At 43.9% G+C, this 144179-nt stretch overlaps 1 protein-coding gene across 6 annotated transcripts; it reads left to right on the top strand.

Annotated features, from left to right (window-relative positions):
- The first annotated feature begins 61497 nt into the window (after nucleotides 1-61497).
- On the top strand, nucleotides 61498-121134 carry Ly86 (lymphocyte antigen 86). 6 transcript variants are annotated; one of them, XM_075969883.1, is made up of 5 exons: nucleotides 61498-61767; nucleotides 90707-90793; nucleotides 91885-92013; nucleotides 110743-110957; nucleotides 115027-115079. In XM_075969883.1, the coding sequence occupies exons 1-4, from the start codon at nucleotides 61557-61559 to the stop codon at nucleotides 110910-110912; spliced, it is 597 nt and encodes a 198-aa protein (XP_075825998.1). In that variant the 5' UTR covers nucleotides 61498-61556; the 3' UTR covers nucleotides 110913-110957; nucleotides 115027-115079. The 6 variants fall into 6 exon arrangements, with proteins under 6 accessions (XP_075825998.1, XP_075826001.1, XP_075826003.1 ...); XM_075969887.1 differs by lacking the exon at nucleotides 110743-110957 and adding an exon at nucleotides 120001-121134 and having other exon boundaries at nucleotides 61505-61767; nucleotides 115032-115079; XM_075969885.1 differs by lacking the exon at nucleotides 110743-110957 and adding an exon at nucleotides 120001-121134 and having other exon boundaries at nucleotides 61513-61767.
- The last annotated feature ends 23045 nt before the right edge of the window (nucleotides 121135-144179 follow it).

The raw sequence follows: 144179 nt of genomic DNA, 5'->3' as shown, positions 1-144179 counted from the left end.
ACTGTGTGTGTGTGTGTGTGTGTGTATGAGTTTCAGTATGCATGTGTGTCTATTACATACATGCCTCGTGCAAGTGGAGGTCAGAAGAAGGCACTGAATCCCCTGGAACTGTGGTTACAGGTGGTTGAAAGCTTCTGTACAGATGCTGGAAACTGAACCCAGATGCCCTCAAGAGCCGCAAGTGCTCTTAACCATTGAGCCATGCTCCCAGCCCCTTAAAGCAGACTCATAGGTCATCAGTTTTTAGGGTAAGCTACTTCAGGGGCAAAGTGCAGAAATGTTTTTAGTTTGGGTTTTGTTTTAAAACACATTGCCGTGGAAACCACTCCATGCTTTCCTTTGGTGACATTTCCTTTGCTGAGGGAAAAGGCATGATCACTGACCTGTACTAACGGCAGGCGAAGCAGGTAGGAGGCTTAACCTCTGGATCCCAGCCTTGCAGTACAAACCTGAAACAAAATGAAATGGCACACTCTGTAATGGAACCGAAAAATAATTAAGTTTCAAACCAAAAAAACAGACAGCTGACTGAAAAGCATGTTAGCTTTTCGAAAGACTTTAAATTGAGCCTCTAACTCATTAACATACCATTTCCAACTACCTTTGGAAATAAATAATATTGATGGTATATACATCGAGAAGCATAATCCAGCAAAAAAAATCATTTAAGAATCATGCATTTGAATGCATGCAGAAAAATGTGCATTTTACTTGTGGGCTTTCTTAATGGGCAGGGTGTTTTCCCCTGGAGGAATATGATTTATGTCCATTTCCAACACTGACTCTGAACTCAGAGCATTCTAGGGCATTTCAGAATTTATGTTCTACTTCCCCTTTTCTTCGGTCCCACTATTTCTTTGTAAGGTGTCCCAGTGGGACACAACCAAAAAAAGAAAGAAAAACATTTCTTTTTTGCTTTCCCAGGAATCTTAAAAGTCGCATAAGAAAGATGGAATGACCAACAATGGCTCCTGTGGGGAAGCCAAGAAACAGATGATTCATGAGGGCTTCTTAACGCTCAACGTTCTCTCTCTCCAAACACAGGCCACATGAAAGTCAGAAGCCACAGGTTAGAGGACACCGGCTCCTGAACTTGTGCTTTTCCAGAATCAGGAGTCAAGTTATCCTCTTCCTCCAAGAGACACTGTCCACAGCCTAGCCAAATCTACCGCCCAATTGTGCAGGCATCTGCTTCTCATGGGGAGGACTGGAGCTAAGTGGAGAGCCGTCAAGCGGTATGGAAGGTTCTCCTACACTGGCAACTCCACATGGTGCTGAAACACGCCCAAGAAGACAACGGGTCCAAGCCAAGCACAATGCAGAAGAGAGTCTATCATGGCTTCCACAGACGACTTCCTAATCCAGAGTCTTGTTTTTGTAAGCACTGAGTTTAGCTCAAGCACACCACTCAAGCAAGGCTACCCTTTGACAATATCATGATCAATGAACATTATTCTGTAAAATCCAGGGCAGAAGGAAGAGAGATGACTGGATCCTGGAGCGCGGATGATCTAAAGCAGAAAATCCCTCTTCTTAGAGCCTCATGACACTGGGAAACCCATACTGAAGACAGTGAAGCAAAGAGGAAAAACAACCAAGGGGGAAATGGAAAGAATGCACAAGCAACTAGTGTCTTAGTAAGATTTGGGGTTTTGAGGGGCTTTTGTTTTTGCTTGGTTTGGGGGGGGGGTTGTTTGTTTTTCCAGACAGGGTTTCTCTGTAGCATTGGAGCCTGTTCTGGAACTAGCTCTTGTAGATCAGGCTGGCCTTGAACTCACAGAGATCCACCTGCCTCTGCCTCTGTCTATTATGTGAATAGACACTATGACCATGGCATATAAAGGAAAATGTTTAATTAGGGCTGGCTTACAATTCAGAGGTTTAGTTCATTACCACCATGGTGGGAAGCATGGTAGCATTCAGGCAGACACGGTGCTGGGAAGGTAGCTAAGAATTCTACATCTGGATCCACAATCAACAGGAAGAGCCGGTGAGACACTGGCCTGGCTTGAGCATCTGAAACCACAAAAGCCAGTCCCAGTGTCACACTTCCTCCGACAACACCACATTTACCCCAATAAGGCCACACCTCCTAATAATGTCACTCCCTACGGGCCTCTGCGGGCCATTTTTATTCAAACCACCACAACTAGGTAGCAAAAGCTAACGGCACTGATTCAGGGACTCCTAGCTGGGAAGCTAGCAACCACAGAGCACCGAAAAACTGCCTTAGAAGAAAAAAGAAATGCCGTCTCATCGAGAAAATCTACTAATAGGACAGATGGGAGAATAGAGAGCAATGCCAATAAATATAAATATATTAGTAAATATTATTTTTAGCTATTAACGGTAATAATCATATTAATCAGTCTCCATATTTTGGACTTGGAATTAAACACTGTGTACATTTGCCCAAGTCTTTTGCGTTTAGCACAAACCCCTTGCTCTTGTCTTGTTAAGACTTGATCCCCGGAGGTCCATAGACCTTTCCTGGGGAGGAAATGTCAGTAACAAAAGCAACTCAACAGAGCTATGGTGTATTAATTACTCTGACAAGATCCCAGAAACATATGAAGACGGGATTTGTTTGGCTCATAGTTTCAGTTCGCTGCAGAGGGCAAGGTGTGGATTAACGAGTCCTCCACAGCAGTGGGTGTTCCCCCAAAGAGGGTTTTCCAAAGGCAGAGGCAGCAGGACAGGAACTAGGGGGCCAGGTACAACCTTCAGAGACCCTTCAGCAGTGAGCCCCTTCCAGAAGTTGGGCCTACCAACTTCCCAAAGCTTCCACAATCTCCCCAAAATCTCACCAGTAGTACAACCTACTGGTGGATAAGTATTTGAAACATGCAAGGCCTGCGAAGGACATATCAGACTCAAGTCATAACAGGCGGCTATTTTCCAAACTATCACTAGCATGACTCCAGCTTCTAATCGAATGGTCAAGAAAACAGGGCTGTCTCCTTGAAACCTGTATCATGCTGCTAAGGCAATAAGACCAAGATTACGTAGAAATGCTCACTGAACCACCCTCTTCTTCCACCCTGCTCTTGTCTTCACGGCTTTGACAACTCTCTGCAGTCATGACTACATTTCTCCTCTCTGAGGGTCTCCAATCCCCAGGCAAGGCAAGCGTAGATTTGAAAGGTGGTGTGGTACTTTGGATTGACACAGACGTTCCGTTTTTATGGTTCCAGACTTGCATGTAATTCTGGTGACTGTTCATCAAAGATTCTCCTAAAGAGTCAGCTTTAGCCAACAGTCGGATGATTGACAGCAGTCTTTGGCAGCTGATCCTTAAACACGAGAGTGTGAGAAGTGAGGTAGAAAGGAAATGGCCCAGGAAGGAAAGAGAGTGAAAATGGAGCTTTGGAAGGAAGATCTGTTTGGGGTGGACAGTGTGTTCTAATCTGAGAGTCATCTAGCAGACCAGCAGGGGTTTAGATGTGGAGCTAGGACAGAGCCCAGGGCAGAGATCGCAAGCCCATCATTCAAGGTGATCTTTCTGAACATAAGATGACAACAGGAAAGAGAGACGGCCTGAGGATGTGACTTTGCCGAGAATCCCCTTTCCAACCAGCACATTTACCGGTCTGGAGATGGCAGAGCACAGCCCCAGAGCTGAAGAAACAGCAGCAGTCCCGCCCACCACGGGGCATGCGGCCTGTGTGGGTTTGTGAGCCCCCTTGGATGGATTGTGTTTCTCTCTCCTCTGCTGCTGGATCACGGTGCTCAGAAATGTCCTGGGAAAAGCCTCATCGCTCGTCCTGTGACCCATTTTCCATCTGGCTGCCAGAAGCTCCTCTGTCTCTGCGACAGCTCTGCAAGGCTCTTAGGAGGAGTGATGAGCAGTGTGAACACACACAGCATTAGCCAAACGCCCTGCGGCGGAGCGCCTGAAACAAAATGTTTTAAAGGGCTACCTTTTATTTCTCCATCAGGGACTTGGCTAGGTGAGGGGAGACTGCAGAGTCTGGGGGATTTTCTGCAGCATGCCCTGGAGAGCTGGTATTAGGAGAGACAGAGGCAGGAACAGATCCAAGGTTTCCATCTGTCCTGGACCACTGGCCCCATAACATGGGTGAATTATCTTGAATACATTGTTAATCACAGATTTCATGTTCCAACCAGATCTACCCAATTAGAACCTCCATTGATACAACTGTCTCCCTCCCTCCTTCCCTACCTCTTCCCCTCCCTCCCTCCTTCCTTCCCTCCTTTCTTCCCTCCTCCCCACCCTCCCTCCTTCCTTCTCTCTTTCTCTCCTTCCCTCTTTCTCTCTTTTCCTCCCTCCTTCTTTTCCTCCTCCCCTCCCTCCTTCCTTCCTTCCCTCCCTCTTTCCCTCCCTCCTTCCCTCCCTCCTCCTTTTCTCTTTCCCTCCCTAGAGCTTGCTTGTATTAAGCAAGCACTTAACCACTAAGCCCCCTTCCAGTCCCTTTGCCTTGCCACTTTTACTTTTATGAAACAAAGTCTCACTAAGTTATCCTGGTTGACCCTAAACAAGCCCAGGCAGGCCTTGAACTCACAATGCCCCTCCCTGTTTCATCCTCTGGGGTGACTGGGATTACAAGGCTTGCACCAGGCCAGGTTCACCAAAGATTCCTGAGACAGACTCTTAAACGACTCCTTCTTCAAAAGGCCACCCCACCATCTTCTGTAAGAACTATTGAGGGTTTCTTTTTTTTTTTTCAATAGTTGCAAGAGAAAGGAATTTTCTTGGCAAGGTCTGTGGGAGTGGGGGGTGAAGGCTTGCCAATTGGGAAACAAAAAAAAATCATTTTCTAAAATTGTCATTTGTTTTTACCGTGATATTTATCAGTAAGATCAAATCACGTATAAGTGTCATGTAAGACTGGTATCTTGAGAGGAAGAAATTTGGATCAAGAACGGCTGAGAAACCTCACAGCTTGAAATGATGCCACATTTGAGTTATGCAAGATGTGGCTCAGCCATTTTTCCAAGGCGTCCATTAAACTGGACCTCATGCCGTCGTCTGTGAGCTCTGAACGGAACATGAGCTCTCCTTGGGACAACTAGGGGGTCTGTGGTGTTTAGGAAAGTATTCAGCACTCAGGTCTGACAACTAACAGTCCTCCACTGTACTACACAGGAGGTGCCTTCTTCAGGTGTCCAGAGCCCGGGGGGCCAGCACACTGCATTCTCAGGGAAGAGGACTCCCTCTGCCTTACAGGGACCACCTCAGAAATGATTTTCTCGCCTCCAGCAGGGACACAATACCAAACCCACGCAGTTAGAGCTAACAGGCAGACGTGTGGTAGTGGTGACCCTCTCGCTCTTCTCGCTCTCAGCTCTTCTCCGAAAAGTCAGACAACACATAGCCATGTAGGCAACAACAAGTGAGAGTCAGTCTCAGGTCTCATCTCTGAGGTTGTCCACTCATCTTTCCACTGACAAGTGAGAGTCAGTCTCAGGTCTCATCTCTGAGGTTGTCCACTCATCTTTCCACTGACAAGTGAGAGTCAGTCTCAGGTCTCATCTCTGAGGTTGTCCACTCATCTTTCCACTGAAGACGCAGTTGATCTTACACATTTTTTCAGGCACGGTTTGGATGACCAAAGCCCACAAACAATGGTTAAGAGTCAACAGAAGGGCTGTGAGAGAATTGTGAGGAGCCATTCAATGGGACAGGTCAATGATGTAAGGACAATTTCTCCTCTCTTCTATACTTTTAAACTTTGGTGGGTGACACAAAGCTGTTTGCAACTTTTCTCTTCCCAATCCCAGAAAAATCTGATGAGTTTTTGTTGTTTTGTTTTGTTTGTTTTTTTGTCTTTAAGAGGAGAGCTCAAGCTTCCCTCGTGCACTAGCCTTTGGGTTTGGAGATAGAGGTTTGAATGCACTGCTTCAAACCCTTCAGCTGTGTGTGAGTTTTTCCACTTAGGAAACACAGTCCAGCTTAAGTCTTCCAGTGTCAAACACGGAATGCTTAGATTCCAGGCAGGGGATTCCCAGAGAGCCAGTAATGCTCGCTCTACTCATGTTACTGCGACTATCAATTCCAGACCTTTCCCATCTCAGAAAACAGAAACTGGACCCACATCTCTCCCTCTGACTCCTCACATTCTGCTTTTGGACTCTGAATTTGGCTATTGCAGGAGTCTCTGATATGTAGCACCACGCAGTCTGAGTCTTTTTATTTTAAAGAGCAGAAATGTCAGTTCCTTATTGAACCTATTTACAACAAGACAGCAAGTCATTTAAATGAACAAACTGGATCCCCAGATGGAGATTTCTGGAAGGCAAGAGGGACTTGGATTATCTATGAGGACTTTTAAAGCATGTTCAGCCACCACTAAAGCATTTCTTTGGATAAAATTCATAAGGGCCCACATGACAGCCCACAACCATCTGTAATTCCAGTCCTAGGAGATTCAACACCCTCTCTGCCCTCTCCAGGCACCAAGCCTACTAGTGTTCAGACCTACATGCAGGTGAAACACCCATACACATAAAATAAATTTTTTTTAAAAAAGAGATCTTAAAAGAGTCTTAAGAACTCAATTTTGTAATTTCCTAAATTTCAGCATCTAACATTTGCCATTTAAATATATCATCAAATCCATCAAAAACAGTTATTTTAAGTCCTTAAATATTTGGTAGAAGTCTTATAAGATGCAATCATAACAGAATCTGGTAAGCAATTTTTTTTTCAACCTTGGGTCTGAACAGTGGGTTCTCTCAGGCACAATTAAGGGGCGAGCTTTTAACGCAGCCCACAGTTGCTCATGGGCACCAACCTGCTATTCTGCGAGCTGCATGCTGAGCTGAGCTAGGAGCCAGGAGGGAGTCATTTTTATGGCATTTGAGTAGCACAAAATGTGAGTTTTCTCTTGAGAGGGCTTTTGAGAATTAGAGGGAATTAGTCATAGTTTCCAATGCGAGTATTTTAACAGTTGTGAAATGATGACGGCCTGACTCAACAATTCCAGTGTTGCTACATGTCACTGCACTGTCTTGTTACTTAAAATGCCATGCTTCAGGAGACCGTGACTTTTTAAAGAACCCAACCAAAGCTGGAAAGAAGAGTAAGATGTGCAGACAAAGCAAGGGGAAAATATAAAATTGCTGAACACTGACGAAGCTGATGAACAGTTCTGAGCTCATTAGATACATTTCCTCCTCTTCAATAGTGTGTTTATCTTCTCGGTGAGTTATGTAGTGGAAATGCACTTATTAAAGCGTGGCTCCTTTTCAGTATACAAAACCAACCCAAACTGGACTGAATATGTTACTAGATATCTAAGTGGGTCACACCTTAAGTATCCTTTTGAGTAGGTTTATAAAAAAAAAAAGATGAATAGATCGTCACCAGACAAAGATGATTAAGCCAATTCAGGAGAACGCTTGTGCTGTTTTTTGGCCCCTTCATTAGGTAACTCCTCATTAACTACCCTAAATGAGCTACAAATAGCTTTCGGGTCCTGTCCTTTATATATGAAAATTAGGCCATTAGTAAGCACATGGCTCTTGGGGTGTTTTTTAAGGGTCTTGAAGGGTTTGAAGTTTTTCAAGCATGCCTCTATGTTTCTCTATTCAAAAGCACATATTTGTAAGGTGGCTAGCCAGGGTAAAGAAGAAGCTAAAAGAATCCAAAAGAGATGGTTCTGATGATCTTGGCTGCTTTAACACGCTGCGATAATTAGGTAGTCCAGCCAGAGCAAAGGCCACGATGGGAAAACTTAGAGTATAAATAGCTCCAGGAAATGTTAAATGCAAATCCAGAGGAGGCATCCTCCTCTCACGAGCTGAACAAACTATTGAATAGGACAAGTCCCTGTGTGGACAGTCAGGAACTGTAAAGACAGGGGAATGAAGTGGGAGAGACGACTGAGCCTTTAGGAGGACTCATGGCTCTCGAAGAGGACAAGGTCTCTAGCACCTCTGTCATGATGACACTCACAACCACCTGAACCTCTAGCTCCAGGAGATCTAATTCCTTATTCTCGTGGCTACAGGCACCTATCTCAAATGCATAGATCCACACCTAGACACAGAGTGATATATGAAAGCCTATTATTGTGCAAACTTCAAAAACATACATATGCACATATAAAAAGAGTTTAAATGGAATTACCCTATACCCATGGATAGCACATCTCCCAGAAGCCGTTAACCACTGGTTCTCAGCCTGTGGACCACAATTCCTTTATGGGTCATATATTTACATTATGATTCATGACAATAGCAAAGCTAGTTCTGGAGTAGCCATGAAATATTTTTATGGTTGGGGGTCACCACAACATGAGGAACTGTATTAAAGGGTCTCAGCATTAGGATGATTCAAAACCACTGTTATAGGCTAGCGAACAAAAAGCTAGTGCCCAGTGTAGATTGCTTCTCTTCATATTGGTGATCAGTATGGTAAGCTGATGCCAGTTCATGTATGCGGCAGCCCTGTTATGTCTGGAAAGCACTGTTTTGCTGTAGTTGTTCTTATGATCTTTCTTCTCCCTCCACCTTGGGAAGGGGGCTGTGATATAGATGTCCCATTAAGGATTATGTAGTAATATGGACGCGGCGGCGGGGCTGCGTCCCCAACACCCCAGCCGCCTGCTCGGCTAGCTTTTGCCCCAAAATAACAACACACAAACTGTATTCATTTAAACACTGCTTTGGCCCATTCCTATCTAGCCTCTTCTAGGCTAATTCTCACATATTAATTTAGCCCATTTCTAATCATCTGTGTAGCGCCCCTAGGTGCGCTTACCGGGAAGATTCTAGCCTATGTCCATCCTGGGTCGGAGCTTCATTGCTTGCGTCTGCCTGGGAGCTGGGAGCATGGTGTCTCTCTGAGGCATCTGCTCCCGAGAGGAGAGCTATCTAGTCTGACCTCACTTCCTCTTCCTCTCAGCGTTTTGTTCTGTTTACTACTCCCACCTATCTTCTAACCAATGAAATGGGCCAAGGCAGTTCCTTTATTAGCCAATGACCTTCCTCCATCAGGACTAAACCCTCCAAGGTTTCATTCTCTACACTTTGATCAATGTGGGTCTCTATACTAACCTCCATTTTCTGTGAGACAGAGCATCTGCAAGATAGACACTTCAGTGAGGGTTGAACATTGCACTAATCTATGGGCATGGGATAAATATTTAGGAGGCAATTTAGTATTGTATCCATTTAGCAGAATAATATAGTGGTTCTTCCCTGGGGCTTATCAGCTATCAAGTCTTAGGCTCTTGACTCAGTTCAAAGGACCAGACATGAGTTTCATCTTGTGGAATGGACCTTAAATTGAAGTTTGTAAGTGGTTGGTAGCTTTGATAATATTCATGTCACTATTGCACTAATGGTTACGTCTTGCCAAATCACTTGGTATTGATGCTCACAGTGTTCACAGCTGGTTAAGACTGTTAATTACCTTCCTCCGTGGTAGTGAGCACAGTGCCCTCTGACACTATGAAAGCCAGCCAGTAAGGATGCAGCTGCCAGGTTGGTACCAAGTGAATATCTCCATGTTCTGTCATTCAAATATGTGAGACTTACCACCAAGTTCTGGGGGTTAATCACGATCAGTGGCAATAGTCTGTAATGTTTGGGATCTATCATATCCTGCTGACCAATGACTCAAGAAAAGGTAACCCACACTTGTCACTGGACTTTTTGTTTGATAGCCTAGAAAATTTGGAAGAGGATATTTTTCCCCAATATAGGGTAATTAATTTTAAACTACATATAGATTTTAGGAAGTTTCTACAATAGCTGGTTTCCATATGGCCTTTTCTAAGTTCTTTAATGTTAGATCAATGGAAGTGCAGAAACAGCCAAGTAATGTTGAGAACATGTTAGACGACAGAAATACAAGTGGAAAAGGCTAGAAAATTTTCAGTGACTATATATTTGGAAATCATTGCAATATGAAGGAAAATGTCGACTTTGTGACACATGAAAATACAAATCTAAATTAATTTTAAATCCAAACAAGACAACTAGGAAGCATGGTGCATGCATTTAATCCCAGCAATCGGGAGGCGAGGCAAGTGGATCTCTAAGGTCGAGGTCATCCTGGTCTATGTAGTGAGTTCAGGACAGACAGGGCTACACAGAAAAAATCTTGAAAGATAAAAAATAAAATCCAGACAAAAAAATACATTATCAAAATCAATATAATTTTCAAATTAACACTGAGGTGTATGGAAAGAACTCCAGAAACACAAAGTAAAAGAAGGTTGATTGCAACAAAATTTAGGATTTCTGTACAATGCAGTAACAATAAAGTTACTACGTTAAATAACAGGATGAGATAAGAGCTGTGCAGCATCCAAAGTGAATCAAGAGTTTATGGCAATATTATATGCCGGGTAATCCCTATAAATTAATAAGACAAAATATAGGAAACTCAGTTTTTAGTTTCCAATGACTAGGAACACAAAATTCAGAAGAGACCCAAACATGTAGGTGGAAAAAAAATTGACCTACTTTCTTTGATATTCATAGATATATAATTTAAAAACTACTTTATTGCCATTTGATTGGCAAAAAATTGAACTTTGATAATACCAAGTGTTGACGACAATGTTGGTTAATAGGAGCTTCTTATATTGCTCATAGGAGAAAATATTGATTTCCGTTTTATGAATTTGTAGTTCAAATGTCTTTGATCCCTCATCCTGTGCCACTTCCATTTAAAAAAAAAAACTGCATGTCCTGTCTTCACTGGGCTTGGCTGTGCAATCCAGTTCCTTCTCATGGTAGACTTCACGTGTCCTTCCCTGTCCCGGGACTTTAAACCTTAGCATGTGGCTGTCTTGGACCAAGATTGTGTTAAGAGTGGAGATGGAGCAGAGGTTTGAAATGTGATCGCATGTTTGGGCTTGAGCCTTCATGCCTCTGCATTTGCCATGAGAAGACCGTTCCCATTTATGAAACCTGAATCTGAGGAGGGTGAGAGACACGTGGAGGAACGCTGATCCACCCTGATCCTGACCTCCAGTCCCACGGGGCTGAATTTCCAGCTGCCCCATACAAATATGACTGGTAATAACCTACTGTTTGGAGTCAGTCCACTCGTGACAATTTGTTTCTTTTTTTTTTTTAATGGAAAGCTAAGGTTTTATTTATTTATTTATTTTTTAAATCTTTTTTTTTTATTGAGAAAATGAGAAAAAAGAAAACAAGTTTCCACCTCCTCCCAGCCTCCCATTTCCCTCCTTAGTGATATTTTGGTAAGAGTTTATTGCTACAGCATTCAAAATATTTACACTATGTATATACAAAAGAATAGACATCACATAATCGAAAGTACCGCACAGCCTCTGCTTTTCCCCTACTGGAAGAATGTCCTTCACTTTGGTGGGGGGGGGGGAGTTCCAGGCGTCTTCTACCTGGTCTCTATTTCAACAAATGGAATTCTCGCCAGTGAGACCTGTTGGGATCTATAAAAAAACTTCTGAGAAAATGCTTTCCCGCTATAAAATGAGAGCTAGATGGACAGCTGTAACCCCTCCTTCTCTGGCTTTGACTATGTCTGTGTGCAGTGTCAAGATCAGTGACAACAATCTTGTGACCACTGAAGGAAACAACACTGGCTTTCAGCAGACGATAGAACAGAAAGATGCAACCCCTGGAATCTTTAACAAACCACAAAGCATTGAACATGCATACCAATGTTCGCAACCTGTGGACCACAACCCCTTTGGGTCACATATCACATATTATAATTCATAACAGTATAAAAATTACAGTGATGTAGTAGCAACAAAATAATTCATGAGTGGGGATCACCACAACATGAGGAACTGTTGAAAGTTCACAGCATTCGAAAGGCTGAGAACTGCTAATGTATACTCTACAACCCCTGTACCATAAGACCAGTTGGGATCTTGTGACTGAGGCCATTTTTAACCTTCATGCTAAGAACATCCTTAATTACCCATCAATGACCCAGTAATCTCAACTTCTAGGTATGCAAATAAACTTATTCACAGCCTGGTGCTGGGTCCATCTCATTATTGCTTTATGATATTGATACTTGGAGGCCGCCTATATGGAACCCAGAATAACACTTCTCCAATGAACTAGGTAATAATCAGAAATAGTGAGCTATATTCGCTTCAGTCATTTCAATGCATCATTTCGGCAACACAGCATGAAGAAACAAAAGCAGACAGTGGAATGAAAGCTACAGCATGGTGCTATTCGTGTAAGTAAAGAATGCAGTCACAAAACATACAAATTTCCCAGCAATTCCCATACAGTCAGGGAACAAATACGTACATAATTTTAAAAATATGAATCCTATGTGGGGCTAGAAAGATGGTTCAGCAGTTGGGAGCACTGGTTTTCAGAGCATCCTCGTTCCATTCCAGGCACCCACGTGAGTCCTCACAACTGTCTGTAACTCCAGAGCACTCTTTTTGTCTATGCACCAGACACAAAAGTGGTTCCTAGCCATACAGGCAGGCTAAACACCATACATACAGAATTAAAATGCTAAGTAGCAGGTACTTATATTAGTTATTGCTGCATAACAAATTGCCCCCAGATATTGTTGCTTTGAAACAATACACACTGATTGTCTCCAAGTTCACTGGGTTAGGAATTATGTATGGCTTAGTTTCTTACTCATGTTCTCCAGGGTACCAGAATCCAGGCTGGGATTATGATCCCATCTGAAGATACAGCCATGGGGTGGTAGCTAGAAGCTTTCTTCCGCCCCTTGCCAGCATGCCTTTTTCAGAAATCTCACAGCCTCGCAGCTTGATTTCCTCAGAATGAGTGACGGAGTGGGAAAGAGGAGGTGTGAATTTGAAGATATTCTTATACTTGCCACAGTTAATTTACTAGAAGCAAGTCACTAGGTCTGGGTCACACAGAAGGAGAGAGGATGGCACAGGTGTACATGGACCAAGGAGTAAAACCCCTGGGAACCGTCCACAATGTTCTCTGTTCACCCGTTGGTGTCCTCAACTGCAAGGATGATATAGAATAAAGAGAGGAACATGGCCGATTCAGCTCTGTTACCCTAAGTTTTAAGAAAAAAAAAAGGCGCAAAAGAACCAGGTTGCAAAAAAAGCAGTGCTGCTTAGATAGATGCCTATAGACATGCAGCCAAGACACAGCTAATTGACGCTAAGTAATATCTGATCAACTCAGTCTCTTTTTGGAGCAAAATGATGACTCCGTGTCTGAAAATATCAAGAAACACAGACCAAAAATTAAAATATTATTTAAGATCAGATTTCAAGAGACAGAAATAAGCTAAATGTTAATATGGTTTTTATTGAAATGTAATATCTCAGATCTAAACTTACTGTGAAAAAAATATAATTCTAAATGTCTTGGTATAGATTCAGGTAACATTGTAATAAGGGAAGGCTTTTAAGACTCCCTAGTTTAATAGGTAGGAAATCAGAGATCCAGATGGCCCTTCTCTTAATCATGGCAAGCTCCTCCCCTGACCAAAAACTCTAACTACAACTCACCTACCAAAGTGGAAATGTAATCTTTACCGTCTCCAGATGACTTCTAAATTGACAGTCTTCCTTCCTTTCCCAAGTAATACACACCAAGGAGTTAATTTCATCAACTGGTTATGTATTTAATGTCAGTCTGCTAACAAGCAAAATTTCAAGTCTCCGTTTTTCTGTCTGGAACTAGGGGAAGGATTCTTTTATTTATTTATTTTTTTTTGGGAGCATTCTTTTCCTGAAGCTTTCTCTCATCCTTTTCTTGCTTCTCATCACAGTGTAAGTTCATGAAAAATTAACACCCATGTTCAGCAGGGAAGCTAGCTCCTCTTAAAAGAATGTTCTGGCAACACCAGGATGCACGTCTACAAGTAGACCTGTCAGTGTATTAGAGATGCTTCTTCTAGGACAGCACAGGCCTCAGGGCTGTGGCGCGGGTGACAGTCAACCACACACCCACTTCTCTGCTTCCTTGGTCCTTTCATGGCACAAAATATTTGGGATCTACAAATTTGGAAAATCAAAATAATCCACTATGAGGGAGGAGCCATTTTACTTTGTCAGCCTCCATGACTGTTAAGGACAGACCTGGTATCTTCAAGTCCAAATTCTACAGACTAAGTGATGTCTGCAGTTGATGACCAGAGCAGCAGAGTTTGGGAGGTAAAGTACTCTGCCCATGACAGACTTGGAAATGTCTGTGATGTGGGAGTGTCATATATCAATCTGTTGATTTCATTGGTTAAGCAATAAAGAAACTGCTAGGCCCATTTGATAGGCCCACCCTTAGGTGGGTGGAATAAACAGAACGGAAGGCTGGGAGAAAGAAGTTGAGTCAGAGAGTTGCCATGATTCTCTTACTTCAGGCAGATGCAGGTTAAGATCATTCCTGGTAAGCCAGCTCGTGGGCTAGAGCAGATTATTAGAAATGGGCTAGTCCAGGTGCGAGAGCTAGCCTAGAAGAGGCTAGATAGAAATGGGCCAAGCTGTGTTTCAAAGAATACAGTTTCCGTGTAATTATTTAGGGTAAAGCTAGCCGAGGGGGCGGCCGGGTGCCGGGGACGCAGCCCCGCAGCTCCTATTACAACATGTCTGTCAATTAGAAAACTACATAGTGAAACAAGGACAGGAAAGATAATTCCAGCCAAGGAGCTGATAGAGCATTTTATGAAAATCAAAACTACTGGGGGAGTCCCTAAAAATATTTTAAAATATGTTTATTCACAGTTACAATTGAGTATTTGTATTCATATTTTTTCACTGAAAATTGATTAGAGCTCTCAAATTATGTAATATTATTAAAGAGTTACTCTGAATAATTGGCTAAGTACTCCAGCAGACTTTAGTTGATAAATTTGATCCTGGGACTCAACTAGATCCCAATTCTACAGCTTCATCCATTCCTCTTCCTTCTCCTATCCAAGAGATACTTTGACCTAGCTTGATTCAGATTCATACCTATTGGGAATCATCTCCTAAAGCCACAAAGCAGTCAGATGACTCAACAGCTTTAAAACAACAGAACATGTGATCACGGGGTGGCTGCCAAAACCTTAATCCAGTGCAAGTGAATTTTTCCCCAAATGCCCTCTGGCCATGACTTCCATCAATATCATATCCCACTGGGCTCAGCAAATGTTGTCTCTTCCATTGGTCTTCCATCATCGCTTGCAAGGCTGAAAGCTCTTCAAATTGAGTCCTCCAGATCAAATTAGAAGCCTAGTTAGTAAATGGCCTTTCACTGTGTTTATGACCCCTCCCTCCCCACTGATCCCCTTCTAGATCTGATATTCTATATCTCCTGTTACCCAGCTCCAATAATAACACTCAAATTCAACAGCCAGTTCTCGGGTCTGACAGACTCACTGAGTCCCTAATGCCTCTTAAGATGTCATTGTAGCCCAACACCACAGAATGAATAGTATAAAATACATGGAATACGGGAGTCACCTTCACATTTAACATCCAACATCTATCTCCTCTCTAAATATTTTGCTAGGCCATCTTCTCTTGCTTTAGGTTTTTCAGGTAATAAAAATGAATGAACTCAAGATGTTCATGTCCACAGAGAACGCACACCGTAAAAGAATGAAACAATGGGGGTGATATTGTCTCCTTCATGAACCAGACAAGCCATCCAGAAAACATTAAAAGGCCTCCTCTCTCCCTTTCTGGGGTTGCTCAGCAGAGGCACAAAATCCTTCACAATCAGATCTCCCTACCTCATTCCACATACAAAGAACCGATGTCCCTTCAGCTGTGTGTAAGGTCCAGAGCAGATGTTAAAGTAGTCACTCCAACCCCATGCTGCATTGGCCCAGCTATGCTGTCCATGTCTGCCGTGTGTGTGGTCATAACAGCAGCATTAAAGAGCTGGAGAAGAAAAAGCCATTCTAAACACAATTTTTAAAAGTGATTTTTTTTTTAGACAAAAGCTCCTTTGGCCTAAATTCACCCTAAATCACTCAAAGATTCAATAGAAACTCAAAGCAAACTGCATGTTAATGGATTCTCAAAAGAAAACACATTATAATTGAACTGTCCTATTCCTTGGCGCATACAGCAGCTGGTCTGACCACACATGGAATATTATGCTCTGCTCTGGCACCATATTTTCAGAGGGAAAATGACAAAGTGGAACACAGGCAGGAAAGTGTTCCACATGATAAATGGTGAGAGAAATGAGTGATCTATAATCCTCCTTCGGGGGAAGCAGGAGAGCTGCCCGCGTGAGGGGAAGTGGCTGGCAGGTGGGACTGGGATTATAGGGGACTGGAGAGGGAGACATTTATCAAGCAAAGAGTCTAGTCAAACGAATGTGAATTAAAGCAATGCTGAAATGCTATTTCCTCATTCTTTAAGCTCAGAAAATTGGGATATATACGCATATAATTTTCAAAGCAGGTATCTGAGGCTGTTCTGGTAGAGGAAGTGGGGAAAGCATTCTTCCCGGTCAGTTTGTAAACAGAAAACAGAAGCTTAAGAATCATATATAGCTTCTCAACAAAATTCTTCTCCTGAGCTTATTTTAAGAATGAAAAATGTTTTCAAAGAAGGTTATAAATGAACATTCATCAGAATAATAATTATTCTTACAAAAAATGGGTAAGCTAGGATCTGCAAAATGGCTCAGCATGTGGAGATGTTTGCTGTGCTAGCTTGACGGTCTGAGTTCAAATCCCAGAACCCACAAAGAGATAGAGAGAGCTGACTTCATAACGTTGTCCTCTGACTCCCACAATACATCTAACACATGCACACACAATAATAATAATAACAACAACAACAATAATTTAGAAGTGGAGAAACTAGCTAAATACCCATCAGAAATCTCTAGAACTTTTCCAGTAATCGTTGTATGCTGTTTGTAGTGTTCCAGTCCCTGTAGACTCTCTTGCTCATGGCTCCTGTAATGGCTTGCACAGCATGGGCAGTTTTTGTCCAGTCTTGCAGGTAAGGAAGTTAAAAAGCAAAGATGCTGCATTGCTCTCAGTTCTCTGGGGATGTATAGCCAAGCTGGAACTCTATCACGAGCATCCAGGGCTCCAGGCTCCACATCTGTAATCTCATTAGCAGGATTAAAAAGTTACATAATAATGGGTGTTGGTGTTGGGGAATATAAGGAAGAATTCAAGGCCAGTCTTAGCTAATGAGAGAGCAACTCTCACAACCTGCTAATCCTGTCTCAAAAAAGAGAGAGAAAAGGAGGATATTGGTTAATATTGTTGGTTAAAATGCACCATAACTGTTTTTAGGAACTAGCTGTGTACCAACTCCTCTCCAGGCATTGTCTACTCTCCAGCTACCTGTGTGTGCCCTGCAGTTCACCTCTGGTCCATAGGGATGCGTTCTTCCAACACAGCCAACTGCTCAGTAACCAGGAACTGAGTTGCCATCTCTGGCTAATGTTTACTCTTCTTCATCATTTATTGCACTACAGGATACGTGGATAGAAGGTACTCGAAAGCCTAGTTTTATCTTTGTACCACTTAGAGGAGAAGGGTTTTCAAGAAAATATCCAAAAGTTGGAGCTAGGGAGATGACTCAGTGGCTGAGAGCACTTGCTGTGCAGGCGTGAGGACCAGAGTTCAAATCCCCAGCACACATAAAAACCCAGGCAGACTGAACATCTATAGCCCCAGCCTTGAGATGTGAAGATGGGCGGAGCCTGGAATCTTGCTGACACCTGATGAAAATTGTTAAATGAAATGAAAAATTTAAAGTTAATTACTGGTATTACTTTTTCAATTCATTTTAGAATAATTGGGTGGTTGGTGTAATTACCAAGAAAAAATTTCAAAGCAACAAATGTCAATCTCAGGTACCTTTCAAATTAAATCGAAACCTTTATCTCTTTTTCACACTAACTACTCCCTTGAAATGTGTAGAGAGGAATAATAAATACCTTGGATTGCTTTTTCTATTTTTGAAAACATCTTCTTGCAACCTTGGGCTCATTTGTGAATACAAACCAAGGTTTGAAACTCTCACAATTTTTCCCAAGTTCTCATGAAAAGAAAACTCAAAATCATAAATAGCCAGATAAAGAATTGAGAATCTGTTTATATAAATATCAAGCAGACACAGAAAAATACATAGATGAAATTGTCCCCAACAATATGAGGCAAAAAAAGTTAGCCAGGGCCACAGGCATGTCACTCTGAGTCTTTGTTTTTTGTTTTGTTTTGTTTTGTTTTGTTTTGTTTTGTTTTGTTTTGTTTTGTTTTGTTTTGTTTTGTTTTTGGCCTCTGACCAAGCTCAGGAGTAGTATGTCGACTTGGTTAACACCAGAAATCACGGGCACCTTCGGAGAGGCAAGAGGACGTAAGAGTGTTCAACGGTACAAAGAGTAGTCTGTATACTTCATTCTGAAGCATAGCGAACATCAACTTCAGGGATCCTGGCCACAGCTGAGCTTAATCTCTAAGCGGTGACAGAGTATACACAGGAACAAGGTTCTTGTACATCAGCTGGCTAGTCCTTAACCCTCAACTAGTGAGCTGTATCTAGGGCACTCTTGGCAGGAAACACAAACATACGTGCCTGACGGCCCTTCTAGCAGTCTTTATGTGATTGTCCTTACCATGGGCGCAAGGCCCTCCTTCGCAGCCTCCTGGGTTTTGCGTTTTGTTTTAGCTCCAATTTGCCACAAAGACATCCATTTTGACTCCGACAGTTTCACAAGTATTACGGGAGAATCTGACAGAATACTCAGAATCACCCTCAAAGAGGCAAGTTTGATTTATAAACAGCTGGTAAGAGCTGAGGGTTACCGCCTCTCTTCGTGCCTTTGACTCGAGAACGCCTACCAAGATTTGTGAGCAGTCTGATGCCGTCCCGGGGTGTGGGCTGCTTCCCAGTGGAAATTCATATCCTCACGGGAACCCCAGCAAGCAGCAATTCCGAGTTAGCTGTCACCCTGGATCACATCGGTTCTCCTCCACGCTGCTTCAGTTCTACACCAGATCAATTCAGATGTGAAAATAAAAGTGTTCCCTCATCATCAGGAAAACACAAAACCCAGAAAGTGAACAATGAAACCCGTGCGCACACTAGCACTCTGCCTGGCAGACTTCATCCGGACTCTGGACATTGGGAAACACTAGAACGTTTGTGATATATCCTACTGAAGGATATACAAGGATACAAACTACACAAAGATAGCTGGGTCCAAAACCCCTTTGGTCACCTCCCTGCCATCACTGCTGGCTGCTGGCATCTTTCTGTCTTCTTCCACTTCTCTACCTTTTCTCAAAAAGATGTGAAGGTTCAGGGCAGAGTATGTAGCACTCTATTGTTTTTCTCCTGTTAGCCCCATGTGATCATAAATTATATGATTTAAAAATAAAACAAAATGGAGCCAGTTCTGCTAGCAAGAATGTAGCTATTAAAAAGATTTCTTTTCATGCCACTTCTGTCTGAATCGTGAACTCTCAGAAGATAGTTAGGACAACATTTTATAATTAATTGATCGTGTGTGTGTGTGTGTGTGTGTGTGTGTGTGTGTGTGTGTGTGCATGTGCACGTGCACACGTGTGGTTTATCTGTGTGAGCAAGTGAGCCACAGCCCCTGTTTGGAGGTCAGAGGACAGTGCTGCAGAACAGGTTCTCTCTCCTTCCACCACAGAAGGATGGAACCCAGCCAATGGGCTTGTATCAGTCAGTCCTTTTGCCACAGAACCATCACCCCATCCCCATGTCTTAACAAGAGAGAAGCTGGAATACAGAAGCAGAAGTTGAGGGATGAAGGGAGGAAAGTGAGCAGCTCTAAGGTACCAGGTTAGCAGTGGCAAAGTTAGCTAACAATCTCTTTGCCATCCCATGATGCTATTTGATCCGATCTTAGTGAGACAGCCGTAGAGGAGTGATGCATTTTCTATTAATAACGCAAATACTAAAACAAATAACCAAGGGGCAAATTATTTACTTTGTTGATTGTATTAAAGGAAAGTAATGCAGCTATTGAACACTCTTAGAAATTTTCAATCATCAAATATTTTTGAGCACACAAATATTCCAAGTTAGGTAAATGCCTTGTCTGACCAATAACCTCTTTGCATCATGGCCCTAAAATGCCTTCCCTAGCTTATGACGATCAGTACCATCTATTCCCTCATGACTCTTCAAATTTATGAACGTTCACCCTCACCTCAGTCTACCCTGGAACATCAAAATGTCTTAGACACTGAGTCAATTTGTTGGCTGATGAGCAAAACAGATGTTTAAATTTTTGTTTTTCGCTGTGTATTTATCGATGTATTTATGTGCTATAGCACTATTTGTAAGATTTTCCAAAGGCTAATGCAGCATGATTGCCAGCTGCCTAACAAAGTTAACTATGAATCGATATTGATGTTACCAAACATATGGTCTGTACCTATTAAGGCAATCTTAATGCTTTTCACTTTTAATTGAAAATGAAAATTTACAAATAAAAATGTTTATCCTTAAACCAGTTGTTACGCTCCAGTATGACCCAATGTGATTATGTTTGTTTACACAGCTAGGTTTGATTTACTGGTATTTACCCTTATTTGTGTCTTCTAACCAATCCAGTTTTAGGGAGAAAGTTTATTAGAAGATTTATCTGTGTCTCCTTGACCTTTAATGGCATTTTGCTTTCTATGTTTTTATATCTGTCTGATTACAGGCATATAAAATTGACTGCACCAGTGTTCATAAATGAATTCATACAATCTTCATCCAATTCTGGAAACAAGATAGCACCAACCAAATGGAATAAAGCTCCTCTTCCACTTTTAGGAAGAATTTCTATAATGTATTTATTTTCTTTTTGCAAAACATCAGTCCAATCTAGGGAATGGGTCATGCTTAGTTTTTCCAATTGTTTATATTGAGCTATATATTTTTCATCACTCCCCTTCTTTCCTCCCTCCATCCCATCCTACCTTCCCATGATCCCCACTCTCCCAATTTACTCAGAATATCTTGTCTTTTTCTACTTCCCATGTAGATTAGATCCATGTATGTCTCTCTTAGGGTCATCGTTGTTGTCTAGGTTCTCTGGGATTGTGAACTATAGGCTGATTTTTCTTTGCTTTATGTCTAAAAATCACTTATGAGTGAGTACATATGACATTTATCTTTCTGGGACTGGATTACCTCACTCAATATGATGTTTTCTAGATCCATCTATTTACCTTCAAATTTCAAGATGTCATTATTTTTTCTGCTATGTAGTACTACATTTTGTAAATGTACCATGTCTTCTTTACCCATTCTTTGGTCAAGGGGCATTTATGTTGTTTCCAGATTCTGGCTATGACAAATAATGCTGCTATGAACATAGGTAAGGACATGTCCTTATGGCATGATTGAGCATCCTTTGGGTATATAACCAAAAGTGGTATTGCTGGGTAGGTAGGTTGTTTCCTAATTTTCTGAGACAATCACCATACTGATTTCCAAAGAAACTGTACCAGTTTGCACTCCCACCAGCAATGGAGGAGTGTTCTTTCTACTCCAGATCCTCTCCAGCATAAGTTGTCATCAGTATTTTTGATCTTGGCCATTCTTACAGGTGTAAGATGTAATATCAGAGTTGTTTTGAGATGCATTTCTCTGATGGCTAAGGATATTGAGCATTTCCTTAAGTGTCTTTCAGCTGTTTTAGAGTCCTCTGTTGAGAGTTCTCTGTTTAGGTCTGTATCCCATTCTTTTATTGGATTATTTGTTCTTTTGATAACCAATGTCTTGAGTTCTTTGTATATTTTGGAGATCAGCCCTCTGGCCAATGTGGGGTTAATGAAGATCTTTTCTCATTCTGTAGGCCACTTTTTTGTTTTGTTGAGAGTGTCATTTGCTTTACAAAAGCTTCTCAGTTTCAGGAGGTCCTATTTGTTAGTTGTTGTTCTCAGTGTCTGTGCTATTGAGGTTATATTTAGGAAGTGGTCTCCTGTGCCCATGCATTGAAGGCTACTTCCCACTTTCTCTTCTATGAGGTTCAGTGTCGTTGGTTTTATGTTGAGGTCTTTGATCCATTTGGACTTGAATTTTGTGCATGACAATAGATATGGATCTATTTTCATTCTTCTACGTGTTGATATCCAGTTATGTCTGCACCATTTGTTGAATATGCTTTCTTTTTTTTCCATTTTATATTTTTTGTTTCTTTGTCAAAAATCAGGTGTTCATAGGTGTGTGGATTGATATCCATGGCTTTGATTCAATTCCATTGGTTTTCTTGTCTGCTTTTTTGCCTATACCAGCCTGATTTCAGTACTGTAGCTCTGTAGGAGAGTTTGAAGTAAGGGATTATGATGCTTCCAGAAGCTCCTTTCTTGTATGGGATTGTTTTAGCTATTCTTGGATGTTTTGCTTTTCCATATGAAGTTGAATATTGTTCTTCTGAGGTCTGTGAAGAATTTTGCTGGAGTTTTGATGGACATTGCATTGAATCTGTGGATTGCTTTTGGTAAGATCGCCATTTTTACTATGTTAATTCTACCTACCCAATAGAATGGGATCTCTCCATTTTCTGATGTCTTCTTCAAGTTCTTTTTTCAAAGATTTAAAGGTTTTGTCATACAGGTCTTCCACTTGTTTGGTTAGGATTACTCTAAGACATTTTATGTTATTTGTGGCAATTGTGAAGGGTGATGTTTCTCTGTTTTCTTTCTCTGTCTATTTATCATCTGTGTAAAGGAGAGCTGCTGAATTTGAGTTAATTTTTTATTAATTTATTATTTATTATTAAGTTAGTATTTTATCAAATACTGAGAGTTTGACTTCTTCGTTTTGGATCTGCATTCCCTTGATCTCCTTTTGTTGTCTTATTGCTCTAGCTAGAACATCGGGTACTACAGTGAATAGATATTGAGAGAGTGGACAATCTTGTCTTGTTCCTGATTTTAGTGGGATCACTCTGAGTTTCTCTCCATTTAGTTTGTTATTGGCTTGTTGTATATTGCCTTTATTATGTGTAGGGTTAAGCCAGCCCCTTTAGGAGGCGGGTTTGCCTCGGGCGAATGCGTACAGATAAATGGGCGCGTGGGAGGCGGCTCTGCCCTTTCTTTCCTACCTCCTGTGCTACGAGGGAACCTCTGTTCTGTAAGTTTTATTTAATCATTAAATTTGTATATATTCTTTAATATTTGCCTGCGTTTATTCACGCTGATACAATTATGTTTAGGTATGTTCCTTGTATCCCTGCTCTCTCCAAGACCTTTATCATGAAGGGATTTTGTATTTTGTCGAAGGCTTTCTCAGCATCTAATGAGATGATCATGTGGGGGGGGTTTCAAATGGTTTATATGGTGGATTACATTGACAGATTTTCATATGGTAAACCATCCCTGCATCTCTGGGATCAAGCCTACTTGTGGTCATGGTGGAAGATGGTTCTGATATGTTCTCTGATTCAGTTTGCCAGTATTTTATTGATTATTTTTGCAACAATGTTCATGAGTGAGATTGGTCTGTAATTATTTTTCTTAGTAATATCTTTATGTGCTTTAGGTATCAGGGTAATTTTAGCCTTTTAAAAAGGGTTTGGCAGTGTTTCTTCTGTTTCTATTGTGTGGAACAATTTGAGGAGAGTTGGTATTAGTTCTTCTTTGAAAACCTTGTAGAATTCTGTGTTGAAACAATCTGGTCCTGGGCTTTTTTTTTGGGGGGGGGGGGACTTTTGATATCTGTGTCTTTTTTTTTTTTTTAGGTCTATTTAATTTGCTTGTCTGGTCTTGATTTAATTTTGGTAAGTAATATTTATCTAGAAAATTGTTAGTTTCCTTTAAGTTTTCCAATTTTGTGGAGTACAGGTTTTCAAAATATGACCTGATAATTCTCTGGATTTCCTCCATGTCTGTTGTTATGTTTTCCTTTTCATTTCTGATTTTTGTTATTTGGATATTCTCTCTCTACCTTTTGGTTAGTTTGGATAAATTTTTTTCTATTTTGTTGATTTTCTCGAAAAAGCAACTCTCTGTTTCATTGATTCTTTGTATTGTTTTGACCTATTAGAATTACACCTGACGAAAGTCAGAAGGTCCTGGTCAAGCATTATGCAGACATTAAGAGACCACAGATGCCAGCCCAGACTACAATAACCAGCCAAACCTTCAATCACCATAGACGAACAAAACAAGATTTTCCATGAAAGAATCAGATTTAACCAATACCCAGCTACAAACCCAGCCCTACACAAAGTACTAAAAGGAAAATTCCAACTTAAGGAAGTTAACTACATCCACAAAACTACAGACAATAGATGATTTCACAAGCTTAGTTTTTTTAATGGGGAGATTTTAAGCTGCCAGTTTTAATCTTTAATAATGACTCTAGGATGCTATTTTCCTTCATTCATTTTGGTTAGACATTCTAAAAAAAATCAGAAATTTTATCCTAATTTTCTGATTACCAGCATGCACTTCATCATAGATTTTTTTTCAATCACATCTCTTTTATCTGTGACCATATTCTTTTTTATTACCAGTTGCCTATTTGAGCCACCTCTCATTTTAATAGCACAAGTTTATTGAATGTTTTCTATATTTCTAAGTTTTCAAAGAACCAACTTTTGACACTGTAGGTTATCCCTGGTATTTTTTTGTTCATTCCTCTTCTTATTTTTCCTTCTATTTCCTCGAGCTTCCTTGAGTTCCTGCTTTCCCCATTCACCTTGAAACTTAAGTTACTCTTTAATTCAGTAATTTTAAATATTTCTCTTTTGTCCATATGGGCACTTAGATTCTCCTCAGGTTTTTTCTTTGGTTTAATCCTTGGGTTTGATTAATCATTATTTTCATCTGATTTTGTATTGTCTCTCTGGGTGCAAATCTGAAATTTTCACACATTGGATCATCTAGGGGCATATAGATAGATAGATAGATAGATAGATAGATAGATAGATAGATAGATGATAGATTGATAGATAGATAGATAGATAGATAGATAGATAGATAGATAGATACATAGATACATAGATAGATACATAGATAGATACATAGATACATAGATAAACTCTCGAGAGTTCTCCTTAAAGTTCGTATTTGGGCAATAGTACCCATTAAGTTGGATTGTTTACTGTCTTCAAGCCTTCTCTACCTTTATATTTTCCTAACCAATCCAATAGGGGATAGATAATTTAATGGAAGATTTGTTTCTCTTTGACCTTTTGCTGTGTTTGGCTTTCTGTGTTTGTATCTATTTTGCTAGGTGTATATAAATTTATAATTGCTACAAACTGCTGGGGAAAAGAATCATTTAACATTTCCTAGTTACCCTCTATGTTAGACTGTCTCATCTCTTGCTTGATGTCTATATTAGCATCCCGCTTGTCATGGACTTTTTGCTTGTTTCATTTGTCTGGTTTACCCTTTATTTTTAAGCAATGTCTTGATTATAAGTTTATTGTTGTCTAAAGAGTAAACTTGTTTTTTTGTCTCTAAAGAGCAAATAGTTTGGTGTTTTATTCAACCTGATGAAGTTCTGCCTTTAGGTTGATAAGTTTAGTTCCCCTGTGCTTATTGTGAATGTCGAATATTTAAATAAATTCACTCTATTTTGACCATAGTACCTGTGCTTCCTAATTCTGTTTAGCAGCTGAACATTTTCTTTAACGGCTTCTGGACTGAGTTTCTTTCTCTCTCTCTTCATCTGCCCTCCCCTTCCCTCTATTTTCCTACCCCCTACTCTTCCTCCCATTGTGTCAATTTTCTTCTAATTTGACAATGATGACCGGTCCTTTTTATATTTTTAGTTATGTACATGTGGGTGCACACATGGGTACCCTCTTTGGTCAGAAGAGGAAGTAAATTTTACCATATAAACATCTTGCCAAATTTAATTCAATCGCTATTCTCCTCAGAAGTACAAAACTGCAATGCATTGCTTTCCTTCGAACTTAGATGCCATTAGCACAGTTTCATCTAATTTTTCAAAACCCTACTAATCCAGAAATACTGATCTTGATGCTTTTAAAAGAATCCTGTTATGGGTCTTCTTCTAGGGCTCTTTCCTTTTTTCTAAAGTAGAAGTTTAGAGTTTCATTTAGTGCACACCTTTTAGCAGTAAGCTTTGACTATGCATGCTTGCTTGAAAACAAAGGGGGTTTTATTCTGCCCGTTTCTGTAGTCTTCTTGTGGTTAGAATCTTGCGCTTGTCTGTTTTTAATACTCATATTTTCTGCTCTAGTGTTCCTTGTTTTCCACTAGTTTTAATTTAATTGGATTAATTTAATATTAATCACTCCCTCATGTTTTGGAAATGATCTTCTTTTAATTGCCTTCAAGATTATCTCTTTGTTTCATACTACAGTGATCAATAAAATACTACGATGACATGTATTTTATGGACCCAGCCTGGCATTTCTGCCCTGTCCTGTCTAGTCTCTCATCTGAACTCGGATTAGGCATACGTTAACCTTTATGTTTCATCTTCCGCGCCTGCATTCCTGTCTCCTGTGATTTTCTAACTCTTTGCTGTATGTGGATAGCAACCCCCTGGGCTTCTCCCTAGCATATGGAGTCTCTTTAGGATTTGTAAGAAATATGGCACTGAAAACCTTCATTCAATTCCAGTTCAGTGATACATACTTTTCCAGAAGTTTTATTTGCATTTGCAAATTTTCAAGTCTTATTTAGTCATTGCTAAGAGTCTTTTGTTTTCTCATTCATCTTGGTGATTTTTTTTCTTTGGGGATGTGAAGTACATCTTTCACTTATTTTGTTTTACTTTGTATGAGCACCGCTTCCTCTGTAATTCAGCCTGACCTGGAATTTGCAGCAATCTTCTCATCATAGCTTCCTCACTGCTAGGATTGCAGGCACGTACCACCGGGTTCCATGGATATTTCCTGTTTTCTCTCTAAAGGATCTAGTTATGAAAAACTATTTCTGGTCTAATCTCACCAGCTACGGCCTACTTTTTTTGAGCATTAATACATTAATTTTGGATTTATATGTAATTGAAATTGTGCCATGCGGATTTAGAGGGACTTGCAGAGTGGTCTTCTGAGCTGAGTGTTTTATGTCTGTGTTTGTGGGGTTCCTGGGGGCCTTGCACAAACACTTGTCATGATTCCTCAGCTCACTGCCAGATCCTTCTGTCATGTTTGCTTACTAACACAATCACACTTCAGAAACCTTTGTTGTTCCTCTTTCTCCATGCATTTCCTTCTCACTCCTGCCTTTGACCCCTCCTGGATGAAGGTAGGAAGAGGAGAATGGGGAAAAGAGTCGCCCAAGCAGCAAGACTATCTCTGTGCCAGAAATATTGCTGGACCCTTCCTCCTCTCGTGGGCATTCCCTGTGTGCTTCATAGATTCTTCTGGAAAGGTTTTGGTTGGATTTTTCCAACAGATGAGCCATGAACAGGAATTTAAAAAGAGAGAGAGAGAGAGAGAGCGGTTTTAGGTTGACATGAAATTTGAAAGGAAGGCATAGACATAGCGTTCAATTCAAGAAGCCAAGGAAGTGGTTCCTCTATGTCTATATCTTCTCGCACCTCATCAGACCCACCAGAGTGAAACATCCAAGGGCCTACAGACTCCAGCTCTTAGTGTTGTGCCTTCTATGGACTTTGACATGACCCAGAACCAGCACCACATCACAGAATAAATTGTAGTGCCCAGAAAAATTCTCTGTGCTCCACAGTTTATCCCTCACTCTCTTTTAAGCCCTGGTTACCTCTGTTTTTTTCTCTGTACTTGTACTTATGCCTTGTCCAGAGAATCATATTTAGAATCGTGTAGTAAGAATTGAGATTTAAGAGTGACTTTTTTCACTCAGTAATATACATTTATCTTTACGTCCTCACATGACTTCTTAGTGCACCTCATACACCATTGCCTTTATTTACCACATTGTATTCATTCACCTCTTTTGTTTTGTTTTGTTTTGTTTTGTTTTCTGAGACAGGTTATCTCTGTGTAGCTTTGGAACCTGTCCTGGAACTCGCCCCGTAGACCAGTCTGGCCTTGAACTCACAGAGATCCACCTGCATCTTCCTCCAGAGGGTTGGGATTAAAGATGTGCACCACCACCCGGCTCCATTCACCTCTTGATGGACCTCATAGCTACTGCCAAGTTTGAGCAAGTAAGAATAAATTTGCCGATAATGTCAATAGCCTGGGGCGTGGTTTTTTATGAAATTAAAATTTTACCTTCTTTGACTCCAAACCTACCAGAAGATTTGACTTTTAGATTGGTGAAAACATGCTAGGTTTTGTGACCAATTACCCCCACCATCTTCCAAAGTTTCTAAAGCAGTGATAGCCTTTTGACTGAGCTTCCCTCAGCCTCTAGTATGGGTAAGTTCCTAAGTCACATGGATGGACTCCATCATCTCCTCGACTTAGACCTATCTGTCCAGGTCTTCAACGTTCTTGGTCCAGCTCTCCCTCCCATTTGGACTACATCAGTTTCAAGGGGTAGATCTTATGATTCTCTGTGGAAGCACCGCTCCCTTTCTGAAAAGGCAGCAACTACCCCTGTTCCACCTCTCCAGCCGGCACCTCTGATCCTCTGGATTACTTGTCTGGTATTAAATACTATGGACTAAATAGTACCTCCTGTGGCATTAAAATATGTCATCTTTCTCCAGGAAAGTTGTAGGTGATTACAGGGGGCGTATATAATGCCAACAGATAGGTGTGTGTGTGTGTGTGTGTGTGTGTGTGTGTGTGTGTGTGTGTTCTAGCCAGACTGGAGACTCTTACAGCCCACATCCCATATGGTGTAAGGGTGGTTGTCCTACGTTTGCTTGTTCCTGTGGATTGGTTTGCAGGACTCAGCTGACAATGAGGGCTTCATAAGGCTCCTCCCCCTTGGCAACCAGAACTGCAAGTTATGTCTACCCAGAACTACAAGCATGCCAAAATCTTGGCTTAGCTTTTAAGCCTCTTGACAGCTGCTTTTATTTGGCTTCTTGGCGTCTCACTCTTCGCATGAATAGCTTAGAGACTGAGAAATGGTTTGGAGAGAAATTGCATGCAGACTCCATTTTCTTTGGTTCCCTTCTCTCTGTGTTCATGGTCTATCAAGTCCTGGCAACCTTGTCTCCTGAACACCAATTTTTTTGATGGAGGCAAGCAATGATCTGTCACTCTCTGCTTTGATTCCACACCCCAGTGACAATACATGACTCAGCAAAGGTTCCCAGGGCACAAGAGGAGCTATGAAGGACTCACTCAGAATCATTCCTCCTATGCCAGCCTGGTCCCTCCAGTCCTGCATCTTTGATAGCTCTTTGATGTACTCAGGCTACTAGTTTATCCTTTTTGTTTTGTTTTGTTTTTTATTTGGCCTTTGGTTCCTTAGTATGAGGCTTATTCTTCAGAGCCAAAAATGGAAGTCCTTCCTCTCCCCCCCCACCTCCAAGAAATACACCAGGTGGCACATTCTCTTATTTGATAAAAATGTCTTTCTGGTGGCTTTAAATGTGAAAGCTAATTTAACAAACAGCAAACATTCACAGTTCACAAATAACACCTCTTCTTTAAAAAGCCTGTAGCTGTTGCTCCATCTTTAATTTGTCCACTTCATGTTTCAGAGGGGAACTCTAATGTAGGCTCAGTTTTTGTTCTTTGTAGCAGGTATAACAGGTGCTAAAATTAATTCAGTTAAACCTCTGAGCAAGACAACAGGAAAGCATGAGATAAGCTACCAGGCTCAGCCCAGGTTTTCAGAGTAGAAAGTAGAAAGGAATTCCACAGTCCTGGAACCCCAGCCATAGACCCCAAGGAAAAAAGGATGTTGGGAGGTGGGTGATGTAGGAGGAGGATGCTGGGGGACAGGGATGCTTAGAAAACTGAATTCCACACCTTCCCGTCTTCCTCCCTTTAAGCACTGGGAGGTGAGATGAAGGGCCAATGCAGACATCACAAGATGTTTCCACCTTTTCCTTTTCTTCAAGCAGAATCACATACAGGTCCAGAACACCTTTAACTGCTATAGCTCAGCCCTGTCTAGAACATTGCCCTCAGCTCCTCGTTCTCCACCCTCCACCTCCCAGGAGCAGGAATTTCACCCATGTGCCCAGTCCCATGTGGAGATGAAGGAAATTTTCTTATTATGACCTATTTATTGATGTTTATTGAATGGCGATGTTTTTAACAATATGTCTCAATGAAATTAAGTGTGTACAGAAAAAAAAGAAAAAAATATACCAAGACTGTAACGCTGGGTGAATTTTTAAAGTTGTCTTTATTTCCTGCAAACTTATAAGCATGTGCCTTGACTTTTTAAATGAAAAATTGTATTTTTAAATTACCTCCATACACAACAGGGTGTATGTTATGTTTGTGTGAATTTTTAACTTACAGCTATGCAAAAAACAATCCGTGTGACAAAAGACCTGGCTGACCCACAGTCCTCCCCCACCCACCCCACTCTGGAGGGGGGTGTAAAAGAAAGGTCCTCAGTCTAGTGATTTCTCCTGATATATCTGTATCATATTTTTACAGAAGAGGGCTCTAAGAAAAGGCCAGCTTCGGACCTAAGGCAGGTCTACCTATCTGCTGAGGAGTTCCAGGCATGCACCTTGCACCCGTCGGCCTGTGTTCCTCTCCAGAACTCAGAACCCCCCCTCACTCTTCCTCATCCTGTGCCCAGATGTTGGACTCGGTTCCCTTTCAGCTCCTCCTGTCTTCCCCATGTCTCTCCTTGAGCCCCAGTTCCATTCACAGGCAGCCCCACGAACCTGGCCCTCGGCCCACATTCGACTGTTTCATCTCCATTTTGTGAGTCTGACTCTTCAGAGGCCCACAAGCTCCCAGAGGGCGGGGCATGAGCACCTTCGAGCTGCTTTTCCAGGCAGAGCCCAGGCAGGCTGGCTATTAAACTAGACAGGAGCTTTTCCTCATCCTGCCTTCCCCACTTTCCCAAGGCTTGGAAATGAAACAAAGCCAAGGGGACCAAGACACGCCCTGCGGGGACGAGGGGATCAGGAACCCACGTCTCCAGTCCATCTGTAATTAGAGCGGTGGGGGAGGGTCTATCCTTGGCACAGACAGGTCCTTAATGGCTCCTGCCCCAGAAACTGCCTTCAGATCGACAGCCAAGGGAATCGCAATGAAAAATTCATCAGCCTCTTCCTTTCCGCCGCCCAGCTGCGCCTAGCAGATGACCTCGGCGGGAGCAAGCCCACTGTGAGGCACCGTCTGGCCACTTCGAGGAGGCCCAGCACAAACCCGCGGGGAGCACTGCACCGCTGGGCAGTGTGCACCAAGAACACTTGCCTGCGGGGGGCCTAGAAAGGACCACCGAGGTTTGACTGCTGGGGACCCAAGACAGTCCTTCTCCGACCTTTTGATGCAAGTTCCTGGGACCCAGAGGGTCTCTCTCAGGCAGGCACCTGCGGTCCACCTCTTTCATCGTCCTGAAGCGTGCACACACTGCCCCTGACAAGGCAGGATCTGCTATTCTCTGCAATACCAATTGGGTGGGCACCTGGCATCCTGTGAGCTATAAACAGTCTAACCCTGGTGACTAGTCCTCCTAACTAGGCCTCTCTTTCATGCCATTGTCTCCCATCTTCCAAAGCCCCAAGCTGCCCCTCGAAGTTCCATAATGGGTAGAGCCCATAGAAGTCACAGCTACCAACTGTAGTGGGGTGGCCAGGAAGGGTGACGGGAACCAGAGTTGGGGGAATGCTACTGAGTCGCAGGATTTTGGAGGCCTTTCCAGCCCCTGCCATCTGGGCACTGCACAGACAGACGCTGCGTGGGTCCCTGGAGCTTGCCACCTCCGCGCCACGCTGCCAGCCATACCGCTGCGGCTGGAGAAAAGCACCAGGTCCGAGATTGCTAGACCGGAATGGGGGGGGGGGGGCGGGGGAGACACTCCTGAACTCTACATTTTGAAGTTGTTTTCTTGCAATCAAACTTTAATAAGCGCCGATGTTTGGCCTGCAGGCCCCGCGATGTGGTGGGATGCCATGTTGGCCTCTTTGGGATCCGCAGCATTTTTTGTGCTGTTCTGCGGGGGAATCAAATGTGGTGATTAGGGGAGTTTTATATTCAGGTCAGGCTTTCCCGGGACTGGAGAATGTGCTAGATCTTAGGCCAACACCGCCATCTGGTGGTACGATCGACAGGCGCGAGCTGCTGCGGGGAGACCAGAAGGAATGATGTCATGGTCCGCAGTTTTTCTTGGATGGGAGGGGTGGCTCTCTATGGAACTGGCGTGGCCCTGTGCTTTTTTTCCTTGGGTTTGCAGTTTCGTATTCACAGGTGAATCACCAGGTAGGCGAGGGTTCTTTCTAGAACCAATGCTTTATGTTGTACTCCATTGTAGAATTGAGTTTAAGAGTCAATGGCTTTGACAGCCTTGAAGCAGGACTCCTTATGTGATCTGTCCTGGGGCCACTCAATTTGGTCTTTTGGCAGCCCATCCCCCAGGTGTTTCTCCCTCCCAAATTCAGCTGCAGAACTGGTTTTGTGTTCGGTTTGTTCTCACATTCTTCTAAGCACCAAGACTGAAAACAAACTCCACACTGCCTATAAGGGCAGGGACCCATTCTCAGGAAGGTCTCCCCGGCTCCCTCAGACACTTCCTTTTCTTACCAGATCTGGATAGGAAGTCCATCTCCCAGCTCCCACATGCTTCTTCCACGGTGTCTCTTTACCCTTTGCCTCTCATCTTATCTCTAGCAACATCTAGCAGCAAGCACCGTTCTGTCTTGCTCCTCACCCCACCCCAGACTAAGTAGAAAAGATGACCTAAGGCTGAGCTGGCTTGCTACACATTTAGGCTTCAGGTGAGGCTGCACTGCAGCGTGGTACTGTGAGCCTGTGTTGATTCCTGCATTGCAGAGTTCAGTTTCCTTCTCTTCGTTAGCTTTTGCCTGTACAAAACTAGGCTATTTCAGCAGCAAATCCTCCCACTTTCCAGACATCCCTGCTTCCTCAGCGTTGCCTCTTCTACCTTCCAGTATGTGTGTCATCCCCTTCTGTTCCTTCTACTTTAGAGGAGGGGGAAAAAAAACAAAAACCCAGGGCATCTGCTTTTACCTGCAATATAAACTATTGGTTGAAAGCAAACCATGGGTGGGGAGAAGAGGTTCCTAGACAACAAGGAAGCACAGAGGAATTGCCACTAACATTCTCAGAAAATGGATAAAGAAACACAATACATATGCATTTAGAAGTATATATGCACAAGAAAGGGAATACTCAGGAGATGGGAGGCATAGAAAATTTTTAATGATAGTAACAATGAAAGACTGAAAAAAAATAAAAATTCACATAAGTTTCCCAGAAAAAAAAAGTGATTAAAAGGCAAAAAGATGGGCAACTTTTAACAAAGGAAAAAGAAAACAATATCAACCCGCGAGGCAAAATCAGCTGCACAACTTGAGGAGATCAAGACAAAATAAGAGCGCTCAAATGGGGTCCTGTATTTTAAAGTCTCTGGGAAGGTTAGTGTGTAGGTACACACCTGTAACCCAAACACTCAGATCAGCCTAAGCTACACAGCAAAACCATCTCCAAAACAAAAGTCTTTCATAATTCAAAGGGACAAGAGTAGAGCTAAACCAGGGGTGGGACCAGTTGACTGAGAGCAGCAGCTCTTTGGACCCTCTCGTTCGCAGCTCCTGGATTTCAGCATCCCATAGAGGGGGAATTCCCCACATTCAAACTGAAAACCATGTCTGTTGAACTAACAACCATGAGAACAGAAATCATTCTAGCTATTTCAAAGTGAAGGAGATTTGGCATGAACTAACAAGTTGTTACAAGATATGATAGTATACATAAGTGACCCCAAAAATTCTACCAGGGAACTCTTACAACTCATAAACACCTTCAGTAATGTAACAGAATACAAGATTAACTCAAAAAAAAATCAGTAGCCCTCCTCTATACAGATGATAAATGGGCTGAGAAAGAAATCAGAGAAACATCACCCTTCACAATACCCACAAATTATCTTGGGGTAACTCTAACCAAGCAAGTGAAAGGCCTGTATGACAAGAACTTTAAGTCTTTCAAAAAAGAAATTGAAGAAGACACGAGAAAATGGAAAGATCTCCCATGCTCTTGGGTAGATAGAATTAACATAGCAATCTTACCAAAAGGAATCTACAGATTCAATGCAATGCCCATCAAAATCCCAGCAAAATTCTTCACAGACCTCAAAAGAAAGGTACTCAACTTCATATGGAAAAGCAAAAATCTCAGGATAGCCAAAGCAATCCTGTACAATAAAGGAACTTCTGAAGACATCACAATCCCTGACTTCAAACTCTACTGTACAGCTACCGTACTGAAAACAACCTAGTGTTGTCATAAAAACAGACAGGAGGACCAATGGAATTGAATCAAAAACCCAGATATCAATCCACACACCTATGAACACCTGATTTTTTACGACAAAGAAACAAAATATATAAAATGGAAAAAAAGAAAGCATATTCAACAAATGGCGCTGGCATAAGTGAATATCAACATGTAGAAGAATGAAAATAGATCCGTATCTATCGCCATGCACAAAACTCAAGTCCAAATGGATCAAAGACCTCACCATAAAACCAAAGACACTGAACCTCATAGAAGAGAAAGTGGGAAGTAGCCTTCAATGCATGGGCACAGGAGACCACTTCCTAAATATAACCTCAATAGCACAGACACTGAGAGCAACAACTAATAAATGGGACCTCCTATAACAGAGAAAACAAAATGGAAAGGTGATGTTTCCAGAAATCTTAATCTAAAGAAAGCCCCCAACCCATTTCAGGAGCCAGTGCTTGGGGGAGGCTGTTCCTGTGACTCTCCACTACTGCTCCGGAGCTCCAAGCGTTCATAGTTTGGGGCTGACTACAGCACACAGGAGCTCAGTGCTGCTCAGGACACTGTGGGCCCTATTCGCAGGGCCCACTGAGCAGAAAACAATGACACTTGTTTGGAGAGGCCCTGCCAGAAACATAATGGTCTATGATTCCAAATTTTAAAATCCTATTAAGGCTGGAGAAGTGACTTCGTGATTAAGAGAACTTTGTGTTCTTGCAGAGAACATGGGTTTAATTCCCAGCAGGCCCATCGTGGCTCACAATCATCTGTAACTCTGGTTCTAGGGGATTTGATGTCCTCTTATAACCTGCTTATGACAAGACATGTACATAATGCATACAGAGACATGTGGCCAGAACGAACACTCATACATAAACAATAAAATAAATAAATCTATTCTAATAACTTCAAAGGAGGTGTGACTTCTAAAAAGAAAAGCCTGTGAATGCCGATACTGGAACACCTAAAGAGAATGCAGTTGTCCGGTGCTCTGTAGAGGCTCTGTAGAAGCAAGCTTCCAGGCCTACTGGTGAAAGGAGACTATAGAAGACTATACAGGTCCTTCTGCAGGCTCTTCCCTGGAAGATAGACGTGAAATGAGCAAATGTGCTTGCACTGGGAGAATAGTTTCTGGCTATACAGGAATAAATTACTAACGGTGATAGGGAAAGCTAGAGAAGCAACACAAATTCAAGGCTAACTCAATAATAAACTCCTAGAAAAAAGAAAAGTTACACAATAAAGCAAACATCATCATAGTACATGGTTCAGCTTTTCTCTGAAAAATGTTCCTATTGTTATAATGATATAAATGTTGAATATTAACTTTAAAAAATTGTGAGAAATTTTATTGCATTGGTGGAGCAGTTGGGAGAATTGACATAACAAAGATTGGTGGGTTTGGATTTAACACTTCATTTTCCACAATAGAAACTGAATAGAAAAATACAAACATTAATGGAGAAGCAATTAAGATATAGAAAATAGGAGCTCCACCTTACTAGACCTGGATAGAGGTGGGCGGTCCTTGGGCTTCCCACAGGTCAGGGAACCCTGATTGCTCTTGGAGCAGATGAGGGAGGGGGACTTGATCGGGAGAGAGGGAGGGAAAATGGGAGGCGGTTGCGGGGAGGAGGCAGAAATCCTTAATAAATAAATAAATTTAAAAAAAAAGAAAATAGGAGCTCAACAGTTAAGAGCACTGACAGCTCTTCAAGAGGACCCAGATTCAATTCCCAGCACCCACATGGCAGCTAACTGTCTGTAACTCCAAGATCTGACACCCTCACACACAGGCATACATGCAGGCAAAATACATCTTAAATAAAAATAAATAGATAATTTTAAAAAGAGAAATGAGAAATGGCAATGTGAGTAGTTATTCATATGTTTTAAAGTATATCCTCAAAGAAACAGCTTACTAGTTAAAATAGAAAGTAGAATATGGAAATAGAGCAGAAACAATGTAATTTAGAGTTGTAAGTTACAGGGAGCTACATAACTTTTCTTAATGATGGATTCATCCTTGTCTGTCATCTTATACATAAATTCCAACATTGTCAATCACATATACAATTTGTATGTTGTTGCACATAAAACCCAATAGGAAACTTTATCATCACAAGTAGGGAGAGACCTCCACCAGAGCCCCTTTTCTCATAGAACATCCATTAGGCACACAAACTTATGGTAATGATAAAATGATGGTGTCTTTGCTGTCCGTGCAAAGCAGTGGATGACAATACTGAGCGGCATGATTTATTCATGGAGAATAAAGTTGATTGAGCAACAATCAATTACGATTCTATTTACCAAGGCTTTTTTTTTTTGAGACAAGTTCTTGCTATCTAGCTTAGTCTGGCCTCAAACTCGTATCCTCCTGCTTTTATCTCCGGAATCCTGGGATTACAGCTGTGCATGACCACATTAGAATTAGGCATCATTCTATATCACAAAATCATGTAAGTGCAATTATTTGATGGGGCTGGGCAATTGAGAGCCCAGACGCTTTCTAGAAGGCTGTCTGGAGCACGTAGATTCAGATCATCAACCTTGCTGAGACTGTTGGATAGCCTTGAAATCTCCATCAACCCACTGGAGTAAAGCTGGTTTTGGACAAAGATACTATCTGCTAAACATCCACCCTCTTAGAGTTCAGCAAGGCTGTGTGGCTTGTCCAAAGCAACAGAGTATGAATGGAAGTGATGAATGTCCCTTCTGAGCCAAAGCACTCAGAAGCTGAGCCCCTTCTGTCCCAGCGATGAGGATGGCTGAGAAGAGAGTACTTTACGGCAGCGGTATCATGGGTTGCTGAGTTACCACTGGCAATGCTCAACTCCTAAGATTACACATCACTCAGGAGACACAAAGTGGTTGCCTTTGACCTTTGAAATGTTGGTATGTGTGTCACTGAAGCCCAATGGATCTATCTTGGCACAACACCTTTTGTCTTTTTTTTTTTTTTTTTTGCTCATTGGATTTTAATATGAGCTACTAATGAAAGTTATTTTACTAATCTACCACCACAAATTCATAGCCAGGTGTATCTAAACTGATAATGGGTTTATGCTATCTATTGCAGAGGATACTAAGACATTTTACTTTCAGAAGGTTGATAGGAGAGTACTCAGTTACTTTGGACTCAATAACAAAGTACCACAAACTGAGTTCCTACCATATTCGAATCTGAAATATCCCCACAGTCTCATGTGTTTGAATAGTTTGTCCCGAGAGGTGGTTCTATTTGGGAGCTTGTGAAACCTTTGGGACATGGGAGCTAGCTGCAATGGAGCATTGGGTGGGAAGCCTTGACAGTTCTGTCTGCCACTGCCTCCTGGTCTAAACCATGTGGAGAAGCCCATCCGTCATAGACTAAGCCAAGAACAAACACTGCCGTGCCTTCTCACTGTGATGTTATGCTCACCAAAGTCACAAACCATGCTAATTCCTCCAGGTATTCCGGACAGCAAAAAGTAACCAATATAGCACCTTGTACAGCAGAAATTTCCTTCTCATAGTGCTGGCATGTATAAGCGTGGCTGAGTTCAAATGAGGACCCTTTTCTGCTATGCAAACTACTCTATTGGGTCTGTTTAGTAAGAACACTATCCACAGAGGACTCCGTTCTCTGTATCATTTCCTAAAGGGCCTCCATTTAGGAAGGGAAATTCTTTAGGGAGAGTGAAGATTCTAGCACATAAATTTATGAAGATATATTGAATCCATAATGGAGGAGATGAGGTAGATGGTCACATTAGGGATCTTTTCTCTGTGTGAAGTTAATTGACCTTTCAGGGAACTGAACCCACAACTGAACACCATCGACATGACTCACAGAGGAAGCAGAATGAAATGTGGGTAGAGACGGCTAGACCAGTGGTTCTCAACCTATGGCTCATGACCCACTTGGGAATAAATGAACCCTTTCACAGGGGTCACCCAAGACCATCAGAAAACACAGATACTTACATTATAATTCATAACAGTAGCAAAATTATGGTTAGGAAATAGCAACGGAAATAATTTTCTGGTTGGGAGTCAACCACCACATGAGGAGCTGTATTAAAGGGTCACAGCATTAGGATAGTTGAGAACCATTGTGATAGACAGTACGAGTCGAACATTGCAAGCATCCATTCACAACATTGATTTAAAGAGTGGGTGTCCAGTGTGTTTGAGCCAAGTACAATATGAGACTGAAGGGAAAGAGACAATGCTTCGAATTTCCTCAGCATAGCAAAGGCCAGCCACTGTGGAAGCAAAGTTAACAGACCTGCATAACCATATATCAACAAATGTGTATTCTCCCAATGCCACACATGTGTGAGGCCAAGCTACAAAAGCAACTGGAGATGTCTCTCATTGAGAGAACTCTCTGACATGCTCTTTCTGTATTAACTGAATTGAAATAGACCACTGAATAACGAATGTGCCAGGTGAAAAGCCTAGTACATAAGAAAGAGCAAGCAACACACAGACGGAATGGGACGAGAGCTTCCTGGTGGCGAAGACATTGGCTGGCGGTGATGTCAGTGTGAGGGAATGAGCTTGGCAGGACCTGGGGGATCAATCTCTAGCATTAAATAAAATAAAAACAAACAACTCTGAAGCAAAATAAATTAGTCAAATAAAGAAAGAAAGCTGGGGTTGAGGAGAAAGGAGACACATTTACCAGAACCGAGGTCATAGCAACTTCTGTAGCCATTAAATAGAAGTGATGGTTCAGGATAGACAGTTTAAGTATTGTTCTTCAAACAGTTGGTGGGACAGAGTCTGCCTGGGTGGAAGACATCAGTAGCTAATTACCACCGTAATCAAGAGAAGTAGAGAGTATAACACACATGCCACCCTGATGACTCAAGAATGAGACTTGGTCATTGTGCAAGCAGAAGCCACTGTCCCCAGCAGAGCAGGGTTGGGAACAATGGGCTGGCCACGTGGAAGCACAATAGGAAAGCTACAACCCTGTCACAAGATCAGAGACACAGGAAATATGTTTATTTGTGGAGTCATGTATAAGTCTCCATCCCCATCAAAGCTCCTGGAGAGATCTAAGTATCAATTAAACCTTGGCTGTATCCAGTTCAGGAAGACATGAAAGAACCTTTGTCCACAGTTCCTGCAGCTGAAGGGCAGTGACTAGAGCTGGTGCAAACCACACATCCTCCAGGCAGCTCTCCAGCCAAAAGTGGAAAGGTGTGGTCTTAGCCATTCACAGCTTCTGATCAATTCATTGTATCCAGTATCTCTCCTTGTCATAACAAAAGAATAAATCTGCAAAGAGTTGATGAATAATCTTTTGGCAAGAATTCAGTCAATAATGGCTGGCAAGATGATTCAGAAGGTAAAGGTGCCTGTTGATGAGCTGATGGCCAAGTTCAAGTTCTGGGACCCACATGGTGGAAGAAAGAACTGACTCTCATGCTTCTCTGACATACTCACGTGGTGTGGGAGGTCTATGTGTTGCTTTTATTGGTTAATGAATAAAGAACTGCTTTGAACCAGTGGCAGGGAAGAACAGAATTAAGTGGGGGAAAGCTAGGCTGTAGGCTGGGAGAAAGCTTCTAGAATGACTTTTAGAAGTGATAAATGGAAGAGGTAGGGCATTCTACCCTTGCAAAACAGGAGTCTTATCGAATCCCCCAAATAAAGCATTTCATGGGGGTAGACGCTTTGTTTGAAAATGCTGCTGAGATAATTGCAGATTCAGATGCACAGATAAGCAATGATCAATATAGAGATTAGTGTTACTACTTATCAATAATTAATTACTAACCAAGAATTTTTAAGAATAATTATATAAGAAATATATAATTTTCATATCTTTATACATACTTATTATATATTTATTTATTCTTATTAAATATTTATCTTATTTATTTTATTTTATACTTATATATAAGATATAGAATAAAAGTAAGAAAAATTAAATTTTAATTTTAATAATATTTTATCTAATTCCTCTAAGGTTACATTTTTCAAAACCAGAGTACAATGTGATAGCCAGTATACAGCTTCTTTATCTTGTTTAGATTTCTTCAATTTTACTTACTGTTCTCTGGGTGTGAGTGTAATATGTAGGGGGGTGGCGTTTCCATATATTTTATCAACCCATATATCCCTGTCTCCACCTTAACAGTTAAAATACTGAACATCCCCCAACACTATATGCTCCCCTGTTCCCCTTGCCTTACCCTCCTCTTCTCATCCCCTCCCCAACCCAAGACAAGAGCGGCAGCCACCCTGCTCCACTCCTGAAATTTTGGCACACTACATAAATGAATGTGCAATGTTCTACAAATGTTATATAAACATCATATAAATGTTCTGTTACATCCATGACTGGCTCTGCGTTGTTGCTGGCATCAAGAATATTTATTTATATTATTATTGTACAGCTTCCTACAAGGCTCTGCAAACATCAGTAGTGCATGCTTTGGGGTTTCCACTGGTGTTTCAGTTTCTGTGTACTACCTCAGAATGTTTAACTATCCATCCGCTGGAGTACATCGAGGATGATTGAAGGACTATTAACTTGCCATGAGCATCTGAGTGGCTAATACTTTTAGAGCCAGTGGCTGAGGATGTTCTGCCTATGCTGCCTTGCTAGCTCTGGGTTCCACATGGCAGGCTTGTTCTTCAGGGCCTGTACCCAGTTTCTAATAGTTTTTGAATATTGGGTTTTGAGAATTCTTTACAGCATTTGGATACTAACTCATCTTTAGATATGTGGCTCACAAGTGCTTTCCTGGGCGTGTAGCTGATATTCTTATCTTCACCACCCAGACATTCACAAGTTAAATCTTTGTTTTGATGATGGGCAGTGTACCAATTTTTCTTTGAAGAATTGTGCTTTGGATAGCAAATCTAACAGTTTCTTGTCTACCCCTAGACTCCAACAAATACATAAAACTTTTGACAGAAGTTTAACATTTAATAATTTTAGGTTAAATTTCACTATTTTGCTGATTGATGTCCAGCTTCCCCAACATCATTGTTGAGAGACTCTCAGACAAGTTTGTGTGACCCTGTCTGCAGGGTCTCCCCTCAGTTCCATTGATCTGTAGTTGCGCCCTTCCACCAATATCACCCTGGGTTTGATTACCTGCTACGCGGTAATATTGGCCACCAGACAAGAGACCCCCTTTATCCTCATTTGTCAAGGTTGTTTCACCTATCTTAGGGACTGCTCTCTCTGTTTCAATTTCATAATAATCCATTTCTATTAAAACATTGCCCTGCTAATTTTGACCAAGGTGCCATTAAAACTGTAGGCCCCATTGGGAAGGATGAACGTGTCTGGTGGCTTTTGAGAGTTTTTGCTCTCTGTCTTTAGTTTTCAACGTTTTAAGAGAGGGTAATAGAGGGAGTATAACAATCAACATACATTATGTACATGCATGGGAGTGTCATAATGAAACCCATTTTAGTATGCTATCAAGATGTGATAATAAATATTAAAGTTCCAAACAGTGTAGCACATATTTCTTTTATTGTTTGAGGTTTTCTCCTTATCTTGGATCTATGACTTAGTACATTTAGGGAGTTTTTTAATCGTTATCTCTTCAAATCCTCTTTTTGACCACACTATTTCTCTTCTTGTATTTAGTGATGTAACTGTTACTCTTTTCTTCTTGTTCAACAGATCTCCCACCTACCCACTCACACAGACTTACTCTTTTCTCTCCATTCTTATCTTCTCCCTGTGATCTGTACTGGGTGGTTCCTAATATCCTGACCTCACAGTGACTCTGTCTATCCCCTGTTGACAAAGCACTCCCCCTGGTGGCCTGTTGTTGTTAGGACTCCTCTCCTCCTTGCTCACCTTTGTGATTACAAAGTCAGAGCCATCTCTGGTCCAACTTCAGGGAGCAATGAGCCTTCCTTGGCTACCTCCTCTTGCTGGGTTGGGGTTTGGGAAATGCCAGAATATCAGCTGGGAGGCAACCTGAAGTTCCTTTGCCTATGTCCCCCCTCCCCCCGTACTTCTAAATTCCTCTTTCATTGTACCCTTGTGTTGTTTCCAGAGTCTGTGCTCTGTTTCAGGGATGAAGAAGAAAAATAAAATGGTTCTACATCATCTCATCTGGATAAAATATCATACATGTTCTCTAGAAGCACGCAAATCTTCAGCATCATGAAAGAGATGCCTCTAGGTCCCATCTGTCACACTCTCCCCATCAGACTTGTGGGTCTGAAGAGTCACATATTTGTGGCATGAGCAGTTGTTCCCATACTTGAATCAAAGATGGTCGGACAGAGAAAATGATTAAAAGTGATCTAGTGGCCAAAAAGCCATTGACTGATCAGTTACAATAATAGATCTAGAAAAAAAGAGTGAATGAATTTTAGCAGTCTAGGACAGGGAAAATGCCATGTTTATAGAATTATAAACTTTAACAGTTCTATCTGTACTATTTGTCATTTCCAAACAAGGAAGGGGGAGCCACCAAGACCAGTAATAGCCTCTAAGATGCAGAGTTTGGCTTTCAAGCCCATTCTTCTTTATTAGCATCTCCTCGGCTCTTGTGAACAGACCCATACTGTCTTTGAGATCCACTAGAGGTGGGCACACTTACTGAGGGCATGGTTAAGAGGGCCTGGAATCTCACTTTCAGCATCTACTTCCTTGATCAACTTTGGGAAGCACTGAAGAGGATGACCTAGGATCAGAGTGGAGGATGACCCTTTCTTGTTCTGGAAGGGAGGACAGAGGACATACGCTGTCTTCTCCCTGTCTGTGTACGGCACCCACACTTCTAGACTTGCACCAGCATCGTGAGCTTCTCTTCTGTGACTCTTCTGGCTTCCCACTCTCAGAAAGGTGGCCCTACCTTTGGAGTAAGCAGAGGAATTGAGTAAGCTTGGGTTTGGGTTGACAGTCTCAGAAGTCAATGAAGCCGGGCCTGGGGAAGAGTGTGGGGAAGGCTAAGTGTGTTCCTTGCTGTTAGACACTAGGAAAAGCTTGACACATGGAGACAAGTTCTCTTCCAACTCTCATCTCCACTAAGCCAAAATTGAGACATTTATTAAAACTGAATTTAAATTTTTTTTGAGATTTCATCCTGACAGAAAAAAAGGCACAGAAAAAAAGGCACGTACTGCTGGTGCACCCTATACTGCTGGCTCGAACTAACACTGAAAGCTCCGAGGAGGATGGCTGCAGTATGGCTCGGCTGCCCACACTTCTGCAGTCTCCGAGCAGGTTGGATGCAGTGCGGCTCGGCTGCCCCATCTCTGCAGTCTCCGCACAGGGTAGGTGCAGTGCAGCTTGGCTGCTCTGCTCTCTGCAGTCTCAGCTTCTCAATAAAAAATGCAGGTCTGAGCAGCGACGACACAGCTCAAACCCAAGGCCACCTCCGGTCACTTCCTCTCTTGCGTCTGTGCCTGAAATGTTCCGTGGGTGTCAACTTTTGGAAGAAATGTGGCATTTTAAAACTCAGTTCTTCCGAGCTTGGCTATAAATCTTTTATGGAAATTAAAGATGAAAAAATACATTTCTTTTTCATTGGTCTCATTTGTCTAATAAATGCCTTAGGGACTCACAGCTCAATCAATGCTTCCAATCTCCTGAAATTAAATTATCCTCCTTCCATGAGCTGGATAAAAATGACTTAAGTAGGTGGAATAATTTGGCTCTTATCTTGGTGTTATTGGGTGAGTAGCATTATCATCGGTGTTTTTCGCTCCCTGTCATGCTTATTTCAAGCACACTGTGGTGTTTGTGCACAGAAAGACACCAGGACAAAGAGACAAAGATAATTTCAGTAAATATGTTTCCAACACAGTTATTTCAGTAAATAGAAGGTCTCACACTTACCCTTCAGAAAAGGCCACAGACCCACAACAAATGAAAATAGATTTACTGCCCCCAATCAGAGATTTGCCGTACATTTACAGTATTTTTACATGTGATAGGATGAGCATGCAAATTAGAATTTCCAAAGAAACAGCAAATAGATTTCTACATCCCTTGGTAAGAATAGTTTACCTTAAGCTGGATATGGTGGTTCATGCATGTAATCTGAGCACGAGGGAGGTAGAGACTAGAGGATCATGTGTTCAAGGTCAACAGCTACATAGAAAGTTCAAGGCCAGCCTGGGCTATGTGAGATCCTATGATTAAAACAAATTAGCAATAGAAGGGTCTTCTCTTTGTGAATTTCACTCGTGTGATTGTTGTATTCTTGTTTACCTGACAATGGACATGCTGTGTACTCACATTTGGTTCTGTGGATACAAGTACAAATAATAAAGGAGCCCAGAATTCACATAGTTCATGGATGGAGAGATACACACATAAACATATATTGTTGACACAGCACAAGAAGCTCTGGTGGAGATGAACAACTGGGTGCTAGATGAAAGAGTTGCGAATGGGGGTCCACCAGGGAGACATGGATTCTCAAGGAGCATTCTCCAGGGATGGAAATAGTAAGACTTGTACTGCACTTGAAGGCCACATGATCATAAAGGACTGGATACTGCTCATAGCATTTCCTTTTCCTTTGCTTTTGTGGCTGTACTGCTCTGCTTTGGGCTACACAGTTCTAAAAACCTCCTCGGTTCTGATTCGTAGGTGGAGGACAAAGCCCCAGATTTGGCATCCTGGTAAGCTCCAGGTGATGCTCCACAAATCTCACTGAGAGAAATATTGCCATTGGTCAGCGTGGGGCTGACAGGTGCCTTTTGCAATAGATAGACTTCCATTGCTATCCTTTCAGATCCCCAAACCAAAGCCCCTGCTAAGATCTGTGTGCGATGTGACAAAACCAAGGAAACTTTGGGAAGTTAAACTGAGAGTCAATTCTCTTGTGTAAGTGGGATACACACACACACACACACACACATATTTATAATGTGTATATATAGTATATATGTATATATATATATATACACATAATGAAATATATATAATGAAAATGCCACTTTAACTGCAACTTGAAAATTTGGACTTAATAAAACAAATGAAAAATTACCAAATCCCAATTTGAATACAAAGTATCTATTGCAGTCACTATTAAAAAGCTAAGGGAAAAATAGAGCTTAAAATTAACTGAATATAGTTAGTCAGAAGCCGTAAGTGTGCCATTCAGTCAATAGAAAACATTTAGGTATTGAGAATAAAGTTATATCAAAAAAACAAAACTTTTAAAAAACATTTATCCAAAAGTGGTAAGTAGCTAAGCAAAATAAAACGTTTGGAGGGAAATAAAGACCAGTCTTTGGGGGATGCAAGATACTTCAGTTAATGAAGGCTGCATCCCACGAACAAATGGGGAAAGAATGATGGTTGAGAACCTGGCAGTGACAGCTGTGGTGATAACCTAGATAATACCTAGAGAAGCCACTTAATGAGGGTCTTGGTGACAGAACAGCTGCTCAGTGTTACCAGTTAACAGTCATATAAAAAAAAGTTCACAAACCCTTACTGTCCTTGTGAAAAAAAAAACTCAACAGATATAGGCTTGAGTTTCACCAGAATCCAAAAATTAATAACTAATTGGGAAACTAAAATATCCTTTTGGTAAGTCATCAATAATAACAGTTCAACTAGATCAATAGCACTACTAGAAACTGAATTGTCTTCCTAATCCTTACCTGGGCATATGCTACAAGACTGATAGCTGAAGACTAGGAAGCCAAAAAGGGATCCAGGTGAGACAAAAGCAGCAAAACCAGATTGCCGAATGAATGAAATATGATTGTTATGTATTTTGCAATATTACTAGGACTTGTTGGTGTTTTGAGTATAATTATTTTAAGGTTAATGATGTATTTCTATCAGTTTAAATATTTATTGTATTTGTACTTTTGTACTTTATTTTACCCAAGAAAGCTCAGAAGTTGTAACATTCTAGGCTCCACCGAGCATGGGCTTGCCTTGCCCATCCTCAAGTGATTGTGCAGCAAATTGAAATAAGGCTTCTACAAACAAAATGAACTTAAGAGATTCTTTATTCACTACGGCGCCTCAGTGCCCAACACACACATGGGTTCAATAAAAACTCATTACAGAATAAATGGCCAGCAAATCCCATATTCAAATAGTATCAAGCAATTATCCAAGCTGAGCTACAAGCATCAAGGGAGAGTTGGGGGGGTGGATCTGGGAGAGCACTTTCCTCCCACACCCCATTTTATCTCTCCTAATTAACCCAAATGTGTTGATCCTGGGAGCACTCTAATGGTGCTGAAGTCTCGAGCCAAAAGGGACAGTCTTTCAATGAGTTCTAACCCAGAGATGGAGAAGAATGCCCGTGACACAGAACTCCATTTTTATTAAGCACTGAGCCATGAGGCTGGTACCACAGAGGAGAGGGAGCACCACGCATGGTGCCTCTCGGGAAGGTATAGTGCTCCCCAGGATAGCCTTTCTAATGGTCTCTATATATTAGATTTTCTAACAATTGAATCACATACTCAAACATCGGCTGCTCAGAGGCACTGGCCGCCCCGTGGCTCTACTCACTGATGGTACAGTGGAAGGATTGTTGGCTGGAGCATGGAAGGGGCCTGATCCAGTCCTCATTTTGGAGGCGTGGAAGGGTGTGTTTGTTTCCGCAGGATATTGAAAACCCCATTTGGATTCCTGAATGGTGTATGTCCTATGGATGGTTCTCCTGACCATCAACTACAGTCAACAGGTACATGGGCCCTGGTCAGGAATCTGCTGGTGCTGATGCTGGTGGGCCTGGATAGTCCCGTGTGGCTATGTTTGATTTCCATTGATTGGGCTACGGAACAACCAGTCATTTCCATGGATTGGAGACATAATAATGTTATTGGTATGTGGAAAATATCTGGCAGTTTGTGTTTTATTTTTGCTGAATTTCCCTTCTCCTTGTGCTAAATGTTGGCCGTGTACTATGGTTTATGGCCAGAACACATTATTCATTGTGGTGATGGGGACCACGATCACTTTACGACACTATTAGCAAGGATTCTCAGGAGTTTCGTTCCCGGAATCCAGCCCAGTGTGGTGTAGTGTCTATCTTCACGGGATAGTATCTCTGTGGACTTCGTGCCTGTTTAAATGTTGGACCCTTGGCTGTGCAGGATTCTACCTTGTTTAATAGCACAGCAAGACAGAAAACCAGAGCCAAAATAGGACTTCTCATGTGGCTGTCTATGGCTAATTATACCTTGAATGAATCTACCCTTAACTGTTCTCAAGTTTTGTGTCTTTTGAACAGCTGTATGGCTAACGAGATGACTGACACTGTGGGCCAGGTTCCAGGCTTGGTTCCTGTTCTGAGTCAACTGGTGCTGAGCCTTCCAGGCCAAGACTTCAGGATCACCGCGGGTGGCTGCTATTGTCACCGCTGCAGCCTCCAAGACAACCAGAATTGCCACCAGTCGGACAACTGCTGTGGCTGGCCCTGTTGACCCGTAGCCAGACAAGTTGCTACTGCCTTTGAGATCCAGAATTCCCTACATAATTTTCGCTGGGGCATTTTTTGGTTTGACTTATAGACCTCCTTTTATAAGAGCATTTGGAGTATATGGATGACTGTTCCCTTTTCTTTCATTATATTTGTGCCACGCCCATGCCAATCCAGCCATCGCCATATGGCCTAGGCTTGCTGAACAGCTGGCCTTAGGAACTCCTGTAGCTGGAGGGTTTCTCTGCCTCTACAACAGGTGTCAACAGCAGCAACAGAGATGTAAAATCGTTATTTGCCCAAGAAAGTGGGCTTCCTCCGAGATCAGTATGGGCTAGCAGGCTATGGAAAGACCAGTGAGCCAGAGACAGGTAAGACAGGAGCCCGTCACAGTCGACCTAAGACAGAGGCCTCGCATGCTGAGGCAAGTGCTTTTTATGACGGGTAAGATGTGAATATGTGCTTCTGCAACCCAAGACAGACCTGGTCTAATTATATAGAAAATGGGGAGCTTTTGGGAGCTGCAGACCCCTGGCCCCTTGACTTTCTTTGCCTGCCTCAGACCCTTTGCCTGCTGGAGTGAATGGAGTAAGCACCTGTGCCTGCAGCAGCTCTGAGCATGAGACTTTGATGGCAGGGGAGTGGGTTCTGATCATGCCTGCAACTGAAAGATCCAGAGAGCTGAGTCGTGGCTATCAGTTAAGGACTCCTATATAAGCTTCCCTGGAGCGCAATAAACTTGGCACTCTTGTATCAAGGATGACCCGTGTCCCTGTGTCTCTGTCTGTCTTTTTTAAGTCTCCTGCCCAGTTCTCGGCTTGCATACCATCCTGTAGTGCAGGTGCTACAGGAAGGGTTCACAGAAACTGCAGCAGAGAAGAGAAAAAGAGGAAGAAGAACAGCCAGGATGCAGGGCAGCTGATCACATGTCCTGCTGTGAAAGGGGAAGTGGATGCAGACCACATGCCAAGGACAGGGTGACCCGGATGTGCCACTGCTTTGGAGCAAGCAACTCTAAGCTGTGAGGGCCAGAACAAGATGCACAGCAGCCCCCTGAGTAGAGGAAAGCATTCAGAGGGAATGGAGAGAAAGCGAAGCTCAGAGACAATATGTAGTGGGGTGCAGAGCACCTTCTCCTTGTTGCTCAGAAGACAACTTTAAAAGAGAAACCCTAGACCAGTTGTTCTCAGTCATGGGTTGCAACCCCTTTGGGGTGGAATGGCCCTTTCTCAGGAGTTGCCTAAGACTCAGAAAACACAGATGCTTACGTTACAATTAGTAACAGTAGCGAAATTGCAGCTATAAAGTAACAATGAAAAATAATTTTATGGTTGGGGGTCACCACAATGTGAGGAACTCTATGAAAGGGTCACAGTATTAGGAAAATTGAGAACCACTGAACTAGGCAGAGACCACACTGGAAGTGAATTTGCTGACTCAGATGCAAAGTCACACAGCCCAGGACTGAAAAGAAGGCATGTAGAACACAAAATGGTCAGAGCCAGAAAACCAGGGTGGCGGTGGCGGTGGCGGTGGTGGTGGTGGCGGTGGTGTGGGTGTGTGTGTCGGGGGGGAGGGTGTTTTAACATTCTGAGTCTGAAAGTACACAGTTTCTCAAGGACTACTTCGGGTCACTTTCAGACAACACTGGAAAACAAAGGCGCTCATCTTTGTCACACACTTAGACACTAGCCTTTGAGGAGCAAAGATGTCCACCTCTGGTACTAGGCTTCCTTCGGGAGTTCTCCACAAGCCTATCTTCCCAGTTCCTTTTCCTTTCCACACAGCACACTGACTACATGATCAGAGTTATGTAAACAACAGAGAGAGGCCCTCCAGAGCTACAGTGGAAGAATTCAAAACCAAACGGCTCTGCCGTCTTCCAACACTCACTCAACACAGCACTTCTCACGGCAGATGGGTGGGGTTCCCTCCATGCATCAACCAAGCAAGTGCCCAGTGAACAGCAGACTGTCTCAGCTGGAGACAGTCCCCAGGTTAAGGCCTTAGCCTCAAAGACCTTTTCCTCCGCCTCCCCATGTCCCCCACAAAGCCTTCGTTGAGTACTGTCCTTCTGACCCACTGGCTCTAAATCAGAGAGCTCACACTCCCCTCCTTGAGCTCTGTTACTGTGCAGCTCAAGGAACTTGGGAAGACATAATTTACCCAGTTGTTCTGGACGATGCTGGGAAGTCTACAGATGAGCAATCAGATCCAAGAGATACATAGGCAATGTACGCATTAGGAGCACAGGGTCTCTCAGCTGTCCAGAGGATACCACCTTCAAATATGGCCTTGGCCTTTGATGATCTCGTTGGCCATGGGTGATCCAGCTTCCTTCAGCTTTTTTTTTCCCATCCGGAGTGAAAAGTTGGGACTAAAAGTGCCCATCTTATTCCTGTGTTGGTCTTACTGGTAAAATAAGTTAACCATTCATCATCCATCCTGAAAATACCCAGAGGTGTCTAGTCTTCAGTTATCCACTTCCATGGAAAACGCATCCACTGCCCTTAAGGTTCCTAGGATTTTAGAAGCTGTATATAAAGAAACAGGGACAGGGACCAGCTATCTATTTTACAACATCCAAGGCAGAAAGAGGAATGACCCCTTTTAAGGGAATCTTTGGGAGGCAACATTTCTCCTTCAGGAGCTGGAGTCCGGGTTCTTTCTCCTTGTTTTCTCTGGGCTGACAAGTAATTTGAGGCCCGGGGTTTTAAAAGAATCACTCCCTAGCTGCCTGTGACATTTTGAAATCTGTTTCCAGTTTGGACAAAGTGATGTCTTTAATTCTGAGATGTGAAGGCTATTCTGTAAAGGTTATGGGAAACTGTTTATCTCAGCTTTCCTCCTTATTGCAACTGATTTTCTAGGCAAAAATACTCAATAGAAACAGGCTTCTGCTGCCTCTGGGGAGGGCACGTCCATGAGATATAATGCCCAGCTGTTAAAAGGTGACAGGCTCGTGTCTGAACTCCCACAAAGAATTGGCTTCTGCCTTTCTCTCCAAATGATTGTCATGGCCTCCCCCAGTGTTAAACTATTAATGTACAAGTAATTTCTCCTGGATGTGTCGTCCACTTCCTTCAAGAGCCTGGACCATCATCTTCGCAGAAGGTTCAAACCCTGGATATGCACAGGAGAAAATATGCTTTAGCTCTCACATCTGGCATTGTAGCTTCCATGTGAGTTTATTTCAGTGTTTTCTGATGTGGCGGTTTTAGCATCTTCCATCTGTTAAAGACAACTAGCCACAGCTGGGAAGCATCAGCATCCTCCTACAAAGTCAAAGAAAACTGGCCCCCGTGTTTTCCTCTCTCCATGGGAAGTGTTAAAGACAAATCAGAAAGGACGATATTGAAACAGGAAGCTGACTTTTGAAGCTCTTGGGGATGTTATTTAAGGTTTGAGGAAGTAGCATTTAAAATGAAAGTGGCAATCTCTACTTGGTGCCAAGTTGAATTCTATTTTGGGATTTTTCTTTTCCAATTGCACAATCGCTAACTGGATAACTGTGAAAGATGCGGATGCTGAGTGCCCTGTGGTGGTTACTCTATACTGTGGGGTGGACTGAACATGGGGTTATCAGGGATATGCACCCCAGGGCATGTTAGGCAGGGTATTTCTAGAAATGCTTATCCAAGGAGGGAAGACCCCTCATCAGCATGGACAGCACTGTCCCATGGGCTGGTATCCTAGGCTAAACAAAAAGAAAAAAGTGAGCTGAGCACTAGTGTTCATCTCTCTCTGCTTCCTGATTGAAGACTCAATATAACCAAACACCCCAGTCCCCTGCTGGTAAGTCTTCCCCACCAGGATGCACTGGATCTCTTCAAACTGGGAAGCAAAAATAAACCTTTCTGTCCTTAAACTGCTTTGTCAGGGATTGGTCACAGCAAAGAAAAAAGGAACTAACGCATGTGCTCCTTTCACTGCATGTCACAGAATATCAGATTGTAAGGAACATAGACAGATGACATATAGGTAGGTAGGTAGGTAATAGGTAGGTAGAGATAGATAAATGATAGATAGATAGATAGATAGATAGATAGATAGAAGATAGATAGATAGATAGATACATTGATAGATGACAAAAAATAGGGTTCAGCATAAAATGTATGCATTATGCACATAGTCCATGGATAATATAAAAAAAATCAGCCATACTGCCTGGTGTCACTTTTGGCTCTGTGCTCCCATGAACTGGCCCTGGTGCCATCACTTCAGTCAATACCTTGTTGAGATGATTAGCTGTGGGTGTGAAAATTCTGCCTATAGACATAAAGAGGTGCAGGAAGCACAATTATCAAACCTGAGCAGGGAAGAAAAATAACAACATAGATGCCAGGGTAAGTTTGCCAGTTATGTCGAGTATACTGAGAAAACACCATTCTTCCCTTGAGATTATTTTGCTTTGTTTTGTTTCAAGACAGGCTTTCTCTGTAGCTTTAGAGAGTGTCCTGGAACTAGCTCTTGTAGACCAGGCTGACCACGAACTCACAGAGATCTCCTACCTCTGCCTCTGCCTCTGCCTCTCAAGTGCTGGGATTAAAGGCATGCACCACCACTGCCTGACTTTCTCTTGAGATTTTTAACTCTCTTTTCTGCCATCATAAGTAAAGTGACAGCCAAGTAGTGATAGCAAAAGTCTTTAATCCCAACACTCATTCCAGAGGCAGAACCTGGTCCACAGCGAGTTTCAGGATAGTCGTGGCTACACAGAGAAACCCTGTCTCAAAAAACAAAAACAGTTAGTCATAGTAGTTTGGGCTTTCCTTTCCAATGTCATTTTTTGAAAACCAAATTTGGTCTCTTTTTTTCCAACATTTTTAGGTGTATAATTTAGTAATAATGACTAAGACCTTTCCAGAATTTTTTCTTACCGTAAATAGAAGGTTATTGTTAATGTGACCATTAAACAATTCTCCATTCCTCTTCTTTTAAGCCTCTAGTAGCCATGGTTTTAATTTCTGTCCTCATTCTTCTATTCTAGGTACTTATGCTGGCTAGTGCTATGTCATCTTGACAAAGCTGGAGTCATATTGGAAGAGGAAACATCAGGAGATAAAATACCTCCGCTAGATTGGCCCCCACCAGATGATTGGCCCCCACCATATTGGCCCCCACCAGACTGGCCCCCACCAGATTGGCCTCTACGAGATTGGCTTATAGTGAATTTTCTTGATTGATGACTCACGTGGGAAGGCCCAGCTTACTATGGCAGTACCACCACTGGGCTGGTGGTCCTGGGAACTATGATATGCGTAGTTGAATAAAGACCCAAAGCGTAAGTGGAAATGCACTGTTTCAAGTTTCTTGTGAATGCATACTATCATCCCTAAGGAAACAGTACCCGACAAAAATGCAAGATCAACCACGAATCCAAGTTATTTAGGACTTCACATTTTCTGGCAGTCATGCTGAAAGCATAAAAGAAAATAATTATAGCATAATATTTTACTTAGCCCAGTGTGTCCAAGATATTGTCATTTCAGCATATAAACCAAATGGGAGAAAAAATCACTAGTGAAATGTTTTGTATTCTTTTAGATGAATTCTTTAGAAGTTGTGGTGTGGTTAAGCCGTCAGTCACCCTATCTCAGTTCTTTTAGGTGACTTTTCAGTTTCTAATGTAATTATGGCTATTCCATTGGTAAGCATAACAGCAGCAGAAAATGCCAGTCAGGGGGTATAGCTAAGAGGATAAGACAACAATGCGGTGTTAACTACCAACTTCTGCAACATCTGGAATCACCTGGGAGATTGGCCTCAGCGCTTGCCTTTGGAGATTATCCTGGTTATGTTCATTGAGTGGCCCTAGCTAGGACTCTAGACTTTCCAAACGGAGAAAGGGAACTGACCACCGGCCTGCATTCATTCACTCCGTTCCTAATCTTAGGTGCATTATGACCTGGCCCCTGCTACTCCAACTTCCCAGCCAACATATGGACAATCATCCTGAACTGGGAGCTGAAATGGATCCCTTTCCTCTCAGGTTGCTTTTACCAGGATATTTTTTTATCACAGCAAGAAGAAAAGAAACTAGGACAGGGATGAAGATGAAATATTTCAGAAATAAAATGTAAACACAGCCGGCAGGAAAGAAAAACAAGCAGAGACTAGATAGGAGAAATAGATGCACGGGTGTGGGCCACTGATCTTTCATCATCTCTAGCTAAAACAGGCCTAGGTAAAAACTCGGTGTGAAGGCTGGAGTAGCTAGTTCTGTGGGAAAGAAACTGAATCTGATATTCGTCCCTGCATTTACTCCTTTCCACGTAGCTCATCTACTTGTTTATCCATTCACTTGGCAAAAGAGAGCTCTGTGGTGAAGGGCACACCTTGGAACCTACAAGCCCAGTGCTTGGGAGGCTGAGTGGATGGACTGACACAAATTTTAAGCCAATCTGGGCTTCGTGGTGAGTTCCAATTCAGCCTGTGCTACAGAGCAAGACCCTTTTTCAGGAACAAAGGGCTACCAGGGTTTTAGTGCCAAATTGCCAACAAATACTCTCCGTACACACTTGGCTCAAACCTGAAAGCTGTACCGTGAGGCTGACTCTTGTCTGAAACATGAAACTTCACAGTACAGCTGTGGGACCCAAAGCCACAGAGGTCTCAGTCCACCACCTTTGCAACCTCTTCCTTAGAAGCATCCTTCTTCTTGAGGCTTTTTTGTGGGGGGAGAAAAGCAACTGTTGAGCAATAGTTTGAGTATTTATTCAAGAGTAACCAAGTTGGTCACGTGCCTCATGCGGCTCTTAACAATCGTCCAGAGGTTAGGGAGAGACCAGGCACTGCAAGCTGCCAAGTAAGTGTTTTCTAGTCATCAAAATTGTGCTCACTGACGAGAGTAGCAGCTGGAGCAATGTCTCTGAAGAAGTCAACTTTTCCCATACAGCTTCTCAGTTAATCATGTTCAGATAGAGAGGGTGATCCAAGAAAACACAGCATCTTACTTCCAGAATTCTTCATTTCATATATATAGATATCTATATAGATACATAGCTATATATACACACACATGTATATATTACATGATATATAACATATAGACATATATTATAGACATATATTACATATTATGTACATATTATATATAATACATAAATATGTGATAAGCACTGTGTGTTTTGCTAACAGTAAACTTGAGTCTTAAGGAAACCTCAGATTTTCTGTGCTTGCACCAGACCATAGCAGTTTATTGAGGGATGAGGAGCACTGTGCAGGATGGAGGGGTGATAATGCTTATTAATGGGATTCTCATTAATTCCTAGTTTTTATTTTTTCCATTTAACTTAACATACGATGAAAAAGGAATCAATGGCATTGTATAAGAATTTACAAAGGCTGAAGTACACATCAATGACCAGCACGACACGGTGAAAAGATGTTCACTTGTATGACTGCTGAAAGGAATGTAAATAAGACGTAAGGAGACACCAATGTTTGTCTACTAAAATGGCCAAAAGAAATCAACAATAGTACACAACAGCTGGGGGGACTGTTAAATTGCCCAGGGTTCTTGGGTGAAAATATGATCTTATGTGTCAAAAGCCTTAAAATATCTGCTAATTTTTTTCACCAAGAATTTCACTTTGAGTAATTTACTCTGAAGAAATAATCACGGCTAAATTCAAACATAGCAAAGACATCCCCCTCAGCATTAGCTTGTGTTATTTTTGCTATTGACGGCTAGCTGAGCATCCAAAGTACAAACAGATGCAGCTGCACAGCAGCAGAGCACACGGTCACTGAGATTCTCTGATGGAAGGAGGCAGATCACTGATGTAAGCGCTGTAGGACAATTATGTGTGTGCGCGCATATTCAAATTAATTTCTCCGCGTCTCAGCAATGGAGATTGTGGGATGTTGAGGTTTTCGGTGTTTCCTTTCCCTTTTCCTTTATCCTCCCTGCCTGAGAACTTCTTCAGTTAAAATGCTTGAGAAACAAAAAGAGAAAAAGGAAACTGGCCTACTTTTAGAAAAAGATGACGCTACACTTTGCTAATTTCTTGGGGTGTTACAGACTCTTCAAAGAGAAGTCACTTGTCTCGCCTTTTTTTGTGATTGCCAATAGAGTCTGTAAGTCCACAGCCTTGGCCAAAAGACAAACTTGTTGGGCCACATTTCCTTGGAATCTCATCCATTCAATCTAAAATGTATTATTGAATACTTATTGAACGGTAGGCGATGAGCACACAATAATGAGAAGGAGAAACAGAAAATAGCAGAAAGTATGAACGAGTAAAGATTCTGTACTGGTTAGTTGTTTTTGTTATTTTGGTTTTTGTCGACTTGACATGAACTAGGATCATCTGGGAAAAAGGAACCTCAGTTGAGAAAATGTCTTCTTCACATTGGCCTCTAGGCAAACCTGGAGACATTAACTGATTAATAGAGTAGGAAAGCCCAGTCCACTGTGAGCAGTGTTATGTCTAGACAGGTGGCCATGGGAGATAAGAAAGGTAGCTGAACATGAGCCTAGAGAACAAACCAGTAAGCAGCATTCCTCCATGGCCTCTGCTTCAGTTCCTGCCTTGGGTTCCTGCCCTGACTTCTCAGTGATGGACTTCCCTCTTGTCCATCAGGTCTTAAGTTCAAGTAGAGAGGTGTTGGTTACTGTCAAGGTATTTATGTCACTACTACAGCTTAGATTTATAGTACCATGCTGTCCATTGTTGTGGTTCATTGTTGCTTCTCTCCTTTAGATGCTTTCATGGAAACTTCTGGTATCATAAAATTAGTCCTCGAGGAGGAGACTTTCAGGTTAGTTCAAGCTCAGGAGTCCTGTACCCCGTGTCTGAAGTGATGTTTTCAGCAATAGAGACTTACTTTTGTGGGGCAGCCAAGGGCAATAACAATAGCTTATAATGTTTGGGAAGACCCTTGGACAACCCTGACAAACAACTAGAAAGAGGGCTTCCATGCCTGATGTTGGGGTAGGAAGTTATTTTATCCCCGCTACCATCTTCCAGTCCAGCATCATAGGCAGTGCAGAGACTTGACTTACATGTGCCAAACACCTATCTTATAGTGATATCTGGAAGTTCTGAAGCCAGCCAGAGTTGGAGGCATACACAGAAGCCAAAGCCCCAGGTTCTAACTGCAATACCTGCCATGTAAGAACCATCTCCCCACTACCTGCCATGCGTCAGCCATCTCCCCATTCTTTACGATGCTTTTAGTTTCCCATAGGATCTCTCCTTGAACTTACTGAAATTCCTTCAGTCTCATCAGGATGAAACCTTGAAAGCATTCTCAATTTGTGGGGCAGAGTTTTGGCTGCAAATTGCTAATTTATCCCATGCTATAGAGTACAATAATTATCAGTCTTTTCAAATGAGACCTCCATGCCCTGCACATCTGAGTAATTTCTTCTGTTTTAATCAGATGCTGCAATGTGTTGCCCTTTAAATCATTGGGAAATTGATCTAGCTGATGTATAGTGCTTACCTCTTCCCTTGAATAGCAAATGTATTCCTCAACCAAAATTCATTTCTGCTTAGAGTTTGCTATAGAATTTATAGATTCATTTAGAAACAAAATACTTTACATATTATGTTCCAGGAGTAATTAGACATTAATAATGATAACAAATGTGGCAACAATAACAAAATGAGGAGATACTAGCATTTCATAGAAGCCTGCTATGGTTAATCCATTAGAGAAAATGGTTAATGGGAAAAACTTAATGAGCTACTAGGCTTGGAAAATGTGATAGTTTATTGTATATATGCAGCAGCAGAGATGCATAGGGTATTTCGGAAGTTCTATCAGAGAATCCTACTTTTCAGTCTTCAAATCTCTTTCTCAGCCAGGAATGGCAATGCATGCCTGTAGTCCCAGGACTGGAGAACAGTTTACAGTTTTCAATCTAGAAGTCTGAAAAACCTGCCTCCTCCCACCATAGTGTGACAGAAACCAAGAGACAGGACACAGGGAAAAGGTGCCCGGCTCAGAGAAAGATAGACATTCCACTTGATAGGCAGTCATGGGCACTTAACAATGGGACATGCTCTGAGAAACATGACACAGGGAACATTGGACTACTGTGGGACCATCACAGAGAATGTGACACAGATCTGGATAGACTGGGGATTGGCTTCACCAAGTAAATGATCGACCATTTCCCAAACTCCTTCCAAAATGCCTGGACATTGGCCCTCCAGACTGATCACCAGGCAAAAGTCTTCCAATCTTTTTAGCCACTCAGAAACAATAGGAAATTCAAAGAATTTGAGTCCAGGCTTTTCCTGCAACACTGAAAACAAACTTCTGGTTTTGACCATGACTGTCATAGTGATAGGATAAATACACGTCTGGTCTTCCATCCCAAGCTCTGGTTGCTTCTCCATATCTAATGTAGACCCTCTTTAAATTTCCGTGACTCTCATTGCTTTAGTAAAGCAGGTCTTTCAATGGCCTCCTTTGATTTTATTCTTCAAGCTCACACCCACGATGCAATGGCACCTGACAAAGAGGCAGGCAATGACCACTGAGTTTCTACCTCTGTTGCCCTTAACCACTTTGACTTTGCTTTCTAGGTCAGTTGCTTCATGGGATCTCTTCCTGGCAACATTAGCAGTGGATTCTGTCAGGGTCACAGTGAGCAAGGCAACTTAAGATTAAATTAACACAAAAAAAAAAAAAAAACAATGCAAGCCAGCAGTGTGATAAACAGAAGATGTACTGCTGGCCACCTTTGTAAGTCTGGTCAGTTGTCAACCCATACGTGGTCATGCAGTTCTGGACTGTAATAAGTATCCTAGGCCAGTTAGAGGTGGACAGGCACCATTGACTAGAAAGAAGAATGAAAGAACTGCTGATGGTGAAATTAGTCTTAGTGTTCAGAGCAGCACGTAAGAGGGAGATAAAACTGATCTAAACCAACTTCCTTGTCCTAAAAAAGTACAATATCCTCACTGAAACTGAATCGCTTTCTCAGGGGGCTGGGTTCCCATGGCATTAGCCTCTAACTTCACAGGAAATTGATTCAAAGGTGAACCTCTTCCCTTAAACACACATACAGAGAGGGGGGATATGGAAGATGATCTAGAGGGGGGCTTTCACACTACACAGCAAAAAAAAAAATAGAGCGTATTTTGTTAATGTCTGGCTGGGGGGGGGCAGTTATTGTTTTAAGAAAGGATCTCATGTAGCTCAAGCTGGCCTCAAAGTCATAATGCTCCTGCATCAGGCTCTTAAGGGTGGAGACTCTGTTCTTAGATATCTTTGGCTCATCCCGCCCATAGACAGGATGCTTCAGCCCACTCAGCAGCCTCCCTTTCCCAGCTCACCTTGCCTCCCTTTCTCCTTCCACGCGTTGCTGTTTCCCTCTCCATCTTTAGACACTCTTTCTTTGCACCCTGCAGGAAAAGGAGGGCATCCCTCCCAATATGACCACTATGAAAGGAGCACAGTGGGAGACAGAGGAAGAGGGCTGTCAAAAAGCAGAGGAGGAATGCCGACAGGAGCAGAGACACAGCCTTTTTAGCCACCACTTGCTAAAGGGGAAGATGATACCAGAGCCTGGCAGCCTGTTCGGTTACCATTTACATATACATAACCATATTTTAAATAGCTATCATAAGATGATTCGAATCTTATTCTATAGTAAGGAACAGGACATTCTCAAAAGAATTTTTGTTGTCTTTATAAAGTTTCTAGTTAAAAACTTGTCTTAGTCACTGTTCTATTGCTGTGAAGGGATGCCATGACCAAGGCAACTCATAAAAAAAAAGCATTTAATTTGGGGGCTTGCTTATAGTTTCAGAGGTTTAGTCCATTATCATCATGGCAAGCAGGTTTGGCACTGGAGAAGCAGCTGAGAGCAACATCCTGATCCATAGGTGGAGAGAGAAACGCTAAGCCTGGCATGGGCTTTTGAAACCTCAAAGCCCACCCCCAGTGACACACTTCCTCCAATAAGGCCACATCTCCTAACCCTTCTAATCTTTTCAAACAGCTCCATTCCCTGGTGACTAAGCATTGAAATACATGAGCCTATTGGGGCCATTCTTTTTCAAACCACTGTACTTGTGTTAGTCAGCTTTCCATCACTATGACAGAGTGAATAAGACAAACGAAAGGAAGACAAGTGCAGTTTGCTTCATGGCTTCAAAGGTTTCAAGGCAAGAAGAGCATTTGACTCGATTGTTGTGTGAGTTGCAGTGGAGCATGTTAGGGTGAGGTTGCAGGTGGAAGAAACCTGATCGTCTGGTGGCAACTTGGAAACAAAACAGAGAGAGGAAGAAGAAGGGTTAGAGTCCCAGTATCCACTCTGAGGGCCAATCCTTGATGACCTAATTTAAAGGTTCCACTAGCTCTCAGCAGTTCCACAGGCTGGAGACAAAGCACTTAGCATGTGGGACTCCACGAGACAGTTAATATCCATAACAGAACTCAAGATTGCATCATTAGGGATTGCTTTCTGAAACAGATGGGTCACCACCAGCGGTCAGGGTCAAGTCCTGCTTCTCAGTGCTCAAAACAAGGACGTATAACTCCTTAAAGGCTCTCTCCTCTTTCCTATCAGGAAAAAAAAATGCCATCTGTCATGAAAGAAGATATAATTTTTTAAGAAATCTTCTAAAAATACTTTGTACATTCTCAATGGAATATAATTCATCTCATCCTGCCGTGAGAAACAGTGTTCCCTATGGCTCTGGAGCACTGTTGGCCTTGGCCATGAATCTGAGAACTATGCAGAGTGGGGGTGGGGCTGAGAGTAAGAAAACTCGCCGTTCTGAAGTAGAACAACAGAGTCCGCAGAAGAAAGAACCTTCTTGGCTTTGAGAAGTGGCATCAATGATCCCACCAGAGACCAACAGTAGAACTAGCATTAATGGAGGCCACAGGCCAATGAGATGACTCAGTGAGTAAAAGCACATACCTCATCAGCCTGGTGACCTGGGTTCCATCCCCAGAAGCTACAGGGAAAAGAAAGAATTGAGTCCCAGAAGTTGTCTGCTGACCTCCACGTGCGGGCACACACATCCACACAGAGAGCCAACACGTTCAGAGACATTCTGCAAGAGCCAGGTCCTGTTCTCCTGCTGGATAATGTACTGCTGACTCCTAACCTCAAAGCCAGAGCCAAAGCCAGAGGGGAGCCATTACAGGGAGGGCAAAAGCCTCATTCCAGATCCCAAATGCTATATACACAACCCTCCAATTGCCAAATGTGCCTGCTGGCTTCATCCAGCTCTGTCTTCCCTGTCGGAGCCTGTGTGGGTCCAACAGAGATTCCCTAACTCGGCTGGAACGGAGTCACAAGGAATAAAACTGACACAGCTTACACGATCATCTTGAAAAGGCCAGATCTCTCTTCCAAGATCTCTCATTTATTCTCCAAACAGCTTATATATCCTCACATGAATAAAGCGGGAACACATTAGGGAACTCCTAGGCAACCAGGTGCATGGGCTCTGGTCACATCTGCATCTAGCAGTCAGATAGGCCATGAATTAGCATCTCTATAAGACATCCTCCAAATTACAAAGGAAGGAAGCACCAAACATCCTGACCAGTTTCAGTCAACACCTCTCTTCAGGAGATCTACATTTCTAACAAAAGAAGCTAGGAGCAGCACATCCTGGGTATTGTTAAGGTAGAGACAGTTTGTCTGCAGAGCTACGTGATCAGCTCAGACCCGGCTAATGGCCTTTGTGCCATATCGAAATATGGGCCTACACTTCCCTCAGGAGCCTTCAAGGATGCACGCTGATGGAAAACACCTGGTGGCCTGAGTTTATAGCTCTACTGGGGAACTGGGACCCTAAGGAGGGCTCTTCTGAGCAGTCATGGTACACCTCTTCCTGCAAAAGCAGGAAGTCAGCTTTCAACCTAACCCACACACACCTACTATTTCAAATGAGAAAAGACCTTCTGGAACAGTATTCAAATGCCCCTCTTTTCTCTCTGCCTTTGGCCTCTCACCTTCAATTCCCCAGAGCCTAGTATTTGAGAAGTGAAACTGAACATACCACCCTTTTCATGAGGGGGGGAGAAAGAACCTTGGAGGCCTTTTCATTGGGTTTATTTAGCATTGGTCACACACAACCCTTAACCATGAACAGTGTTGCGGCTGCGCTCCTTGTGTGGGCTCTGACCTCTCCCAGCAGCGGTGGCCATGGCAGAGGGGATGCTTGGCCCACACACCGGGCCTGCAGCAGTGGGGGCTTGGAAGTATTCTACCAGAGTTGCGGTAAGGTCTTGTGAAATGTTTGTTTGGGTTTATGGGGAAATTAAGGCCTTGTGGTGTGGACAGCATGCGTACGAAGTAGGTATGGGTGAGGGACAAGGTGCTCAGCAGCCCAGGGCTCTGTCCAGCTGCAGTGAGTCTTTAAGGGCCATGGGCAGCTCTTGGGAGCTGTGAGGAGGGAAGGAAGAGGAAGAGCAGGACAGCCTGCTGAAAATAACTAAGACACACACACACACACACACTCAGAGAGAGAGAGAGAGAGAGAGAGAGAGAGAGAGAGAGAGAGAGAGATTAACAGTCTAGATGTGTAGATGTGTATCCTGGGCCAAGCGCTCAGCCCCGACAAGAACAAATGATCAGCGATCTTCCAACAAGCACCTGCACCTGGGCTGACTTTCCAGGGTACCCATGGTGTCCAGGGACACAAACTGAGTAAGCATCAAGTCATTTTTTTCAAAAGATCTCTGTTCCTCAGCTGCCACCTCCGGAGCACTTGTGATGTGTGCTGCACCACCCATGAAAGCAGCAAGCACTTTGGAAGTAGCATCCAGTGTCAGGATTTCCCTGAGAATCAAGCCAGCAAGGGGGGGGGGGAGGTGCTGTGGTTTGACCGTGTCCTGAAGCATGTATTTGAAACTTGGTCCTCAGTGCCGCTGTTTAGAGAGGTGGCACACAGTGAGAAGGATTCCGCTGAGAGGACTCTTGCTGTTGGCACCACGAGCCAGAAGTCAGGAGCGGGTTAGTTATGAAGTCTGTGGTGCCTCCCCTTGCCTTTTTCCTTCTGTGATATCATGACACAGTGGGGAGAAATGGGCCTTAGGATCCATTTTCAATGGTGAGTAGAAGAGCTGGTTTGTAGAAAGGTGGGCTTTAGGAAACCTATGGGGAAATGTGGCCTGAGCTGAAGAGTGTTGGGAGGAGACACTGAGCCCCAGTGTTGATCCCACCGTAAGCTGGGAGTAATGAAAGAAACTCTCGGGCAAATAGCTGATCCTGACCTCTGCCACCCAAGGATCTGGCCTGGGAGACACAGAGGGCCAGTCTGGTTTCTGGGGTAGGCTGTTGGACTCGTTTGTTCCTTTAAACATGAACACTGAAGTACATTCTAAAAACTAAAACTAAGAAAAGAAGAATGACTGGTTGGATGGGGAGAGAGTTTACCTTGTTATGCTTGCTGTCTTCGGGATAAATGGGAGCCTAGACTGCTGGTGACAAGTTCATTTAAGGTGTGGATTGACGCCAAGATCTGAGACACATGGACTAGTTGGGATTTGATTCTCCAGGTCATTCAGTCTCATGTGATTGGCCAGTCTGTATCCCAGACGCCCCCTCAGACTGCAGCCAAGCCTCCTGTGTCTTTTCACTCACTGAAGAAGAGGCAGGAACATTAGGCCTGCTGGGGGGAAAATGGGGACATGAGGGCTGCCTCACTGTCTGGGATGGAGCATCTATCTGGAGGTGGACCTTCTCAGCAGAGTAATTAAATCTCAGGATAAACCCTGGGCACTTGAAACAAAGGAAAGGAAACATGTGGAGTTTTCATTCAGGAATAGTGGGTGCATCAGCCAATAGAAACCAAAGGATAAATGCTTTTTTGGACGGGATGTCTCAGAGGCAGGGGTCAGGTTCCAGGGGACATGTGATTGGAAGAGAGTAAGTTTTGGATCATCTAACATAAATTTAAACTTGAAGAATGATAAAGGTAGCTGGACAAAACCTTTGAAGGGTCTGCCTGTGTGTGTCAAGGACGATGCCTAGTACTTCATTCGCATGATCTTTGCTTTATGAGTATAAACATGGGGCCAGAGTTGATAGCTAACTTTGCAAAGGCTCTCCAGCTAATACTGTACAAAGTATGCTCCTGGGTGACAGAGAAGACAAAACCTCGAGTAAATATTTGTGGAATTAAAGCACATCAATCACTGGCCTCTCTAAATCCAAAAGCCGTGCTCTTAATTAACCCTGGTGTGCAGAATTCTGTTGCTGTGTAGAATCGCATAGAGGAACATGGAGGAGGGTTCACAGAGAGAACTGCGTGTATAAAGGCAAAAGAAGCCATGGCATGACCAGGCGGAGTTCAGGGAGCTGAGACAATGATGAGCCCCAGACAGGGGAGCTGTCTGTCTTTGGCTTTGAGGAGCACCTACTTTGGAAAGATCCCTTGCCTTGAGTGGTTACTAGGGATGTGGTATTGCCGTGGAGCCTGTTTGTGGCTGAAAATAGGGTTTGGAGCTGGGAGTCATGACAGTTCAGGAAGAAAACCATGACCATGTGAAAACCACTCAACGGGCTCAGCAGAAAGGCAAGTTGAGCCCTAGGAGCTCCTGCAGGGGTGGCCCTGACTCTGTCTTCTGAAAGGACACTTTTAAGGGTTGACTGTCTGTACACTCCCAGATGCAGAGAGTCTCCCACTCCGCTTCTGGGTTTGTAGGGCAGCAGCCTCACTCAAAGGCTGCCTGGAATTACACTCTGGCCAGCAAGGTTTTGAGGCAGTGTTAGCACCTCAGGGGCTTCTGGGAGCCAACTGTGAGGCCGGAAACGTAGTTGCTGTGATATTCTAGGGTCATGTTTCATTTGTCTCTATTTGTTGCAGTTGTAATTTTAGTTCCAAGAGGAGAGAACTTAAGATAGAAATTGTTTTCTGAATCATTAAAAACAAAATCCTTCAAGAGAAAGAGGGACCATCAGAAATGGTTTTTGAATGTTTGGTACAAACTAAGAAGCTAGATGTGGTGGTTCGTGCCTCAAATCCTAACACTTGGGAGGTAGAGGCTAGAGGATGTGGACGTTCCAGGTCATCCTTGACTTCGTAGTGACTTTGAGGTCAGTATGGGCATACATAATAATACAATACAATAATAATAATAAGTAATTAAAAATAAAAATATCTAAACAGGAAGCAAGCACATTTTTCTGAAAAGCAGAAGTCCTAACTTGCTCAAGTAAGAGAACTGCAAAAAAAGAAAAAGGAAGAAGAAGCCAATGATGTTTAATCTAAATGCAAGACTATGCGGGAATCTTCCTACATTAATTCATAAAATAATATTTTAAAAAGCCTAGTTATGTGGTACCAATACCTACTAGTATATTTACTCATATGCAGCCTTCATTAACACAAACAATATGTGGCAAAGCTCTCCACTTCCTTCTTATGAGATGTTTGTATGAGGGTGACCTCCCAAACACGAGATTCCTAACAGCGATGGCCATGTCTCTGACCATATACCATAGTAGCATTCACAGGATCCAAAGATGAGGACATAAATATTTTCAGTGACCATTTTCAGCCTACTTCGAGAGACATAATATTTTACCTCATACAGCCTTGGGTGGATTCAGTGAGAAGGACTACAGGAAAAGTTAGTTCTTTGCATATACTACATGTTGAATGAATCTTTGCTGTTGGTAACTTTATATGGTATGATACAGCCAATAGAACAGTGGCTCTCAGCCTTCCTAATGCAGTGACCCTTTAGTACAGTTCCTCATGGTGTGGTGACCCCAACAATAAAATTATTTCACTGCTACTTCACAACTATTATTTTGCTACTGTTATGAATCATAATGTAAATATCCGATATGCAGGATATCTGATATGTGACCCTGAGAGGGGTTGCTACCCACAGGTTGAGAATCACTGCAACAGAAACATCTCTGACTATAGGCTTAATTAAAGGCAAATGAAACCAGGAAGTGACATTTCAGAAATTTACCAGTTTTCAAGAAGTTCGACAACTTTGCCGGATTCTGAGGTATAAACCACGAAACTTTCCCCCAAATAGCTAGCTTTCTGGATGGCATGTCTAAGCAGTGCCACTGTCCCTTGGTGTAGATGAAGGCCTGGAACCAGGACACACTGCCAAGAGTCATTGTAGAACCTTCTTCCCTGGATGCAGTATTCAGAGGGGCCGGCTCATTTCAAAAGTTCGGTTGTCATAGAAATAAATGAGCCATTCACACCCCCAGGAAATCCTCCGTAACTATTGTTGAGGTGGCTGCTGTGGAGTTTGCTAGAAAGTTTTTCATAGGGGTCAGATTGCAGGGGTCTCGGTGATGCTACCTGGCAAAGCTTGAGAATAGACTCCAATCTTGCTGCTTCACATGCTTTTCAAGGACTTATTTAACAAGGAGGCAGAGGCGATGAGAGGCTCTGTGTCCCGGGCCTGAATAGCTCCATGCTCCCTTTCGTTCTCTCTAATACCCACAGACAGCTTGGCCATGGAAAATGTCCTTGGAAATAGTCTGCATCAGGGGACTGCCAGCTGAGGCCTGCAGGCCAAATCTCACACTTGGCCTGTGAGCTAGGAGTTGCTTCTTCATTTTTAAATGATTGAAGAATTCAAAATAAGGATAATGCTTCTGGTACTATGAAAAACACCTGACATGATCAGCCTCATAAAGGAAAGTTTATCTTGGCTCCTCGGGTTGAGGTTTCGGTCTGTAACTGTTTGTGCTTGTTGCTTTGGGCTTTGGTGAGATGTTCTTCATATCAGGACTGAAGAAAACAGACCACCGCACATGCGGGAAGTGATAGGGTGAAAGAACAGACCAGATTTCTCAGTTCCCTCTGAGGGCCACCCACGGCCGCCCACGGACTTCCACTGACAGTCTTCCTGGGGAGACGAACAAACAACCACGGAAAGGGAACTAATGACAGACTAGAGTAACCATGCCACCAAAGTCCAGTTTAGAGTCTCAATGAGTGTGTTGGGATTACTCATAGGCGTGTGGGTGAGGGGTGGCTTACAGGAGCCGGGATCACTCAAATGTGGTTTTCACCGAAAGCCCATACCAACGCAAGTGAGACTCACAAAAGCTGGTACCCTGGATCTGCCTGCACCACTTGGAGGCAATCTGGTAGGTCAGAGGCTCATCTCCTCAGGGATCCTTACTGCTTACATGACCCTGGGGGTTGGGGGTATCTTGTACATCTGGTAAATTTCAGAAACTTTCTGAGATTTTTTGAGTTGCTTCTCCCTGAGTCTTAAGGAGCTTCCCTTTAGATCTTTTCTGAGTCCTGATGAGCTTCCTTCCACAACTGAGCCAATTATAAGAGATTGCTGTACAAATTCCTACCAAGCTCCACCTCTTAAATGTTCTACCACCTACCACTAACTCCACATTAGTGAACAAACCGTTGGCACATAGGACATCGGGAGACATTTAAGATCCACACTAAAGCACCGTGATACATGAAGACTGCATGAAAATTAAATGTCTGCCCATAAGTAAAGTTTTACCGGCACGCAGCTTCATTCATTCTTACATGTGTTGTTGATGGTTATTCGTATGCCATAACAGCAATGCTGATTGGTGTGACCTTGACCATGTGTAGCACACAACCTTAGATACTAACCATCTTTATAGACATGGTTGACCAAAGATGGGAAAGAATCTCTCAAAATTGCCACTAGATCAGATCATCAAGTTCTGGAACTTATAGGTGGAGAATGGCTGTATAAACAAAGGAACCTTAAAACTACCGTGTTAGTAAGACATCAGTAGGCTCCCTCTCAGGGAACCGTCATTGTTATAATCTCCCTCTTAAGTTCCAGCTTTTATGAGTCTAACCCATGTTGGTGTGGGCTTTTGGTGATGTAGCTGGGTTAAGTGTGTTCTTTTAAAACTAATAGTCACTTAGAATGGTAACCCTCATATGAAAATCCTAGAGGGAGGCTGGATGCGGCTCTCCATTGCCAGGTGTAGAAACTGAACCACATATATAGTGAGTAAACAAGATACTATGACTGAGCTTAACACAAACCTAAGAGTTCCAACTCACCCTCTCCTGGCATTCTAATAGGCAAACAGCTAGGAGGAAGAAGAGGAGGAGGGAAATATCTTCTGACTAGAAACAGTTTTCCCTCTATCCCCACCCTCTGGGAATTTTTGCCAGCATGAATGGTGTGTTTACCAGTCAGGACCCTCCTGGGCAGTTGGCATGGTTACATCACAAAGAAGCCTGTTGCCCCCCCCCCCATAAACAAGGTTTCCCCGTGGAGTAGTCAGTGAAAAAAGGAGGGTGCTCTATCATGGGCAGTAGGTCGTGAATGATCCCATGGGACCCAGCCATCTCCTGAGAGTTTCCAGGGTCTCCGGTTAGTACTACATCTGGTTCTCAAGCTTCAGATTCTCAGTCAACATCTACCCTCCTGTCCTCCAGGTCAGTGGTTCTCAACCCTCTTAACGCTGCAACCCGTTAATACGATTTCTCATATTGTAGCCACCCCAACCAGGAAATTATTCTGTTGCTACTTCATAACAGTAATTTTGCTACCGTTAAGAATCATAATGTAAATATCTGATATGCAGGATATTTGATATGTGACCCCTGTGTAAGGGGGTCACAGCCCACAGGGTGAGAACCACCACTTGGAGAAAACCAGCCTCATTCACATCTGTCTACATAGCTTTTATAAGTTGTTGAAATTTGCTTTGGGGTAGCAATTTACCTGACCTCCAAAATGTCCCTTAATTATGAAAATCTAAATCCAATCACGCGCATGCACCTGCATAATCCATCAAGGTAGTCAAACAGGACGATTAATCAGCTTTAAGAATGCAGAACAACGCTGGCAAAATCCCCCACTGAACAGAGGGCAAACTACGAATGACCTACCCCAGAATTCAATGAACAAGGCATAGGGATAAAATGTTCATCAGAAAGTTTTAAGGTGCCCTGGGAGGCAGAGAATAAGGGAAAGGGGGCTGCTTTCCCTAGAACCTGATAATTCTGAATTAAACCAATTAAAACCAATACCAAAGAAACAATGAAAATATCAAACACCTGAAAGAATCACAGGCTGTGTAATCATTCAGCAATGCTTTCCAACCCTGCACAGAAAGTCATCTCTTAGCTTATATTGAGAGATGGAGAGAGAGAGAGAGAGAGAGAGAGAGAGAGAGAGAGAGAGAGAGAGAGAGAGAGAGAGAGAGAGAGAGAGAGAAAATGAATCCCTGGTGATAAGTTTGAGCATGCAGGATGCAGACTGGACAGAACACTACCTAGAACAGGGAGCTGACTTTTCTATCAAAATTTTTAACGCAGGAAGTTGACTTAGAAAATACAAGAGGCTTAGTAATGAGATGAGATGCAGCTGCTTTTTTTGAGAGCTAGTCAGGACAGATGCTGGAAGGGAAGCAATCCCTATAGATAGTTCCTGGGAGCTCACCACTGGGACCCTGGAGTGGAGTGGTTTCATTTCATGGAAACCACTTAGAAGCCAAGCCTGCAGGGCGGTACAAATTCTCCTGAGCACATTAAAAAGGAGATACTAAGTCACTCAGCGAACAGAGGGGAAGAAAGCCAAGTCTGCGGTTCTAAAGAGGCCTCTTCAGCGGGCAGGAAATGAGTGTTCTAAAGGCTAGCCACTGTCCTTTCCAGCCGTATGAAGTACCCAGAGACGCCTGGCTCTGTTCGTGTTTGGGAAGGAAACTCTTGGGAGAGGCTGAGATGGGAAAGGCCGTGGTGTTCACAGTCAGCAATTCCATCCCCTGGCACCACAGGCAGCACAAGGGCCTGGGCATGGTTTCCGTTCAGGCCTGGGGCAGGTGTGCAGGGCAGGGGACACCAGGGTCTGAGAAAACAGCCTTCAATGAAAACCCCTTTGCGAGCTCCATCTGCACAGTGATGAAGGAACACGCAACTGTCAGAGGTTATCTGGACTCTATAGACAGTGGCGTCTGGGAGATCCAGCAACGGGTGCCCCCTTAAGGACCAAGCAACAAGGCAGGGCTCTGTTTGGGAAGAGAAAGATGGTCTGCTCCATGATTTCATACACTCTGGGTTGGTGCTATGCCTTCCATAGACTCCTCCTAAGGTCAGATTCTGGATCTATACCAGGTAGCTTGGTGCTAGGGGACTAAAATACCAAGCAGGTACCGGAAGTGTGCTGCAGCCAACCAGGAAGCAAGTGTCTGTACATTTGTATGACACTGATGAGTGAGCAATGCACAGAGAACAACATGCAAATTACCAGGTAGAACAAGTCCCTTGGCCTCTTAACCATGAGGATAAAGCGCCCAGAGATACCTTTGAATGATGGCCAAGAGTATTGTCTCCTTTCCCAATAGCTGAGTCCTTTCTTATCCAAAAGGCTTCTCTGCATGCTAGTGATAATTTAGTCCTTTCACTGTGTTTGAAAAATATCCCATTAAACATGTGAGCTTTACTTGCACAACTGCTAGGCTAACATTTTGTTCACTTAATGAGTTTTTACAGAGGTGCACATTATCCACAAATTTATCAATAGAATTTCCTCAAGTGTTTGGCAGGATACAACCTATTCTTCCTGATTGCTTTAGGACATTGAACAGCAGAAGAAGTGTGCAGCACTTTCACAAAATCATTTCAGTCCTATTTTCTGAAGCTTGTTTCAAAGCATGGGTTCTATGAGCCTAGTTTTTTCTTTCCATCTTTGTATTCACAACTATTCATTTTCTTCTCTTTCTTTTCTGTTTAAAATTTGATATGAAGGCTCACTAATGCTGCCCGGGGGTACCCATGATCTCTTGATCCTCCTGCCTCAGCTTCCTGAGTGACTGGTGTTGCGGATATAGACTACAGTATCAACATGGTTACTCTTATCTATAAGGCTTATACTTTCCTGCAGTCGTAGAGGTGTGTGCTTGAACATATGTGTATCTAGCATGTTCCAGCTCACGGAATACATGCTTTTGACTTACCAACTGGTTGATTCGGGGCTTGATGGCCAGTCACCAGGTCGAGTTCTCTTTAGCGCTTCCTTCCACTACCTGAAGACCCTTCCCACAAAGCTCCTTCCACTTGGCCACTTTCTCTTTAAAAAGCATGCTGAGGTTTGCTGGGTCATTGTTTTGTGATGCAGTACCCTGCCATTATCCTATGCCTAGAAGCTTCTGCCTACTCTGGACATCTCAACAACAACAAAATAAATAAATAAAAAATAAAAGACAGGAGGTCATTTAGAGGAGAGAACGGAGTTTCTCTGCATGATTAAGCCTCATCTTTATAAAACAGAGCTGACTTGTGATTAGCATTAAGCTGTCTTTCTACTTGTATATTCTGTGACTGCTGGTGACAGTCCAGCTTTCTGTTGACTTTGGGGAAGTGTGCACTGGGGAAAGAACCCAGAGCCTTGTGTGTGCCAGGCAAGCACTTTACCCTTAGCTCATCTTCTGGATGTTTAGATGGGACCACTTGCGCCGATCCAGCCTTCTATTTTTTTCCAAGGCTGTCTGGCTCATTCACAACTCTTTGTCCTCACTCCCACTCATGTACAAAGATAGAGAAAACTTCGTAGTTCTCCCTGGTCTGCCCATATGGGTAAAAGATATTCTGAATTCCAAATAACTGAGAACAGGGCTTCAAGGCACATGAAGCCCTTCGGATGTGACCCAGTTTCCCTCCCGTCTTTGTCGTCACACAGACATGTTTGCTAAGCAATTCCTAGAGACAAAACCATGAGAGGCGAGATCTCAGAGACATCAGAACAGCAGTGTCGTCTTTCATTGAGCACCAGCGACTTCTTATCTTCTTAATGCCATGGCCAGGATCAACAGAGGAGAAAACCCTGCACAGTTTTCCTGACTGGCGTTCTCTGTTTCTGACAGGCATCGCAGGCCGTGCTAGACCACCTGAAGCGCTGATATACAGGACACTGGTCTATTCCATCATCATGGCAGTGGGGAGGAAGAGAGGGAAGCATGCATGGGATGAGGGGCCTGAGCAGCTTTGGGGGATCAATTTAGTGTCTCCAGAGGCAAAGCTGTTGGTTTTGGCAGTCTGTCTGGGGCTGCTGGAGAAGCACTGAAGTGTGGGAAAGTCGTCACTTGATGACTAATTTCCCCCAAAGTCTGGCATTCTTCAGGGAGGGTCAGTCTTCTGCCAGGCTCTCTGGTAGTCAAACCAAGCAGTCTCTTAGGGACTAGAATAAGGCTGGGCTCTGTAGAGCCTTGGGGATTCCATCTAAACTTGCCCTCGTTGGAAAGAGGAACCTCTCAGCCAGAAGGCAGCATGTTTGAACTGTGCTCACCAAGCCAATCAATGGAAGAACCCAACAGGAGCCTCCTGAGCAAGCTCAGCTTCCTCTTCAAACAGAAAACCACCAAGAGAGCTTGCCCAGGTTCATATCGGAGATACCACACAAACCAAGACCAAAGCAAGGTCTCCAAAGAGCAAAATGTCCTCTTTTCTGGCAGCTCATCTTGTAAAACAACTTATCCAGGTCCCTTCCTGCATAAGACCCTAGAAAACATGAAGTTTTATAATTGCAAATGATCCGTGGACTCAGCTCTAGTTGAGAGCACTATAACCGTGGACTTTACATCAAATGGAATGTGTTATTTCCCCCTTTATCTGTGAAGGACACATTCTGAGATGCCCAAGTAGGTGGTTGAAGTCATAGAATTGTGACCTTTATGTATGCTTGACTTTTTCTACACATGTGTATCCATGACAAAGTTTAGTTTATAAATAGTCCTGGTAAACGTGACAATAGGCAACTAATAATAAAATAATTTTAATAGCATACTCCAATAAAATTGCCTGCAGTTCTACACTTGCACGTTAGGGCCATCACAAAGTAGGATGGCAATCATTTGAACACAAAACACTCTGACTCCATGACAACCAGTCAGATAGCTGAATAGCTATTAAGCGGCTGATGTGTGAGTCCCATATACAGGGTGGATATGCTGGACTCAGGTGCGACCAAGCCGGGTAGCACGAGAGTTCATTGTGCTGCTCAGAATAATGACAATTTAACAGTTCAGAAATGGCTCGTTTTTGGAATTTTCCGTTTTAATATTATTGGTTCATGACGGTGACAAATTGTGAAACAGAAAGCTACAGATGGCTAAGAGTTACTGTATTTTTCATCGAGCACCAGGAGGGAAAACGCTTGTTTAGAGTCAGGGCTGCCCCTTCTGTGACAGAAACCTCCTTGCGGGCCTCACAACTTAAAATAAACACACACTGTGTCAGAGGACATCTGTGAAAGTTATCACAGTGGCTTGGACCCCTGGAGCCTGAAAGTGTGACACCGGAGCCTGCATCTTCTGTTCTTCTCTCCATATATGGAAGAGCTAGCTCCTGACAACCAACCTCAGCCATCAGACAACGGCACCAATGCTTCTCCCACCACTGCCCCCTCCCCTGGGGTCATCAGCCTTCGGTCTGAATCACCAATGGAAGATGTTCGAAGAGGGAGACTAACTTCCAGCCAAACCCACACTGAGCCGTTTAAAATCCAAGCAGAGTAGAATAGGCAGGCAGGTCATTTTCCAGTGGCCACGGTGGCTTTTCCCACCTCACATGTGGATTAAATTTTGACTATTAAAGGGTCTCCGTGGATAAATAGGGTTCGTGTTTTTAGAACATGCCTCAAGAGAAGACTGACAGTCACTCCTGATGTATTTGATCCAGTGGCTGAACAGAACACAGCTGGCAGGCAAGGATCAAGGGTCCTACCAAAATTGTGAGTGAGATTTCAGAACCTGTAAGCTGAGGGAGCACGAGACACCTCTGTGTGTTATCTGATGGCAAGCTTTCAGGGGACTTCCTTCTTGGGGCAGTAAGCCATGGAGGATGGCCAGTGTACAAGGGAGAGCTAGGCAGCCATGGCTGCTCTCCTGCTAAGCCATAGGTCATCTACACTTCACCTCTGTCAAAGGAGGTGGAGCTAAAGGTTTGAAACCTAAGTGTCATCAGCTTGACAAAGTTAGGAATTAAACCATGAATTCTCTCTTTTCCTTATCTAGAGATAATGGATGTGCTACCCTTTTCAGATGAAGGGAGGTGGCAGTGAATTGCCAGTCAAACCACAGGTACATGGAGAATGATTCTACAGTACACTCTGTTGCTAAGCCAGGGTACTAGATAGGCTGGGGGTATTCCATGCATTTTCAACTTCTGATGAGTCTGTAAGGCTGTGGCCCTATTATAAAAAGGGGTTCACCTGTAACTAATGGGGAAGGCTAATTGTGATTTCCAATGTGAAATCTCAGGCACTCACCTCATCCCTAATGGGACTCTGATATGCGGCTCCAGATAAGAGCTATGTGTAGCTGCGAGGTTCGTGATGCCCTATTTCCTAATTTTTTTCAAAAGAAACCAAGACACAACCCACAGATACAATACCCTAAGTTACACAAATGGAAACCATCCTGGTTTTGAGCATAATGAGAAGCAATAAAATGCATCCAAAAGCCACTCACAAACAACACTGGGCGCCACCATTTGCAGACTCTAGTAGAGAGGGAAGGGTTCAGTGGTGCTGTGCCCTTCTGTACTACGCCCTCCCTTCAACTCGTCCACCTCTGAGGTCTGTTCAACATCTCCAAGAGCCTCTTGACCATCCCTCCATCCTTCATATCAAGCAGGCCTCCACATAAATCTTCAAGGGGTCTAAACATAAAATAGCTATGTATCCCTTGTCCAGTTAGCAAGAGTCTCACCAGCCTAACAGCCCAGTGTTCAAGTCTGTCTAGTTCTGTCCCACCCAGATACCTGGAATCACTAGTTAAATTTAGTACTAATTTTAGCACAAATCTATTAGAAAGCTTCTCGATGTTTACAAATGTCATTAAATATTTTTCTTTCCTTTTATTTTTAAAATTAATTTATTCTTGACAATTTTATATATGTATATAATGCACTCTGGTCACACTCAGCCACCTCCTCTTACCACTGCCAAAACACACTAACTCTCCCTCCTGCCTCTAAGTCCCCATATGCCATTTTCACAGCTTTTTGTTTTACTTCATAACTCACCAGGTTTAACCACAGACACTCTCGTAGGCACAGCTGTGAAGCTAACCACCGTAGCAGAAATAATCCACCAGTAGCTACCATTACTAAAGACAATGACTTCTTTTTCCAGTAGTCTATAACTGCTAATTGCTCCCCTGTGTGGGGCTCTGTCCCGAGTCCACCTACCAACTATGGCTGAATGTTTGAAGGCTCAGTATTGTGCAGACCTGGCGTAGGCAACTCCAGTTTGGAGTTCATAAACGGTCAGAATCTTCACACTCTCATAGGACAGCATTTCCATTTAGCAAAGCAAAAGTAGTATGTTTACCCCTAGTACCATGACCTCCCCAGCCATAGGCTTTGAATAGAGGTCTTCAGTACCAGGCAGGAATTCTTTCTTGTGGAGGGGACCTCTGAATCAATCAGAAATCAGTTGGTTTACTCCATAATCATGCCGCTATTACACCAATGGGCACATCTTGCCTAGAAAGTGTGTGTGTGTGTGTGTGTGTGTGTGTCTCTCTCTGTGTGTGTGTATCTTTAAAAGAATAAAAAATAAGAAAGCACCATAAATTATGCTAGAGATGAACCACATCTGACTTATTTTAGAACAAAATGCACAGCCTGTACTCAATATAAACCAGAAGGATTGGCTTGAATATTGCTGGCATTAAAGGTTTCTCTGGTCATGACTGCTAAAAGAAGGCGCTGAGTACAGACTGTTTTGAGAAATGGTCCCTAGGCAACTCCAGGATGAGAATGAAGAAGTGAGGTATGAGAGAAAACGAGGGCAATCACGTGACCACTGTGGTAAACAAATCGCAGTCCTACTGAGGACCTCAGGAAGACCCTGTGGATGACACCTCAAAATGTCACATCCAAACTGGAAGAGCGGGGGTATTGATCTGTCAGCTCCGAAGAGCTAGTCCCAGAAGCCTTTGCTCTCTGCCCTGCCACATTAACTAAGTTAATGAGACAGGCTTACTCCTATATGAAACAGAAAGCCCTAAGAGTTTGCAGAAGAAACCCTTGGTGGCATTAAATGCTATGTGCTTTAGGTCACTCAAGCTACTAAAACAAAATACATTAGATTGGGTAATTTATGGACAATAGGATCTTAATGCTTGGTTATAACTTATTCAGTAGGGCATGAACTCCTTTCTATGGAATGGGCAGCAAATCTGATCAAAAGTCAACTGGTTACCCCCATCACAATTACTCCACTATTGTACCAACAGGCACGTGTTTATTTTATTGAATAACATTGGTAAGATAGATATGATGGCTAAGAATCCAAGGTAAAAGTCAACTTAACATCTGATGAGCATTTGGGCTCAGCTTCATAGATGCTCCCTTCTGATATTGGCCTCACTGTGGAAGGTGGAAGGGGCATACAAGTTTCTTAGGGCGTCTTTCCTAAAATGCTAACCAATCCCACTCATAGGAGGACTAACAACCCCCTAGCGCCCTCAACTTTCAGCACCACTGCCTTGAAGGTTAGCATTTAGACTACAATGCTCTGCAACAATGCCCTTGAATATCTGAATTGCACACGGAACTACTGAATACACATGAATATATATGTTGATGAACAAGATACTGGTGAAAGAGAGATTGCATCATTCACCAAAAGGATGATCTGCCCACAGGGAAACTGTGTGCAATGGGCAGTTTCTGAAAGCTAGCATAGAAGTCTGTCTTGCTGGATAATACCTGCATACAAGGGATGCCATGGAGAACAAATCATTTTCAATGCAGAGCTGAATTTGTATTGAAAGGACGAGGAGAGGGCTTCTTCAGCAGCAACGATTTATACAAAGTCAAAACAAAATGCAAAACAATAAAAAAAATTAAAAAGCAGAGCTAAGAGAGGATAGTGACGCTCTGAGTCCCCTCCAAGAATGGGGTGCCTTCCATGGACTAGAGCCGAGGTGAATGACTGCAGTAGTTTTCAACAGAGACCCTGCAGCGCGTAAGACAGAAAGCTGACCCTTCGTGAGCACGCAACCTTCTAAGTGCAGTAGCCAAAAACTTGTTTTTAAAAATGAGTAAAGACAAAGTATTACTAGACAAGGAAATGCATCTTATTCTTCTGGGTCCACTCGGGAAATGTGTGTCTGAGAGGGTGAGCAGTGCCAGATATGATTCCACACGGGCTTGGGCCCAAACGTGTATGTACTATCTTTCTGGTTCGGGAAATGCCAGGACCAGAAGTTAAAGTGGCTCTTGATTGGGAACATCTGGAGTGTATTGGCAGGGAAACAAACACCCTCAGTTTATGTTTCACTGGTATGCGAAAGATTCCATGAGCTCAGAGTCCTAAATCTAAAAACAGAAGGCAACAAATTACGGTTGGCAGAAAACTCAAATGCAAGAAACCTATCCTGAGAGGTATTAGAATTTGGAAATACAGACATGTAATATAAATAATAGTATAATTGTTTAAAGAATTGTAAGTAGGAATTTCAGAATATGAGAGACTAAAAGTACAATATCAATAAATCTCAGGGAAATTTGACAAAATTAAGCCCTTTAGCATGGGATATTTAATTGCTGGAAGAAAGAATAATAGCTAAGCTAAAATGGAGCTTTAAAAACAGCTGGATAGACATTACCTTACTAAATGGGAGGTGTGCAGAAGCATGTTACTGGACATACATCATGGTGCAACGGAGAGATGGAGAATATGAGCTACCACGAAAGGAACTAAGGAAAAGGCAATTCCTGGGCAGAAACTTGGTTTCTTTTCTAGAATACTGAAAGGTATGCATTTTCCAGTTCAGCACACACAGCAATTCCCACGTAGATTCACAAGAGGGATGCCACAGCCTGCCGAAGGGAAACAAGTTGCCTGACCATAAATTACAATTAGGCTGAGATCAGACTTATAAATAGTATTAGCAGCATCTCAGGAGAAGAAAGAAAAGAACCTCCAGCCTAGAATTGTATACACAGTTCAATGAGAGAATTAAAGATCTTTTGGACAAACAAAATCCAGAGTGCATCCCCAGCAGTGACCCTAGAAATCAGTTCTGAGAGAAAGATGCAGCGTGATAAATAAAACTTGACCAAATTAATCTGATTTTTGAGAAAATACCCAAGAATACTAGATTGCCTTGTTGAAGTTATCTATTTGTCTCCTAAAGAAATCTATCTAAGCTACCATTCTGCAGTATGTTTGGCAGAACACAAAAAGCTTCTTTAAGATAAGAAAAAAAAGGCAAAATGTCCACCATCGCTTCTATCCAACATCCCACTGAAGGCCCCTACCAAAACAGTCAGATGAAATATGTTTATGGAATTGAGAGACAAACAGAGCATATAGAGATTTTATAATGTGCCTCCAATATGACTGTCCACATGGAAAAATCTAGCTCACAAATCACTGGAGTGAATGGGAGCTGAATTGATGGTTGCTCTGGAGACTGACGTATTATGCTTTTCTGGGGGCACCGAGCATGTGCCCCAAGGTAATTCCTTCTCAGCTGTAGAATATATTGTTACGTGTACAGGCTACAGCTGATCCTTCTTCTCTTGATTGCACGTTTAGACTGCCCAAGCTGGTGTCCATATAAACTGCTGTGAACATCAATAATTTGTTTCTTTTTTTTAATTGTTGTTTTAGTTGAGACAGGGTCTTGTATGGTCCAGATGTGGCTGGAACTTTCCATGTAGCCCGGGCTTTCTTCAAACTCATGGTCCTTTGTCCTGTCTCTGTAGCTCATGCTTGGTGTGAACAAGCTATTTATGTCTGTTATATCAGAAAATACTTCCTGACCCTGGGATTTGCTCTCTCTGTTTCTTTGCAGCAGAAGGTGGGACAAAGGTGTTTAGCTAGGATGACATAAGACTTGTCTGGTGATGTTCTACACATCCTAACAGCTTCTAAGTTATGCCCTGAGAACATATGAACAGATGGCAAAGGAAGGCTGAACAATATCCAAACGGTCACAGAAATGATGTTGAGGAAACAGCAGAAGTTGTCTGGCTTCTTGCAACTCAACTGTGAAGGCAAATCCATCTCCAACTCCTATCGTGTGATTAACTGGGTAGGGTGTCCAAAAAGGTGGGGCTGCAGTCTGCAGTCATTCAGTGGGGCAGAGTTCTCCTTGGTTTATCTGAGACTCGGCTTCCCAGGTTCTTTTCTGTGGAAGCTTTCTATCTTTCCATGTAGTTCTTCATATGTATTTTTAGCAGAACCATTCTTTTAATCCTGTAAAGAGGAATAGAACGAATAATGATAGAACTTGTTGGTTGGAGAGACAGAGAAATGAGTCTTCTACTTGGTAAGAATTTTGTTTTGCTGGCAGAGAAGCACAGCCTCCAGCAACTGTTCTTTTCCTCCTCCAGCACGGACTTGCAGGAGCTTGTAATCCTGTATACGTCCTGCCCCTGGGACCTTGTTCTCCATGCACTTTGCTACCCCAATAGTAAGATGCAATCAGCAAGGCTAGTTTCCCAGGGAAGCATCTTTCCTTCCTGGAAGGAAGACAGCTCTTGACTGAGTCAGACATCTGGTGGATTCAGTCTGCCTTGTTTTTATTGAGGTAAGAGATGCAGGAAGAATTCATTTCCCCTGATTTCAGTTCATGGTATCCTGAGAGGAGTTCCCAGTGGACATCTTTAACTCCTCTGGAAAGTTGCACCGTAGCTGTAGGAAGCCTGGGAGTCTACACCTGGGAGATCCTGGGCTTTTATCGGCTATGTCTGCTGCTATGGTTTTCCTTGAATCCAGGGTTTCTTAAATCAGAGGCAGCCATGTTCACAAGCAGCGTCCTCACTGGGCCTCTGAGACACGCTAGCACAGAAAAGGAGCCTCTCACTATGAGTCATCCCCATCAACAGGAGAAGGTGTAAATTGATCTTTTTCCTCCTATGGGTCAGCAAGGGGATTGGAGACGGCAGTGGACAATTCATTGCCGGACATACAGAAAGAACAGAAAACACATCAGGCTTGACCCATGATAGAAGCATTTTGGAAACACAACAATTAACACTCAGGCTTTAGACCTCCTCAGAGTGAGGCCAAAAGCATGTCAGAGCCCTGAATACAGCCACGGGAAGATGGCTGCCTGCTACCAAGGTCATGCTTCTTCTGTGCCCTGCAGTGTTAACAGCTGCCCTCCTGTGGCACCAGTGGCGTTTTAGAGGCAGCGTTGTGCTTGGCTCTTCAAGAGCTGAATGGGCATGGAAGCTTCCAAGCCTACCCTGGATGACAAGACTCCCTTGGGAGCCCACTTCTCTAGCAAGGGTTTCTTTTAAGTGGACCCTGCCTGTGGGGGCCTGCTGGAAGGCAGTTTTCAGATGCACTGCCACTGTGGAGAGTAGCTAGGCCGTTTCTAAGGCGAGTGAACACACACTTGCCTGATGACTCAGAAATCCCACTCTTGGGCATTTATTCCAGAGAAATGAAAACAACAATATAAAAACCAGTTTGTGCGTGAATGATAGATTTATCGGTAGTAGACAAGTGGCCAAATATCTTGGCCTCCAGAACTCTTCTGGGAACTTTATGGACCCTGTGCAATGTAGATCACTGTCCTCTGCACATAACAGCCCTAGCCTTCTTCATCAGAGCAACTGCAACTAGCTGCAAGAAATCCTGAAGTCCAATCTTATGGACCTACTTTCGTAGTAGGAGAGGTTGAGGAGGAGCAGTAGAGCCTGACCTGAGCTTCAAGCCATCACTCTCCTACACTTCCCTCCTAGTGGTCCATAATTCTGCTTACATATGTGTGATTTCATGGTCTTGGGAGGTGACAGAGGACACAGTGTGGAAAGCTAACTGAAGAAGATGGGGTCCAATCACGCTGCTATGAAGACATCATCATCTGTGCTGGAGTGAGACTTTTCGGTGATGTGGTTGCTTTGGGGGTCACCTAGGCTCCTATAAGGAACCCTGTAAACAAGGGTTGCATGCTTCGTATGTAAGCTCAATAAACTAATTAGTTCATCAAGCAGAGCTTGGATGAAATCACTCTGGTGGTATGTCAATGGGGCCCTACCTTGACTAAGTTCACTCGACAGTGAGTGTTTGTGGTGGCGATTATCCACTGTGAACTTGACTGCATCTGGAGTGAACTGCAATTCAGAAATTGAGGGGACACCTGTGAGAAGGTTTTTGGGGGAATTGGGGTTTTTTTATGCTTGATTTGAAGTGGAAGAATCTACTTCTAGTGCAGTCCTTTGAGGTAGAAGACACACACCTTTGATGTGGCTCCTGAGGCAGGAAGACACACCTTTAATCTGGACCATACCTTCTGCTGGAAGGATATAGGAAAAGGAAACCTTTTCTCTTGTCCTGCTTGCCCTCGCCTTGCTGACACATCCATTCTCTCTGGCTTTGGAACCCACTTCTTTGGGATTCCAACACATACTGAAAACCAGCTGAGACATCTAGCTGGATTCTTGAACTTTCCGTTCACAGCCAGCCAATGCTGGATTTGCTGGACTGCCTCCTGTAAGTTATTCCAATAAATCCCTTTTATAAGAGAGAGAGAGAGAAAAAGGTGCATTATATACGTTCTGTTACTCCAGCGAACCCTGACTGATACAGTGTCCAAGCAGACACTACCTACCAGTTGCTGCTCTGGACTCTGAGGCCCTGACGAGCTGGGAAAGTAGCCAAGGACACTTGAGGATGACTTAGGCCTCTCCAGTTTGTCTCTGCCAGCCCCCAAGCCTCACACTGCCATTTGCCTGAAACCCCATGACTGCTTCATCTTCTCTGCACCGGGAAGTTCTTACAGATGCATCCCCTGCTGCATTACCCACCGCCCTCCCTTGAGTCTCATTATTTCTCTAATTCTGTTTTCTCCCTTCCTGGAGTGGCACGTTGGGCCTTTCCATAGCTGGTAAGACACTGCTAGAGAGCGGAAGTAGAAAGAGAATTTTTACAAGAATTTCACTTAGGCAGAGCTGCGCCTGTCTTCGAAGAATTCTGGAGAGGCCGTCTGGGTAATTGCTGGGAACCCAGTGGCTTGTGTTTAGCTTGAGCTCCCAGACACTGAAACTAGAGGAAATACTGTTTCTCTAGAGACAAAAATCAGTGAAATAAACAGAGAGGGAGAAAGGAAGCTGGGTCTGGGTGGGACCATATGAAGCTCCTTAAATCTTCATAAATTCTACAAATCATAGCATATGGTTTGCAAAGAGACACATTAGAATCTATTCCAAGGTTAAATTTTGAACCTGCAGTGAACCATGTTCTATCTTGTATGCATGATTGTACACCAAGGAAATTAGCAAAAGCCCGTGTGACTTAAAGCATGGCTTGCAAATGAAATAGGTAGCTGGATCACCTGGGGACTGCTAAAAATCTCAGTGCTGAGGCAGCACCCAGACACGGTGAGTCAGACTGGCTGAATAGGACTCAGACATCGGCATACTTAACAATGATGCTCACTTGGTAGGCGCCATTGGTGGGAGAGAGCATTCTGAGCCAAAAATTATACCCAATGCAGTCCTCTTTCGTTTCCTCTCATTAGGGAGTATGTTCTAGAATCCTCCAGTGGGTGTGAAGCAATGGAAAATGCTGATCCTGTGTACACATGTTTCATTCCTACATGGATCCTAGTCAACTCAGCATGTGATTTCTTTTCTGTATGAAGATGGCTCATCTTTTCACATGAACTACTCTACAGCTTCTCTGTGGCATGTCTAAACTTTTAGCACTTTTGCTCTTGTGCTTTGAGGTCATTATTAAGTCAAATAAGGGTTACTTGAACAGACTACAGTCCTGAGACAGTAGTTTTTAGAACTAAGAGAGCTGCTAAGTGGTGGGTTGTGTAGCCAGTGTGGATACACCAAAGAGCCAATTCACCTCCCAAAAGGAATGCTTTGAGATTCCACCGCAGAACTCATGATGGCACCAATTTGAAAATTACCTATTGTTCACTTTGGACGTTTTTCATTCAATAATTTTGAACAGTAATTAATCATAAGTGACAACCACTGAAATCAACACTACAGGAAAGGAGAGACCACTATATTATAACCGTTCCCTCGCCTGCTGGGAGAAGTCCAACTTCAGTTACTTTGAGGAAGTAGGTTCTAAGGCCAAAAGAGCTGTATGTATTCCTCCCCTTTTCTGTCATTAAAAGGCTATTACTAATGAATTTCATTTCATTTTACAATTGAAAGGACACTAGCAAAGTTTCCAGAATTTTCTATTAACCCAAACACACCTTGACACTCAAAAGCACACTGGCCAGCATTACCAAACAGTCTGGACAGCATTGGAGTCCTTAAGCCCTCAATTCACTTACAGCACACTCTGATGATGCTAATGCTGTTTTTATTACATTTGATGCCAAGACTCTTATCTAAGCATCTCCAGATCTCAGTTGAAAACACAAGCAACTGCATTGGATGTACAACTTTGAATGAGTAAATTCCCTATGAGACCCTGGGAGAAGAGACTTGAATGGGAATAGAACTATTATTTGAAAGTGAGCCACTGGGGCCCTGCTGTGCTAGTCTCTAATAATGAGATTGGACAAGGGGGAAAAAGAAGAGATCGGGAAAACACAGCTAGATGCGTCCACCCACACTATACTTACTTTATATACTATAGTGAATTGAAGAGGGGAGAAAAAGGGGGGTACAGACAAGACAGTAACTTTACAAACAGAAAAGATGAAAGTTGACTTTGAGTTGCTGTGGAGGCATCATCGCCACTGATGGACCTACAATGACCCTCAAATGCCATCTTGTGAACTGATACAAGAGGATTAACCCCAGGATCAAAACCACCACACAAGAAAGGAAACTTTCAACACACACTAGATTCTAATCATAAACAGAAACACAAGCTTGCAGAATTGGTCACCAGTCAGCCTGGAGGACAAAGTATATCTAAACAAGGTCTGTTATTATCTGGGGAAATAAAACTCAAAGATGCAGAGGAAAGTTTGCTACATCTCTCTTTGGACTACTGGCTGTTCAATCATACCCAGAAACTCCATCTCAAGCACCAAAGCCAATATTCCCATTGTTCTCAAGAAAAGTTAATTCACTCAAACCTTCCCGGATAGACAAACTGGCAATAGAGATAGCGACCAGGGGCCTCACAACCAGGCCTCTTTTGTAATCACTAGCATCTGTTGAAGTCAAGGCTGGGAACAGAACTCCATTGTCTAACACTTTCTGCTCTCTTCAAATTGGCTGGCTTTCTTGTTTTTCCATTTACATATCTAACCAACTGATATTTTTGATCATGCCCACCAACATAGACAATGGCTCTTTGGATACGAATAAATAAAATACAGTTCCTAACCTGTCACAGCTTATACTCTGGAAGCCAGTGTGTCCAACCTTTGGATATCGCAACAAAATTCAGGTTTGAGAATGGCGCAGTTGAGTTACAAAAAAAAAAAAAAAAAATCACCAAAAACTCCCATAGTGCTTAAATAAGTGTATGAGTATTTACTGAGCCACTTCCATAGCTATCTATCCTGGGCCAAGAGGAAGAGCAATAGAGCCTTAGCTTCTATACTGATTAAGGATGATAAAGGTCTGAGGAAGATGCATACAGTAGGCTGTGGGAAGTCAGAGGAAGGACAAAGTAGGGACCCTGAGGGCATCCTGGAGAGGTGTGGCTGAGCCAGGTATGAAGAAGTAGACCACAGGAGAGAGATAATCGAAGTTTTCCTATGTAGGTTATAAACCTTTCACAAGTTTATTTATTGGAAATTAGCCAAGCACATTAGCATCCTTGGCCTTCACATTAGCATTCTCCTGGGTCAGCCTGTTTTCTGCTAACGGTGCAGGCAGGAAGCAAAACCAGATCTTAAGGTAAGGTGAGCACGAGCAGGAAGATTCAATCCATTAGGGGGAAAGTTGGTGTTTAGGGCCTCAGAGTGCAGTCAAATAGAAGCCCTGGAGAGGGCATGTTGGGGAAAAGGAAAAAGAGGCAAAGAAAGGAAGATCAAAGGGGGCAGGGAGCAAAGTAGGATAAAGAAAGGAAGGAAGAAGAGGAGGAAGGGAGTGAGCAATTGCCTTCCCAGAGCAGGTAATACAGAATTGAAGCTGGCTGTAGACACAGCATGAGGAAAGGAGATGGAGGCAAGGTAGAAGGGTGCTACCCTTCTCATGATGACTTTTTTCCCCAAGACATAGTTTCTTTGTGACTTTTTAACAAGAATTCCTTCCCAGTGAGAGAAAATTGGCCACTTACCAACAGGGTTTAAAATCCAAGCAATAGAATTAGAGGTAAGGGCCGGTCATACCAACATACACACACACACACACACACAAAAAAAAAAAAAACCTAGGGAATCACCTTGGGGAAAAGTCTCTATTCAGGATAATCTAGATTAGGCTAGCCTGTGGCCATGTCTGTGAGAGATTGCCTTAGTTTCTGTGTTGACTAAATTTACGTCAGTTTGACACAAGTTAAGTCAATGAAGGGAGCCTTAATTGAGAAAATGTCCCAATAAGTTCAGTCTATAGGCAGGCACAGACCATTTTTTAAACTAGTGATTGATGGGAGAGGGCCCAGCCCTTTGGGAGTGAGGCTGAGGTTTCATAAGAAAGCAGGCTGAGTAAGCACCATGGGGAGCAAGTCAGTAGGCAGCACCCCTCCATGGACTCTGCATCAGCGCCTGCCTCCAGGTTCTTGCTCTGTTTGAGTCCTGGTTCTGACTTCCTTTGACGATGAACAGTGATGTGGAAGTGTCAGCAGAGTAAACTTTCCTCCCCGAGTTGCTCTGGTCGTGGTGTTTTGTCACAGCCATAGTAGCCCTAACTGAGGCAGTTGTCAATTGACTCATCCCACTATGGGTGGCACAGTTTCGGGAGCCAAACCCTGAATTATATCAGAGTTAAGAAAGCCAGTTTTCCAGGAAGTAAGCAAGTGAGGATCCACTTTGTTCTTTCTGCTCTTGGCTGTGGATGAGCTGTGACAAGCTGCTGAGTCTCTGCCTTGACTTCCCCTCAGTAATGGACTGGAATCTGGAACCGAAAGCCAAATGAACCCCTTTTCTCTCCTGCATTGCTTTCGGTCAGAGTCTTTACCACAGCGTCAGGATGAAACTAGCACACTGGAGACCTTTGAGTGAGTTCTGAGGACTTGAGCTACCCAGCAGGAAACACAGAGGCTTCAGGAATGTCACGGAATCTGATGACACACATCCACTGGATTGCCTGAGACAGAGCCAACTAGAAGCCCAAAGGGATACCTCCCTACCACCATCCTCAGCTAAGAACTGCATCTCCAGAGGCGTTCTTACTTCTTCCCACCAATTCCAGTTGAAAACCCATCTCTCCCGAACACACACTAGCCAGGAAGTATCAAGGATGTCAGCTTCTAGGCCATGACCCCAGAAAGTACCAAGGCAAGGATGTTGGCTTCTGGACCATCACCTAGTCAATTCAGCTCAGGAGATTCCGGGCAACTAAGAGAGTATATGGGATGAGAAAGGCTCATCGAGACCTTGTTATCTCTAAGCCCCACTGGTTTCTGCAACTCCGTTCCACAAACATGCCAGAATGAAGACAAGATACCATAGTCATTCGTAGTTCAGTCATAGAATGAAGAATATGATATCGTTGGCCTTCATGAGTCAGATAGATGCTGTGTAGGCCATCCACTGGAGCATGGAAAACCTACCAATGCAGTGTCCCTGCAGAACGAAGCTCTCCTGGTTGAGAGCAGTCTAGGTTTTGGGGTGGAAAATACTAAGAATTGGATCTGCACCAAGGTCTATGCTCTCTTCAGCCACGGGCTTTTGACAAGGAATACAGGACCAAGCCTGAAATTCTTCCCAGTGGACCAGCCTTCAAATCCAATCAGAAAGTGGTTAGTTCCCCCATTACAGTCACGTCGCTATTATCCCAGTAAGCACATCTTCCCTGGCAGGTCAGTATTGCAGTATGGATTCCAGCACTAGGTAAGTTACCAATGTCTTTTCTCTCCATCGGCCTCTCTGGTACTCCTCTCCAGGACTACGAAAGCTAGCTAAACACCAGGAAGGGTGTTTCCTGGTCAGTTTGGGGCTGATTTCTCTGTGTTTTGCAGCAAGTGTGTGACGTCAGCAGCAGTCGGGGTCCTACCAGGTGGATAAGAAGGATAACCAAGGGCAACGGTCTATGCTGTCTGGGAGGCCTCTGCGGTTTCCCTAATCAACAATTTCCAAGGAGGTTTTTCCATACCTTACACTGAAGTCCTACACTTCTCTGGAGGAGCATTGTCCACCAGGGCAGGGTAGTTCTGCTTGAACTTGCAGTGTTAAGTTGAACTTGGAAATTATCTTCCTAACTCGTGGTTTCTATGGGGCTTCTTCATACATGCTTAGCTTTGTTTGGGGGTTGTTGTTGTTGTTGTTGTTTTGGTTTTGTCTTGCTTTCTGCTTTGTTTTGGTTAACCCACCTATTCTTCCTCCTCTTTCTCACCACCTCCTCCATCCCTGTTTAATGTCTTAACCCTCAGCGTTTCCTCTCTTCTTTCTTCGCATATGTGTTCCTCTCTCCATCCACTTAATCTTTTAAAGTTGGGTTGTGAGGTAATAAGCTTCAACATGGCTTTTCACACCCCTTTTTTTCACCCCGGTTTCCCCCATGCTACCTGCTTATGTCTTCCTGCCCCTAGGACTCCACCTCATGCCCTCCGCTTCATCTATAATCGCCTATTCCCACTCTCTTAACTTGCCCAGCAAAGGTCCCTTTCCAGAAGAAAGTAATTCTTTTAGTCAGTGCTACTTCACTAGGGGTAAGTTAGTACCTTGTGGGGTGGGGTGAGGGATGGGTTTCAGAAGTTTCTGTCACATTGTGAATTGTCACAGGGATGCTTTATCACACGGAAAGCAACTGGAGATGCTGACTGCCATCCTGTGGTACACAAAGGATTATGTAAGACTAAATGTCAATAATCATGAGGCTAAGCTTTAAGGTTGTCAATGGCATTATTCCAAATAACCTTCAATATCCCTTCTTCCAATAAGTGCTAGTATCACATGGCATGGCACCCCCAGTTCTGAGAACCCATGTCTGGTAGAGGAAAGGCAGGGTATGCAATATACGCAACACAGAGCATACTCCGTGCCCAAATGTTTCCATAAGAATGTACAGGGTATTAACATGGGGTGGGACTGAAGGAAGTGACGTCACCTTTTCCTAGAGGTCTGGAGACTGCATACTTATATCCAAAGACACCACTCTTGCATATAAACTTGAGAAAATTGCCAGGGATGCTCAGAAAATCCCTAAGTACTTTTAAAGTAATCTTTGTTTCCCTATACATTTTCGTAGAGAGAGGAGACAAGCCACCTGCTGATCCCTTTGTGACTTTGTGTCTTATTAAAATTATTTTTCTAATACTAGGAAAAGGCTTTATTTCTTTCTCCTCCTTTCAGTTATCCTATGCATATCTTTAAAATATTGATAATCTCCCCCTGGAATTCTGTAACTGCGAACTGAACAATACATATGTTTTTTTTTCATTTTGCCTTGGATGGCAATTTAAATTAACACACAATTTTAGGGTGCGCTTTCCTAAACGTCTGTTGTTTAGGCAGCCTCTGTTGTCTTGCATACTGAGTGTGAAGTGTATAGCCGGAGCAATGGGTTCTTCCCTCCCCACCATTTTCCAATCTGAAAAAAAGTCCTGAGACAGCACGAAAATGTTGAGGAAGAAGTCATGTGAGCATGAGAAAAGAGGGGCATTTTCCCCTCAGGGAATTAGAGAGCAAACCAAAAAGAGTTGGGTGAGAGGGTGCCTGTGTTAGCTCTGCCAGGCTGGAACCGCGTAGGGGCCAATTCCATCACAAGCCTCAAGGACAAGCATGCATTTCTCAGGTCAGTGTGTGGATGGTAGCAGTACCACTGACCTGCTGGATGATGTCTGCATCATCACCCAGAAACTCACAGTGGAGGCAGGTATGAGGTTGGATTACCCAACGCCATGTACCTGCCAGAAAATATCCCAGGCAACGCTAAGAATGAAATTAACATACATTTCCTCGGACTGACTTATTGAGTACAATGCACAACACTTACTGAGCAGCAATGTGGGTTTGTCTGTACTTCTATTAACGCTGAGTTTACATCTTGACTCAGGCGCTTTCTATGTCGGGATCTAGTTAAGTGGATAGAACATCTCAGTCTATACGCTGCAATCTGTGCAAGGAAGAAAGCCACACCTACTTCCCAGATTGTTCCTTATTCTGCCAGTCTGGATCCTATAGAGGAAGTAATAACCAATCAATTAAATGTAATATAAATAATTTAATATAGGTAATTCACTAATTGAATTGAAAAATTAGACAGACCAAAACAGCAAAATGAGGGTGAAGACGAGTTGCCTCCTTGAAGACTGGAAAAGCAAAAAAGGGCAAAAGCTAGAGGGATGAAAACTTGAGCGCTCAGACCTTGTCGTCTAAGGTGGGGGGAAGTTCTGAGACACTATTTTCCAGGGGTCTGGGAACACACAGGGCTGAGCCTGGCTGGCTTAGGAAGGTGCCAGAGAAGCATATATTGGAACCAAGTACCACTGAAACCTGATGAACAGCAAGGCCAGCCCCTGGCTGCAGCCTCCCTTTCACTCTGGTGCCCTGACAGCACACAACAAACAGAGGGGTGATGGCAGAGGGGTAGCCTCACAAGGCCAAGTACAAAGGCTGGATCTGGAGCTGGGGTGTGGATGACTGAAGAGACGACCCATACTCCTTTGCACTATGTGCATCTGTGGGGTACCTATCTACCGGATGAGTGGAGTCATGGAGAGACTGGAAACATAGACTGAAAATTCCTAAAATGTTCTCAGCTCAAGGTGGCGCTCCTCCCTTGGGCCCAGTGAGAAGCAGAGTGGGAAAGGAAGTGAAAAATAGTTCCTGCCTTACAGGGGTCAAGTTTACATTAGGGGCTGTAGGGTCGAGACACAGAGCAAATCACCAAGTTGGGTTCCTATTGTACAGTTGCCATAGCCTCACATTCAGCCAAAACCAGATCTAATGCATTTAAATATGAGTACACTGAGCGTGTACAGAGTACTTCCTGTGCTTCTCGAGCAGAGCAGGAGAGCAATGAGTCACACCGCCTTTGCCTTGTGCCACACAATTGCATCACACTTACGACTATTGTAAGTCCCCTAGGAATGATTTAAAATATCTGGGGGGCGCGGAAGACATGAGTCATCAGTTAGAGAGGTTTGCACAGAACCTGCATTTGATTTCCAGTACCCACATGCCAGCTCACAACTGCCTCAAAACTCCAGTTCCAGAGGATCCAACTCCTTCTTCTACCCTTCACGGGTACCTATGTGGTACACATACATATATGTAGGCACTCACACACACTTTAACAAACAATGAATATATACGCAGAAGGGTTCCATAGGTTCCATGAAAATATGATATCTTGTCAAAAATTTAGCGTCTATCGATTTTGGTATCCATAGACTCCGGGGGGGAAGGGCAATCCTGGAATAGATATTGAAGGATGACTAGATATACAGTTTAAAGAGTTTTTCAGGCATAACAGGGTTTATGAATTCAGAGAAGCAAAAGACAATTTTCAAGACAATGAGGAAGCCTTCGCAAAAGGTGAGAATTAGCAAGACGCTTTTGAAATGAGCAAAAGTATACAAGAAAATCAGAGGGCTGGAGATTTGTACTATATATGCGTGTGTGTGTGTGTGTGTGTGTGTGTGTGTGTGTGTGTGTTGCCACCTGGCCTCAAGTCCACAAAAATGGACTCGGGATGTAAAGCACAGCTTGGGTTGAGGAGCAGTAGGCTCTTTTTGCTCCTTATTCTAGTTCATAAAGAGCTGTTTAAATAAGCAAAAGTTATATGTAAAATACAGTATCTTTAGCTCCTGACTGTTTAGCATAATGCCTTGCACAGAGCAGAACATTAAGAGGAGATGTTCTGTTGGATGGGATGGGATGGCCTAAGATAAAGCAGAATTGTAAAGGTCCATCTTAACTGAGTACCTACCTACCTACATCTCCTTCTGTCCGCAAGATGAATGTCAGGGACTGAAAGAACTTAAGCAATGATGAAAAATGTAAGTAATCAACTTGTCATCCGTGGACTGACGCGTGTCATCAGAGTGAACGTGACAGTGACTGTGGACAGGCTGGGAGGAGCTGCTGAAATGTTACAGGCGTTTTTAAGTATGGATTCTTCAATGAGTACTGTGAAAATCGTTAGTGCAGATTCGCCGATGAGTTTGCAGTGAGCTCATGACTAATCTCTTGGTGTCCTCTTTGGCAGATCCCTTACAGGATTTTGGCCTTTCCATTGACCAGTGTGCCAGGCACATCCAACCATCCCTCAACATTAGATTTGGCATCATTCTGAGTAAGTAGGCGTGACTACCTCAACACGAAGCCTAACAGAGCCTCCTCCCCTGCACACACAGTGACTGATGTTGATAGCACGGCAGACTGCACCATTATCCCACCTTCATCTCTCACATCCCCTCTCTAGTTAATACTCAGAGTCATCAAATGCTGTGCTGTGGTATTAAAGAGACTCTGGGTGCTCATTTCAACACTGTCAATCCCTGGTCACTGTAAACAGCAAAGAAGCAATTGTCTTGTCCACAGACAAAAGGTTCGCATATTATACCCAGACCTGCTCCACCCATTAGCAGCATGATTTGTCACTCGCATTATTTTGCTTCCCAAACAATAATGGAAATTCTTACAATTTGGCAAAAAAAAAAAATTTAAAAGGGGGATCTTTATTCCTACCCTAGACTATGAGACCACAAACTTCCTGGTCCTTGCTTGGTTGGCCATGCCATTGGAGTAAGCCTGTATGTTTGCCGGTTCCTAAAGTATCTCCACTTTTATAAGACCAGTTTTCACTAAACAGAGCAGAAGCATTCAGTAACCAAGAATCTAGGATTCTTCTCAAAGACCAAGAACTCTCATGTGACTGAATCTTTCTAGAACTCTGTACAATATGTGGTCTCACAGCATCTGGAGAAATGCTATGGGCAGGGAATCCCAGAGGGGGAAAATGAGTAAAAGACAAAAGAAATGAATAGGAAAAGGGACCAGAAAGAAATGAAAGCTGCCAACAGAGCTTCCTGAAATTCTGTAGGAAGCCAGGAGCAGTATCTACCAGGCAACAGTAGTGGGAATATGCAGACCCAACCATGCCCTGCTACCATGGAAGGTAATGACACTATGGAACTAAGGAACTCTAAAAGCCAGACTTGTAGACGTTCCATTGATGAGCAGAGCACTGAGCGTCAGTGAGGGAGTGTAGCCAGTGAGCCACCTTACTCAAAACAGGTAAAGCTTAAGGTAGAAATGCTGCTCTGTCAAGAAGAGACACGGCCTGCATCCCTCGCTTGCATCAGGCTCGTTTAGACAGTGCTGTTGAGCCTTGAGCGACCTTGCAGGGCAGACAAACAGTGCTGAAGTTGTGCTTGTCTATAGGAGAGGACATCAGCAAGCTGTTTCTGGACATAGCTCTTGTCTCAGGAGGCTCCTCTTTTCTGAACTTCTCCTATCCCATCTGTGAGGAGGATCTGCCCAAGTTCTCTTTCTGCGGAAGAAGAAAAGGAGGTAAGATAGGGCCTCTCTTGGGTATATTCCCAAGAGTGGTATTGCTGGATCCAGGGGTAGGTTGATCCCTAATTTCCTGAGAAACCGAAACACTGCTTTCCAAAGTGGTTGCACAAGTTTGCATTCCCACCAGCAATGGATGAGTGTACCCCTTTCTCCACAACCTCTCCAGCAAAGGCTATCATTGGTGTTTTTGATTTTAGCCATTCTGACAGGTGTAAGATGGTATCTTAAAGTTGTCTTGATTTGCATTTCCCTGATCGCTAAGGAAGTTGAGCATGACCTTAAGTGTCTTTTGGCCATTTGAAGTTCTTCTGTTGAGAATTCTCTGTTCAGCTCAATGCCCCATTTTATAATTGGGTTGGTTAGCCTTTTGCGGTCTAGTTTCCTGAGATCTTTATATATTTTGGAGATCAGACCTTTGTCAGTTGCGGGGTTGGTGAAGAGACAGAGACCCACATTGGAGCACCGGACTGAAATCTCAAGGTCCAAATCAGGAGCAGAAGGAGAGAGAGCATGAGCAAGGAACTCAGGACCGCAAGGGGTGCACCCACACACTGAGACAATGGGGATGTTCTACTGGGAACTCACCAAGGCCAGCTGGCCTGGGTCTGGAAAAGCCTGGTATAAAACCAGACTCTCTGAACATAGCGGACAATGAGGACTAATGAGAACTCAAGAACAATGGCAATGGGTTTCTGATCCTACTGCATGCACTGGCTTTGTGGGAGCCTAGGCAGTTTGGATGCTCAACTTACTAGACCTGGATGGAGGTGGGGGTTCCTTGGACCTCCCACAGGACAGGGAACCCTGATTGCTTTTCGGGCTGGGGGGGGACTTAATTGGGGGAGGGGGAGGGAAATGGGAGGCGGTGGCGGGGAAGAGACAGAAATCTTTAATAAATAAATAAATTTATTAAAAAAAAGAAAAAAGAAAAATGCAAAAAAAAAAAAAGAAAGAAAGAAAAGGAGGTAAGCAACCTGCTTTGCTGACTGCTTGTTCCTGACACCAGGGTTTGGGTGGACAGAGCTCTGGCTCTCCCTGTTCACCTTTGGGCAACCCACTCCCCACCCATCAGCACCCATTGCATACAAATACCAGGTAATTCTGCTCAGAAGGCCTCCCTTTGCCAGATGTGAGCATTGATAGAAAAGGTGCATAGGAGATAGTTCCAATGGAGGCTTTTCCTGCATATATAACAGCATCTTACTCAAATGGTTGGCAGCAGAAAGGGCCACTAGTTTCCAAAAACCCACAAGGGGTTGGCGTATTTCCAGGTTTCCTCTTCTTCTTTGATTATCATTGTTACATACATGTTTGTATGGGCATGTATGTATGCTTGAATAAATATAAATATGACCTGCAAAGTCCCTTAGTTGGTGGTGTGTATATGGTTTATTAAGGTTGATTATTCTTCAGTAAAGAGGCTCATCCCTGGGAAAGGCTAATTCTCCTTCTCCCAGCAGTCATTAGTTGCCTATAATTCTTTATCTCAGGGTGGGACCCCATGAAATTTTCCCCCTTCTATGTTAGCATGTTTAATGATACTGCCATCGTTCCAGGCTTGTTTGAACAGCTGTTTCCCTGACAGGCTCTTTCCTAGCAGACTTCCTGACCTTCTGACTCTCACAGTCTTTCTGCTCCTCTTCCCTGATGTTCCCTGGGCCATAGATACAGGAGCAGTGATGTAGATAAAACAGCAGAAGCTGGGTTCCCATTGGTCTGTTGATCACGGAATTGGGTCCAGCTGTGGTTTTCTGTGATTGTTTACTGTAAAGACAAGTTTCTCTGATGAGGGGTGGTACCTACACTTATCTGTGTTTAGATAAACTGTAGTCTGCTTATCAAAGATTTAACAACTAGTATCCACACAGTATTTGTCTTTTGGGGTCTGGGTTATCTCACTCAGGATGATTTTTTTTCTAGCTTCATCATTTGTCTATGAATTTCATGGCTTCATTTTCTTGCCTCATTTTTTTAATTGTTTTTATTGAGCTATACATTTTTCTCTACTCCCCTACCTTTCTCCTCCCCTTCTACCCTCTCTTATGACCCCCACACTCCCAATTTACTCAAGAGATCTTGTCTTTTTCTCCTTCCTCTGTAGATCCATGTATGACTCTCTTAGGGTCCTTTTCGCTATCTAGGTTGTCTGGAGTTGTCGACTGTAGGTTGTTTTTTATTCCTTTGCTTTATGTCTAGAAACCACTTATGAATGAGTACATATTATATTTGTCTTTCTGGGTTTGGGTTATGTCGCTCAATATGTTTTTTTCTAGATCCATCTTTTTGCATGCAAATTTCAAGATGTCGTTATTTTTTATCATGGTTTCATTTTTAACAGCTAAATAATATTCCATTTTGTAAATGTACCACATTTCCATTATCCATGAATCTGTGGATGGACATCTAGGCTATTTCCAATTTCTGACTAATCCAAATAGAGCAGCAATGAACATGAATGAGCAAGTGTCTCTGTAGTAGGATACAGAGTCTTTGGGTACATGCCTAAGAGTGGTATAGCTGGATCTTGAGGTAGATATATTCCCAGCTTCCCGAGAAACTGTCACGCTGATTTCCATAGCATCTGTTCAAGCTTACACTCCTGTCAGCACTGGCTAAGTTTTTCCTTTCCCACATCCTCACCAGCATGAGCTGTCATTTATTTTATTGACCTTGACCATTCTGACTGGTGTAAGATGAAATCTCAAAGTAGTTTTGATTTGCATTTCCCCAGTGACTACGGATATTGAACACTTCTTTAAGTGTTTCTCAGCCTTTTGTGCTTCATCTTTTGAAAATTCTCAGTTCAGTTCTGTGCCCCATTTTTTAATTGGGTTATTTCTGGCATTGCTTTCTACTCAGGATTGCCTTGGCTATCTAAGAATTTTATTTCTAAATGAATCTTTAAAAATTTTTTCAGTGTCTGGGAAAAATGATGTTGGCATTTTGAAGGGGGCTTAATTGAGTCTTTAGACTGCCTCTGGTAAGATGGCATTTTCACAATATTGATTCTCCCAACCCATGAGCATGCGAGGTTTTTCCATCTTTCGGTGTCTTCTTCAATTTCCTCTTTGAGAAATGGGCCGCTTTGGGGTGTTTTGAAGTCTTCATTATAGAGGTCATCTCTTCCTTCATTGGGTTTATTCCCAGATAGCTCACACTTATGATGGCTGTTGTAAATGGGACGGTTTCCATCATTTCTTCTTCAGCATGTTTGTCGTTGGTAGATAGGAGGGCAGCAGACTTTTCTATGATAATTTTATATCTTGCCACTTTACAATATTAATCAGCTATAAGAGTTTTCTGGTAGAGTCTTTGAGATCTCATGTATAAAATCATATCATCTGCAAATAGAGATAGTTCGACTTCTGTCCTTTCTTAGTTGCGTATCTTTTATTGGTGCCTTTTGTGCTACTGCTCTAGACAAGACTCCCAACACTATATTTAAAAAGTGGGGAAATAGATACCTGCATCTTGTTCCTGATTTTAATAGGAATGCTTCAAGTTTTTCCCATTTAATATAATGTTGGCTGTAGGTTTGTCATATATAGGCTTTATCATGTAGAAATACGTTCCTTCTGTTTCAAGTTTCTCCAGGACTTTTATCATGAAAGGATGTTGGATTTTGCCTAAAGCTTTTTCTGCATCTGTTAAAATACCCATGTGATTTCTGTCCTTGGGTCCTTTGAGTCCACTATATGATGTGTTGCGTTTTAGTTATCTTAACTGCCTTATAGTTATCCAAATCCTCTTACAAAATGTTTAGCTATATTGATATACACGTGTTGAACCATCCTTGCATGCTTGAAGTAAAGCTGGCTTGATTGTGATAAATGAACTTTCTTATTTTTTTCTTAAATTTCACTTGCAAGTATTTTATTGAAATTTTTTTCATCTAATCCTTTCTACCTGCCCTTGTCTTGGCTACACTTAGCCAACTCCTTCCCTCTATTTCTTCAATCCCTTCTCTTCCCCATCCCTTTCTTCCTCTCTTTTGTGATTCACTCTGTCTTCTTCTGGCTCCATTCCTCCCTGTCTCCCTTCCCCCTTCCACAATGATCAAGTCCCTTACTTGGTGCCAAGTGCTCTAGGGAACCTAGGATGAACGAAGGATGTTTTCTGACTTCCAGGACATTATTGGCTTGAGGAAAGAGATTTATAAAACAGGTTCAAAGTCACCACAAGTGGTGTTTACACTGAGCAGAAATAAACAAAATGCCAGGTCAGCCTATGAGGTAGCTCATCCCCAAGGTGTTCCACCTCTGAGAACTCAAACAAACTAGGGAGCCGAATAAAGAATTGCTTGCCTGATGCCTTTAAAGTTATCTGAATCCTGTAACAAGGTGTTAAGCTATAGGTGTTCATGTTTGAATAATATTCCTTTGTGTATGGGTCATATTTTCTTTATCCATTCATCTGCTGCTGGAAACACAGGTTGATTACAAAGTCAATACTCTACAATGAGCAACGTGCATCATAACCTTCACTGCCTTGCATCTCCCGTTGCATCCTGTCTCATCCCCCATGTGCACCTTCAGCATCTCAGACAAAGGTTACCCCTTTCTGACCACAGCCTGTGTGCTAACAGGTGCCATGTCTGGGGGTCCCTTTGGCCTATATCATCTGCTCCCATTTGTCTTCCATGCCAACTTAACCCAAGAATCCTTCCTCCAAACCCAACCAGATTAACTGCTTTTTGTGTGTGTGTGGGGGGGGGAGCAGATGGCAGAGAGGCTGATTAACTATTATGGGGGTGCATCTCGATAGGAAAAATTACTGTTTTGTGATTGGCAACAATTTATGGTTCCTACTTCTGTTATTGCCCCATCTCAGCTTCAAGTGTGTGTGTGTGTGTGTGTGTGTGTGTGTGTGTGTGTGTGTGTGTCTGTACTCCTTGAAGGCATGATTATTTCTGCTTCCTGTCTCTGTGGACAGGGCAGAGAGAGCTATATCATAAAGAGATAGCGAATGTGTGTTTTGCTGAATTTGGTGTGGGCAGAGGATAGGCTGGATAGGAGGACACCTGTGAACAAAGGTGAGAGTGTGTAAGAGTGGTTCTGCATGACAGACACGGGAAGCTCATCAGATCCTCCCATGGAGGAAATTGTCTTGGTTCTGCATGATTAAGAAAACCTTACTATTTATCCTGTGCATGGTTTTAATATAATTAATAAAACAGGAGAAATATTGTTCCCTCAAACAGTTTAAGGAGGCTAAATCTGTTTAGCAGCTCAAAAAGCTTGCCTTATACCTATCTGAATGCTGGGCAGGCAGCCCACAGTCATTTACTTTCCTTATTGCTATGGGGACAATGACTGCAGAGGCAGGCAGAGGGGCTCGCATTTGGGGAATTGCCCGGAAATTTTATTTAGTATTAAACAACCAAATAAGGGATACGCAAGCGCTGCACAAATTATTATGTAAATTAAATAAGCCAGAAAAGTGGAATCTTAAAATTCAGAGGTCTCTTGGGTCGTTGTGTTTTTTAACCTACTGCAGAAAGGGCAGTTGCAGTGATTAATACTGGGCTCCGAAGCAGCGAATGACACCAGGGAGAACCAGAGTCATCAAACCCAAGCACAAGCTGCTGTTTACACGGCAGGCACGAGACTGAGTCCCTAAGGCCTTGCAGTTCTTCTTAGCAGAGAGGGAGGAAAAGATGCCCTCCACTGTGGGTGACACAGTCTGCTGCCATCTGCAGGTCAAGGGCTTAGAGAGACAGAAACAAGGCATGAAGCATCTTCTGTACCACATACTCTCTAGCTTGGGGAACATAGATTCATTTGCGTTCAGTGCTTTGAGACAAGTTGCAAATGCTCAATATCAATATTTAAGACTAAAGTGGGTTTGGAAGCATGCTCCTAATGACCACACCTAATTACTGACCTTAAGGAGACAAGCTGGAGAAGTCCCCACCACACTCAGGGACTGTCACACAGGTACAATGTCCCTCCATTGGGTAGTTTAGCTTTGCTCTTATCCACATTACTTATCACGGTCACCTTAGCACATATTAATTTGGGCTGTATTTTAGTTAGACCCCGGCTGCCCTGTGCTGGGATCACAAGCCTCATATAGTTATTATGTATTATTATGCTATCTGAGCTGCAGTATGCCATAAGTCTAAAGTGCAGGCCCATTTTTTAAAAACAATATGACAGAAAAGCATATTATATCACCATTGTTGTGTAGGAGGAGGGAGTGGGCTGCATCCACCACACAGCTAGCTTAACCCCCGAAACAACCACACAGAAAATTGTATTAATTAAATCACTGCCTGGCCCATTAATTCTTGGCCAACTCTCACATCCTGATCTAACCCATTTCTACCAATCTGTGTAACACCACGAGGTTATGGCTTAACGGGAAAGATTCTAACCAGCGTATGTCTCGGGCAGGAGAACCATGGCGTCTGCCACACTGCCCTTCTTCCTGGCATCCAGTTCTGCCTTCCCCACCTATCTAAGTTTTGCCCTATCAAAAAGACCAAGGCAGTTTCTTTATTCAACCAATGAAAGCAACACAAATGCAAAAGACCCTCCTACATCATTTCCTTTTTTCTGTTTAAAAAGGAAAGGAAGGGGGTGGGAGGGGGAAAAAAAGGAAAGGAAGGCTTTAACTTTAACATAGTAAAATTACAGATAACAAAACAGTTATCAGGCAAGAATTACAATTACAATATTTATATTTATATCTATTTATACAATTCCCTGGAGTCAAAACCAAGCCAGGTCAACCCAATCCCCACCACAGCTGGAAAGCACTTTGTTCTCTTCAGGAAATCGTCACAGGTAGCAGTCAGCAGCACCATAGTGCTTGACTGTACTAGGCACCTACACCAGAGGGTCATGTGTATTAACCAATGTACTGCTTCTTTCAACCTCACAAAGTATAGAAAGCTTGTTATTGCTTCTATGGTACTGCGTCTTACAGCATATATTCTCTATCCTCGGTTTCCAGCAGCTTCTAAAACCTTTGTAACTTTCTGAGCCACAGAGGGACTAGGAAAACCTCTTTTTGCTCCATTTTTGTCATGAACAGAGCTACTACATCCCTTGAACTCTCTTGGGTGAAGAGTGTCTTTGCTCTACTGAAGTCCATCTTGGTTGGCTCTGTAGCTGCTCATCAGAAAGGCAGAGTCACATCACAAGCCAGGAACCTCCCATCCTGCCCACTTCTATCTTCTGATAAGGCTTAGGGGACTGGGTTAATACCAAATCATGTCTATGTTGGGGGAAAATGCCAGAAAGAGCCCTAAAGTGTGGGTGCAGGTCCCTGGAGGGCACTGTGCCAAGAGTAGACATGAAAACTCTGCCCAGCTCTCCACATAGCCTGCTTTGTGTGTTCACTTATATCCTCTGTGATACCTTTCAGAGCAAACTGAGAAATGTCAGCAAGTATTTTCCTGGGTTCTGCAAGCTTTTTTCGCAAATTGTCAAGCAAAAAAAAAGGGGGGGGGGGACTCAGATGAATGCCCTGGCTGCAGTCACAATTTCAAAAGGAAAGTGTGAATATTCTGAGAACCTGCTGCTTATGGTTGGCATCTGAATGGAGGGGAAAGTCTTGTGGCATTGAGCCCTTCACCTGTGGGGTCAGCGCTAACTGATCAGTGCCAGAAAAAAACTGAAATGTAGGATGCCAGCTGATACTGAAGAAGTGGGTGGGGTGGGAGGAAAGCTCACACATTTAGCAGCCAGAAGTAGAATATTTTGAAGATATAAGAAGAGAAAATGCTTCACGTTGTTGTTGTTGTTGTTAGCTTTATTTGAACAGATGAGGTAGGGTTTCAGAAAGCCCCCCACAAGAAAATCCCTTAGTCATCTTCATAGAAAATCTCCCCGAGGTCTGGCTTGTTGGTTCCTCTCTCTCTCTCTCTCATTTTCTCTCTCTCCATGTGTGTGTGCGTGCATGTGCGTGTGTGTGTGTGCTTCTCCGTGTCTCTTCTCAGCAGGGTTAGTGTTGTTCAATGAGTTTCCTAGACTATCCTATCTCAGGATGGTAAGAGTGCCATGTTAAATAGAGTCAAAAAATAATCATGGGCCTTAATGACCATGAAAATAAATTAGGTTGGAATACGAAGAGGCCTCCCCCACATCACACTGCACTCAAAAAAAAAAAACTGGGAGAAACTTCTCAAAGGGGTATGGCAACTCATGTTCTTTATGTAGGACCACATATCAGCAAGTGTCTCTGCTGGAAATGAACACGGGATTTTGAGCAAAGGCCCAGGCCGAGGTCATGAAGTAAACAATGAGTGTGTGATTCTTCCGCTCCTGATAACTTGCACATCGCTGACTTGGTTCTGGCTAAACCTCTGTGAAGTCTAGCCAGAGTAGCCAACATTGGCATTGATCTCACAGCACCAAGTTCATAATTGACTTTAGAAATAACTCAGTGTTTAATGAATTGATTTGTGGGTGTCTGTTGTATCCAGCTATAACAGTTTGCTTTAAATGTCTGAAGGGCTCCTACTTTAAAGGGTCTGTACTTTGAGTGGTGCTGTTGGTGGATAATAGAACCATTAGGATGTGGGGTCTAACCGGTAGACCTTCGGTCACTGAAGGTGTGGAACCCCATTTCTCTTCTTTCTCTGGTTTCCTCGCTACGAGTGAAATGGATTTGCTCTGAGCATGCTCCTGTTGTGTTTTTACAGGCCCACAGTAATAGAACCATCTGATCATGGACTTGAGCCTCTAAAACCCTGACCCACAATAAATATTTCCTCTTTCTTAGGCTTAACTAGATATTTGTTACAATGAATGAAATGCTAAAGCAGCAACCTATTCCCCAAACCAACGAAATCAAAATTTAAAAGCTAGGAGAGACAAGGGTGTGAGTCATATGTAAAGGCCCTGGGTCCATCTGTACACATAGACATGGGTCCTTTGGGACATCTCTAACAGACGCGGGGCACAACACAATGAACACTGAAAGGACTTAATAATGTCACTCTCAAGTTAGGAACCTAGAGAAGTGCTTGAGACGGTGCTCACCCACAAGAACTGCTGATACGTGGGCCTTGTTCCTGTCCAAGACACATTTCATCAAAAATAAAGAACTGGAAGCTATTCCAAAATACAACAGATGTGAATATATGTCACTTTGTGCTCTATGAATGCTACAGGACAAAATGAGTTTGGATATTAAACTCATTAACTTTAAACTCTTAGGGTTTGAAATAAATACCACAGGGACATTTCTTGCAAAGTGAAGAATTCTTAGGCTCTTGGTTGTTTTGTAGGGTGTTTGTTTAACTGGTTGTTACTTGTTTGTATTTGAGGTGAGCTCTCAAGTATTCTAAGACATAGCTGAGGATGACTCTGGACTCCTTATTCTCCTGCTTCTCTCCCCTGAGTGCTGGGATTACAGGCATGTGCCACCATGCCCATCTTATGGAGGGCTGGGGATCAAGCCGGGGGCCTCGTGGGTGCCCCACAAGCACTCCACCAACAGAGCCAAATCCCAACTCCCTGAGTAGTTCTTGAGTCTAGAAAATAATTGCTCTCTGGCTTATCTTCTGCATAAATCAACTTTCCTATTTTAATTGTTTGTCCAATATGGTAAATACATCATAATTATAAGAATTTCAATATCCAGGAGATCCACTGAGAGCCATACATAAGGATGATATTGCCCTTGGGGCAGATATTAGCCCTGACAGCAGCTAAGGGCTTGGACCGTGGTACTTACTGATTTTACATATGCAAGTAAGTCCAAAGTAGACGTGCACTAGGTGCTCTCTTCTGAATCCTTGTCTTCCTTTCCTTTGGGTCCCATGGTGGGGGGAGGTGTTTTCTGCTGTCCTGGTTCTCACTAAGCATCTATACCTGATTATCATGAGGATCCCATTAACCTCTGAGATAGATACCACAGCCTCACTGTCTATGCCTATCCAAAATTCATCTGAACGCTTCTACCTAAATCCACAGGTCAGAATCCATTTGCTTCTCTCGTGCCTTCATTACTTCAATTTCAGTGTGCTGCTTTTCTGGGTCTGTGAAAGAGGGGCCGAGCGATGCGAACGCAACCTCTTCATTGCCTAGATTTGGAAAAACTCCCATTAAGCACTCTCTGTAAAATACTTCCTACCCGCGCTGCTATAGTAGACGACAAGGCCAAAAAACACCTTCCAGGCAGTACATTGAAGAGCATTAATCTATGCTGACAACCTGACAACCTCCATGAAGCTTGCTGGAGACACAGCACGTCCACAGGCCTCATTATTCACTTGTTTAACAAATGCAAGCCCGGAGAATCTGGTCACTGCGTTCTGCCATAACAGAAGGAGATTAAGCAGCTCCATTTGAAGCCTCAATTATGAAATATGTCACCCCTGTTTTACACATTCACTGATCTGGCTTCTGGGGCCACTTGAGACCACCTGCTTTGGCAAACTGTCTTGCTGCAGGCTTCATGCTCCGATGGTCCCCACACTTTATTCTCAACCTCTCCTCGTCCCAGTTTCGAGTCCTGACCCTCATCAAACCTCTCAATAGCCTAAGTGACAAGATGTCTTCATTCCTCTTCCCATGGATGAACCTAGAAAATTGTCTGCTCTCTCCTGCCGTCCTCATCCCCGCTGTCATTTTGTCACTGCAGACAGCATGTCACCAAAAGCGCTATTATTCTGGGACAAAGTCTTGCTCTCTGCCTCATCACCCTGTCTGGCTTCTGCAGAAGAGAACGGGGCCAGACTCAGCCCGGCAGCTCTCATTACTGAACAGGTATCAGCTTTGCTTGGAGGCTGCATGTAACTGTATATGGATGGACCATCCTCAAGATTCAAGCTCATGAAGAGAATTCTGAGAACGTGCAAGCCTTGGGTACCACTGTGCCTACAGAGAGGGTACTCACCCCAGGTAGGGAACCCATGACAGACCAAAGAGAGGATACCCCCAAAGTCCAACTTAATGAACCAATAAGTTTTGGGGAATTGCTTAAAGAACTATGGGTGACTAGCTAATCTCAGGACAAAGAATGACTCAGCAATGCCTTTGCGGACCTCTCTTGAGAAACTGGTGGTGCTGGTCTAGGGACCACACCCTGAGACCCACTATCCTGGTGGACACTCGTGGGTTCTGGAGCCAGAACTTCAGAGTTAACTACTTACCAATTATGTAACCTTGAACAAGCCACCTACTTTCTGAGCCTCAGTTTCCTCATTTGTACAATAAAGAAAATGAGACTGAACCCATTGGATGATCAAAGGAAAATGTGGGCTAATGTGTATGGAACCTTGCTTCTACCGTAGGCATTCAAAATAGCATCCATGGCAGATACTTGAAGCAGCTAATGACAGATTCCCAAACTTAGGCTAGAAATCCCCAGGGAACCATCAGTCTGGGAGTGGAAGTCTGCATCTTAACGAGGCACCTGAAGAGGCACTGGAAGCCTTGAGGCTTAGAAGCTGAAGTTCTTTTTCCTCACAGGGAGCAGGAAAAATGCCTTTGGTCCAAGCCGAGTACTCCCCAGAGGTCAGCTAAGCCAAGTCTCCCAGGTCTTCCTGCATCCCCGGGGAGAACTCCATTTGCATTTCTGTCGCCTTGCTTTGAACCCTTTCTTATCTTCATGTTTTATTCCTTGTCTGTAGACTTCAAGTAGCTCTGGGTTTCCTAGGCAGCCACTACTGCTGCAAATTCATGGAGAATCAACAGAAGCAATAGTCTTTTTATTGAATGGGTAGAACGACTTTACTCTTGAACTGCAGAGCACAGACCTAGGAATAATGGCCACAAAAGAGTGGACATGAGCAATGGCTAAGCAAAAGGAGACTCCTCTGTGTTAAACAAAATGAAAGGAGAGACCCCAGTTGTTAAAGAATGGTGCGGTTCTGGTGTTGTGTCTCCGTCCTCAAATTCAAGTACCACTGTATGTGATCCAATTGTGGGTTAAAACTGTTCTTTAACATCAGCCATTTTTTTTTTTAGTTTAAGCCCAATATAGTAAGGCTAGCGATGGCCTAGGACCAGAAGCAATTTTAATTTTCTAAGACAACACTTAGCTTCTTTCCAAGTCCTTAGCCGGTTATGAGATTCCATAAATCTAATTCAGTGACTCACACACTTTCACGCAATAATCGTTTAAGAAGCTAATTTAAAAGGACAACTCTCCCTTCCTCCGTCTACCCCAGGCTGACCCTAAGGTTTCTGGTATTTGCATTTTAACTAAGTAAACATTCCCTGAACACTGCTGTGCAGGGCCCCAGAGTCCCCCAGGCCAGAGACACCCAGGCCTCCTCAATGCTTATGCTGCATTCTCCGTCACGACGACAAAGGACAACGTTCTTGCCAGCCCTGCCCAGGTTTCTGCAGATCTCTTTACCTGGGAATCCAGGTGCTCCACCAACTGACAAGATTTATTTGAGTGTGATGCTTAGTCTCTACAGAAATCCAGGAATAGGACAGTAAAAGGAGAGAGAATAAGGATCCAGCCAAGTTCTCTTTGTTGTGCTTCTCAGGAGTTGGGTATTTCTCACATGGAACTTGAACAGCTAAAGCAAACAGAGTTGGGGGAGGAAGCTGCCAATGAGTCTCACTGCTCACAGGATCTCCTTCTCCATCTCTCCTTCACGACTGTCCACTGCAGTAGCTGTCAGCCACTGGGTCTGTGAAGTCCTTGAACTGTGGCCAGACCAAAGTGAGACGCATTGTAAGTGTAGCACACATAGTAGATTTTAAAACTTTGTGCAAAAAATAAAAAAGAATTATTAATGTAACTACCTCATTTTTATATTGGTTACACACTAAAAATGGTAGTATTTTAAGCAATGTGGTTAAACAACATATCTCATTCACCTTACTTGTTTTCCTTTCCTTTTTTGAATACGGCCACTAGAGAAGCTTAAACGGTCCATGGGGTTCACGTTGAATTTCTGTTAGTGTTGACCCAGAATTTCATTGTCCAGAAAAATGACCACAAATCGTATGTGGCAGTTCAAAAATGGTTCTATTTAAGTAAATTAAATTCTGTTTAAGTAAATTAAAATGTCAACTCATCTGTTGGACTGGCCATAGTACAAGCTCTTATGGCCATAGGAGGCTGATGGCAGAATGTTCTACTGGGCCAATCTGACCTACTGCTTCATTTGGCTCTGCATTGCTTGTAATTGTCTGTTCTGAATTCATTGGTGTACTTTGCATTAGAAATCTTACTCCTCAGCTCAGTTAAAACCCTCCTATTTTCTCTTGTACTCAAAGCCTAGAATATGTTTCTGTCATGGGGAGCACAAATGCAAAGAAGCCCCCACTTGTGACCCTGTCTTAGGCTGGCCACCTGGGTCCTTCCTCCACTCTTAATCCAACACCACTGTATTGGCTTCCTACTGTCACTGTAGCAAGTTGTCACAGAAGACACAAGTCATAGTACTGATTTGTTCTCTTGGCATCTGGATGCCACAAATCTAAACCCAAAGTGTTGGTAGAGCTAGCTGTATGCCCTTGGAAGCTTATGGATGCATCTCTCTTGCCCATTTCAGCCTCTGGGACTGTTACATTCCTTGACTCACAAGCCTAACTCTCCACTCTGCTCCCTCCACTCGGCCTCTCCTCTTCCTCCTCCCATCCTTCCCCCTCTCATCTTCTAGTTGCGCTGAGTCTATCCAGGAAACCTAGGGTCATCTCTCCACCTCAAAGTTCTCATTGAATTACATCTGCAAAGTCCCTTTGTCCATGTGAAATGGCATAGTCACAGTCTCTGGGGACCAGGATGTGGACATCTGAAAGGGACCACTGCTGTCCAGGCAACCCTTACCAAGAAAAAAAACAACACTTTTTCTGACTTCTGCTTGCAAAGTCAAGAGCTCAAGTAGTTACACATAATCCAAGGAACCTTGAGTTCCATGTGTCTTTGATTAAAATGACTTGTGAATGCCAAGCAACTGAGAACTCCCCAGACCACACACTTGCCCATATGCCCAGTGCAAGATATGAGTTTTTCTGTTTGGAAGCCAGAGCATTGCTTCATAGCAAAAGCTTACCTCACGGGGGCATTACTGTCACCCTTTCTCAACTTAATAACCACCTCTGTTTGCAATATTCCTTACCCAGAAGAGAAACAATTTGGCCTTAAGTCAATGATGTAATTCGTGTGTTGAAACCATTCCTAGTTCAAAACCAGCTTGCTATCTAAAAAGACTGATGGTGAGCTTGTCTCTGAATCACTTGAGAGGTGTGAATAGGAGGCCACGATTGATTCAACCCTGGAGAATAACAATTTGACAATTTTGTAATGATCCCATGCAAGTTCACGGTGAATGTTTTGGAGTTGCCAATAACATTTGATTTCTCTAGGTAGTACAATTCCTTAAGGCGGTTAGAAGTTTGGCTGCATGTGTAGGGGAAGATATCAAAGTAGAACTTACTAAGCCAAAATGAAAATAATTCATATAGGGGGAAAGTAACCATGGTTTCTGTACAGCTGTGGGCTCTAAAGCAGAACTGTGGTTTCACAAAGGAAGCCAATAAGTATTCCCAAGACACCTGACTACACACAGCCAGCGGGATAAGACAAAATACTGGGTATTAGCTGGGGGTGTAACTCAGCTGATAGCATGCACACCTAGCATATATGAGGCCCTAGGATAGATGCCTGAATGACATGAGTCAGGTGTGGTGGCACAAACCCCAAAACCCAGCACATGGGAGGTGGACACAAGAGAATCAGAGGTCCAAGGCCATTCTTAGCCACAAAGTGAGTTCAAGAACATCCTGGGATATGTAAGACTCTCTCTGTCTAAGTTAGGGTTTTTTTTTTACTGCTCTGAAGAGACACCATGATCATGGCAACTCTTATAAATAAAGACATTTAATTGAGGTGGCTCGCTCACAGTTTCAGAGGTTCAGTCCATTGTCATCAGGATGGGGGAACATGGCAGCATGCACGCAGATGTGGTGCTGGAGGAGTAGCCCAGAGTCCTGCATCCTGACTCAGAGGCAGTAGGAAGTCGACCGACCATCACACACCTCTTAGTAATGCCACTCCCTTTGGGGGGCCATTTTCTTTCAAACCACCACACTGTCTCGAAAAGAAAATAAAAATTTAAAATCTGAGTGTCACCAAAAAGACTTTAGAAGCAAAAGGCAATATGTTTTCATCATTGACCACTCATTTATGTTATTATTAAGGAAAATAATCCTCTCAGGAAAAGTTTCAAATATTGTCCACGGGTTTCAAATCCAGCTTGTTAGACGGCTCGTTATTTCATTACTTGTTGCATATTGTGCTGTGCTGCTCAGTGCTGAAAACTCAAAAAGAATAGAGAACCCAGAGAAGCTGGCAGTAACCCCATTCTGTTTCTTAAGTTTCTGCTTTCATACCACCTAACTCATTGCCTCCTGTGTTCAGATGTCATCTTCACCTCTGTCTCTGTCTCTGTCTCTCTGTCTCTCTCTCTCTCTCTCTCTCAGCCACCATCTCCTCCCAAAGTCTGAGGCTCAGAGGCTTCACAGGCACAGTTCACAACCTGAAAATTCTCCTTCCTGGTGTTTGGCTTAAAAGCCAGTGAACCAACTCCTCTCAGCAGAACCAGTTCCAAATGAATCAACAGCTGAGTTTCTTGGGCCAGCGCTAGCCTTGGTGTGTGGGATGGCTAGTTTTTTTGTTTGTTTGTTTGTTTTGGGGTTTTTTTGGGGGGGTTGGTTTTTTTATTATTTTCCATAAGCTGGAGTCATCTGGGAGAAAGGAACCTCAATTGAGAAAATGCCTCCCCATGATCTGCCTATAGGCAAGCCTGTGGGATCTCTGCTTGACTAGTGATGGATGTGGCCAGGCCCAGTGCACTGTGGGCTGTGCCACCCATGGGCAAGTAGTCTTGAGAATGCAAAAAACAGGCTGAGACATCTATGGGAAGCAACCCAGTAAGCAGCGCTCACTATTCCATGTCCTTTCATTCATTCCTGCTTCCAGGTTCCTGGCCTGGTGGAGTTCTTGTCCTGACTCTCTCACTGATGGACCATTAACTAGAAGTATAAGATGAAATAAACCCATCCCTCCCCAGGTCGCTTTCAGCTCCATCATAGCAAGTGAAACCCTAAGACGGTGTACACAAGGAAAATAGAGCAGTGGTGGGGCCTGTTTCTAGTTCTATAGCAGAGTCCTTGAGCCTGGGTACTTCCTAAAGGAATTAGTTTGTTTAGATCGATAATTCTGCAGTCCAAGTAAGGATGCCCACATCCGCTGAGGGCCTCATGTTGCCTCATAATGTGACTTAGGAGCAAGAAGAGATAATGAAAGGAACCACTCCGCTGTACTGCAGACGTGTTCTTCTAACAGCGCAGCTCCTACAGAGCCAGCGCACCAATCTCTTAAGAGGATGTTATATAACCCTGAGGACCAAATGCATCTCAAAGATCCCACTCCCTCTTGATACCACGACATCACATGGGTTTGGAGGGAGACAACCTGTATGCAAAGCATAGCAGGTACCTTCTACCAGGGTGTATTCTGCATTGGAGATCCTCCCTGTGGAAATACAGAAATGAGGGACTCAAACTCAAAAACCTAACGTTAAACAGGAGTGACGGAGAGTTGGTTGGGGGTAGGGAAGGAGGGCTCAAGGAGGAGGAAAAGCTTGCCCTCACTGTATCATGGCTCTGATCACCAGTTTGGGGGAATTGCAGCCTATCTTTCAGGATTGTCCTTCTCAAGGTCAGGAGGCTCCTAGGTCAAGGGCATCCTCTGGGGTTTAACATCACCAATTTCCTAGTTCCTCTCCATGTCATCTCTGACACCAAATCTATGCCCAGGTGGCAGTCCCTTGATCTGGCATGGCACCCGAAGGCCACGGCCGCCTCTGGATTTCTGCTTCTCTCCCCCCTCCTCACATACTCTGCAAGCATATGGTCAGGCCCCTGCAGGCCCATCTGAGACTTGAAGCAGATGTGCGGTGGAAACTCCCAGGGTGTCCTTCAAAAGAAAATGAAAGTGGGATAGAGTGATAGCTCAGGAGTGAAGCTGCTCTTCCAGAGAGCCTGGATTCAACTCCCAGCATCCATATGGTGACTCACAACCATCTGTAATTCCAGTTACAGGGAATCTAACCCCCCCCACACACACACACAGTCTGACCTCAACACACTAGGCACAAGTGGTACACAAACCAGGTAAAATACCCATATATGCAAAATAAAAATTCTCAAAAGTGAAACAGAAACAATTCAGGAGCTCTATAAGACAATGGTAAAATCACCCAGAAACATACAAGGCCCTGGTCTAATTCCCAGCATGCACATATGTGTGAACACACAAGTACACACACAGAGAGACAGAGAGACAGACAGAGAGAGAAACAGAAACAGAGAGAGAAGGGAATGGAGGGGAGAGGGGAACAAGAAAGAAGGGAATGGGAACAGATAGGAAAAGATGGCAGAGCAGGGCAGAGGAGGAGAAGAGAGGAGAGGAGAAGAGAGAAGAGGAGAGAAGAGGAGAGGAGAGGGGAGGGGAAGGAAGGGGAGGGGAGAGGAGGGGAGGAGAGGGGACAGGAGGGGAGGAGAGGGGAGGGAAGGGGAAAGGAGAGGAGAGGGCAGGGCCTGGAGTGCTGGCATGAAGAGCTGTGTTGGAGGAGCCACACTCAACCTTTGTCTAGATTTGGCTCAGTGAATACCCAGAGGTAGGGAGAGGGGAAGGGTTTTATTCACAGCTCACTAGAGTGCAGTAACACACTCCCTGACTACCCCTCCAAAGATAGGCAGTGTGCTCCACTGACCTTCACCTCTCTCGTGGTTTTCTTCCCTTAGTTTTTGTTGGGCTCCATCCCACTGTGCCCTTGGAGAGCAAAGGCTGTGTCCCCTAGATCCATAGGCCTCCCCTGCATGCAAAGAGCTGTCAGATCATGGTTCTGAAAGAATCTCCATTTTTCTCTCTATAGTTGTACTGTAATCCCACCAAGAGAGTGCAGGAGTTCCCTTTCTTGACAAGAAGTAGGAACATCAGCGGGTGAATGTTTCTACATTTCTACACAGTAGAGTGTTTCCTACCCTAAAGAAGGAAATCCAGTCATTTCTTAAGACCATGGCTAAAAGTGGAGGACAATGGGACAATGTGCCAAGTGAAATAAGCCAGAGAAAGGACAGGTATGGCATGGGTCCCTTTAGATATGGATGCTAAAAGTTAAAAAAAAAATTAAATTCATCAACTAACGATGGAGAGAATAGCTAGGAACTAAGAAACAAAGGAATGGCATTGGTCCCAGGGCAAAAGTGAATTTCCTCACTGCTGTGTTCAAAAGTCAAACAAGAAAAGGGGAATTTCTTTTGGTTCACCCTTTAGGAGATACAGTTTATCATGGCAGGAAAGGAGAGGTAACTGGCCATGTTACATCCATGGCCAAGAAGCAGACCAAGGCCATGCTGATGCTCTGCCAGCTTCTTCCTTCTTCTTCGGCCAGAGATTCGGGACCACAGAATCATGCCACCCACATTTAGAGTGGCCACCTCCGTTAACTCAGCCTAGAAACTCCCTCACAGACCTGCCCAGAGGCCACTCTCCTAGTCAATTCCAGACCCTGTCTACTTGACAGCATTAGCCATCACAGGCACAGAATTCTAGCTGTAAGAGCAACCAGTTCTTGAGATCTGATGCCCAGGGAGGAAACTGGACTTCATAGTCTTGTGCTTTTAGCCGGAAACTTGCTGACAGGGTAGCTCTTAGGTGTTCTTATTGATGGGCTGACACTGGGAGTGTTTGATTTCATTGTCTTTGATAGACACTTTGCCCAATAATTTCCTACAGCTTGGGAGAACCAGCTCCCCCTACTGGCCCAGCAGGATGGAAACTGCTTTAAAATACCAGCAGCTGAAGGGCAACAGACCAGCTCTGATACCCGCAGCCTGACTCACATAACCCCGACATGCAGACCCGCATCCTTAAGGACCTCCACTCAGGGAAAGCTAGGTCCTTGACTGTACCACAAGAAAGAATTTCAGAAAAGATCAGAGCACATAAAAGTAAGTATTAAGCAGAGGTACTGCACACTGTAGATTTAAAAAAGAGGCACAAGGAAGGAGAAAGCTCACACGAATGTGGACTTCTCAAAAGAAAAGAAAGGAGTGTTTACACGTTATCCTGCTTTGCTCTCCGGTCATAAGCACCAAAAGCAACTGAGGGAGGGAAGGGTTTATTTCATCTTACAGCTTACAGTCCATCGTGGAGAGATGTCAGGGCAGGAATGCGGAGGCAGGAACTGAAGCAAAGGCCATGGAGGAACACTATTTACGGGCTTGCTCTCCAGGCTCACGCTCACCTGCCTTTATTATATGTCCTGGGACCGTCTATCTAGTGGTGGAACTGCCAACGGTGGACTAGGCCTCCCATGTCAGTTACTACTCAAGAAAATGACCCCACAGACTTTCCTATAGGCCAATCTGATGGAGGTGTTGCCTCAAATGTGGTTTCTTCTTCCAATAGGACTCTAGCTTGTATATAGAGTTGACAAAACACTACCTGGTACAGCTATCTTCCCAGTGGATGTATTCACATAGCTATCCATAGATAACTTTTAAAACTCATTGTTGCAAGTTCAGAAGCCCACCTGTGTGTGGCAAACAGCTGCCCTGGCAAAGCCAGAGAAAGGGTAAAGGGCCAAGGCAGAAAGGAAGTATTTCAATGAGGGAAAGGAAGAAATGGGTGCACGGATCCTGGGGATCTTTTTATAGTATAAAGTGTGAGAATGTTAATTAAAGGAATCTCAGAAACGAAGAGGGCCTGAGAAGGGAAGGAACGAGAGTTTAATTTTAGGTGTTGTTTTGTCGGGTTAACAACAAAAAGTCACTTCCCTGAGTTCCTCGTAGCTATTCTCAGGAACTTCATGGGCTCCAAAAAAGCTCCAGTTGAAAGTGTGAAGCATAGAAAACCAATTTAATGAAAACTTCTCACAGAGAAGGACCCGTGAAGAGCGAAGAGCACAAATTAGCAAACCCTGGGGCACTAAGTGAGCATCGGAGAAGAGCAGGTATCATCGACACGGCATTCTTCACACATGTCCATCTTTGAAAATGCGGGAAGGGAAAACAGCTCTTTCCGCACAAGGCTTTCCAAAACTGAGGGCCACGGTAGCTGTCAGAATGCATCAGATGACACTTCTCTGAGGTGACTGATAATCTCCTAATGGCAACTGTCACTACCCTTCCTGGAGACCACACTCCGCCCAGTGAGACCACAGACAAGGACTCTAGTCCTCCTTGAACCCTGCAGGACATTTTTTTACTTCTGTTTTGTGAGTCTAGAAGCTGAGTTGGGCAAGATTGCCCTCTGTCACTTTCCTAGTGACCAAGAGAGCTGGGCCTTCTACCAATCTCTGCTTCCTGGCTCGAGTCATTTGCCCTGGGCCATCCAAGAGCATTAAAGTGGGCATGAAGTATGTATGCTACAGGAATCCAACCACACAGAGAGAAAGCATAGGGTGGAAGGGGACCAGCAGGAGGACAGGTGAGAAGGGAGGGAATTTGGGGGTAAATATTAGTAACTATCATAATGCATGTTGTAGGTATGCACCCAATTCCAGAGGGGCACCTGCTGAGATTTCAAGATTCCTGTATTAAGGTGCAAAGAACTGGACCAGGGACACTGCTAGCATTAGAAATGGAGACAACTAATTAGCAAGAAAGTTGGGGCTGGAGAGATGGCCCAGCGGTTAAGGGCAATTCTATCACAGGAACAGAATGTGGTTCCCAATACACAGAGCTGCTTACAAATGCCTATAACTCCAGCTCCAAGGATCCAATACTGACTCCAGCCTCAGTGGTCACCCTAGAGCGCAAGTACACGCGCACACACACATACACACACACACACACACGTGTATACAGAAAGACACACTTAAATTAGATTTTAACATGAGAAAGGGAAAGAGAGAGACAGAGACAGACAGATACCCTAGATTTTGACTTTACAGTCATTCACATAACATCTACCTTTCCCTGCTTTTGGAAGTGTGTTCTCACACATTCTCTGTCTCATCCGTGTAGCCCTGGTGAGGAAGGGTCTCCAGTCTTTCTGCTAAAGGCTTGGTTGTTGTTGTTTCCCATGCTAATCTTGATGTCTACAGAACCCCCCCTCTCCACCTAATTCCTAGCACATGTGTGAAACCAGACGTGTCTTCTGGGGATGGTGCACCTGCTGTCGCAGTACTTAGAGGGCTGAGGCAGTGGGATCAGAAATTCAAGATCATCCTCAGCCTCTTAGTAAACCCAAAGCCAGCCTTGTCTCAAAATAAACAGGAAAAAAAATGCCACTGTGGAACCCATTGTTTTGTAAACTGACTGAAAACAAACAGCTGGCCTGTTTTAAAATGGTTTCTTTTTAATATAGGAGGTCTTCATGGGACTGAGACAGGAAGCCTCTGAAGTGGGTCAGAAGAAAGATGGGTCTTTCAGCACAGGGAAAATACTCGGTGTTCTTAATTCAGTGACGCAGTGCAATGACCAGTAAGACAAGCACCCCTATGTGAGGGGCCAGAATTCTTTGCTATTCTTGTCTTCATAAGAAGACAGCCAGTAATTCTCCTCTCCTGAACATGGCTAGACTTATTTCTAATAGACATAGTAGGAATGACATCATGTGAACCCTCCAGCAACGAGCAGCAGCAATCACCGTGTCTAGAGAAGAGAAAGTAACAAGAGTGACTACAACCCAACACTTGCCTACAGTGAGCTAGTGGGTGTTCCCCCTGGGACTGGGTCTTTGAGTTTCTGGCCACAAACCTCACAACAAAGCCCTATCAGCACATCATAGGAATTCTGCTGCCTCTCAAGGAATTTCCTTGGAACACTGGAATAACTTCCTGTGTCTCTCACCACCCAAGGCCTTCTGCCTCCTTGTTCTGCCTGTGACTTTCAGTGAGAAAACCAAACCAGTCAGGCAACCTGCCTTGATTCTCTGGCCAATTTACAAATCAGCCTACACTGAACTTCTCTCCAGGACAAAGCCCTTCCCTCCCATCTTCATGTCTATTATTCCTTCTCCTCTGCCATTCAGTCATTCTCTTGACTGGCTTTGCTACTCCCAGCTTCTGGATGCCAGAGGGTTTCCCGGATGCTTCTGGCCTTCCCTCCTCTGTTTAATTCTGTCTTCCTTGAGGGCTTCATCCTGTCTCGTGACTTTATAGGTAGCTACATGATAATGACTCAAATATTTATAGCTGCACCCCTAGTTCTTCCCCCAAATTCCAGGTCTGGTATCCAACTGCATTCAAAGACCCTTCATTGGTCACTTTAGAAATCAAGCCCTTTCATCCCCAACACAAATTTTCCTCCCCAACTCCCTATTTCCTCCCCGACTTCCTATTTTCCCAGACGCTCAAGCCACCTCCATCTCTGTCCTTTGCTTTCTCGGGTGATTTTCCACGTTGTGCTTTTTCTTTATGCTGTAGCTTTAAATTTCTCTTTCTTGTTCAACTAATCAGTTGTCACCACCATGGAGATACCTCCCTCTGACCAACCATCCTGTAAAACTCAGCATTCCCCTCTTCCCAGATGTAGCAAAAGTTTAGCACAAGCTGCTCTTCAGGCTTTGAGTTCATTAACCCTGCATTCCTCCAGGCCTAGGAAGCAGACACAGTTCTTAAATTACAGAACCATCTTTGGAACATCTTAGGAGTGTAAAGAGCAAATGGCCGGTCAGACCTTTAGAGCAGATGGCTTCAGAGTTCCACCCTGCGTTTCTCCTGCATCCCAGCCCCAGTGTGGACTCTTGACCACTCAGTCAGTCTGTCTTTCTGTGACCTCCACGCTTCCTTTCAGCTCTTTTTGCTTTCTGGGCAGCGCTCTGCTCACATCTTTCTGTGCTGTCAACCTTGGCATTGGAAAACAAGCAACATACAGACAGAGACTGTTGTTCATAAATAAGTGAAGATCCATTCGGAGCCAGGAAATTAAATCTTTTATATCAGTGGCTACTTTTGTTTTATTACCCAGACTTGATTTACATCCCTGTGGCCACAAATAATATAAACACATTGTTTGGGGGTTTGATTTAAATAAATGAATGATATTATATCTATGCTTTATGTATTTTCAGAGCAGATATACTATGCTGGCCCTGTCAATAATCTTGGATTTGATGTTCCACAGGTAAGGTTTGGGTTTTCTGTTTTGTGTTGTTATGTAATATTATGTTGAAAGGTGAATCTTTAACTCTTGGAAGAGAAGGAAGAAGATGAAGATGAGGAAGAGGAGGAGGAAAAGCAGGCGAGGAGAAATTTACTTAAATAGTTGAAAGTGTTAGCACGTGCCATAATTAGGAGATATGCTTAGCATGCTGGCCTTGTCCTTTTGATGCTTCATATTGCTGTTCTGTTGAAGGCTTTGGGTTGAACCAGAACAGACCCAGCTGAGAGTTGAAATGCTGGCATCTTGTCCACAGGATTGGGGGGTGTCCATGGGAACCCTGTATGGCCAGAGTTGGAGTGTATCTGTGGGGACCCCATATGGCCAGAGTTGCTTAGGGTGTGTCTGTGGGGACCCAGAATGCCCAGAGTTGGGGTGTGTCTGTGGGGACCCTGTATGGCCAGAGTTGCTTAGGGTGTGTAGGAGGCAACTAACTTCTGGCAGAAAGAACAGTTTCCAAACCACAACGGCTTCAATGTCTTGCTGTGTCTTCTAGGATTTTAGTCTGCTTCTATTTACCGTGTAATGTATAAACAACAGGTATAGGGAGATCACTCAGCTGGGAACGTGCTCACCTTGCAAATGTAAGGACCTGCATTTGCTCTCCAGAGCCCACATTAAAAACACCAGACGAGGTGGCACAGGCTGGAAAAGTGGAAACAGGCAGACCCCTGGGACTTGCTGGTCAGCCAACCTAGCAAGTTTCAGGTCAATGAGAGAGCTTTACTCAAAAAAAAGGAAAAAGGTGGATGACACATGAGGAGTGACACCCAAGATTGTCCTTGGCCTCCACAGGTGTGTGCACACAAAATTATATATGTGTGTGTATGTGTGGTTTATATCCACACATACAATAATTACATATATGTGATTTATATATAATAAAATTATATGTATATATAATTGTCTACACACACAAACATGACCACATATATACACGTACACAGAAGAATAAAGGTGCACCTAGCCCACCACTCCAGAGTGTTGAACATCTGGGGTAAAGGGGGAACATCTGGTGAGGATCTCCTTGCTGTTGAGGATTTTACAGCATCCTAAGTCAGTACAGGACTTGAGAGGACAAAAGGAGTCAACGTGATTTTTATAATATACCCACTCCCGAGAAAACCCATTGACTCTTTACCCTATTAGTCTGTGAATGAAAGAATCCACTCAAGGGCAGATCCCGCTTGAAGGTTCCACTGGGTATGCATCCTTCTGTCTTCATGCTGAGGATTAAGTTTCAATAGACTTACAATGAGGACAGTCGAGCCACACCAAGGTATCACCAAGTAAATAAAGTGGCCTGTCCCGAGCATTCAGCAACAAGACTCAAAGCTAAGACTAGCATTTCCCGTGAAGTCCTTTTTATTCAAAATAACGTTATCTCAGGAACGTGTGAATTTAAGCCATTCTGACTTCGCCATGCATTTCCCTCCTGCTACTGAAGAAGAAATGGTATGGAACACCCTGAAAATGGAACCAGTCAAACATCTTGCTTTCAGCTTCTTTTCTGTCATCTGAAATCTGAAGGAGACACGGCGTCTCTTCCGTAAGAAATCCCTTCAGCTTTGTTTCAGCTCGGAGTTGGTTTCCCTCCTGTCGCACACAGTCTTGAACAGGCCTTCTTGGGTTTCCGTAGGAATCCTTCTCGCAGCTGGAGTCTCTAGCCCTCACTCTTGGGAACTCTCCAGTGATCTTCTCGGGCCTTTGTGTGAAACGCACAGCTTCTGCCAGGAAGGGAAATTCAATCTCTCCTCACTCCTAGCATGCACAGCCTAAACTCTCCCAGGGAGCTTTTCTTCAGATTGTTGCTACTTGAAAGCTTTTCCTTAGCTCATTTTTCTTCTAATACCCCACTAGAGACTGATGTAATAATTGCTAACAATTGGATTTCATTTTGCATGGCTGGCTTTTTAAAAATCAGTTACCCTTAGCAATTCCAATGAAACGAAGGGGGTGGGGTCTTGAAGTCATAGATGCTCTTGGGCAGGAAATTTACCCTCCCAGACGTAAAGGGATTTATAGATGCTCCTCGTCTTAACTCAGAGTTACAGCGCATAAACTCCCCATGAGTTTAAATAGCAGAAGTTGAAAATGTGTCGACTCTACCCAGCCTCCAGAAAGAGCGTCGCGGCTTCATGCATGGTTCTCAGAAGAGTGCTGGCTGTTTAATCATGTATTCTCACGGCTGGGCACTGTGACTCACTGACGCTGCTCAGCACGGAAGGAGGTTTGAACTGCGTGATGCAGGCCTGTATGAAAATGAAAATTCAGGCTGCAAGGTATAGATCCTACTGAGTCCATTTTTATCTCCCACCATTGGAAGCAGAGCCATTGGCAGCGGGCACCATGTTGTCGTCATCTACAGTGCCCGCAGGATACTCCTTCCCTGCCTTCCTCAGCCAATAAATAGTTCTCCAAGAGACAGAATCCAGCGTAAGCCAGACTCGGGGCCAAGTGTTCTGGGCCTGGGCCTCCTCTTCTGGGACCTGCACCCGGGAAGCAGACACCTGGCAGACTCCTTACCCACATCCAGCCTGCAGACCCAACAGAGGACATAGCCTCCTGGGACACATTCTACAGATTGTCAGGCTTGGCCACAAGCACCTTTACCACTGAGCCATCTTGCCATCCCTGCACCTTTATTTTCTGAGACAAGGTCTCACACTGAGCCTGAAACACACCAGTTCACCTGGACTGGCTGGCCAATGATCTCCAGGGATCCCCTTGTTGCTGTGGAACAATCGTTGTACACTGTAAATGTGTATTACACTCATGGGTTAACAAAAGAACCAACTGGCCAATAGCTGGGCAGGTAGAGGTTAGGCAGGACTTGCAGACAGAAACAGAACTTGAAGGAGAAGAAGAAAAGAAGAAGAAGAAGAAGGAGGAGGAGGAGGAGGAGGAGGAGGAGGAAGAAGAAGAAGAAGAAGAAGAAGAAGAAGAAGAAGAAGAAGAAGAAGAAGAAGAAGAAGAAGAAGAAGAAGAAGAAGAAGAAGAAGAAGAAGAAGAAGAAGAAGAAGAAGAAGAAGAAGAAGAAGAAGAAGAAGAAGAAGAAGAAGAAGAAGAAGAAGAAGAAGAAGAGAAGGAGGAGGAGGAGGGAGGAGTCTCAGGAGTTGCTAAGAGATGAATTTGCTGAATTAAAAAAAAAAGGTACCATATGGTGTAAATAAGAAATATGAGTAAATTTAATATGTAAGAGCTAGTTAGTAATAAGCCTGAGCTTGTCCTGGTGGGACAGAAAAGTCCGCCTGTAACTTATCTCCACCCTCCACCCCCACCCACAGCATTAGGATTTTAGGGGCACACTGCCACCCCTGGATTTTTACAGAGATTCTGGAGATATGAATTCTGGTTCTTATGCCTGCACATCGGACTTTATGCCAACTAAATCGCCTCCCTAGCATAAAACATAGCTTGTATTTGATGGATAGTAATTGGGTGTGTTTATAGAATTCAATGTGACATTCAGGACACATGCAGATATATATTGACCAGATCAGGGCAATTGACACCGCCATTGCTATCATTTCCTTGTCCCGAGAAAGGATAGCACCAGCTTATTTATATAAATCCATCTCCACCAGCTTATTTTCCTTTTAACCCAACAACCTCTTGACCCAAATTAAAGTCCTGCATATAATCCTGTACTTCTCTGTGACTGCTCTCTTCTGAATTGAAAGCGGGAGATCCTTTGGTCTTCCAAAACATGAGGACACTTTCTTGGTACAACCTGAACCATAAATTGCCACAGACACAGATACATCTAGCCCTCACTTTCAGTGTCCTCCTGAGCAGCAGAAACAGCCTGTCCCCCATCCATTGCCTCCTGTCTTGTAGTCCGTGCCTTCGTCTGCCCCCAGAAAGCCTGGCTTCCCTGAACAAGTTCACCCTTTATATAAAAGCATGTGTATCTTGTCAATCATAAGCTAGAGCCTGTTCTTTCAAATGCTATAGCTTCCTTTAAGCTAATGACACAGCCTCTTTTAAACACAACATCCAGAGAGATCTTCCTAACATACCCAAGAAAACTGTCACACCTGAGTCTTTTTCAGACTGGAAGCAAACAACCCCATCGTGTCTGTCCCACCCTGAGACTCTGGCCTTCTATGGGCTTCCAATCTTCCTTTCTTTCCCTCCCTCTGAAGTCCCATTGGCTCTTGTCTGTTTTTCAAATACGGTGACATCAACCCCACAGCAGCCTGGCACTCTCTTGCATCTCTTTCAGGTCTATTTGCCTAAAGGGCATCCTCTCTCCCAGGCCTCCCTTGGATCATCCTACTTAGAGTTGCAAGCTAACATCAATCCCACCAAACCCAGCTGTCTTTTCCACCCTCTTCCTGCACAAATTTCTCCATAACAGCTGCAGTTGCAGCGGTCCTGAGAGCTTTCCCTCTCTCCCAGTGAAGTACAAGCTATGCAGGGCAGGGGTTGGCTTGTGTTGTCTAATCTATCTGCACTCTGGAACCATGCCCAACACATATAAGCTGCTCAATAAATACAACTGTTCTTCAACAGTCATGGGGGATGGGTTCCAGACCCCTCAAACACCAAAATCCACAGATATTGACAGAAAGATGGCTTAGCAAGTGAAAGCTATACTCATCCTTGGGTTCACGTTAATCATTTCTAGATGACTTATAGGACTTGATGCTATGTAAGCTCTATGTTGATCATTATGCTGGACTGTCCAGAGGATCTTAAAAAGACAAAGAAGTCTAAACGTGTTTGGCACAGAAACAACTTTTTATGCGTATTTTCATTCTGCGGTCGGTAGAGCACAGAGAGGCACAGCCCTTGGATAGAGAAGGAACTGGCTGCATTTATTAAGAGGTTGATTATATTGTGGATCCCGTGTCTAACGCTTTACCTGTGTCCCTCGCAGGGAGAATACCGGGCTTTGCTGAAACTGTATAATGAAAACCATGCTATGGTGGCTTGCGCCAATGCTACCGTCATCTGCTCCTGACCACGACCTGCCAGAAAATACACAGCAAGCTCAGCCTCGGGGAACCCCAAGGTCCCCAGACTCAGCTGCCTATAATAAGGGACACTGATGACCAAGACAGGCTCCACAAAGAAATTCTGCATGGGTCCCTCTCACCCAGGCGCAAATGCTGCCAGACCCCACAGATGAAATAAAGCCTCCAGAATGATCTGGTTTTGATCCGAGGGCCCTAAGTAGACTTGGGGCCCCAGCTGTAATAGCTCTCCTTATGTCATTACAGCTCATCAAACTTACCTCCTTGTCTGTTTTTTAGAAAGACTTTCTCACAGTTGCCTGGGATTTAAAAAAAAGAAGAAAGAAAGAAAAAGAAAAAAACTGACCCGCACCTGTTCATTGTGGCTTGCTCAATGACTGTTAGTACAGTCTGTGGTTCATAAGTTATTTTCTTCAGATAAAAGTGTTGGCCACTGGTGCGGCACAAGTGGCCCTCAGAAAGCCAAGAGGATGATGCTTAAAATCAGGGTTCTAAGACAATGTGTCATTGATGCTCCTGGGCCCCAAGACCATGATGGGGAGATGCTGATGGAACCCCTCCAAGAGCGACATCACCCCCTCCCCCCCAGTTGTCCACATACCCTTTCCCTTCTTCTGTGCCTGTCAGCCCTCCATCTCTGTAACAAAGCCCTGCAATAACTAACTTAACAAAGGGAAAATGGATGCTTGGCTCACAGTTTCGGAAGTCTCTGCTGGTGACCGTGGTCCTTACACTTTAACCTGTGATGGAGTGTCACCTTACAGCAAGAGCATGGGACAGAGTAAAGGGAGACAGGATCCCACAATCCCTTTCAAGATAATAATTTCAATTACCTAAAACCGGGGCTGGAGAGATGGCTCAGAGATTAAGAGCAATGCCTGCTCTTCCAAAGGTCCTGAGTTCAATTCCCAGCAACCACATGGTGGCTCACAACCATCTGTAATGAGGTCTGGTGCCCTCTTCTGGCCTTCAGGCATAACGCAGAAAGAATATTGTACACATAATAAATAAATAAATATAAAAAAAATTACCTAAAACCTCCTAGTAGGCCCCTTTTCTTCAAGGTTACATCAGTTGTAAATAACACCTCTCTAGGAGCCAAGCTGTTAACTCATCGGCTTTCTGAGACAGTCAAGACTCAAACTTAGCATCCACAAAGCCTGACTTTGCCTGCCCTCAGAGCACTTGGTACCTATTCTTGAATTCATTCATTCGTTCATTCATTCACTCATTCATTCAGGCAATTATGTAAGGCTGGACACTTTACCTATGAGGTACTATGGTCTTAGGATACACTTAAAAACAAAAAGACGCTGGGCATGGTGGCGCACGCCTTTAATCCCAGTACTCAGAAGGCAGAGGCAGGAGGATCTCTGTGAGTTCTTGGCCAGCCTGGTCTACAAAGTGAGTTCCCCGGGTAACCAGAGCTATTACACAGAGAAATTTTAAAAATTTTAAAAAAAGAAAAGAAAAAAGACACTACCCCTACCACTTCAGAATTATTAGTCCCCTGAACTACTTAGAAGTCGTGTCCAGTTGTGGGCACGTTCACTCACACCACTCACACGTCCCTCCTTCAGTACCTCAGTAAGTAAGCCAGTTGCCACCCTGCTTCTGGCTTCCCAGAAGCCACACCGTTCCCTTTCTTGCATGTACAGATGGCTCTCAGGTTCTGCAGCTGCTTTAGCCCCATCTCCTCCTCCCAGCCTCTCCCGGCAGTATTCCTGAGCCTCCTGCTACATGGTTAAAGGTAGGTGGACTTATCATCTGCCCATTCTTAACGTCTATAAAAATGTCTTTGTATCAGATTAGAAAAGGAAAAGGTTTCCCAGCCAAAAGCGTGTTGATTGCTTTGAATTCCTGTAGGTACATAATTAAATCTCTGAGCACGGCCAGTCAGACATACCCAGTTTCTGTCAAATTATTTGTGTTTATTTCCCTTCCCCTAAAAAGACTTTGCTACTGTTCCAAAATCACCAAGGAAAGCGCTAGGAGTTTGTCCAACCTCTGAAATGGAAAAAGAAAACCAGTTTAGAAAGATTTATATCGTTCGCCAGAATCCAAGGCCTCTTTGGGAATCTCTAGATGTCACCATAGTCCCTACCAACCCTTCTTTATATTTTGAGAGAAATTTCAACCTCTGTGCATAGAATATTATTGAAGTATCCTTTAAGGGAGTTCAGTGTCCTGGGGAAGCTGTAAAGCACAGGTCTGGGTCAGTGTGATCCTCTTCTGGGAACAGTCACTGTGTGTCTAAAATGTAGGGGGACCTGACTGTCCCCTGTGATTACTGACACCCCAGGGTCTGCTGTAGTTAGCCCACATCCTTTCAAGCCTACCTGAACATGGGCTTCTTTCTCGGGCAGCATCGCCTTTCAGAAACTGCACACTTCACACACCAAACTGGCCAAAGCACAGAAAACAGGAGCTGATTCGCCTTGAAGACTGTTCTTTGTTCTGATTGGGCTGGCTTGTGTCACATGACCATTCGGTTTGCGCCAGCACTGGTTGGTTCAGTTCAAGTCCCATGCCTCAGAACTCGCTCCTGAATCACAGCTAGTTCAAGTAGAAACCACACCTCCGCCTAAGACATGTTTCCGGGATTAGAAGTATATGAAGAGAGACGTAGAAAGATGTTAGAACTTGAGAACACGTGTGAGATTGCCGTCGTTTCTACGATCACGGATGCTTCTTCCTCTGCCGCTCATTGGGCAGATGATCTGTGTCTCCATACTAAGATTCTACCTGTATCTCTCAACTGTAGCCATGATATATGCGTGCCCTGTAAAGATTGGATGAGAGCTAGATAAACGGATACATGTTATGCTGGTCACTTTCTGTCGCTGAGAACAAACTGCCTGAGAAAATACACCAAACAAGGAAAAGACTGGTCTGGTTCACAATCTCAGCCCACAGTCACTTGGTCCTGTAGCTCTGGTTCCGTGGTGACCCAGGGCACTACAGTAGAGGTACATGACCAAAGGCGTTGCTCACCTCCCGGCAGCTGGGAAGCAGCAGGAGGGCAGGAAAATGCTTTTCCCCAAAAGATAAACTGAAGTCTCCCCCAAAATGGAAATACCGTACCAGGCCAAAAGGATCTTTGGAAGAAAAGGTGTGTATATTTTAATTGAACTCGTTCCCTGCGAATAAAGATGCACCTTGAAGACGTGAAGAACCAAATGTAGCAACTGCCAGTTTAACAATTACTTAACAGCCAGAAATAGCTGCTGAGAGGTGGGAAAGGTTCTTAGCCTCATTATGACACCGACCACCTGTCATCTGGGAAGCTGTGGCTCAGATGTAAACCAACTGGACGTTTCCCATCAGCAAGGCCAGTGCCTCTGTCTACCCTCTCCATCACTGCATCAGGCAGGGCCCTGTGGGAGCTGAAAAGGAGTTATTTCCCCCTCTAGTCTGCACGTAGCTGCAGTTATTCAGCTTGGAACTGAAAGAAGCCTCCCACCACTTTCAAATGCATCTATGTGATTTTTTTTCCCTCCCCACCAATATAGTTGTCTCTCAATATGTGCTTTGGTTTGGTACATGCACGTCCCCCAAAAGTCCATGAGTTAAAGGCCCTAGGTCTTTTTATGCTTTTGATAGGTATGCTGGTGACTTTAAGGGGCCTTTAGGTCATCCGGAGCATGTCTTGGGGGACTGTGGGCTCTAACTCTCTTCCTCCCTTTTGTTTCATATACTTCCACCATTATATGCCAACCATGAAAGACCCAAAGCCATTCAATCCATCCATCATGGTCTGGACCTCCAAAACAGAGCCCAAAATAATCTTTTTCTCTTTATAATCAGATGGGTTGTGTGACAAATGGGTATGTTCTTTATTTCAATACCTTGGTCTTTTTGCTCCTGAGGAAAAAGATTTCTATATCAACCCAGTTTTGTGTGCTTGGACACAAAACAATGCTGTTTTGGGAGGTCTGTGACGTTTTTAAGAAGTGGAGCATAGCCGGGGGAATTAGGTCACTGCTGGGTGGGCCTTGAAGTTATAGCCTGCCCCTATTTGTTGTCTTATTTTTGCTCCCTGATCTACCCAGATGTGAGCTAACAGCCATCAGAGCCACTCCCAGCTATTGTATCTTCCCTACTGTAAGAGACTGAACATCAAACCTGGGGTCTTCCCAGTTGACTTGGAGAAGGGCTAACACACATACAGCATTTTGTGGGACACCCACTGATAGGTGAGTAATGCATGTTTCATTAATCTGGGGGTGAGGGCCACACAAAGAAGAAAAGGGATAAGCCAGGCCTGAGCAAGGGTGCCAGGCTACTTCCAATAAAGACACCAGCGATGAGACCTGACCTTCAGGGAGCTTCAAGACCTTGAACAACAGCCTAGGGAAGAGGATGTTAAAGGACAGAATAAGAAGAGCACTATTACGATGACATAAGGCTCCTAGGGACAGCAAGGTAGAAAGTGAAGAGCCCTTAAAGATGTTCCATGACATCCAGGAGAGTGAGTGACAGCTCAACGGCCGTCCTTGTTCAAGAATCTTGACAGCAACCATAGACGACAAGCACATCTGAAATCCCAGCGTCCCTGATGAATGGGATTCCCACCCACCCCACTTGGATCTCCAACAGAATGAGGATCTCATTTCCTCCCCATGTGCTCCACTGCCCCCACCAGCTCCTCCTACTCGCCCCTACTGCCATCTGGAAGTCCACTTAAAACGCCCACACTGCTGTGCTTCCCTCTGCTCTGAGGCACACAAACTTCTGTCAGAGCCCCTTCCTCCCTCTGCTGACATTAAGCCTCAGACCTGATGATTTGTGCTGCTTTGAGTCGAAGGGCACCCCAAGTCCTATAGTCTGTCCCCTTACCTCACTCCACATCAATCTGTGAGGTGGAAGAAGAAATTTCAAATTTGGAAAAATGTACCAAGTATTTGATTTTAAGGAATGACAAGAATGGAATTTGGCAGTTTGTTTTATTTTATGTGCATTGATTGGCGTGAGGGTGTTGGATCCCCTGGAACTGGAGCTACACACAGTTGTGAGTTGCATGTGGATGCTGGGAATTGAACCCTGGTCTTCTGGAAGAGCAGCCAGTGCTCTTAACCACTGAACTATCTTTCCAGTCTAAACATGGAATTTATAGAGAACTTTGTAGACAATATTTATAATAAACATTGTTAGCTAATTATTCAGAGAATCATTGTGCCCCAGACTTCCTATGCTGAAAAAGAATGAAGGAAGGAAGGAAAGAAGGAAGGAAGGAAGGAAGGAAGGAAGGAAGGAAGGAAGGAAAAGGAAACATTACAAAGGAAGGAGATAGATAACCCTGGCCTTATGTGCATGAGTCAAAAGCTATATGAAGGCTCAGGCCATAGACAGTCAAGACCTTGAGCAGGGAGAGCATTAGGAAAGTTACAGGTTCGTGGCCATACGCAGTCATGTGAGGCCTGGAGGTAGAGGAGCAATAGGAGAGTTGGGGCATTGCACTCTAGACAGAACATTGGTGTCCTGAAAGGACAATGGAGAGGTCTGGCTCCTATAGGTTTTCTGTGGATGGGGTAAGAGTGGGAAGACCGAGTGGGCCAGCTCCATATTCTGTGACTTGTAGCACATAGGATAGAGGTCATATTGTGATGACAATAAAGCCATAATTCAAGGTTACTTTGTGCTTGCTCACAGCTGTAAGGGCCATGGTGTGCTTTAACAACTCTGTCCCAGAAGGAGCTGTGGCAGGCTGATTTCTGGGGGAAATAATGCTAGCAGGTCTGTGATGTAAAACAAACTAACATAGGTGGCATATTAGAGAAAGGTGCCCCTTCTATGCAGACCATTACTTCTATGCAGACAATTACTGAGCATCTAAATGGTACCTCCAGTCAAAGAAAAGATGTTTACCAAGATACACAGCCTGACCAGGTAAACTCCAGGCCTTATACCATCTGTTGGCCAGAGGTCCTAGGCAGTCCTGCACAGCCTGTATCTCTTCCCCAGCAGCCCAGATCAAGCTCTGAAATCTCTAATCTCATGGCACGTGCTAATGGATGGGACTAGGTGAAGAAAATGGTCTACCTTCAAGAAGTCAGTCTGTCCTGTGATTCCTGCTCCTTGACCTCATCACCACGCTACTCTCTCCTAGCCCAAATCATCACCCAAGTTTTCATAAGGAAACATCCTAATTAAAAGTTTCTCTCTAGGAAACGCTTGAGTAAGGCAAACACATCAGCTTCTCTTCTAACCTTCCCCTTTACCTTCCTTGCCATCTTTCTTTAGATTTATTTGGACCTGAGATTTGTCTGTTATAACAAAATAAAAAATCTTCTTTCCATTGACCCCATAAAAGTCTTTGTCTTTTCCCCTCTTTGTAAACACCTGCTCCATCTCATGTGGACAATCCTTCTGGGAAACTGTCCTTCCCTGATATCCAGGCTGTACCATTCTTCTTGATTCCCACAGCATTCTGCTTTGCTTTGCCTGTACTGAACAGCCACATCCCGCTGTAATCACATCACTGTAAAAAAGATGTTGGCTTTTTTTTTTCCTCTTTGTAGGTGTAGTGGCTTACAATTTAATCCATAACAGGGCTCTAACAGCAACAGTTCCTATCTCCACATCACCTCTAGGGACCCTCATGATGATGGCTGTCCCATCTGGGTAACCCAGGATCCCCTGAACATCCAAAGTTTCTTTACTATATAAGTAATAGGCACCAGGAAGAGGGATTTGGCCATTTGGGAAGCCATTCTCTTTTGTCACCAATCCATACTGGCAGATTCAGGCCAGAGGAAGGGCTAAGTTCTTGGAAGACTCTGCCTAGATGTTCTAAAAGGAAATTCTTTTCAAAGTCCAATTAAAATATTTAATATCGTTGCTGCTAAGAGCCATCCAAATAAGCTTGACTATGTCTAGTCCAGGACAGAGAAGTGGTGTCTTTGTCTGAAGAGGTAGAGTAAGCATAGAAATCTTTATACAGTTCCATTCCTGGGAATTTACCCACCCCCTCATTAAAATGAAATTGGGGACATGAACAGTCATTTGTCACCTCCTGTTCATGGCAGCATTATAACCAAAGGTAGAAGCAGTCACCAATGATTAAACTAGCATGATATCTGCATTCAATGGACAGTTATTCTGCCTTTAAAAGGAAGGAAATTTTGGTATATTCTCAGAATGTGAATCTTGAAGACAATGTGTCCAGAGAAATAAGTTAGACAAAAAAGGACACATCTGCTTGCTCCCTCTTCTCTTTGGTATCCAGAGTACAGCAGTGAGGGCTAGCATTTAACTCAAAAACAATGCACCTGAAGTCAGCATTTTTTAAAAAATCTTAAGATTTATTTTATATGTATGAACATTTGTCTGCACACACACACACACACACACACACACACACACACACACACTCTGCCTACAGAGACCAAAAGAGGGCATCATATTCCCTAGAAGGGAACTACACATGGTTGTAAACAGCCACATGGGTACTGGGAACTGAACCTGGGTCCTCTGGAAGAGCAACCAGTGCTTTGAACCCCTGAGCTATCTCTCCAGCCCCAAGTCAGCATTTATCTAACCCAAGTACAGATGCAGCAGAAATTTCCCCCAGCGGAGCTTAATAAAAAAGAGGAATCAAAGTTTGTGTCTCTGAAAACTGGACCAACAAAAATAAAAAGTCCTGTTTACCCTGCAAGAGAACAAAAGTCCATGGTCATTTATCAGCATTCCAGCAGGGCACTGGTTTCTCACACTACAAATGAAGGTAGGGACTGGAACTCTGGGCCCTTGTGTAAAATGGGAATAGAGATAGAGTGAAAATTTAAGTCCCAACCTTGTCATGGACATGATACCTTAGTTGGTATGTTAAACTGGTAAGGTCTCAGATTCTGGGACTAAATTACACCAGGGCAGTGGTGGCACACACCTTTAATCCCAGCACTCGGGAGGCAGAGGCAGGTGGATCTCTGTGAGTTCAAAACCAGCCTCATCTAAAGAGTGAGTTCCAGGACAGCCAAGGCTACACAGAGAAACCCTGTCTCGAAAAACCAAAAAACAAATTAATTAATTACACCAATTATCTCTTCAAGTATTTCAGCCACGAGCAATACTTTCCAAGCAAGTAAATGAACCCAACTTTCTAATTTTATGAGTAGTCCTTTCCACAGTTCAGGGAGGACACTTCCTGGAGCACTAGCTATTCCATAGAAAATATGAAATTTTAATTTCTAGATGTATCATCCCAAAAGCAGAGTATCACCTCATGGAAAGGAGCTGGAGGCTCAGACCTTTGGTCTCTGAGTTCTCAAATGCATGAGCTCCTCACCTTATTTGCTGGATAAAACTCAAGTCAAACTCCAATGTGCAAAGACTGCTTGAGTGTTGGGGCAGGGGGCTGGTGAGTTACGTGCTTTTATAAACCAAAGTTACTCTGTTCATTTATGATATGAGTGTCTCCAGGCTGCAAATTTATACTCAGTCTGATTGGGTCTGTACGGTCTGAATTTCCCTCTGAGTTCCCTCCATGTGGCTCCCGGTTCAGCCTACTTTTCTATCTGAGTAGATACAGTAACTGCAGCCCCTCTGGGGTTCATTTAGAGGGAAAGTCTGTCTCATTTTCCATTGGTGCAGAGCCTACCCGACAAGATGGTATCTAGTGCACATCTCGGTGGCTTCCTGGTATAAAATGAGGCGTGACTAGCTTGGCTTGGTCTAGCTGGCACTAAGACAGAGTTGACTTGGCCTTGCCTACTGGCTCTGTCAGTTGAGGGATGAAGTCTGAGGCTCAGAAACCTGTGACCTTTCTTCACAGTGTGCTCTCCTGTCGAGTTGGGGGCGGGGTGGAGGGGTCAGGAGTTATCCATTTTTAGAAACCCAAGCTTCCACCAGCTCTCTTCGTTCTTGCTGGTCTGTAGAGTTTGAGTGCCATGGTAGATCCTCTGTTTTTCCTGTCAACATTTATGCCACACGAGAAACAAGAGCAGCTTGGAAGTGTCAAGAAGACTCTCACACACTAAAAATAAGTCACATTTAAAAATTAAAGAAAAAGACTCACTCTCAGGGCTGCCAAGATGGCTCAGAAGGTTATGAAACTTGTTTCCAAGCCTGGCATCCTGAGTTCAACTCCTGGGACCCACATTATTGAAGGAGACAAATGACTCCTACAAGTTATACAAGCTATCCTCTGACCTTCACACACCCACTGTGGCAGCTACACACACACTCATGCACGCACACACAACGCACAATGAATAATGCACTTTATAAAAATGAAGGCTCATTCTCTATGCACATGGCATGCTCCCGTGTTGGTTCACCCCACGCCGGCTAAGTCCATGCACACCACCATGTCCAGTGTTATAAGCAGTAAACACAGACGGCTTAGTTGATGCCCTACATGGTCTTGTTTTCTCCTTAGCGGACTCCATTGCTGTGTTGGTAATCTAAGAATAGCCTCTCCAGAGATTCCACAGTGCTCAGTCCAGAACAACATTTTAATGATCAGCTCACCAAGTTCCTGAAGTTGCAACACTCAAATGTCAGGAACTGACGGAAACCAGTGGTGACCCTCTTCTCTGTGCCGTTCTCCACCTCTGAAGCAGAGACGGAAAACTGCAGCCTCCTTCCTCCCAACAAGATGTCCGGCCTCCTACTTCCCAGTGTAAACGGCTGCATTTCCCCTCTCCTACCCAGAACAGCAAGTTACACAGCCTAGAAGAACATCTTCTTTGCATTAGGGCATAGATTGGAAGATATGCACTCTGCAGAGTTGGTTGACTGGATTGGGAGTTTTGTGTGTGTGTGTGTGTGTGTGTGTGTGTGTGTGTGTGTGTGTGTGTGTGTTCTTTTGAGTCAGGTCTGTCTTCTGACCCTACAGAATCCATTTAGCATTTCTTTCACTCCTAAAATAGCCAGTTGTTTCTTTTTTTTCCCCCTTAGAATCTCCTTTGTTTACTGAGACTGTCTTTCCATTCATTTCAGGAAAGTTTGCCCTTACTACTGAGAACCTTTTCCTAGTCAACTCTAAAATCCTTGTCAGATGGTTCCAACTCTGTGACATGCCTGCTTTAGCATTTCTTGCAGGTCCCCTCATCGCCCAGGGAAGTTGTGCATTAACAAATGTTAGATGGTCACTAATTTGGATTCTCTGCCACAGGACTCTAGATACTATTTAAACCCTTTGGACCATACTGATTCTTTCACTTAGACAGGTATCTTAGTTAAGGTTTCTGCTACTGTGAAGAGACGCCATGACCACAGCAACACTTACAAAGGAAAGCATTTCATTGGGGTGGCTCGCTTACAGTTTCAGAGGTTCAGTCCATTATCATCATGGTGGGACATGCAGACATGGTGCTGGAGAAGCACCTGAGAATCCCACATCTTGCAGGCAGCAGGAAGTGGTGCAAAACACTGAGTGTGGCTTGAGCATAATGAGACCTCAAAGCCCACCTCCACAGTGACACACTTCCTTCAACAAGGCCACACCTACCAACCGTGCCACTCCCTTTGGGAGCCATTTTCTTTCAAATCCCCACAGCAGGCAAATGGTTTTGTTCAGCTGACCATGTTGGATCTTGGCAGCCACTTCTGGCCAGCCTTCCACAGGCGTGATCTCAGGGTCAATACCATTTACAACCGATTTCAAGGAGAGCTCAATGGCCAAGGCACATATCCCAGGCACCCAGCGGTGAGTGTGTGCTCTGGGTGGAATAATGGTCATTGGTCCTGTCACTTGTATCATTTTTAATAAAATGCTGATGGCCAGTAGCCAAGCAGGAAGTATAGGCAGGGCCACCAGGCAGGAAATAGAGGCAGGGCAATGAGAACAGGAGAATTCTGGGAAGAGGGAAGCTCAATCTCCAGTAGTGACCCAGCTGCAAAGGAAGCAAGATGTGACTGCCTCACCAAAAATGGTACCAAGCCATGTGGCCAACACAGACAAGAATTATGGGCTAATATAAGTTATAAGAATTAAGTAATAAGAAGAGCCTGAGATACTGGGCCAATCAGTTTATAACTGATGTAGATCTCTGTGTGATTCTTTGGGACTGGGCAGGACAGAAATCTCGGTCAACAGGTGTGGGTCTCAGACTATGGTCTACACCACAGTTTGCTTCTCGGAGTCTACAGCAGTCTGAGAGAATCAACTGCAGGCATGAGGAACCGAAAAGTTGCTACTCAGCCTTATGAGTCTGCTTCCCGGAGCCACCCCCCTTTCCCAGCCACAGTGGAGGCCCCTGGGGTTCCCAGTCTCCAGATGGAAATGTGGGACCCTGATTACCTCAATTTCAGCACATGTTTGCTGCCTGCAAGCCCATACCTGAAGCCAAATAATGTCCGAATTGTTTAAAGCAATGAGGGGTCCTCCCCTACGCTGGGGACCACAGTTCCTCCTCCCTCAGCACAAGTTTTTCAGGACTTTGGGCTTCTCTAAGCCAGAGTTGTCAACGCTGTTCCTACTGCCCCCCCCCCTGCACTCTTCAGACGAGACTGCAGCCCTTTTTTAATATCAGAAATACCTTTCCCACTCATCGCACTTCTGGATGGGCCTCAGCCCAGATGCTCCTCCTGGGTTGCGGCTCTAATTAAACCCAGAAAACGTCCTCGAGGAGAAAGAAATGGAGACATGCTGGTGGCTCCCCAATATTTCAAATCCTCTCTTCCCAGTCCATCTGCTGCTCTTCACTTTCCAGGGTCCTCACGTGGCTGACTGACATCAGTTCTGCCCAGATTTTCTAACCGTTTCGGGAGCAGACGCAGGACTGAGCTCACCAGGATACTACAATCACGTCAGAGAGGTCTTTCTGAACCATAAACGTGGTCACGACACACCCCTGGCCCCCTCCCTCATGGCCCTAAACCCCCATGTTTGGCATATCTCCTTTCCTTTACAGCTCCCGGCCACTACTCTTGTCCCCTGCAGTATCGCTGAGCCGTGAGCCCCTCCCAGAACACTACACTTTCGGGAACCCAGCGCCAGTGGCTTCCTTGCCAAGGATGTGCTTTTCCCTTCTGTCCCTGGCTACTGTCCCAGAAGTCTCAGGAGAGACAACCCTTCTCTAGGAAACTGTTCTTCACCCCCATCAATGGATTTCTTTTCCCTGCCAAGGGCTCCTGCCGCATTCTATTCTAGCCTGTCGTCACTGTGTGCAACTAATTATTTAGTCCCCTGCCTTTGGCACTAGCCAGTGAGCCCCATGAAAGCAGACACTATGTTTTCTCCAGCATCTAATAACACATGCTAGGTTAGCAAGTGATGCCTACAGAATTGAGTCTGAGTACCAGCAGGGCCTGGGGGAAGCAAAGGCCCTGTCCCTAAACACAGCCTCCTTAGATAACAGCCCGCCATGTCTCTTGGTTAGCGATATGCCCACTACAATCCAAGATGATAACAATAAGACCCCACCTTGGATCCTGCACCTCTGTCTGAACCATCAGCTCTTCAGTCTGTCTTTAAACTCCTGGGATTAAGCCACACTCCCTAAAGTGAACATACTGTGACCTCAGGCAATGGGGTTGCATTCTATTAATGCCTACAACACCCTTTCCGGAAGCAGCCGCGGCCTCCTTTGTCTGATTCTATGATAATCATGAGATATTGGTAAAGAGAACTGTGTTGTCCTGGCTCACCTAATCCCTCTTCCCATGCTTCCCCTTACCTCTAACCCATCAACCTGGGCCAGTGCTTTCCCAATTCGGTAACACAAGGCACCAAAGCCATAATTTTCTGGTAGCTACGTTTAAAAGTAAAAGTGGGTAGAATCACTGTTACTAATAAATATTAGGAGTAGCATAGTAGGTTAAATATGGATGGGAAGACAATGAATATTCCAAAGGAGGTAGTTGGGAGGATTTGGAATATTCTCAATAGTCTCCATCCAAAGAAATATTAACTATCTGAGGAGATGGACATGGCATCACACGCTGAGCACATGGATTGACATGCTCCATGAACATGAACAATTAGTATGTCAATCAAAAATGTCAAATACATACCAAATGTCAAGTACATTTTATTTAACCCAGTGACTCAGCGCACAGTCATTTCAGCATGCAATCAATATTTTTGTAAAGCACTGGCAAACTATTTCACATTTTTCTTTTTGTGCTAAGACATCAAACTACAATCTGAGATGTCTCGGCACTTTAAGAGCACTGGCTGCTCACAGAGGACCCAGGTTCAGTTCACAGTACCCATGTGGCAGCCTAAAGCTGCCTGTAACTTCACTTCTAGGGAATTTGATGGTCTCTTCTGGCCTCTGCTGGCAATACACACACACACACACACAGTGCACACATATACACACACAGTGCACACACACACAGTGCACACACACACAGTGCACACATATACACACACAGTGCACACACACAGTGCACACACACACAGTGCACACACACACAGTACACACACACACAGTACACACACACACAGTACACACACACACAGTGCACACACACAGTGCACACACACACAGTGCACACACACACAGTACACACACACACAGTACACACACACACAGTGCACACACACAGTGCACACACACACAGTGCACACACACACAGTGCACACACACACAGTACACACACACACAGTGCACACACACACAGTGCACACACACACAGTGCACACACACAGTACACACACACACAGTGCACACACACAGTGCACACACACACAGTGCACACACACACAGTGCACACATATACATACACAGTGCACATACACACAGTGCACACACACAGTGCACACACACAGTGCACACACACACAGTACACACACACACACAGTACACACACACAGTGCACACACACACAGTGCACACACACACAGTACACACACACCGTGCACACACACAGTGCACACACACAGTGCACACACACAGTGCACACACACACAGTACACACACACCGTGCACACACACAGTGCACACACACACAGTGCACACACACAGTGCACACACAGTGCACACACACACAGTGCGCACACACAGTGCACACACACAGTGCACACACACACAGTGCACACACACACAGTGCACACACACAGTGCACACACACACAGTGCGCACACACAGTGCACACACACACAGTGCACACACACACAGTGCACACACACAGTGCACACACACACAGTGCACACACACACAGTGCACACACACACAGTGCACACACACACAGTGCACACACACAGTGCACACACACACAGTGCACACACACAGTGCACACACAGTGCACACACACAGTGCACACACACACAGTGCACACACACACAGTGCACACACACAGTGCACACACACACAGTGCACACACACACAGTGCACACACACACAGTGCACACACACACAGTGCACACACACACAGTGCACACACAGTGCACACACACACAGTGCACACACACACAGTGCACACACACAGTGCACACACACACAGTACACACACACAGTGCACACACACATAGTGCACACACACACAGTGCACACACACATAGTGCACACACACACAGTGCACACACACATAGTGCACACACACACAGTGCACACACACACAGTGCACACACACAGTGCACACACACAGTGCACACACACACAGTGCACACACACACAGTGCACACACACAGTACACACACACACAGTGCACACACACACAGTGCACACACACAGTGCACACACACACAGTGCACACACACACAGTGCACACACACAGTGCACACACACACAGTGCACACACACAGTGCGCACACACAGTGCGCACACACACAGTGCACACACACACAGTACACACACACACAGTGCACACACACAGTGCACACATATACAAGCAGGCAAACAATCATGCACACAAAATTACAATAAATAAATATTTTTCTAAAAGTTTCAAAAACAGAATCCAAGGTCTCTCTGGGTAACTCTGGTTGACCTGGAACTTGCTCTGTAGACCAGGCTGGCCTCCAACACAGAACTTGACCTGCTTTTGCCACACAAGTGCTGGGATTACAGACTCGCATCTCCATGGTCAGCTTATATTTTTTGATTTTTTTTTTCTCACACTTTTGTTGTGTTTTCTGGAAGGGTCTCATGTAGTTCAGGCTGACCTCCAACTCAGTTTGTAGGCAAAGATGGCCTTGAACTCCTGACCCTCCCGGACCCACTTCCCAAAGGCCAAGAACTCAGGCATGGACCACCTATACAGTGTTTTAGATTTATAGCACGCGGCACTTGGGTCTAACCTCACTTCAACCTCAGTGGCTACAGGAAGCTAGTAGTTGACAGCACTTTGGATAGCCCATGGCTAGAGGTTGAGCATTCCTATAAATAACGCCAGTCACAGCTCATGATTACTACATACTTCCAGAGTTGCTATGTACTCAGAGCCTGCCTCCTACTCTACTGACCACTCAAGGCTTTGAGTGCTCCTCAGACTTAATCTTCATAGTGATCACCCAACCTGGGGACTATTCTAAAATCCATACTCTAGATGAGGAAACAGTCTCACAGAACTAAGAACTCACCTAAGGTGACACAAAAAAAGAAAGAAAGAAAGAAAGAAAGAAAGAAAGAAAGAAAGAAAGAAAGAAAGAAAGAAAGAAAGAAAAAAAGGAAGGAAGGAAAAACAGGCAACAGAGACAAGACTAGATCCAGACCGCTGGCTCACGCTGTTTCTCACGTCTCAGTGCGGTTAACCAATCAGCAGACTTCAAGAGCTTGACAACTCCAGGTAGACGCACTAAACACACATACATTAGCTGAACATTTCATGAACAACATAATCAAATGGGGCTTCATCTTGATTTCATTTCGCTTTTCCAGGGCTCTGGTGCATTCTGGGCGAGCACTCTGCCACTGACTTGCGTGCTCCCCCAGCTCAAGCCAAGCACTTTGATGGGTAAACTCGTGTTTTGAAAATTATCACACAGGAGAAGCGCATCCTTTCAGGAAATCCCCCACCCTGGACCACAGGCCAAGAAAATGGCACCAGCGGGGTTACTGACAAGCTGCACCAAGCTCTGAGAGATTCATGAAGGATTAGTTTAGGGAAAGTTGGTTTTCTCCAGTCTTGAGGGACAGCTAACATCAAGCTTCTTTCCATCTCCTCTTTATCCCTCTCTCTCAAACCTGCAGGGCCAATGTTCTCAGCCTGACCTAGGGGGGCTGTTTTCTCCTAGGCCTCCTCTGAAGTCTGGCTAGGAGGTGTCCTGTCAGCGAGAGGAGGGAGTGGACTAGCCCCTTCCGAGTAGCACAGGCATAGCAAACACCATCTCCCAGTGGCTGTTCTGGGCACTTGAACTCTCCTTTTTCTTTCATATGTCTTTTCTTATCTCTTTCAGTGCTAGGCCAGGCTAAGCAAGCTGCTCCACCAGTAAAGCCTCATCACTGGCCCTCAGCTTCTGATCTGATGAGATTTACCCTCAGTCTCTCCAAATGAAACCTTGATATTTCCCCCCATTTGGGAGAGGCTGCTATTGCATAAAAACTTTAGCTCTAACTTAGTCAGTCTATAACGGGCCCCCATGAGAGGAACTTGAGGTTTGTTGGGGGTGAGAAAGAGGAGGAGCAAGGAGCTATGTCTGCATCCCTAACATGGTTCAGTAATTTGTCCCTGCACTGCAACACTTTCATCATTAAATAGAAAACACATTTTTTTCCCAAAATGGGACCTAAATACCTAGAAAGGCTGCTTCCTGTCTGCCAGTGGATGAGCATGAGATGGCTGCTGTGCTAAACCTTTACCTAACAGAATTTACCTTCCTAGAGGGTAAGTATGGCCCAGTGTATAAAATTAATACCAAATGATAAAGGGGGCAGGTCCTGATAAACCAGCCTGTCTCCATCTTGAGCTTGAAAGTCATTCCTGTTTATGACTGGAATATTACCCCACTTGCAATCTTAGCTACAAATAGTTTGGTACTGCCCATCCCATGAAATGACAACCATGCCTGTTTCAAAAGGTTGTTATGACCACATTGTTATGACAACGTTGTTATGACCACCTTGCTTCAGGCTAGCCTGCTGTAATTTCAGTCTTCATGCCTATGTTTATTACTCAAGGATCAGTGAAAGATGCCAATAAATATTCTATCTGAAAAGAAATTCTCACCATTTCCTTTCATGCCCTTAAAAACTTGTGGAAAGCTGGGAGAGAGAAGCATTCTTGGTTTACCCGCAATGCCCTGTAGTTCTCAAACTCTGCCAGGAGATGGCGGTAGTAACCAACGACAAAATCCGGTTGCTCGGCCTCGTCAGTTTCTCATTGTCCTGTGGACATTTCCTGCATCTAATCTGATGCTTATGAAAACTATTTCCTCCTTTCAAAAGCACAAGCCCAAACAGAAACTAACCTCACCCTGCGGATCAAGGATGTTTGTGCCTTTCCAGTTGTCGAACCCTCCCAGCTATGGCTTGATTGTAAAGTATTTTCCCAGCAGCTACTTGTCCGTTCCAGGAAGCAAAGTGAGAAAAGACTCTGGGCTTCCTCTGGGCTGGTGGGAAGGTGTGTCTAGGGGCAGCACCCACTCAGCCACTACACAGACCTTAGCTCCGGGAAGCAGTGCGGGAGGGAAGGATGCTGCGGTGAATAACCGATTCTGTGAGAGCGACTTTCCCAAGACCTGAACTGTTCAACCCAGATGCTGTCCTGCGCACGCCAACACGGGGCTCATAGCATCACATCCTTGCTGAGAGATGGAGTTTAAATGGCTCTCACAAACTGAAGAACAGCTGCGGGGCAACTTAGACCGGGAAGGTTTAGAGAAACCGAGGTGAAGTGTTCAGACCTTATTCAAATTCAAGCATTTGCGTGATCAAATTAACTTAAGAAATGACCATGAACCATGAAAAGTCAAGTACGTTTTATCCTTGAGTCTCAGCATTTGGATGTTCCTATGGAGCCTCTGATAGTGCATCATGAAGAACATGAGGAAAGTCTGGACTACACTCAAGTCTCTCTCTAGTGCAGGAAGGACCAGCGGGAGCCCAGAGGACCTTGGCTTGGGGATTTGAAAAGTCAGTGAAAGCTCTGGAAAGTCCATTTCCTCATTTCCTTTTGCATATTAATTAGAGATGATAGTCTTGGCAAACTGTCAGAGCAAACTGGCCACCAAATAATGTTCGAGCCAGACAGTTAGAAGATAGATCCTTGTGCTTGTAATCTTGAAAATCAGACTTTGAAAAAAAAATTGTCAGTAATGCTACAAAGACCCTCTATATACGTTTACAGGTTCTCCAAACATGAAGTTACAACAAAAGCGTGACGCAATGATCAAAATTAGAAAATAGCATCAATTTGGGACTGTTAGCTAACCTTCAGACCTCATTTACCTTTTACAAAGTGTTCTTTTCTAACTCGGGGTGAAACAATGACTATTGTCTGTCTCTCAAATCCTCCTGAACTGAACGATGCTGGGCCCCTTTTGCTCATGATCCCGACACTTCTTAAGACTGCTACCAGTCTTTTTGTAAGCTGTCTTAGTTCGGGTGTATCTGAGGCTTCCTCTTGATCAAATTCAAGTCAGGAGACCTTGCCTGGAGTCTGATAGGAGTGAGGCTTCAGCCTATCACATCCTAAGGCTCTTGCTGTTGGCTTATGCATGACTAGTGATCGTTGTGGTCACTTGGTTAGGTCCTCAGCCATAATGTTACACACTGTGTAAGGGTCTCGATCCTCACCATACCTGTGCCCTCTGATTTATGCCCATATTCATAATCTCCACCTAAAATAGTTACTACCATGGTAGCTACCAAATGGCTTTAAAAAAATGCCATAGAGATTTGTACTTAAAAAATACATTCTATTGATTCTGTGAGGCAGTTTTCAGAAGCTCTGTGTGTGTGTGTGTGTGTGTGTGTGTGTGTGTGTGTGAGAGAGAGAGAGAGAGAGAGAGAGAGAGAGAGAGAGAGAGAGACTAGGAATTGGGCTACACAAGTGGGCTATCAGCAAGCTACATCCCCCAACTTTATGATTTCTTTATAAAATAGGTGGAGAATACTGGGCCTCCCAGAGTCTCTAACTCTCACTTCCATTTGGTGCTTTTATTATTTTACAAAATGTTTTAGTTCATGTCTTAATAGGTCTTGGAGGAAATTGAGATTATCCAAATTATAGAGGTGGTTTGAAAACTCACTGGGCACTCATTTAAGCCCCAAGTCTATTCCATCGCCACTGATACTAGCACCTACACACACACTCACACACATGCCCAGGCACACACCACAAACACACACACATGCACACTCACACACACACACAGGCACACGTACACACACTCACATACATGCCCAGGCACATACCACAAACACACACACATGCACACTCACACACACACACAGGCACACGTACACACACTCACATACATGCCCAGGCACACACCACAAACACACACACATGCACACTCACACACACACACACAGGCACACATACACACACTCACATACATGCCCAGGCACACACACTCACACAAACAGGCACACACACATACAAGCCCCCCACACACACACATATACACACACATGCATACACTGCACATGACACGTACAAAGATACAACCTCTCTCCCCTAGTCAAGAATCAGCTGCCCTCCCATTCTGGAACCAGTCCCCCATCCCACACACCTTCGCTAACTAAGACTTGCTAAGTCTTGCTAACACGCCTTTGCTTCAGCCAAGAATTTCTGAGACCCCTTTCTCTCTGCATGAAAATGTGTTAGAGCACCCCTGGAGTGCAGCTTCTCAAATTCAGCTCCTGGGGGTGGCCAATTCCAAGCTCCCCCTGAGCAAGCCTCTCCTTTTGTTGTGAACCGAGAGAAGTAACCTGCTGACACGGATAAGCATCACTAAGGAGTGTTTGCTTCCAGGGCGCCAGGAGCCTCAGATTTAAGGGAAGGATGAAACGGTATTTCAACTGGCAGGCAGGAAGGGGGTCCTGCCCAGGTCAGGAGGAAGGTGAGAACTCATGGAAGCACACAGGATGAAAAGCCACTCGGGCTAGACTCCAATTTCACACCTGTTACCGGGGGAATGACCTTGAACCAGTCCTGGGTGGCATTTGCCAGTGAACTCGGTGAATTTAGCAAGTCTTACAGTGGGGTGGCCTGGCTCTTACCCTGAAGTCTCACGGGAGCTTGTACTGTTTTAGAAAGCCAAGACAGAGTGTGTCTGCCTCCACCCAGGCCCGTTCCCAGCGCCTTTACGGGCTCGGTGAAGCAGGAACGGACCAGCTGTGCCATCTGTGCAGAACCTCCAAAACGTCCCAAGTTCTAAAAGGCCCAGTTGTCCAGGTGCAAACCCGATTCCTTTCATACCACATGTGCAGGTCTGGCTGTCTGCAGCGTGCACTCGGAAGTAGGTGTGGAAGGTGGGCCCTTTGAAGAATGAGCCTGGGGAAGGGGGTGTTCCCAGGAGCTCCTCAAAAGCCAGGGGAAAGAGTCCCTGTGGTCGCGGGAAAGCCCTGTGCATTTGGGGAAACTGATTCACTTGCAGAATGCCTAGATAACCGATGGGGAAGAGATGGAAGGCGCAAAGAAGCCCAGTCTAACGCTGAGGATAACGACACTGTGTAAGGGTTCTAGTGTGTGTTCGTGGTACACAGTGCTGTGTGAGGGTTCTAGTGTGTGTTCGTGGTTACACAGTGCTGTGTATGGGTTCTAGTGTGTGTTCGTGGTACACAGTGCTGTGTATGGGTTCTAGTGTGTGTTCGTGGTACACAGTGCTGTGTGAGGGTTCTAGTGTGTGTTCGTGGTTACACAGTGCTGTGTAAGGGTTCTAGTGTGTGTTCGTGGTACACAGTGTTGTGTAAGGGTTCTAGTGTGTGTTCGTGGTTACACAGTGCTGTGTGAGGGTTCTATGTGTGTTCGTGGTACACAGTGCTGTGTATGGGTTCTAGTGTGTGTTCGTGGTTACACAGTGCTGTGTATGGGTTCTAGTGTGTGTTCGTGGTACACAGTGCTGTGTGAGGGTTCTAGTGTGTGTTCGTGGTACACAGTGCTGTGTATGGGTTCTAGTGTGTGTTCGTGGTACACAGTGCTGTGTGAGGGTTCTAGTGTGTGTTCGTGGTTACACAGTGCTGTGTGAGGGTTCTAGTGTGTGTTCGTGGTACACAGTGCTGTGTGAGGGTTCTAGTGTGTGTTCGTGGTTACACAGTGCTGTGTATGGGTTCTAGTGTGTGTTCGTGGTTACACAGTGCTGTGTGAGGGTTCTAGTGTGTGTTCGTGGTTACACAGTGCTGTGTATGGGTTCTAGTGTGTGTTCGTGGTTACACAGTGCTGTGTGAGGGTTCTAGTGTGTGTTCGTGGTTACACAGTGCTGTGTGAGGGTTCTAGTGTGTGTTCGTGGTACACAGTGCTGTGTGAGGGTTCTAGTGTGTGTTCGTGGTTACACAGTGCTGTGTATAGGTTCTAGTGTGTGTTCGTGGTACACAGTGCTGTGTGAGGGTTCTAATGTGTGTTCGTGGTACACAGTGCTGTGTGAGGGTTCTAGTGTGTGTTCGTGGTACACAGTGCTGTGTGAGGGTTCTAGTGTGTGTTCGTGGTACACAGTGCTGTGTGAGGGTTCTAGTGTGTGTTCGTGGTTACACAGTGCTGTGTATGGGTTCTAGTGTGTGTTCGTGGCACACAGTGCTGTGTATGGGTTCTAGTGTGTGTTCATGGTACACAGTGCTGTGTATGGGTTCTAGTGTGTGTTCGTGGTTACACAGTGCTGTGTGAGGGTTCTAGTGTGTGTTCGTGGTACACAGGGCTGGCTATCATGGGGACATCGCCATAACAAGATGCACTGTGCTTTGGCCATGCTCCCTATGGACCACTTAATCTTCCTCATCCTCTCCTTCCTCCCACTGGTCCCCTTCCTGGCTCTAGGCCGTTTTGCAACTATTTCCTGTAGTATGTGCTCTCACGATTGTGTATATTGGTGTAAAATCTGAGCTCCACAAATGAGAAAACCTGTATATTTGGCTTTCTGAGCATAATTTGGTTTGTACCACCTTTTGATCTCCACTTACATCCATTTTCTTGAAAATAATGTGGTTTTATTCTTCCTTATGACTGAATAATGTTTCATAGTGTGGAAGACCTTGAAATTATTGAGGTTTTGGGAAAACAGAAAGAATTGATGGGAGGAAGGGCGTGAGGTTCCAGGGGTGTGGAGGGGTGACCCTGAAGCTCATGACTTCAGCAATGAGAACCAGAACATCACAGGGAACAGGAGAGAGGTTGCTTGACTAAGAAGCCCACAGGCGCCAAATCCCAGGTCTGAAAGCACCTTGTAGGGAGGTGCTTTAGGCTCTGCTCTAATGCCATTGCCCAGAAACTAGAGGGTCTCTGCAGCCTCCTTTCTTCAATGTGGGTTTCCTCAAAGCCCAGGCAATGCCACTAGCCAGAGACAATAGAGACAAGGCAGTGGCCATATTCAAAATAAAGGTGCAAATCAAACCATTGGGTCCTTTTGTGGAGAACATTTGTTACTTTCAGGATGTGGCAATAACCAAAGCTCATCATAAGGCCAGCAGGTCCTGACGCTTCTTTAGGCTCAGACTTAAGCTGCATGGGAACTGAGGTTTGTGGGAAGAATGTCCAGATGGAAGTGCTGTTACGATCTAATTTGTTTTCCTAAAGGCAAATGTGGTACACATACTTGCACCTGACACCAGCACTGAAGTGGACACATTGTGTAAAGACACTCACGGGACAAATCAAGAGCTAAAGGAACGTGGATTCCCAACCACAGGTCACTCAACATGCAAGCGAATGGGCTGGGCTCAGGGACAAGAGTGTTCTTACAAAACTTATACCAAGCCGTGCAGGGTGGTGTAAGCCCCTCATCCCAGCACTCAGGAGGCTGATGCAGGAGGATCATGTAGAAAGTTCCAGGCCTACCCTGGCTTGCAAAGGAAGGAAAAAATACTTCAACGACATCCCTGATATTCCACATTTTGCAATAGGAATATTTTAGTTTTTCTTATCATCTCCCTATTTATTGACTTGTTTGTGCACTTATTTTGACTCTAGAATAATGGTAGTTTAACAAAGGCTTTACCAAAGAGACGCACAGAGACACAGTCTGACAGCTCCCTCTCACGTGCTTGCAAAAGCATTGGCAGTTTTCCACGAGATTTCAAAAATAGCTTAATGGCAAGATGGCTCCCATATTTTTCCATAAATATATTAGAAACAGACTGATAACTATTGAAACATAAGGCATAAATCCTACCACATCCCATGGACTCTAAAACTCCATCTGGAGAAGATGCTGCTCTTGCCTGAAGCTGCAAGGAAGCGGAGATGCTGATAGAAAGCCAGGTGTGTCACACAGCTTCCTTGGTGCTCAGAATTCTTCTTTTCAATGTATTGAAGACCGGGGCTAAATAAAACTTTATTGGCAGAAAAAGTTGCTTGCCCCTGAGCTTAGTGATGGGGTTTGATTCCCAGCCTCATGTGACAGAAGAAGAGGAGCAATTCCTGCAAGTTGCCCTCTGACCTCTGCACAAGCACAAAATAAATATGCACACACCTATGCATGCACATACACAAAATAAATAATCATGTTAGACCTTGATTGTAAAAATCTTTAATTATGTACCACTCTCTGCATATTCAAAGGGGAAAATAGGTAAACAAACAGGGCACGATGTACCTAAGCCCCTTCCATTCAATCTCTGTTGAGTCACTTTGAGGTCATTTTTATTCATGTCTTCCCAGACACTATTGTGCTGTCTAGGAGCCATCAAGAGCATCCTGGAGACTTTTAAGAAGGCTGTGTGTCTTCGTTAAAATGATCCACAGTGACCCCAGAATTTTGGAGCCACAGACAGAATGGCAAATTCAAAGACGGAGAGCAATAGAATGTTCTTCGGGATTTCCTTCCAAACCTGTGGCACCAGTGCTCAGGGCTTTAATGTTCCCAGAGGGCCAGTAGCAGCTCCAGCTACATCACAGAGAATGTCAGGTAGAAAGAAGTATAGATTCTTCAGACCGTGAAAGCATTCCTCCTACCGTGAGTAGACAGAACGCTTGTGTTCAACAATCTCTCTCGCCTTCTACCTCTAGCTCCCTGCTTCCCTCCCACCAGGTACACTGATAAACTCTAGGGAGGGAGAAAAACCTGCCATCCATAATCAAAGGTGGGAAGAAT

This window comes from Microtus pennsylvanicus, chromosome 4, assembly GCF_037038515.1.
Source record: "Microtus pennsylvanicus isolate mMicPen1 chromosome 4, mMicPen1.hap1, whole genome shotgun sequence".
Classification (NCBI taxonomy): domain Eukaryota; kingdom Metazoa; phylum Chordata; class Mammalia; order Rodentia; family Cricetidae; genus Microtus; species Microtus pennsylvanicus.
Note: the sequence above shows the minus strand (reverse complement) of the source record. Positions and strands in the feature narration are given on the sequence as shown.

Coding starts and splice junctions, on each gene's coding strand:
- Ly86 (XM_075969883.1), top strand. CDS start 61,557: ATGAGGGGGGGAGAAAGAACCTTGGAGGCCTTTTCATTGGGTTTATTT. Junction 61,768..90,706: donor AGTATTCTACCAGAGTTGCG/GTAAGGTCTTGT, acceptor CCTCTTTGGCAG/ATCCCTTACAGGATTTTGGC. Junction 92,014..110,742: donor CTGCGGAAGAAGAAAAGGAG/GTAAGATAGGGC, acceptor AATTTCCTACAG/CTTGGGAGAACCAGCTCCCC.